Source organism: Protomyctophum parallelum (genome assembly GCF_964188405.1).
Source record: "Protomyctophum parallelum genome assembly, chromosome: 22".
Taxonomy (NCBI): Eukaryota; Metazoa; Chordata; class Actinopteri; order Myctophiformes; family Myctophidae; genus Protomyctophum; species Protomyctophum parallelum.
The window spans coordinates 27,178,007-27,322,185 of NC_139714.1; the positions used below are offsets into that span (position 1 = coordinate 27,178,007).

Below are 144,179 nucleotides of genomic sequence, written 5' to 3' on the forward strand. Positions count from 1 at the left end.
GGCCGAGACCTCGCTGGTTCCCCATTCAACTTTTTCACTGCATTTGAAGACATTTTTGGGGGGAAAAGAATAGCCCATTTTCCATGGAGGTGGAGTCTGGAGAATTGAGACCTCAATGCTTTTCTGGGTTTTACCGTCTAAGCAGACCTTGTATTGAACTGTGCTGAGTTGAACTTGTTTTTTGTTTTTTTTGTGATTTGTTCATTTGTTTTTGTTGTTTCTGGGGGTTTTTTTTCGTGTTTTGTTTCGTCTGTCTGTCCGTTTGTTTTGTGTTTTGTTGTATATTTCTTACCTTCGATAGATTTAAATATTAACAATATTAACATCATAAGCTGTAAGGCTTCAGACTAAAAGAAAAGGCAACTAAAAAGCGTGGAACAAACTCCCACTGTACCTTCAACAGGCAGCCTCTGTATATTTTAAAGCACAGCTAAAGACCCACTACTGTTGCTTTTGATTTATCTTTTAAATGTTTTGTTATTCATGTCCTCACTGTATTGCATTACTGCTATTATTTGAGGTTTTATGACATTCATTTTCATTTATTTTTCTTTTTTCTTTTAGGTTTTATGACCTCAATTACACCCAAAATACCTGAACTTTGAACATTCAGTGGATTTTCTGTGGTCTGAAGTTTTCTTTGGGGTTTGGAAGCCTCTACAATGAAAACAGGCAAAACAGTGAAAACAGTGACATCTGCTGGCAAATCCCATTGACATATATCAGATTTGCAGGATCTTACATCACAAACAGCAGGAAAATCAGAGCACCTGTTTGAGCCAGAAAACCCCAGATCACAGAAAATCTACTGAATGTTAAAAGTTCATGTTTTTTGGGTGCAATTGAGATTAGAAAACCTAAAAAAAATAAGAACAATTCCAAAACCTTTTTTTTAATGTCACAATCCCTTTAATGTTTTATGCCTTGCTTTTGTTTTCTTTCTTTCTCCATTGCTCTGTAAAGCACTTTGAGCTGCATTTCATGTCATGAAAGGCGCTATACAAATTCAGTTTTATTATTATTATTTTTACTCCTTTTTGGTAAAAAATATATTATGAAGGAAAAAAAACACAAAAACATGTAGGCTATAAATGTGTATTTTTTTTATCTCCTTTGAAATAACCAAATAAACTTGAAAAACTGTGCTCCATTCTACAGACATGTTAATACAATCAATCAATCAATCAATCAATCAATCATTCAAGCAGGTGCCCATTCTTCCTGGCTGTTAGAAGTCAGCGATTAATGGGTGATGATGGTCCCCCAACACTTTATTAATAATATCTTTATTACTACTATTACTAGTGGTTCCCAAACTTTTTCATGTCAGTGACCCCCAAATTTAACCTAATTACCCCCACGGACCCCCATTTGAAAAGATATGCCAGATATGCCCCCATAAGAGAATATTTGTACGGCTCTATAGCAGAGATTCTCAACCCGTTTAATATCAAGGACCACCAGTTTGACATGCATTGATTAGTCTACGGACCCCCATTTAATGGCATTTCTATCTCTGGGACCCCCAATTTATATTGTAAAATAAATGCTGGTCCATTTGTACGTCAGTTACAGACCCTATAAGGGTCCATTTGGTTCCTAACTATCATTCAGCTGTGGACCCCCTGGAACTTCCTCAAGGACCCCTAGTAGGCAGCAGGCTACAGTATAAATTCCCATATTACAAATCCATCCGTCCACCAAAATAAAGCAAATAACCAAATAAATCAATGTCGGGGGTCATTTTGACAACTAGGAAAACATTTAAGAATAACTAATAATATTTGTTTAAGAACTGCTAATATTTTCAGTGAAAATATGCCTTGTTTTGACACACACACACACACACACACACACACACACACACACACACACACACACACACACACACACACACACACACACACACACACACACAGCGCTGCCTGCTAGCCGTTAGCATTAGCATCGAGCAGCATAAAATGATACAACAAGTGCAGGAAAAAGGCTGCCCGGCGCCATGTTTTAGCAATAGAGACCCAGTGTTGTTGTTGTTGTGTATGTGCGTGAGAGAGTATCAGTGCGTGTGTGTGTTGTGTGTGTTGTGTTGCGTCATCGTGCGGTGCGGCGGTGTGTGTGAGGAGCATCGTCTCTCCTCCAGAACCAACCGAACCCCAAAGTGGAGGCATTTGTTTTTAGTTTCTACTTACTTCCTCACTGAAGGTCCGGGCATTCACAGGGACCAGGATGGAGGCTGGGGGTTGCCATGTTGGTGGAGAATAAGCATTCACAGGGACCAGGATGGAGGCTGGGGGTTGCCATGTTGGTGGAGAATAAGCATTCACAGGGACCAGGATGGAGGCTGGGGGTTGCCATGTTGGTGGAGAATAAGCATTCACAGGGACCAGGATGGAGGCTGGGGGTTGCCATGTTGGTGGAGAATAAGCATTCACAGTTTGACCAGGATGGAGGCAGGGGGTTGCCATGTTGGTGGAGAATAAGCATTCACAGTTTGACCAGGATGGAGGCTGGGGGTTGCCATGTTGGTGGAGAATAAGCATTCACAGGGAGCAGCCACTGCTCTGTGGAATGCACTCCCTCCAGCCCTGAAATGTCTTAAATTATCATGCAAGATTTAGGAAAGACCTTAAAATCATGGCTCCATCTGCACACTAAATGGTCATAGTTAGCTTCTGATCTCTTCTCTTCTCTTAGCCCTCTAGCTCCCAGCCTTATATATATAAGGATAAAACATTTTATTCGTTTCATGGTTGTTTTGTTTGTACAGTATGTTTGTGTATAGTTTCATGTTACAAGGTGGACCACAATGGAAACAAGCGAAGGCTTTTTTGTGTCCAAGTCCATTTGGCGTTTTTTTTTAAATGTCACTTTCTGTCATTTTCTCAAACTGCCAATAAAGTATTCTATCTGTCTATCTATCTATCAATCTATCAATCTATCAATCTATCTAACTAGCATCTTTTGATGAATTGAACATGGTGGACCCTGTTGTAAACAAGTGTAATGCTTAATTGGGTCGTCCACTCACAGTTAACAGTCTTTGTATTGAGTTTGTGCTTGAAATGTACTGTAATTCTGCAAACTGTTAATACATATTTCAATCAATCAATCAATCATTGTAACATGAGTTCCATAACATTACCTAACCACCTAACTAACTAGCATTGTAAATTAACATATTGCATCATTTAAAATGGAGTGAAAACTGGTTATGGACGTTGGACAAAAACGACTGCAAGTGGTTTCTCAGTTGGTCCACATGAGGGCGACAAAGACTGTTGAATTTAAAAACGAGTGAGTCAGATTTAAACATGAATAGTTCATACATGGAGATGCAGATATAATCGGTATCTCAAAATAATCCAGATTATTTTCACAGATTTTGATGACAATGTGACTTTGTACAGGGTCTGTCTGTGGGAGCTATTCAGTGATCTATTTATTTAATGCATTTATTTATTGTTTTGTTTTGCATAAACAGTTCGTTTACAGCCATATAGTAGTTCAGATAATTTGTGTTGCAGCTTGTATGCCTTTATGATCAGGGCACAAATGTACCACTTAACTCAATTTAAATACAATTTAATTAATACATGTATTAAAATCCCGTCCAAGTAATAGTTTTTGTATTGACTTGTGCTTTTGTTTGAAATGTACCCGTTCTTACATACTGTGAAATAAACACCTCAATCAATCGATTAATTGAATACACATGACAGGACCTTAACGGAAACAAGCCGTGGCCGGGCTCATCTGGGTTATGTTTTTAACATTTTTGTATAAATCTGGGCCTCCGTGCCTTTATTTAGCAAAGTATTCAATCAATCCAAGACTATCATTCTATATAGTCCAAAGTTCCAAAGTCATACAAATGTCTTTGAACAATAGATGCATAATGAACCAAATATTAATAATGATTAAACCATGGAATCATACTAGGCATGAATAATTAAAAACAAACAGATTCGGTTTTTCACTTTTTTTCTTATTTTTTTACTTTGCAGTACAGAAACCATTTGAGCCCAACATTTTCTTTTTATATATATATTGGGTTTTAATATATTTTATTAAACAGACATTACGGGGCCCTTAAACCATTTTGGGCTGGAACCCCTTTGTGTTTTAAACACGTTATAATTTAGCTATTGAAAAATAGCAGATCTACAAGCCAACTGAGTGGCACGCTACGAGCTTGTAGGTCTGCTTTTTTTATTTATCGTGAAAATATTTATATTTATTTCCTTCACAACCACACTACTTCCCTCAGCCTTCCTTCACAACCACACTGTTGGGAACCACCCAATGTTTGGAACTATAGCCCATAGCCACCCGCTTTGTCTCAATGGGATAGTTCCTAATGTTTGGAACTATAGCCCATAGGCACTCCGCTTTGTCTCAATGGGATAGTTCCTAATGTGTGGAACTATAGCCCATAGGCACCCGCTTTGTCTCAATGGGATAGTTCCTAATGTTTGGAACTATAGCCCATAGGCACCCCGCTTTGTCTCAATGGGATAGTTCCTAATGTTTGGAACTATAGCCCATAGCACCCCGCTTTGCGGCGAGATCAAAGCGTGCCGCCACTCTCTTACTATTCCACTCAGGGTTTAATTAACACAGTGTAGTTTGCATGGCGACCAGGGCTGACCCCATGGCTGGAGATGCTCAGACCCATGGCTGGAGATGATCAGACACCATAAGTGGTAAAAACATGGAGAAAAATAAAATCAACGAACCCCCTCCAATCATGAACCACTCAACCTTACAAATCACTATGGATCTACGCTGGTTAATAATTTAAAAGGTACCTAGTCTAGACACCTCGCCCTGGTCCTTTCAAACGTGAAGCGATATATATATTTTTACGCTTTCGTTGTCGCGCCACTCTGCAGCAGACCTGGAGGTCTGTGCCTCAGACTGGAGGGAGGTCTCTGACACAACAGTAGACCTGTCGTTGATCCAGGCAACAATTAACGCCTGTGTTCCTCACTTCTCGTTTACAAGGCCCTTTAGACTAGTTCTGTCCAACGCCCCAGCCAGTCGCTCTTCTGCTGAGAATATCTTCTCTCATGGGGGTCCTCATTGGCATACATTGTCAAATGGGGATCCACGCTGTAAATTAAAAAATCACACCCATGTGAACTGAGTGGTGCAACTCCTCTCTTTCTCCCCCCCTCCTCCTCCTCCTACTCTCTCTCTCTCATTAGCAGGCAACAGTACAGCACTATATCTCTCTCTGTTTCTGGCACAACAGCGCCCCTACTGGTACTAATAGTCATACTAGTGCTCATTAACACGGACATTGCTGTTCCTTGGAGTGGTTGTACCACTCAAAATATATGTCTGGTGGACATAATTCCATTTTCTACAACCAAACCAAAACATATATATAATAATACAGAAACGCTTCCCAGCCTGGAGAATATACACTTAAACCCATTTTGGGCCGGAACCCCTTTTGGTGTTTTAAGCATTAAGTTATACTTTAGCTGTTGAAAAATAGCAGATCTACAAGCTCATGGCACGGCAGCTACGCTACGAGCTTGTAGGTCTGCTATTCTTGAAAAATCGTGAAAATGTGGTGCAAATCTTTGAATATATATATTCTTTCAGAGCGAACGTTTTTAACTCAAATCTTTGCATCTGGGAGGGGTCCTTGGAACAACATTTTCAGACGCGGGTCGGCGGCCAATTCCATATAATTCTGGGGCTCCTTGACATGGAATATTGAGAACCACTGATATAGAAACAAATACATTTTAAAAATACATTTTTAAACCCTAAATGGGTTAAAACAACACAAAACAGCCGTGGTTCAGGTGAGTAGCGAAGTGGTTTAGTTTATTCATTTTTTTAATTTTTTTACTAAAGTCAGAGCCCTCGCGCACAGCAGTTGGAATGTTCCGTCCCGTGTGCCGCCAGGAGGGGGCGCTAGAGAGACGTCCTGGACCAGGGCTACCACTAGACAACCTCTTTAAGAAAAAGGCTTCTCTAGAAGCCGAAGCCCCGTTAAGGAAACACACCTCTGCTAATAACCGCACACACAACATTAATTAACGTAACGATACAAATGGGGAAAAGATTAAGCCAAAGCCAACGTTCTCCCTCTCACAAGAACAATACCTGTAGAAGAGACAAAAAATATATAGAACTCCATATCGCATCCCAAACACTTAGGTTGATTCTTTTTTCTTTTCATTTCATACATACATTTTTAATAAGTTTTGAACAAAAATTGTATTCACCGTCCAACCCCCCGTCCCCCCCCCCCACCCCAGCGCCCCCTCCCTCCCCCCACACTGAAAAGATCTGAGCGACTGGTTTTTGATTGATCTTTTCTTTTGTTTGTTTTTTAGATTTGGCATCTTTGGACTACGCCACCCTGCCAAAACAAGGTCCGTCGGATACAGAGAGAATGTAGAGGATTATTAGATCTTAACCATAATTCAGTGCAACACCTGTCTGACTGTTATGACTGAATGTGATTATATATTAATACCCCCCCCCCCCCCCCCCCGTTTGCTATCGAGCAACACTATCATTCTATATCATGTACTTTCCTGAAATGGGCAGAAAACGTATACTCGGATCCGCCCGGCCCATTGCCGTCGATTTTTTTTTTGTGTGTATTTTTTTTTCTATCTTGTTTTTTGTTTTTTTTGTTGGAACATTTCCGCGGCAGCGATACATCGGATCGGACATTCAGGAGTGCTGTGGACGCGCCGTGCGTCACGTCACGTCGCGTCAAAGACAACAACGACTCTCATATCGTCTTTAATCCGTGTCGCCGAAGATGTCGTTCTTCTTGCGCTCCATCTCGGCAAAGTCAAATTCGGAGCCGGTCATCCGTTTGTAGATGTCCTTGATGTCGTCGCAGGTGGTCTCGAAGTGAGTGGTGGCGTCGTACGTACGAGAGATGAAGATCTAGAGAGAGAGAGAGAGAGAGAGAGAGAGAGAGAGAACACGTTAAGACCCATTTGGACCTGACGTCGAAAAAAAATAAAAATCAATTTGTTTCTGTAAAACCTAATGTTTCTATATCAGTGGTTCTCAATATTTCATGTCAAGGTCCCCAAAAAATTATATGTAATATGCCGCCGACCCCCATCTGAAAATACGTTGTTCCAGGGGACCCCCCATAAGCAAAGATTTGAGTTAAAAACTGAAACTCTGAAAGAATATATATTCAAAGATTTGAGGCACATTTTCATGATTTTTCAAAAATAGCAGACCTACAAGCTCGTAGCGCAGCACTCGGTGCCGCGCTATAAACTTGTAGATCTGCTATTTTTCAAAAGATAAAGTATAACATAATGCTAGAAACACCAACAGGGGAGAACATGTGAGGGTACCTACCCTAGGGGACACGGGGAGAACATGTGAGGGTACCTACCCTAGGGGACACGGGGAGAACATGCGAGGGCACCTACCCTAGGGGACACGGGGAGAACATGCGAGGGTACCTACCCTAGGGGACACGGGGAGAACATGTGAGGGCACCTACCCTAGGGGACACGGGGAGAACATGTGAGGGTACCTACCCTAGGGGACACAGGGAGAACATACCCGCCTCGGGTATGGGCACTTTGCGCCACTAGGGCCATACCTGGCTGTCTGCGCCTGGGTCCGTGGGGGCGTACTGGTCGCTGATGCTGACGAACTTCTGCTCGACGGGCTCCAGCAGGTCGAGGGCCGGCTGGATCTCCGTCTCGGGGTCGTTGGTCTCCACCGTGGTCGAGATGATGGCGATGTACTTCCCCTGAGCCGCCACGTTGTGGGCGAACGAGATCATGCACACGTAGATGTCTGTAAGGACACACACACACACACATGACTACAATGCACCACTCAGTTCACACGGGTGTGATTTCTTTCTCACCGCGTTGCAAACTGCGCCGCAGACGCGCCCGTCTCTGCAGAGCCGTTTGCAAGACGTTGAGAGCTTGTAGATCTGTCTGTTTTTGCAGCACTGGTTTCAGGGTTCGTTCACGTTGTCAATAACAAAATAACCTAGATTACAGGCGGAGATGAAGTGAAGTTCAATTAGTGCATTGAATCAGCAGCAACAAGCTAACACCACCACCGCCGTTAGCTTAGCTTGTTGTTGTTGCTAACGATTTGTCACTCCCGTCTTTTTCCTTTTCTCTCTTTTTTGATTGTTCACCCCCGACTTCACGGGTCACGCATTGGGTTGTGACGAGACACGAGACAGCAGTGTGCATTCTGGTGTGACTGTATATTATTAAACTGCATGGGTCCGGACTCCGGAGCGCAAACAACACAGTACAGTAGGCAGTACAGTAGCCTCCCTGCTAGAGAGAGAGTGAGCGGACTAACTCCATATGAACATCTCACGTTTTAATGATCGCCGTGATAAATCGCCTAATAAAAAGAATAATCTGCGATTGGACTCGTAAAAACACGATTGACGATAGATTCGTATCGTCACCCGACCCTAGCTTGCGGTGGACCTGGTTCTGTTCTGGTTCTGGGGGACTCACCGTGCTTGCGGTGGACCTGGTTCTGTTCTGGTTCTGGGGGACTCACCGTGCTTGCGGTGTACCTGGTTCTGTTCTGGGGGACTCACCGTGCTTGCGGTGGACCTGGTTCTGTTCTGGGGGACTCACCGTGCTTGCGGTGGACCTGGTTCTGTTCTGGGGGACTCACCGTGCTTGCGGTGGACCTGGTTCTGTTCTGGTTCTGGGGGACTCACCATGCTTGCAGTGGACCTGGTTCTGGTTCTGGGGGACTCACCGTGCTTGCGGTTGACCTGGTTCTGGGGGATGATGATCTGACAGGAGTTGATGTCTTTGGTGTTCTTGATGGGGTGACTCATGACGCAGATTACCCGGATCACCTGCCCCACCTTGGTGGCGCACTCCATCATGTAGCTGGGGTCACAGATCAGCTGTTTACAGCGGGCGATCTGAGGAGGAGGAGGGGGAGGACGGGGCGAAGGTGTTAAAACACATTTAGACCTGAGGACGATTCTACAAATGGCTTCTAAATCCTGACAGTTTTCTAGAAAACCCCATGTCAGTGGTTCTCAAACTATTTCATGTCAAGGACTCCCAGAATTATTTGTATTTGGCCGCCGACCCCCATCTGAAAATATGTTGTTCCAGGGACCCCCCCCCCTCCAGAAGCAAAGATATGAGTTAAAAACGTTCACGTTCTGAAATAATATATATTCCAAGATTTGTGCCACACATTTTTCAAAAATAGCAGATCTACAAGATCGAGCTTGTAGATCTGCTATAGAGTAAAGTCTCATGTCCTCACCTCTCCCTCTGACTTGACTCCCACCACCTTGCCATCCTCGATGACGATCTCTTCGATAGGTTTGTTCAGCATGTAGGTTCCTCCGTAGATGGCACTTAATCTGAAACGATATAAAACAATAAGATGTAGGATCCTCCGTAGATGGCACTTAATCTGAAACGATATAAAACAATAAGATGTAGGATCCTCCGTAGATGGCACTTAATCTGAAACAATATAAAACAATAACATGTAGGATCCTCCGTAGATGACACTTAATTAAGCAATATTACACGAGAGGGTGTGGTTTAATGTGATTATTGCCACGACAGTGATGCGGTCAGGAACGAGACGAAGTCGAGTTCCCCAAGCATCACTGATTTTTTGTAATGACAGATGTAGTCACTACGACCACAAATGTCCCAAGAAACTAGCTAGCCTAGCCACCGAGTTTACTGCGCTCTGGGAGAACAGAGCAGCTGAATTCTTTGTTTTGATTAGGTGTGGAGTGGTGCTCGTTTTGAAACAATATAGAACAGGTTCCTCCGTAGAATTAATATGAAAGAACAATATGTAACTCTCTCTTGTAGCAAAAACATGAGCAACTAAAATGAACTGGACAGCCAACTCTAGTGCTGCAACCATTCTGGCTCAAATATAGAAGTGAGATCACACAGGTGTCTGAATCTAGAACTATACTCAAGAGTTTGGGTATTCCCTTTTTGTTAGTGTGTAGTAAGGCTGTCCCCAAACATTCAAGGTTCGAATGTTCGCTCGTTAGGGTTGGCACTCGAATCTTAATTAATGGGCTTGAACCATTCATTTTTTAAATATAATTTTTATTTTAAAAAAAAATATTTATTATTATTATATATATTTTTTTTTTATTAACTTGAGAATATATCTCAGCGAGAATGCGATATGAACATGTAAAAAAAAGTAAGTTTCTAGTGCATTCCTGTCAGAAGTTATGATTTTTTAAAGAATCTCCCCTTATTGTTCTGCTGTGCACATTCATTTGGTGATTGGAGACTGACCTCTCTCTCTCTCTCTCTCTCTCTCTACACACACACACGCCAGCATGATCGCTTTTCTTACTAGCAGCCATAATATATTAGCATATGCTCTCTAGCATGATAGCAAAAAGGAGTGAACTCTGATCATTGTTAAGCAAAACGGTCACGGAAGATCTGCTTTTTCCCTGTGCCCACTTCTTGTGAGTGTGGAAGAACACACTTTTGTTGCATTAGAGCAGGGTAAATATGAAGTTTTGCGCCACGGTCTTTATATACGGTCTTTATATTCCTCTTACATACCGGTAGGCTGTATGTTATTGTCGCAACAACACACGTTGTGTGTCTGAGTGAGGGGGCCTTCCAGAGCAAGGGGGCTTCTGACGGCGTCTCTTACTCGCTTCCCCTCTGTCAGAGGAGGAAGCGACGCGCAGCCGTCGGGAACCCCCCCCAAACCGACTGCTCCCCCGCCCTTCCGAAAACTGCTACTCAGACGCTCTGATCGAGACGGTTATTTTTTTAATTAATTAGAAACAAATGGTCCGAATGTTCACTCGAAAATTCCTGCCGAAGTTCGAGTCCTAAAATAAGGGCTAGGGTACAGCCTTAGTGTGTAGTGTGTGGTCTCCAGCGCTCCCTACCTGGCAAAGCCCTGAGGCAGCTCCCCCAGGCCGTACAGCGGGTACAGGTATGGACTCTTGCCGTATCTGGCCAGAGACTCGCTGTAAAGCTTTATCCTGTTCAACGCATCCAGGCAGGGAAGGTCCAGGTATCTGAACAACACAACGAGACCTGGTTAATGCATCCAGACAACAACAACCATCTTGCAACGGTCAACTTCTCTGCTACAGCTCCGTGGTAGCTGGTGATCTGCTCAAACACAAATATATAAACTTTATTACAGGCTCGTGGCCCACAAGGTAAGACAGTACATCACATATGTGCAACTGACTGCAACTGAGGTCCAAATTGTTCAGATTGGTGCAGACTGCAGGGAAGATCATAGGGGTAAGACAACTCCCCTCTCTGCAGTCTATTTATGAGCAAGCTACATTAAAACAGGCTCAAAACATTGTCAGTGATGTTACCCATGTTTTAAATGGCGAGTTTGTACGCCTGCCCTCTGGGAGAAGATACAAAGAACCAAAGTGGAAGTACATTAGATTAAAAAAATCGTTTGCATCAGCATCAACTAAGATGCTGAACGAGGCTCTGAAACAGCGGTAACTACGTGAGGCCAGATTATCCACATCATGTGTGCAATTGTGTAATATTGTGTCTTCCTCTGTAATGTATTTTTGTTGTCATTGATGTTTTATGTGTGGCTGTAGCTGGGGTGAAAGCCCAAGACAAATTTCCCTTGTGGACAATAAAGTTTACCTTGACCTTGATATAAATGAAAAAATACATAAAAATAATACAGTGCATTTACCCAGCCCCACAGGTTACTACTCTAGGCGAGGCACTCATGCCAATACTCTTAACTCGCTTGGTTAACAACTGTCCATCATGTTGGCTGGGGACCACCTGTGAGGGAGTGTCCCTATCCCCAGGTCAAACCAACGTACTCGTCTGTGCGGTACAGAGCCAGGGAGTGTCCCGTGAAGTCGATGACGTCCTGTCCCAGGTCAAACTTCTTGTAGACGTCCCTCATGGTGGTCTTGTGGGGGTCGACGCCCTCCAGGGTCTTGGGGTCATTCTCGTCGAAGTTGGTGGTGAACACCAGGAACTTCTTGAAGCGCCGCTTCTCGAACATGCCCATCAGACCTTCGAGGAGGAGACACAGGTGGTGGTCGTTAAGGAGACAGGTGGTGGTCGTTAAGGTATGCGTCGCGGCCGGTCGCGCATCATCGTACCAAAACACGGAAGACAGATGACCTTGGCCTCGAGTAGCCTAACACGCTGCTATATTAATATATCACATCATAACGTTATACAGTATCATTGTCAATGACCACGATGTCAATGTGAATTGTACTTCGAGCTAGCTATCAAAAGTATTAGACATGCCATGATGTTTTGCGCTGTATTGTATTGTATTGTCTTGTATGACTGGTGTATGTGATGACATGAAATACTTGTTTTTGATGATGTTTTTGAGACCCCAGGAGGAGTAGCTGCTGTCAGGTACAGTAAGCTAATGGGGCTCTAATAAATAAATCAAACCAAAACACATCATTGATCCGGGTGACGCACGGTTATAGATTCACTGTCGGGAAAACTTGGGGATTCCCTTCTCGCGCATACCAGTGGGACATGTCCCACGCAGCAGTGGTTGGGAACCTCTGGTCCTTGTAGGTGTGTGTATAAGACCTACCAGACCTTGTAGGTGTGTGTATAAGACCTACCGGTCCTTGTAGGTGTGTGTATAAGACCTACCGGTCCTTGTAGGTGTGTGTATAAGACCTAAAAGACCTTGTAGGTGTGTGTATAAGATCTACCAGACCTTGTAGGTGTGTGTATAAGACCTACCGGTCCTTGTAGGTGTGTGTATAAGACCTACCGGTCCTTGTAGGTGTGTGTATAAGACCTACCGGTTCTTGTAGGTGTGTGTATAAGATCTACCGGTCCTTGTAGGTGTGTGTATAAGACCTACCGGTCCTTGTAGGTGTGTATAAGATCTACCGGTCCTTACCGGTCCTTGTAGGTGTGTGTATAAGATCTACCAGACCTTGTAGATGTGTATAAGACCTACCAGACCTTGTAGGTGTGTGTATAACACCTACCGGTCCTTGTAGGTGTGTGTATAAGATCTACCGGTCCTTACCGGTCCTTGTAGGTGTGTGTATAAGATCTACCGGTCCTTACCGGTCCTTGTAGGTGTGTATATAAGACTTACCGGTCCTTGTAGGTGTGTGTATAAGACTTACCGGTCCTTGTAGGTGTGTGTATAAGACTTACCGGTCCTTGTAGGCGTGTGTATAAGATCTACCAGACCTTGTAGATGTGTATAAGACCTACCAGACCTTGTAGGTGTGTGTATAACACCTACCGGTCCTTGTAGGTGTGTGTATAAGATCTACCGGTCCTTACCGGTCCTTGTAGGTGTGTGTATAAGATCTACCGGTCCTTACCGGTCCTTGTAGGTGTGTATATAAGACTTACCGGTCCTTGTAGGTGTGTGTATAAGACTTACCGGTCCTTGTAGGTGTGTGTATAAGACTTACCGGTCCTTGTAGGTGTGTGTATAAGACTTACCGGTCCTTGTAGGTGTGTGTATAAGACTTACCGGTCCTTGTAGATGTGTGTATAAGACCTACCGGTCCTTGTAGATGTGTGTATAAGACCTACCGGTCCTTGTAGATGTGTGTATAAGACCTACCGGTCCTTGTAGGTGTGTGTATAAGACCTACCGGTCCTTGTAGGTGTGTGTATAAGACCTACCGGTCCTTGTAGATGTGTGTATAAGACCTACCGGTCCTTGTAGAGGTGTGTATAAGATCTACCGGTCCTTGTAGATGTGTGTATAAGACCTACCGGTCCTTGTAGAGGTGTGTATAAGATCTACCAGACCTTGTAGGTGTGTGTATAAGACCTACCGGACTGCAGGGCCTCTCCCTCGGTCGACGGGACCTTGTAGATGGCTCCCTTCTTGTAGACGTAGCTTCCCTCGATCACTTTGAAGTCCAGGTAGCGAGTCACCTGCGTGATGAGCAGCATGCGGACCAGCTGGCCTGAGGTGAGCAGGACCACAACACAAACCAGGTGAGCAGGACCACAACACAGACCAGGTGAGCAGGAACACAACACGGAACAGGTGAGCAGGACCACCACACATGGAGGTTCTATTAGTGTACTATGTGGTACCGTTGGCCATAAGAACTACAGTCATGGAGGTTCTGTGGTGATAAGAACTATAGTCATGGAGGTTCTGTGGTGATTAGTGTGTATGTGGTACCGTTGGCTATAAGAACTACAGTCATGGAGGTTCTATTAGTGTGTATGTGGTACCGTTGGCTATAAGAACTACAGTCATGGAGGTTCTATTAGTGTGTATGTGGTACCGTTGGCTATAAGAACTACAGTCATGGAGGTTCTATTAGTGTGTATGTGGTACCGTTGGCTATAAGAACTACAGTCATGGAGGTGCTATTGGTTTGTATGTGGTACCGTTGGCTATAAGAACTACAGTCATGTTGGTGCTATTGGTGTGTATGTGGTACCGTTGGCCATAAGAACTACAGTCATGGAGGTGCTATTGGTGTGTATGTGGTACCGTTGGCCATGAGAACTACAGCCATGGAGGTGCTATTGGTGTGTATGTGGTACCTTTGGCTATAAGAACTACAGTCATGGAGGTGCTATTAGTGTGTATGTGCCTATGTGGTACCGTTGGCTATAAGAACTACAGTCATTGAGGTTCTATTAGTGTGTATGTGATGCCGTTGGCTATAAGGACTACAGTCATGGAGGTGCTATTGGTGTGTATGTGGTACCGTTGGCTATAAGAACTACAGTCATGGAGGTGCCATTAGTGTGTATGTGGTACCGTTGGCTATAAGAACTACAGTCATGGAGGTGCTATTGGTGTGTATGTGGTACCGTTGGCCATAAGAACTACAGTCATGGAGGTGCTATTGGTGTGTATGTGGTACCGTTGGCTATAAGAACTACAGTCATGGAGGTGCTATTGGTGTGTATGTGGTACCGTTGGCCATCAGGAACTTGGGGATGAGGTCCACATTCCAGTCGCGGCCCTTCCCCATGGACTCAGGAGGACTGCCGGGGAGGTTGAAGCGCTTGAAGAGCTGGCGGGAGAGAGACGGGATGGTTGAGGAGAAAGACCATGTAGAGAGACGGGATGGTTGAGGAGAAAGACCATGTAGAGAGACGGGATGGTTGAGGAGAAAAGACCATGTAGAGAGACGGGATGGTTGAGGAGAAAGACCATGTAGAGAGACGGGATGGTTGAGGAGAAAGACCATGTAGAGAGACGGGATTGTTGAGGAGAAAGACCAGAGACGGGATGGTTGAGGAGAAAGACCAGAGACGGGATGGTTGAGGAGAAAGACCATGTAGAGAGACGGGATGGTTGAGGAGAAAGACCATGTAGAGAGACGGGATGGTTGAGGAGAAAAGACCATGTATTGTAGAGTATCACTTATCACTCGAATGCATTCGAAAAGGCAGGCTCGCCTGGAGCCTACGTGGCTGGTTAAGACTGATATGAGGTTATAGGGGACTTACGTGGCCGGTTAAGACTGATATGAGGTTAGGGGACTTACGTGGCCGGTTAAGAATGACGTTAGGGTAGGTACCCTCACAAAAAACATGCAGTAATCCTGGGCTCTAAACTGCCTCCCCCTGGCCAGCCGGGGAGCCTGATGGAGGGGAAAGGAACTGGTTGGAATAACGTGTTCCTTCCACGCGCTACGTCCAACCAGGGAAACTCCCCCCCCTATCAGGTGTAAAGGAGCATCTTGGACACTCAGGCATGAAGCAAGCATGCGTTCAAGTCCGTTGCTCTCCCCATGTCCCCCATATATGGGGACTAGGTTGGCGGAGGGTGTGTAGAGCCCAGGATCACATTAGATAATTGACACAGGGGTGAAAAATGGGTTGCAAAATCGTGGGATAAAAAAAAAAGAGTGTGTTTGAGACCCTGACACTGAGTCATTCTTTAAGCCTTTGTCAGGGCCTGTCTCAGAACGCATGCAGATGGCTCTCTGATAACAACACACATGCACAGTGTGCGCACACACAAAAAAAAAAAAAGAATGAGGTTAGGGTCAGATTTACTTCTCTGCGTTTCCCATGGCGAGCCTGCTGGCTCCGTTGCATTTGAGGGATAAGTGACCTACTGGCGATTATCGGTAGACTTTACTTACATCTTCCAGGGGTGTGATGGAGGCACTCTCAGCTCCGTAGTAGGAGTTCCGGTCCATGTGCAGAACCTTCTTCCCTCGGACAGACATGATCCCTGACAGAATGCATTCCTGTTGGGAGGAGAAAACACAACGGTCCTTAAGGTCCCTTCCACACCAAACAAGTCTTGTTCAGACTCGTCAAATAGCAGAAACTACTCAAATAGCAGATCTACAAGCTCGTATCGCTGCACCGAATGCTAGAGGTTCTTGACATGAAATAGTTTGAGCACCACCGATACGGAAACGTAGTTAGAAGACATTTTGCAGAATCTGGTCTCAGTCCTAAATGGGTTTAAACAGTCAGATTGCAACAGACTAGCATTTTGTAATCGGCACAAACCAGTTGGCAGACATTATTTTTGCCCATGCAAAGTAACCCTGGTTTGCAGTTTTGCCAGTTCTGCTTATTATAGACTTTAGGCTTTTTCTGTTTTCTCAATATTTCATGTCAACGACCCCAAAAATGATATGTACAGTAATTGGCCACCGACCCCACATCTGAAAATATGTTGTTCCAGGAACCCCTCAGAAGCAAAGATTTGAGTTAAAAACGTTCGCTGTGAAAGAATATATATATTCAAAGATTTGGGCGACATTTTCAGGATTTTTTCAAAAATAGCAGACCTACAAGCTCATAGCGCGGCACTCGGTGCCGCGCTATGAGCTTGTAGATCTGCTATTTTTCAATAGCTGAAGTATAACATAATGCTAACACCAAAAAGGGTTCCCGCCCCAGAATGAGCTAGACTGGACTGGGAGGAGTAGAGCTGTGGTCACCCTCTAAGAGAGAGAGAGAGAGAGTCACAGAGTTCATGTAGTCACAGAGTTCCACTCTGGCTCACATTTCTTCTTCCCGCTAGGGGAAGAATTCCAGGGAACAGGAACACACAAGGCCTCTTTATTTAACAACATTCTCTTCTAAAAAAGAGAATGTAGCTGCTACTGTGAACAGTGGCATGAATTAAAAAGCAGTCACATGACCACCGCTGAATCCTCTAAGGATGGGGCTGTGATGAGAGATGCGATGAGGACATGGAAAGAGTCTCCGACTAGGCTCTGGCTGTCACGTTTACACACATAAAAAGAAAAAGAGGAGAATTCCATGCTAGAAGGCTTTCTTACCTTTATTTGTAGTCGTTACGTCCCCGCCAAAGAGGTCCGGGTGTTATTTTGTGCAAAAGTGCATTGTTATTGGCCATTTCCACTAATACAAGCCCTCAATGGGGGTTGGGTTTTTGTGCTAATTCACTTATTTCCATCGAAATAAGTAGTAAAGTGTGCTGCTTGATTTTTGAGTGATGGGAAAAAAGCGAGTAGGGGAAATAGCCAATAATGCGCTTTTGCACAAGTAACACCTGGACCTCTTTGGTGGGGACGTAACAACTACAAATAACACCTGGACCTCTTTGGTGGGGACGTAACAACTACAAATAACACCTGGACCTCTTTGCTGGGGACGTAACAACTACAAATAACACCTGGACCTCTTTGGTGGGGACGTAACAACTACAAATAACACCTGGACCTCTTTGGTGGGGACGTAACAACTACAAATAAAAGGTAAGAAAGCCTTCTAGTATGGAATTCTCCTTTAAGATGACAATCTGTTTGACATTGTCAAACAAATAATCTCCATTAAGGATTTCATTGTGTTTCTTTGGCATTGTAAATTGGAGCATTATGAATGGAACTTACATTTCGGTTTGCCTTTCAGGCTTCGTGATAAGAAAGTGCACAGGGCACAAAATAACTGAAATATTAATATACCAAGAAATTTATGACATTTCTTTTAATTTCAACCTATAAAAAAAAAGAGGAAAGAAAGTGGAAAAGGCGGATCTACAAGCTTAGTTACAACGCGTCATGTAGATCAGCTATTTATGCTTTTTTTTAATGTATGGACAACTTTCCTCATGGAAACGAGTATGACAAATTAACTGCTGATTATGTAATGATTGACAGGCCCACTGTACCCCATTTCTCATAGAGATTAAAACACTTTATAGTTATATAATAATAAAACAACGGCCTCTGCATCCACGTGATGCACTACTGTACTACTGTACTGTACTAGTTATATAATAATAATTTCTTCTTCCGTTTTCTACATAACCACATTATAACCATATGAATTAAATGGGAGTTAAATGCTGCAATTTGTAAAAATGGAAATGGCATGGTTGAAGTGGGACTCATAAAATGTCCCTGGGACTCATTTCTAAAAGACCATCCCTGCATCCTGGGACTCATTTCTAAAAGAAATGCATCCCCACATTATTTTACAAAAATAAAAAAATGGCTGCAACTGAATGGTTGGAAAGTGGAAATGAAGAGTTTACATATAGTACACAGAGTACATGCATACATAAATATGTAAATCCCGCAAATCGTTACACAGTATCTCTATAGTCATGTGTTCAAGAGGGATCGGTCCGATATTTCATATTTCATCCTAATTGGCTAACATTGGCTTTCAAAGTTTGCAGGACTGGCCCATTTTGAACAAAAATGAGACCTGTGCCCCAACGTTATAGCGCCACCAGGAGGCCACAACCTGACCTGCCCTGGTGGAGACCTGTGCCCCGACATTATAGCGCCACCAGGAGGCCACAACCTGACCTGCCCTGGTGGAGACCTGTGCCCTGACGTTATAGCGCCACCAGGAGGCCACAACCTGACCTGCCCTGGTGGAGACCTGTGCCCTGACGTTATAGCGCCACCAGGAGGCCACAACCTGACCTGCCCTGGTGGAGACCTGTGCTCCGACATTATAGCGCCACCAGGAGGCCACAACCTGACCTGCCCTGGTGGAGACCTGTGCCCCGACGTTATAGCGCCACCAGGAGGCCACAACCTGACCTGCCCTGGTGGAGACCTGTGCCCCGACGTTATAGCGCCACCAGGAGGCCACAACCTGACCTGCCCTGGTGGAGACCTGTGCCCTGACGTTATAGCGCCACCAGGAGGCCACAACCTGACCTGCCCTGGTGGAGACCTGTGCCCCGACTTTATAGCGCCACCAGGAGGCCACAACCTGACCTGCCCTGGTGGAGACCTGTGCCCAGAGGGACAATTTTTTCTAGTTACAGCACTGTGGACGGACGGGGGAAACAGCCAAATGCACACAGACTGTGTGTGTGTGTGTGTGTGTGTGTGTGTGTGTGTGTGTGTGTGTGTGTGTGTGTGTGTGTGTGTGTGTGTGTGTGTGTGTGTGTGTGTGCGTGTGTGTCATGTGACCTGGTGGACTTTATTCAGGCGACGGACTCACTTCTTAACAAGGACTCTTACTCAGTCAGTCAGTCAGCCAGCCAGCCAGTCAGTCAGTCAGTCAGTCAGTCAGCCAGCCAGTCAGTCAGTCAGCCAGCCAGCTTTCTCAGCCAAAGGGTCTGTTTCATCCCCATCTCTCTCGCTCTCTTGAGATGAGAAGTTAGTCAATTGTGCAAAGCAAGCAAAATAATAAATAAATACCTGATTCCACTCCACTAACTAACTAATATAACTCACTCTAGGATACTTTGTGTGGTGCATTTTCATATCAAGGGCCCCAGAGCCCTGTCCTCCCCAGAGCCATAGCGTAACTCTGTCTATACTCTATTCAGTATTTTAGCCGTGACGTGAGCGCCCCCTCCAGAGATACTTCCAGGTCCTACTTTTGTGTCGCTTTTGTGTCCCCATAGAGTTATACTGACGCTCCGTCGGACTAAATCAACCACAAAAGTCTCATTTTACCGATTTACTGGCAAACAACAAAGCTGCTGCTCTCCCAAATCTTCCCCTTTCTCTCAGATCTGTGACCTCTCCCGGACGCTTCAGGACTTCCCTGTATTCACACCTCAAAACAACCTGTTCAACCTGTTCATGCTACTAACACTAGTGCCCGTACTGCGGTTTACTTCTGACCCCTGTTTCAAGTCACTGTACTGTACTGTACTCAATATGCTTGTCCAGAAAGAGTTGGGGGGAGTGGGTGGGAGAGGATGAGCAAGCTAACTGTACATGTCTGTATTGTCTATTGTGCACTGTCTATTTGTGTAACTGCACTGTACTGTATGTAATGTTTTTCCCTGTGTACGGGACCCCCTCTAAAATGAGATGGTGCATCTCAAGGGGCTATCCTTTCAATAAAAGTCTGACCAAATTCTGGCATTAGTCGGGTCGCAACAGCTCCACCAGAGTGCTCCAGACTTCCCTCTCCATACAGAACATTAATAATTCTACTCGAGTTGGAAGCATCAAGACCCATTTTAACCCTCAATGGCTTCCTTTCTGTCATTGTAAAAAGATTCACGCGTTTGGATATTCTATTTACAATGAGATGCGGACGGGAGCTGGTGCCACACTGCCACTTGGACCCGGACGTAACGTAGCACTACAAAATGATGTCGGACTTAAATACTGAATAGCTCTGGTCCGACTCCTCACCAACTAATCATTCATGACAACAAGACAATCTTGTGTAAAGTCTAGAATACAATGGAAAAAAATCCAGAACAAGCACAAAAACATAAATCTTCACAAAAATTTAAATGGAACCACACTTTGCACACTTAGTTACAGACCCATAAGGGTCCTAACTATCATTTAGCTGGGGACCCCTGGAACTCCCTCAAGGACCCCTAGGGGTCCCCGGACCCCACTTTGGGAACCACTGCTATATATATATATATATATATATATATATATATACATATACAAGATAGCGTTGCAGTCCCGCCCCCTTTCATGACAATAAACACAATGTTTTGGGCCGATCAACTAATTAGAAAGATTTGGCTTTGTCCGAGGCTTAATCCCTAACCACACCAAAGGTCAAAGGTCACAGTGCAAAGCCCTAACCACACCAAAGGTCACAGTGCAAAGCCCTAACCTCACCAAAGGTCAAAGGTCACAGTGTAAAGCCATAACCACAAGGGTCGAGACGGTTTCAGCGTCAACTCCTTGCAACCGTTTGGACCCAAGGAGTTGGACAGTTACCCTTTAGTGTGGTTATAGGGCATGCTGTAAATGATGTACTCTGTAAACGCAGTGCTCTCTGTAAAATGCTGTACAAATAAAATGTGGCGAGTCACCATGAGCCCCTCTTGAGTGACAGGCGTCACTCAGGTGTCAGGCTACCCTCCTGTCTATATAAATAAATAAATATAGGCTCTGCCAATCCAGGCCTCGTCATCACAACCTCAGCCCTATAGTCGCTGACATGGAGGGAGGGAGAGACAGAGATACAGTCTCTCCCTTTGAATATTCTTTCAGAGCCAAAGTTTTTAACTCAAATCTTTGCTTCTCGGGGGGGTCCCTGGAACAAGATATTTGTAGATGGGGGTCGGCGGCCAATTACATACTGTATAATCTTGGGGGTCCTGGACATGAACATGTTTGAGAACCACTGACATAGAAACATGAGGTTTTTTCAGAAAACTGTCTGCATTTAGAAGGCATTTGTAGAATCGTCCTCAGGTCTAAATGGGTTATAAGTTCAAAATGAAAGGGTAAGTTGGGTATCATGCTGGCTTAGAGGCTGTCATTATATGACCCTCACTGACATTTTACACAACCAACGTTTTGAACAGCTCTCTGAACAGCTCTCTGCTGGTAGCAACTCACAACCAACGGTTTGAACAGCTCTCTGCTAGAACAACTAACGGTTTGAACAGCTCTCTGCTAGAACAACCAACGGTTTGAACAGCTCTCTGCTAGTAGCAACTCACAACTAACGGTTTGAACAGCTCTCTGCTAGTAGCAACTCACAACTAACGGTTTGAACAGCTCTCTGCTGGTAGCAACTCACAACCAACGGTTTGAACAGCTCTCTGCTGGTAGCAACTCACAACCAACGGTTTGAACAGCTCTCAGCTGGTAGCAACTCACAACCAACGGTTTGAACAGCTCTCTGCTGGTAGCAACTCACAACCAACGGTTTGAACAGCTCTCTGCTGGTAGCAACTCACAACCAACGTTTTGAACAGCTCTCTGAACAGCTCTCTGCTGGTAGCAACTCACAACCAACGGTTTGAACAGCTCTCTGCTGGTAGCAACTCACAACCAACGGTTTGAACAGCTCTCTGCTAGCAGCCACTCACAACCAACGGTTTGAACAGCTCTCTGCTAGTAGCAACTCACAACCAACGGTTTGAACAGCTCTCTGAACAGCTCTCTGCTGGTAGCAACTCACAACCAACGGTTTGAACAGCTCTCTGCTGGAACAACCAACGGTTTGAACAGCTCTCTGAACAGCTCTCTGCTGGTAGCAACTCACAACCAACAGTTTGAACAGCTCTCTGCTGGTAGCAACTCACAACCAACGGTTTGAACAGCTCTCTGCTAGCAGCCACTCACAACCAACGGTTTGAACAGCTCTCTGCTAGTAGCAACTCACAACCAACGGTTTGAACAGCTCTCTGAACAGCTCTCTGCTGGTAGCAACTCACAACCAACGGTTTGAACAGCTCTCTGCTGGAACAACCAACGGTTTGAACAGCTCTCTGAACAGCTTTCTGCTAGTAGCAACTCACAACCAACGGTTTGAACAGCTCTCTGCTGGTAGCAACTCACAACCAACGGTTTGAACAGCTCTCTGAACAGCTCTCTGCTGGTAGCAACTCACAACCAACGGTTTGAATAGCTCTCTGCTGGAACAACCAACGGTTTGAACAGCTCTCTGCTAGTAGCAACTCACAACCAACGGTTTGAACAGCTCTCTGCTGGTAGCAACTCACAACCAACGGTTTGAACAGCTCTCTGCTGGTAGCAACTCACAACCAACGGTTTGAACAGCTCTCTGCTAGTAGCAACTCACAACCAACGGTTTGAACAGCTCTCTGCTGGTAGCAACTCACAACCAACGGTTTGAACAGCTCTCTGCTAGCAGCAACTCTCAACCAACGGTTTGAACAGCTCTCTGCTAGCAGCAACTCGTTCGTCTGAACGCTCGCTTCCTTCCCAGACACCCGAATAAACTTTTTCCCCAACTTTGACACCTGTGTCCCTGAGTCTGTCCCTGTGTCCCTGGGTCTGTCCCTAACACACACACACAGACAGACACACACAGGCCAGGGAGGAGGGATGGTACAGTACAGCACAGCACAGCACAGCACAGCACAAAGTCAATGTCGCCATACATTTTTCGATGCAGTTACTATGTCGTTACACCCCTGGTTGGCAGCGTTCAACATCAAAAAGAGAAGTTCTGCTTGAATGACGGGTCTCCCTTCATGGATTTATTACAGGGAACCATGAATTCTATCTCACAACCACCATCATCATATTGTGGCAGATTTATTACATTCATATTTATTGGCAGAACCGTGCAACATTTAAATGGGCAGTGTCGTCCTTAATCCATTCTGGGCAGGAACCCCTTTTGGTTTTATGTTATACTTTAGCTATTGAAAAATAGCAGATCTGCAAGCTCGTACGAGCTTGCAGATCTGCTATTCTTGAAAAATCAGACCCGCCTGAAGTGAGTGGTGGTGCAACAGTAACACTTGGTGGTGATAATATGCTATTTCCATGCTCAGACAGAGACAGACACACACACACAGGTGTCTATAGGAGTGGTTGCACCCCTCAAAAATAGTGAAAATGTGTTGCAAATCTTTGAAAATATGTCACAGCAAACGTTTTTTAATCTCAAATCTTTGCTTGGGGGGAGGGGTCCCTGGAACAACATATTGACATATAACCACTGACACATAACCACTGAGATATAAACATGGGGTTTGCCGTTTTTCAGAAAACTGTCATGATTTAGAAGACATTTGTAGAATCTGGTTTCAGGTCTATAAGTAGACTTAAGTAGAGTTTGTTTGGTGAGAGTTGCGGTGTGACGCACGCCGTTACTCATGATGTGTGAGATTAGCTTTACACTTTCACAGCACAGTAACAGTCAACGTTTTGTGTTTTACAATACTATTAATGTTTTGTGGTTTTTTCACTTCCTCAATGTGTCATGAATGGATCTGTGTCGCGACTACACCCACCATTGAGCCAACGAGAAAAAAAAACATGTTTCTATGTCAGTCGTTCTCAAACATATTCATGTCAAGGACCCCAAATATATCTATGACATTGGCCACCGAAAATATCTGAAAATATGTTATTCCAGGGACCCTTCCAGTAGCAAAGATTTTAGTTAAAAACTCGCTCTGAAAGAATATATATATATATATATATATTCAATGAGTTCAGGCACATTTTCACGATTTTTCAAAAATAGCAGACCTACAAGCTTGTAGATCTGCTATTTGTCAATAGCTAAAGTATAACGTAATGCTTAAAACACTAAAGGAGTTTCCGCCTACAATGGTTTAATCCAGAGCCACTTACACTACAGTAAGCAACAACACCAAATGCATAGAAAGTAATCTAGGATCATAAAGAAAGAACCAAACCAAAACAATGTTATTGAACAACACTTCATGTCTGTGTGTTGGTACCAACAAACCTCTTAACACCATTGGACCTTCAAACTGTCTGCTAAAGCAGTTAACTCCACCACCTCTCCCCCTCTCAAACTGTCTGCTATAAAGCAGCTAACTCCACCACCTCTCCCCCTCTCAAACTATCTGCTATAAAGCAGCTTTTCTGAAAAGGTTTTCCTGAAAATAATTAATTTCCTGAACAAATTGGGTGGTATGATGAAAATGTAAAAAAAGACTAAGAACTAAGAACCAAATCAAAATGTGCTGTCTACATCAACAGTGCTGTAAATCTGCATCTGAGACCAAAACAGCCTCATTCTGAACATGACCACAACTAACAGCATCTTTCTGAACATGACTACAACTAACAGCATCCTTCTGAACATGACTACAACAGCATCATTCTGAACATGACTACAACTAACAGCATCCTTCTGAACATGACTACAACTAACAGCATCCTTCTGAACATGACTACAACTAACAGCATCCTTCTGAACATGACTACAAGTAACAGCATCCTTCTGAACATGACTTCAACTAACAGCGTCATTCTGAACATGACTACAACTAACAGCGTCATTCTGAACATGACTACAACTAACAGCATCCTTCTGAACATGACTACAACTAACAGCATCCTTCTGCACAGGACTACAACTAACAGCATCCTTCTGAACATGACTACAAGTAACAGCATCCTTCTGAACAGGACTACAACTAACAGCGTCATTCTGAACATGACTACAACGGACAGTGCTGTAAAGCTCAGCATCCTGGCGTCTTGCTGACGAGACACGAGTGATCCTGACCGTCACATCCTGATAGGATGACCCCAACAGGACCAAACAACACCCTGTGGACCAGCAGTAGGCAACAGGCGGCCCAAAACCGGCCAAAACCAGCCCCCAGAAATAATATCTGGACTCTGAGATAATTTAGAGAATAATGATTCAGGTTTTTTTTTTAATATATACACAATATCAGAGCGACAGTCTGGCCTATATGTCAGGATAGAGAAACTATCCACACCTAAAGAATGTTTATTATATTTATCGACATCAACTGATACTCCATGTTGAGAATGACAGAGCAGGGAGAGCATGATGGGGGTGAAAAAGAACCGTCTGAATGTTATTTAAACTGACATATTATTCCTCTAATTTGGTCTTTTAAACGTCCCCGCTCCCCCAATATAAAGTCATGGGGAGGTATTGGGCCGGGGACAAACTCGGTGGACTACTCCTGCTATAGATATAGAAGACAGAGACACTGGCGAAGACAAATGACCAAAATACTGTCTGGCGCAGGTGTTGTTTTTGGCAGCAATTTTTTATTTTAGTTTTAACTTTAGTCAGTCTTTTGAATAGTTTTCCTTTGGTTTTAGTCACCTGGAATGTCTTAGTATTAGTCTAGTTTTAGTCGACTAAATATCATAAGATTTTAGTCTTTTAGTCTGTTTTTACACTTGCTGAAATTAGCCAATCTACAAGCTCACAACGCGTCACAGCATGCAAAGTGTAAAATGACTTATACTGGATCTCTTGTCCACTAGTCCCTTCCTAACATGTTAGTCTAGTTTTTATTTGTTGACGAAATTGTCAGTATATTTAGTCATCATAGCTTAGTTTCCATTTAGTTTTCGTCAGTGAAAAAAAGTAGTCGATGAACATTTTTCCTCTTACGTTTTAGTCGACTGAACTCATAAAACGTAGATATTCAGGAAATCCTCCTAATGGAACATTATCAGTCATGCCATTGATTGAAAGGCTGAAATAACACTGATCATCATAAACAATCTCTACATGCAAACGCAATTAGTGCTGCACAATGAATTAAAAAATAAGATTGCTATATAGATTCACAACTCATTTTGTGAAGAATCGTGAAGAACGTTGCCGCACTAGTTGGCTGTCCAGTTCATTTTAGTTACTCTTACGTTTTTGCTACAACAGAGAGATTTTAAACCCATTTTGGGCGGGAACCCCTTTTGGTGTTTTAAGCATTCTCTTTTACTTTAGCTATTGAAAAATAACAGATCTACAAGCTGATAACGCGGTACCGAGTGCCGCGCTACGAGCTTGTAGGTCTGCCATTTTTGAAAAATCATGAAAATGTGGTCGCAAATCTTTGAATATATATTCTTTCAGAGTGAACATTTTAACTCAAATCTTTGCTTCTCGGGAGGTCTCTGGAAAAACATATTTTCAGATGTAATGTTCAGCAACTACACTAAAGACAATATATATTTTCATGGAAAGGAACGCAAATTAGAACCCAGATTCACATTTTGAGCGCTACACATGCAATGGATTGAAGGCTTTGACAAGCACTAACTGTACAGTACAACATGGGAGGGGTGGAGGGGGGGGTTGTCCATGGGTTTTACAGGCATTGATCACGAGTTTCCCCCATGTCAGCCTTCAACAGGAACCCTGGAAGAGACTCGACTCCAGGGGTCAAGAGGCTGATCATGAATTCATGCTGGATTGCTAACAAAGTCATTTACGGCCGGCCGGGCGGGCATTTGGTGGAAAATAAAAGTATGTGCAGGTGCCAATGCATGGGGGGCCAGTTATTGAACCAGCTCACACAAGTTCAAAGCCTAGTTATTATCTCTCAAATGGCTCGACTTGTGACATTTAACCCAATAACTAGGATCACTTGTAAGTTACACATGATATAACAAGTTTACCCCCCACCCACCCCTCACTGTATATGTTTCTTTTCCCTTTTTACCTGTATGATGAGTTCCTGTTTTGACTATAGGCTAGTTGTGTATATTCGTACGTCTCTAATTGTTTTGATGAATTGAAAATGGTGTGCCCTATTGTGAACAAGTGTAATGCTTTATGGTGTAGTCCACTCACAGTTAACAGTTTGAGTATTGAGTTGTACTTGAAATGTGATGTGTTCCATGGAGGCATGCACAAAGTCCACCCACCCATCATGGTCGTCTATAAGTTCAGTCACTTCATATAAAAATCTGTTTCACTTCATCTATTCTCAGTCATTGTATGACGGGGTGACGGCGGTGCTTAATAATGTCACAATGTTTTGATGAATTGAACAAGGTGGACCCTCTTGTAAACAAGTGTAATGCTTTATTGGGTCGTCCACTCACAGTTAACAGTCTTTGTATTGAGTTGTGCTTGAAATGTACTGTAATTCTGCAAACTGTTAATACATATTTCAATCAATCAAACCAATACAAAGAAAAGGGGGTAAAAAGGCCTAAAAAGGCCGATCTACAAGCTCAACAGCACGGTGCGGTGCGGCTCGTCGCCGGCTTGCAGATCGGCTTTTTCTGTTTTGACAGCTCTACAGAGCCGACACCCTCACATTATAAACCACTAGCATAGCAGAGCCTCTTCTTCCTTATTCAGCCGACACTTAGCTTCGATGCTATACTGCTGTTAGCATGCTAACTGCAGGAAGGAAGCAGCCTGTTGAATCAACACTATAGGGTTAGCAGCCATGCCAATTATTATAATGGGCGCATTATCATCAACAAAACAAACAAACATTCCCCTGACAGACACAGTTCACAAACTAAACCTCAACATGACAGTGTCGACATACATGTTGACACTTTAGCTTAGCATTTAGCATCGTAAGACTTGTTGAAACGGTGACACGTCTTCTTTAGCAGCACTAGGGCTCATTAGCTGTAAGTAGGCTAATCATTAGCTCCTTATATTAGCAGTATAGTGACGCCCAACAGCGTGTAATTAACTATTATACTTATAAAACTCCTTCTATGGAGACCAAAACAAAACACACAAAACCAAACGGTTGTTGTTTTGCGGCCAAAAACGTGAAGATTTTTCCCCCCAGTGGGAGGAGAGGCTGTTTCTATTAGCTCCCTTTAGCCCTGCTGTCTGTCTGGCGCCGCCATGACAGTCACGGAGCCACCTCGCCCCGTTTCAACGCGCCTCGACACATTCACACCGATAACGTCCACATAAACCCGTCATGTGTCGAATATAAACGTCTCCCCTCCACAGCCACGGATGTTAGGATCCTCTACGGGTGGGTTGTAGAACGCGGGCATTCCGCGGTGTTTAACAAAAAAGCGTTTTTATCGGATCGGTGGCCATTTCCCCTCAGCGTGATGCCGTGATCCACCTACGCGACCCTATCGGCCGGGAGGTGTATTGCACTCCGATTACATTATAACTCTGGAGGGAAAATGTCCACCGATGTGATAAAAATCCATTTTTAATCAAACAACACAGAACGCTTGGGTTCTAATACCCACCCGGGGAGGACCCCAACATCCGTTGCATTAGAAAGATGAACCTTTATTGTGGAAGCAAACGTGCCCCAAAGCGGGTGAAGTCGCGCCATGACCAGCGTTCATGCAGTGAACCTGTGCACCATAAGCTCCCCTGCCTGACTGAAGTTAGCTAAGATGTGGCGCTGATCAATAGGCCCAGTTTTTTAGACCCAAACCGCTTTTCTTATAATTTAAATTAAATTAAAAAGCCTCCATCCTGTCCTCACCGTCAGCCCGGTGCCCAGCACGATCACGTCGTATTCTTCATTCATTTTATTTCCCCCTCCGGAACGGCTGTCGGCTCTTCTTTAACGTGAATGTCCGGCCGGTGCTGTCTGTCTGTGGTGAGTGTGTGTGTGAGTGGTCCTCTGGAGAAAATGGAGATCTTCTGACTGAGTCTGACTGACTGGAGAGAGAGAGAGAGAGAGAGAGAGAGACAGACAGACAGACAGAGAGACAGAGAGAGAGAGGCTGTGGTTCAATGTCAAGCTGCCTCTCTCTCTCATAATGGGAGGAGCTGTATTATATTAACACACACAGTGCCTGGCGAAACAGAGCTCAAGTTCACGATTTTAAAGCAATTAGAAATACGATATTGAAGGGTAACTGCGTTTTATTCAACCACATAGCTCAAGTTCATGATTTTAATTAGAAATACTAAATATTAACTGCATTTTATTCAACCACATAGCTCAAGTTCACGATTTTAAGACATTAGAAAATACAATTACCCCTTTTTCATTTAACTGTGTAATATTAACTGCATTTCATGATTCAAGCACAGAGCTCAAGGTTCATATTAAGAAATAAGAAATCCAATTACATTTTATATATAGGCCTATATATATATATATATATATATATATATATATATATATATATATATATATATATATATAGGCACTAAACAATTCCCTTTAAAAGCAATTTGCAACACTATTTTATTTTTAAATATGAATCTAGAGTTGCAATACACTCCATTGACTCCCCACTCATCCATCCACTAATCTTCAACCGCTTATCCGTAGTCGAGTTGCGGGGGCAACAGCTCCACCAGAGAGCTCCAGACTTCCCTCTCCAGAGCATCATTAGTGACTTCCTCCTGGGGGGATCCCGAGACGTTCCAAGGCCAGTGAGTCGATGTAATCCCTCCATCTGCGCCTTGGTCTGCCCCGGGTCTCCTCCCAGTGGGACATGCGTCAAGCTCATACAGTAACATGTCTACGGTGGATTTTTATGAAACAAACACTTTGCAGTTTGAAAGAGGATAATTCAAGCTTTCCCTACAGCTGCAATGTTGGTGAGTTTAACGGTGTTTAATATAAGCAGATCGGAAATGCAATTTGGATCAATGGGCAGTCACTGGAGGGTATTGCAACTCTAGTCTAGATTCATCCCATTATAAAAATAAGTTTTATTCTATTCAACCAAACATTTAAATTAAAATAAATCGAGTAGCTGGTTTATCTGGAAGAGAATAACTATTTATTCATTTATGTACTCCAGTCCATCAAACAAACATTCACAACATGTTTTGGGGAGATTCCATAGACAACATGATATAAACTGCTATATCCTATTATATATATAATAGCTGTTGGTGTCAACAAGGCCCCCCTCACCCCATATTCCCTCAACACTTCCCACAGAACCACATGAGCTATGGTCATGAAGTGTGGGTCATCTCACCATGACCCAAAGAATAAGGCTGCAAATAAAAGCGGCCAAAATGAGTTTTCTCCGACGAGTGGCTGGCATCTCCCTTAGAGATGGGGTGAGAAGTTTATCTCCCTTAGAGATAGGGTGAGAAGTTCAGTCACACGAGAGAGACTCGGAGTAGAGTTGCTGCTTCTTTGCCTGGAAAGGAGCCAGCTTAGGTGGTTCGGGGCATCTGGTTAGGATGAACCCCTAATTGCTCCCGATGTGCAGGCCTTGGTTGCCTTGCATGGTTTCCTCCGCCATTGGTGTGTGTGTGTGTGTGTGTGTGTGTGTGTGTGTGTGTGTGTGTGTGTGTGTGTGTGCGTGCTATAATTGGCAGCCGTCATATATGGCGGAGACGCTGTTACTTAGACCCATAGAGTACTGAGTGACATGCCTGTTGTACCTTGAAAACACATGCCATGATGTTGCAGATGTAACACTAATGACTAATGCACCTATAATTATCTGTGTCCTTGTATACATATCCTTTGTGTGGACATAAATAAATGGTTAAAATGTGTGTAATACACAATCTATGTAAAGCGCCTTGGATATTGAAACAGTCTCACTAGCTGTGGTTTCTCCAGTTCATCTCAAACAGTCTCACTAGCTGTGGTTTCTCCAGTTCAGCTCGCTTTGCCTAAAAAATGGCAACAAAAAAATACGGGGAAGCAGCTTTTTGCTTCTACGGGCCGACGGCATGGAACAAGCTCCCACTGTACCTTCGTCAGGCAGCCTCTGTAGACATTTTTAAAGCACAGCTCAAGACCCACTTCTACAACATTGCTTTTAATTGATCTTTTATTTTTTGTTATTCATGTCCTCACTGTATTGCATTACTGCCTGTTTTTTAATGTTGTTGCCTTGCTTTTCTTTTTTTCTCCATTGCTCTGTAAAGCACTTTGAGCTGCATTTCATGTCATGAAAGGTGCTATACAAATAAAGTTTTATTATTATTATTATCTCAAACAGTCTCTCTAGCTGTGGTTTCTCCAGTTCATCTCAAACAGTCTCTCTAGCTGTGGTTTCTCCAGTTCATCTCAAACAGTCTCTCTAGCTGTGGTTTCTCCAGTTCATCTCAAACAGTCTCTCTAGCTGTGGTTTCTCCAGTTCATCTCAAACAGTCTCTCTAGCTGTGGTTTCTCCAGTTCATCTCAAACAGTCTCTCTATAGCTGTGGTTCCTCCAGTTCATCTCAAACAGTCTCTCTAGCTGTGGTTTCTCCAGTTCATCTCAAACAGTCTCTCTAGCTGTGGTTTCTCCAGTTCATCTCAAACAGTCTCTCTAGCTGTGGTTTCCGGGCGTACTGCCGTGCTGTGGAGCCAGATGAGTCCTCTGTGTCTTCCAGGCCAGATTTCAACAACAGCTCTGCCGTTTCCGCGTGCTGCCCGATGCAGGCCATGTGCAGCGCTGGGCGGGTGGAGGAGAAGACAACAATAAGAGCAAGTAAAACAACAGATAATACAATTTACTATGTGGTCATTGTATCAGACGCTCTTTTTTTTTTTTTAAGATATTTTTTTTGCGGCTTACGCCTTTTATTGATTTTTGAAGGGACAGACAGTAGGCTGACAGGAAACGGGAGAGAGATGGGGGGATGACATGCAGTAAAGGCCGTGTCGGGTCCGGGAGTCGAACCCGCGGCACACTGCGACTGGATTACCAGTCCGGTGCCCCCGCGCACGCACACACACACACACACACACACACACACACACACACACACACACACACACACACACACACACACACATAGGTTTAAAAGGTTGAGCACCACTAGCACCACCTAGAGAGAGAGACCACTGATATAGAAACATGAGGTTTTTCACAAAACTTACCAGTTCTTCCCTTCACGTCCCGAGCAGACAGATCTGCTCCCAATGTCAGTAGCGTTTCTATCATGGCTGTGTGGCCCTCCTGGGGATGGGAACATGAACAACACACAGGGTTTCTATCATGGCTGTGTGGCCCTCCTGGGGGGATGGGAACATGACAACACACAGCAGTAGAATCTAAACTATTCATCAATTTAGACAGGCAGGCAGACAGACAGACCTTGGCAGCATAGTGCAGAGCAGTCAGTTCCATGCTGGTTGCCTTCTGGTTCACATCTGCACCCAGGCCTCTCACCAGGAACAACAGTGCCTCCTGGTGGCCAGTGACCGCTACTTGATGCACAGGCTGACAGCCCAGTCTGTCAGCAAGTGTTGGAGAGGCCTGGAAGTAATAACACGCACACACGCACGCACGCACACACGCACACACACACACGCAATTTTATTCTGAAGACTATGACTAAAACTAAATGTCGCTGTCAGAATTGCCACCACTGCTCCAGGCCATTATCAGATGAATGCCTACCTTGTGTGTGGACAAGAGCAGTTCGGCCACGGCGATGTGTCCGTTCCGAACAGCGTCCATGAAGGGCGTCACCCCACAGCTGTCTGGGCTGTCCGGAGCGAAGCCACATCTGGAGTGGACGAGAGCAGAGAGGTTAGATTAGAGTCTACTATATAAGTGTACACTCTCAGAGTTACAGAACCCATAAGGGTCCAGATGGTTCCAAACTATCATTTAGCTGGGGACCCCCTGGAACTCCCTTAAGGACCCCACTTTGGGAACCACTGGATTACATATCACTGGCAGAGTAATTCCTTCATTAATTACCGTTGTAAAATAGGCTACTTCCACATAATATAATAATGAGCCTTGTTAAAAAAGAAAAAAGTGCAATTATAGATCAAAACGGCACGCTTACCTTTGTAACAAGATTCCAACGACCTCTATGCAACCATGCATCGCTGAGTCACAAAGACATGACAAACATTATGGTTAATGTTTTATAGACATTAAACTGCAACAGAAATCATCTTTTATTTTGTCACTGCTGTCACCGCTTGTTACTGTACCTGTGGCTGTGTGCCGTTACAGTAGTGCTATCGTCTTTATAGTCTGTAGTTGGCTAGTTGCTGAACAATACTACATTAATTATATATAAATATGTATTGTCTTTAGTCTGTAGTTGCTGAACATTACTACATTAATTATATATAAACATGTATTGTCTTTAGTTTGTAGTTGCTGAACAATACTACATTAATTATATATAAACATGTATTGTCTTTAGTCTATAGTTGCTGAACATTGCAATGTTCAAAATGTGTCTTTAAACAGACATCTTTTTTTTCCTTTTTTTTTAACCTTTTAAAACTTTTAAATAGTTTTCTAATAAAATATGCCTGTACTTCTTTCTGTAAAGCGACTTTGGGTACCCAGAAAAGTGCTATATAAATCGTATATATTATTATTATTAGGAACCAAATGGACCCTTATGGGTCTGTAACTCTGAGAGTGTACACACTCAAGAGTTGAATTAACATTGATTTACATTTTACAATATAAATTCCCAGGGTCCCAGAGATAGAAATGCCATTAAATGGGGGTCCTTGAAATTAAACTGGTTGATAATCACTGCTAGAGTCGTAAAACTCTTCTCTTATGGGGGGTCTTTGGCATATCTTTTCAAATGGGGGGTCCGCGGGATAATAGATGTCAATTTGGGCGTGCTTGACAAGAAAAGGTTTGGGAACCCCTGCCCTGAAAAATGTTCGTCGACTACCTTTTTTTCACTGACGAAAACTAAATGGAAACTAACTGAAAACTAAGCTATGATGACTAAAACTAAGAATAAATATATCGACAATTTCGTCAAGAAATAAAAACTAGGCTGAAATGTTAGGAAGGGACTAGTGGACAAGAGATCCAGTATAAGTCATGTTACACTTTGTTGCATACTGAAAATAGCAGGTCTACAACCTCACAACGCATCGCAGCGCGACGCGTTGTGAGCTTGTAGATCGGCTATTTTCAGGAAGTGTAAAATCAACCATCATGACGGCATCAAGGCCCACCAAAATACAAATTTGTCGACTAAATCAACCGTAGATTTAGTCGACTAAATTCGCATGACATTTAGTCGACTAAAACTAGACTAACACTAAAACATTCCGGGTGACTAAAAATGTGACGAAAACTAAATGAAAACTTAAATAGAAATTTGCTGCCAAAAACAACAACTGTATACAAGGGTTCTTTCTTTGTACCGGCGGTGTGAAGGGGCGTCCGCAGCACCTTGCTCTCCGTTCTCCACACGTCGGGGGAAACGGCGAGCAGATGCTTCACGATGGCGGCGTCGCCCTCCCTGCAGGCGATGTGGAACGCGTTCCAGCCGTCCTTGTTGGTCAGCGTGGGGTCAGCGCCGTGGGATAGGAGCTCCTCCACCACGCCCAGGTGTCTCCGCGTGCACGCCATCATCAGAGGAGTCCTGACCGCAGGGAGACATGAGAAGTACACGCTAGGGCTTTAAGCAACTAGTCCACTATTCAACTAAGTAAGTAAGTAGCCTTGCCGAGCCATGAGGCCCATAGGGCAGGAGCCTATCTCCTGTTTCTGTAGCGTGAGGCAGCTTGATGTACAAGTACACCCCCTGGACATGACGCTAGTATGTCGCAGAGACTTACCCCCAATCCAACCCTTGATGCTGAGGGCTGTATTCTGCGTGTCTTAAGTACCAGGTCTTATTCCCTAACTTGAGTAAACTAAAGACCTGGAGGCGTGATCAATGCTCTTTGGCCACTCAGAATAGCCAAATGGCATTGATCACGCCTCCAGGTCTTTAGTTTACTCAAGTTAGGGAATAAGACCTGGTACTTAAGACACGCAAAATACAGCCCTGAGGGTGCCATTTAGGACTTCTATTTTACTTACTTCTATATTACTAATCATATTACAGTTTTTAGAGCTGGGGGCGTGTGGAAAGTCATATAGCAATTTTAAGCATGTTAAGAAGCGCTTTCGACACCCCGTGGAGTGCACAAAACGGCCTTGAATTAGTCATGGGTGTGTTTAAGGCGTGTTTGAGACGTACCCAATCAACATGTCCGTACTATTCTCTTTACCAGTCAGCTGATGTCACATACGGAATGCGCACTTTGGGGATCGTGGTATTACATTTCTTCAGGCTGGCACCATAGAAGACATGACATGCCTTTGTCACATTTGGGTTAATTATTCCTATTGCACTGCATGCTGTCACCTTTATGCCTCAAAAGAACAGACCCACCTATACCTTTCAGATCGGAATGGAACTGCGAGTAGATAGCAGCATATTGGCAAATTGGCAATCCATGCGTAATGTTCCCAGAATCGTCTAACCCCCGAACATGCAAGTTCGTTTGATATTGTTTAATTCGATAGCGATAGAACCATGTACCATACAGCGAATGAAAGCAAGATTCCTAAGGAATATGGAGATTATTACATTTAATAAAACGGTTGAGAAATGAGAGAACCATGAGTGTTTATAGGCTAATATCAACGTTTTTTATGAAAGACAAACGGGCTGTGAACTTGAAGAGCTCAATCACCATCCCGACACGGAAGAAATATAGCCTAGTGCATGCATGTATATGCACTGTTGCACTTGCACACAGTAGCCTACACATGCTCTTTATTTGTTTCTATTGAAAAAAAAACAGTAAAATAACGTTTATTATATTTTATTTCATTCAAATCACGAGGAAGGAATGAGTTGAATGCGTGCTGCGTAATGCTGTGGCCCCGATGGTATGGTCTTCGCTGAGTTTGCTCGTAGCATTTTATTTAAGAAGACTTGAATCGGGTGTGATACAGCGTATGAAAGCAAAGTTCCCAAGGATTATGGAGATGTTTTTTTTTTTTTTAAAGGTTGAGAAATGTAAGAATTATGGCCGTTTCTAATCTCAACATTTTTACCAAAGAAAGCCTCTCTCTTTGCAGCAGCAGAGAGCAGCTGTTGCCATGTCCCATAGAAACAACTAAATAGGTCTATAAAAATAATCCCAAAAGAAGCGCATATAACAGGGGTCTGTAACCTATTTTAAATGAAGTGCCATGTTTTTATTTTCTAAATAGTGAGTCTGCCATATCCAGATTAATTTGAATGACACCACATTAAAATAAAAAAACATATTTTGATTGTCCACAAATATAAGGTTCTTCCTTCTTTTTAAATATGTTCTTGCACATTGTTATAATGATCATTATATATCCCCCTGCAGTCAGAGTTCATAGTTTTAATGAATGAATGTGATGCATTGTGAGCTGGTATAGATCTGCTATTTTCAAAAGTAATCTTTTTATTTAATTTTTGGATTAGCCGTCCTTAGTTGGGCAAATGTATTCATCTGGGGATCCTTGACATGGGAATGTGCTGTGTGAGGATCACTGGTTTAAACAACATTAGGAGAAAAGCCCAAATAACCACTTTAGAAACAAGAAAAGCAACCACACAGAAAGCAACTTTACAGAAAAATAAGCCGCTTATAATAAACAGACATGGCAACACTCTAGCAGCCTCCCAGAGCCGCTCAAGTGTCAAATCAAACAGTGCTTTTTGCGTTTATGAGGTGGTCAGACCCACGTCTAATCGTTATGCGCTGAGTGACTTTAGGTCAAGGGGCTTAATAGCAAATTGCGCAAAGCGAAAATAATTAACATATGGACACTCCCACAATGCTAAAATATTCAGGAACGTAAGCCATAATGTGTGTGCGTTCAACACGGGCCGAGTGCGTTCAACACGGGCCGATATGCCTTTCATAATACGAATGTGCGCAGAGCACCTTCAAAATCTAGGCCTGAGTGTCAAGCAGGGAGGCACTGGGTCCCATTTTTAGAGTCTTTGGTATGACCCGGCCAGGGATTCAACCCCAACCTCCCAGTCTCAGGGCGGACACTCTAACCACAAGGCCACTGAGCTGGTGACTATATTCAACTAGTCGACTAGTAACTAGTAACTCCACTAGTCGACCTTGTTGGTTACTAGTTGACTAGTTTTTTTTGTTAGGCCTCAAGATCAGGTACATTATAGTTATAGTCACCAATGTACATAGTTTTTAAATGTACAAATATTTATTTCCAAAAAAGATTAAAAGAAAAAGAAAAAAGGGGGGCGTTTACATAATAGGTAATTTGTAGAATGGAACTCAGGTCTAAATGGGTTCTGGCTGTTGCATTTGTAATGAGACAGAAATCCTGAAATCCTGTTCTGTTCTTTGACTACATAGAAGTGTCTATTTGTACGTCTCTAAATGTTTTGATGAATTGAACATGGTGGACCCTCTTGTAAACAAGTGTAATGCTTAATTAGGTCGTCCACTCACAGTTTTTGTATTGAGTTTGTGCTTGAAATGTACTGTAATTCTGCAAACTGTTAATAAATATTTCAATCAATCAATCAAAAACAGACAGGTAGTTCCTGAAGCCATGACAGGAGTCCTGAAAGACAGGAAATGTTGGCTCTGTGCATTCAGGACCGGTTCTAGCTCGCCTCACGAGGTTTGGGCACATGCAGCAGTGTTGTTTTTGGCAGCACATTTTTATTTTAGTTTTAGTCAGTCTTTTGAATAGTTTACATTTCGTTTTTAGTCACATTTTAGTCACCTGGAATGTTTTTTGTGTTAGTTTAGATTTTAGTCGACTAAATCTACAGTTGACTGTTTTTACCCATGCTGACAATAGCAGATCTACAAGCTCACAACGCGTGTGAGCTTGTAGATCTGCTATTTTCACGTGTAAAATGAATGTACTGGATCTCTTGTCCACTAGTCCCTTCCTAACATTTTAGTCTAGTTTTTATTTGTTGACGAAATTGTCAGTATATTTAGTCATCATAGCTTAGTTTTCAATTAGTTTCCAGTTAGTTTTCGACAGTGAAAAAAAGGTAGTCGACGAACATATTTCGTCTTAGTTTTAGTTACCAATATGTAGGACAGGGGTTCTCAACGTTTTAGCCTGGGGACCCCCGGAAATGCTTTGGCCGTGTCTCGGGGACCCCCCCCACCACCCCCAATACAAATGGACCGCTACAATAACCTTAATAATAGAGAAAATACATCATAAATATAAATACTGAAACCAGATATAATCATTAAGGAACGTTTATGCATGCACTATGTGTACTACGGAAACTCTAAATTTCCATTTTCCAGCCATTCAGTTGAGGGGGAAAAAAATAATAATTTTGTCCCGAGGGGAATCAGATGCAACTAATCATGTTTATTTGAGAACGCCGACGTGTTTCGAAGCAAGCAAGTGTGGTTTTGATTGATTGATTGATTGATTGAATACTTTATTAACAGTTTGCAGAAAAAAGCACAGGAAGAAAAAAGTACAGTTCAATACAATAAGAGGATTCCAAAGTAAAACCCAAGAATCTATTCCATTGTGGTCCTTCATGTTCAATTCATTTGGAATGGTTGCTACAGTAAGTACAGTACGCTGATGGTCCTTTTGAAGGAATCTTCAATAAATTGATTGACTTTTCAATCAATCATTAATCAATCAAACTTCACAGCACTGCTTTTTGATGTAAGAAGCGGACACGGCCTCTAGGGGGCGCTATCGGCCCGAGTGAAAGGTCTTGGTCTTGAACAATATTCTCCTCATGAAAGAGCTTAGATCCATACCATAATATACACGCACGCACACGCACGCACGCACAGTTAACATTGAACTCCCTGTTTCCAAAAAAAAAAAGAAAAAAAAAAAGTAACTCCCTCGAGCCGGATTTGAACCAGCGACCTAAGGATCTCCGCTGCGCTGAGCCACTACAGTCCTCCGCTCTACCAACTGAGCTATCGAGGGGAGCTGACCAGATCACAGATATGTCATCATACATACAGTACATTATGTATGTATGATGTAATCTCGCGTCACTCACCACCACCAGGCAGTTTACAGTACAACGTCATTCATTCATTCGTTCGTTTCCTAAATTAAATAAGTCCTCACCAGTCGGCCTTCTTCAGGCAGTCCACCGTCGCCCCCTGGCGGATGAGGTAGGTGACGCAGCCGTGCTGCCCCCTGGAGGCCGCCTCGTGCATCGCCCTCTTGTAGTCCCGGTTGACCGTCTCCAGGTCCATCCGCAGCGTCTCCACCAGGAACCGGACTATGTCCACGTGTCCGTGGCGCGCCGCCACGTGCAGCAGGCTGTCCCCGGACCCCCCGGACCCCTTGCCGGACCCCCCGCCGCCCCCCCCGGACCCCCCGCTGCCCCCATCGGACCCCACGAGAAGCACGTGCCGCTTGTTTTCGTCGTTGACCGTTAGGTGTTGTCGGAGACAGGCTAGCTGTCCCTCCTGGGTCATTTTGAGGAGCCGCCTCGCCGTGTCTTCGTCCATCATGTTGTCTGACCGTTAATAAAACACACACATAAACAACTGTAGCGCCACCTATAGCCTCAACAACCACCTGTAGTTCTGATAAAAGGACAGAAGATAATATATTTCACTGCACGCAGTTTAAATCCCCAAGTATGTCTGTGTAGTTTGATCAGTTCCACGGTGTCTTCGTCCATAACAGACTGTCTGTATTTAACAAACCAAACCAACCACTAGTTTAGTTATAATTATTAAAAAAGACCCAGAATATAGTTTACTGTCTGCACGGTTTCAAAGCGGTGTGACTGACACTGACTGCTTCTAAAATTGTACAACCACAACAAGTGAACTGTCTTTGGTTCACGTTACCAAAATATCTGATGGCCAATCATAACCATAGCCTACACATACACGGTTTCATAAGATCTTAAATCAAATTGTCTTTTATTAATTTATGTTCTGTTTTTTATAAGAACTATAACAGAAGAAACATCTGTTTTTGTTTAGTAATAATAATAATAATAACAACAATAATAATAATAATAATCATAGTTATTGTTAGTTGTTATTAATATTGTGTGTGCTATTTGTTGGAGCATCAGGGATTTATTATGATGTCACGATTGATGATGTCATGATGTCATGATTCTGTGAAACATTACAAACCTCTGTGTTAAACTGTGGTCGTCCTCTAGTTCTACGGAGCCACACAGCTGGGGACTCTGGGAAATGGAGTTTCAAATGATGCGCAGCAGCGCAGTCTAAAACTCTCCACTATTAGTAGTGAATTCTCCAAAGAAGACACATTTAAAAACCAAAGAAAAGTCAGTCAGTCAGCCAGTCAGTCAGTCAGTCAGCCAGCCAGCCAGCCAGCCAGCCAGCCAGCCAGTCAGTCAGTCAGTCAGTCAGTCAGTCAGTCAGTCAGTCAGTCAGTCAGTCAGTCAGCCAGCCAGCCAGTCAGTCAGCCAGCCAGCCAGCCAGCCAGCCAGCCAGCCAGCCAGTCAGTCAGTCAGCCAGCCAGCCAGCCAGCCAGTCAGTCAGTCAGCCAGCCAGCCAGCCAGCCAGCCAGCCAGCCAGTCAGTCAGTCAGTCAGCCAGCCAGCCAGCCAGCCAGCCAGCTAGTCAGTCAGTCAGCCAGCCAGCCAGTCAGTCAGTCAGTCAGCCAGCCAGCCAGCCAGCCAGCCAGCCAGCCAGTCAGTCAGTCAGCCAGTCAGTCAGCCAGCCAGTCAGCCAGCTGTCAGTCAGTCAGTCAGTCAGTCAGTCAGTGCACATGTAAATATGGCTAATGATCTGTAGGCTATAGTCTGTTAAAAACATTGATTGTAATTCACATTATAGTATAGTATCATATTATAGTATAGTATCATATTATAGTTTACGCCTAAATAAACCAAAAGGTTGTTTTAGCACAATGCCATTTTCACAGTTTGGACTCTTAATTGGAGCCTTTAACTCTGACTCCCCAACGAAACTATAGATTGGACACAATTAGCACTTATAGTTGGTATTGTATTTTATTTAAAGCATATTATATAATCCATTCCTTTCCATCCTGTCTTGAGCAATAATATAAACAAACTGCCAGGCCGTCCAGTACAGTCCAGTCGTACAAGATGAGTCACATCTGGAGAGTGTGTGGGAGATAGGGAGAGAGAGAGCTAGAGAGAGAGAGAGAGAGAGAGAGAGAGTTTGCGGTTGGGGGATGCCTCATTCACTCTGAAAGGGTTGGGATGAAACTGTTAACTTCAAACTGAGTGAGAATCATCACCCAGTTACTCTCGTGTGGTAAGTGGATTAATTTTGGAACTTTTATTATGTGTAGAGAGAGAATAGGCTACTATATATTATGGAGAATGCATATGGATGATATGCATCGATACAATCTATAGGAGACACACCTCCCCCTAATCTGCGTTGTACAAATGATGCATGATGTGCGACGGACGGTTTAAACGAGGATAGACAGACAGTGCATGATGAACACAAGAGTTGTGAACATATTCCTCCAACATCGTTAACGGGTCATCGGTGTGAGATAACGGCGATAGTACTTCATGTTCTGCAGCTGTAGCCTGTAGCCTAGAAACACTACTATTCACTGTTCATTCGTTCATTGGCAGTGCTTATTGACAATTTTCACTTACATGATGCTGGTCATGAAGAAGCTATTAAACAGAAGTAAAAAAACAAACAGTAAACGTTTATAATACTTTTTTTTTGGTGAATGATAATATGGGCATTGGGTAAACTTTATAATGTTGATGATTATAATTGATGATGTTTTAGTGTATAATAAGTAGCTACAAGTTATTGGACAAAATGTGTTACTACCAGACATCACAAGGAGGGAATACCTGCATTTCATTGATTGATTGAAAGTTGTATTAACAGTTTAGGGGGGGGGGGGGGGGGGGGGGGTCGGGGGTGAGCACAGTAAAGTACAGTTCCCTGGGTTATATAAATCCTCTTGGCAGACCTTGTATTGAACTGGACTTTACTGTGCTTTCCCCCCCTGCAAACTGTTAATAAAGGTTCAAGGTTGTTTAGTGTCCCCGCCCGAAGGGCAAAAGGTTTTACAGCAGGTCATAAGGCTTAATGAAACACATGTATACATCAATCAAACCAAACGTATTGCTGCTGGTCGCAAGCGTGTGCTGCACCCGGCATACTTTCATCTTCAGGAGGGGGCTCGATCAATCGATCAACTATTATGTCTTAAAGTAATAATTGAGTGAGATGCACATTTTGGACAGTGCTGCAGTGCTGCTGACACACAAGAGACTGACTTGAATGTAATATTTGGTAACATATAAAAAAAGTCTGCCCAGTCCATATGTTTGCTGTCAAAACAGGCCAAATATGATCAAATATATACGTATACGTATACAGTAGGTCGTAGCTAAGTATTTTCTAAACCCATTTAGACCTGAGGCCGATTCTAAAAACAAAACAAAAATAAATGTCTATTATGTCAGTGGTGCTCAAACTTCTTCATGTCAAGGACCCCCAGAATTATCTGTAAAGCAAAGATTTGAGTTCAAAACGTTCGCTCTGAAAGAATATATATTTGTCCCACATTTTCACGATTTTTCAAAATAGCAGATCTACAAGCTCGTAGTGTGGCACTCAAGCTTGTAGATCTGCTATTTTTCAACAGTTAAAGTATGACATGGCTAAGTGTCCTTGTGGTTAGAGTGTCCGCCCTGAGACTGGGAGGTCGGGGTTTGATCCCCGGCCGGGTCATACCAAAGACCCAGTGCCTCCCTGCTTGACACTCAGCATCAAGGGTTGGATTGGGGGTAAGTCCCTGCGACATACTAGCGTCATGTCCAGGGGGTGTACTTGTACATCAAGCTGCCTCACGCTACACAAACAGGAGATAGGCTCCTGCCCTATGGGCCTCATGGCTGCAGAAACAGGAGATAGGCTCCTGGCCTCATGGCTCTGCAAGGCTACTTACTTACTTAAAGTATAACGTAATGCTTAAATCACCAAAAGGGGTTCCTGTACTGAACCGGTTACACGGACCTATACATGTATTTAAGTTCACATTTCAACCAACTGTAATCAATAATAAAGGAGAATCATATTGAGAGAATGAATATGCATGCGGACAAAAACTTGAAACTATGAAAACAATAATAAATGCCCTCAGGACAGGAAGGAAGTGCGTCAAACGCTTTAGAAAACTACAAACACATGTGTACAGAACTACAAACACATGTTGTATGAACAACCCCCTGGCAGTTTCACATGATTAAGAACATATGGTTTCAACAGGGATGGGACCATGTTAACGATGTTAAAGATGGCCTCATTCACACGTACCAAACACCAATCAAGCAAATGTTTGGTTGAACCAATGGAAACGATTCGTTTTGTGTTTTCAAATGTTGAGCAATAAGCGCTGCCTAATGTCATGTGTCCTGTTTTGACATGGATATTCTTTGTGAATAACGTCATGTTTATGATCAGGTTTTGACCAGAATAAAAATGCCTCTTCGTCTAGTTTCTAACAGCTGTGCGAAGGATTGTTTCTCCCCAGATAAACATGAGCCATCACTGCCCATCAGTGCCAAATATTCATGCACGGTCCGTCATTCTGTTTATTTGTGTGACTAACTCTCTCTCTCTCTCTCTTTCTCTCTCTCTCTGTATGTGCGTGCGTGCGTGCGTGCATGCGTGCGTGCGTGCGTGCGTGCGACTCTCACAGATGTTGCTGGGAGAAGACATGAAACATGGCTCTTTTGAGAAAAAGTGAGTGAATGTCATAAAACACATATTTTCCTACAGTAACGGTAAGTGACATTATGATGACATGACGTTCTCTCTCTATTGCTCTATGCTCTTCAGCCTTCACCAATTTGCATATTTAAAATTTTAAGATTTGGAAAACAATAAATCATTGTCTTCGTGTAAGTAATCAACTGGTGATAACAATCTAATACAGGTACGGTTTTGCCCACTCGATTCATAATTAACGTTCCATTCTTGGAGCTCTGGCTCATGGACTAATTAAGAACCGATAAAGAACTGAACCGGTTCCCAAACGGTGGAAAAGTCGTAGTTCAAATGGAACATCATGTTGTACTTTAGGTATTGAAAAATAGCAGATCTACAAGCTTATATCTGCTATTTCTTTTTAATTGTGAAAATGTGGCGTAAATCTTTGAATATATATTCTTTCAGAGCGAATGTTTTTATTTTTTTAACTCAAATCTTTTCTTCTGGGGGGGTCCCTGAAACAACATATTCTCTGTCTCTGTCTCTCTCTCTCTCTCTCTCTCTCTCTCTCTCTCTCTCTCTCTGCCGAGTCAGCGTTAGCTTAATTCTTAACATGTTGCTGGGGGAGGGTTGGAATGTACCCAACGTTCAACGTATGTGCAACGTATGTGCGTGCGTGCGTGCGTGTGGGCTTGTGCGGGTGTCTGTGTGTGTGTATGTGTTAAGGGTGGAGTTAATGAGGTAACCAGGGGCCAGGGCGGAGGGCCAATAAAAGAGTCATATTTCAAGACAGTAAAATCAGGTTCTGGCACAAAAAATGTAATTTCTTACACTCTCATAGTTACAGGGTTCATACTGTACATACTGTACGTTGGTTAGACACACAAACAGCCCCACAGGCATTAGTCTGACAACACGGTCACCCCGACATGCGTGGCAGGTTAAAACTGACCTGTGGCAGGTTAAAACTAACCCGTGACTGGTTAACCCATTTCCTGAGGACGATTCTACAAATGTCTTCTAAATCCTGACAGTTTTCTGAAAAAACCTACAGTATGTTTCTATGTCAGTGGTTCTCAACCTTTTTCATGTCAAGGACCCCCAGAATTATCTGTAATAGGCCGCCGACCTCCATCTGAAAATATGTTGTTCCTGGGACCCCTCTCAGGAGCAAAGATTTTAGTTAAAAATGTTCGCTCTGAAATAATATATATTCAAAGATTTGCACCACATTTTCGTGATTAAAAAAAAAATAGCAGACTTACAAGCTCGTACAAGCTTGTAGATCTGCTATTTTTCAATAGCTAATGTATAACAAATTCAGTTAAATGGTAATAATCGTATATAGACCATTTCCAAGGTTGTTTCTCAGGCATGGCCAGCTAGCTAAAATGTGGAGACCGACCGATACGTATCTTAGTCACTTGGACGACTCGCAATAAAGGACGAGAGCTGGCTGTAATTGGTTGCAGATGACAAACATTTCTTTTTTTTCTTGAAAATACAAATAATCACCAGCCTCTGCACAATAAGTCTGTCAGCAGCATTAACAGGCTTTACGACGAGCTATGAACAGCTTATCGTTTCTTAATTTTTTAAAGTGGTGCAACCACTCCTACAGCCAGCGATGTCCGTGTGTACCCGTACCTACCTATGTGTATCTGAGCACGAGTATATGACTTATTAATATATATTTTTTATCCCACAATTTTGTAACCCATTTTTCACCCCTGTGTCAATCATCTAATGTGATCCTGGGCTCTACACACCCTCCACCAACCTGGGGAGAGCAACGGACTTAACTCATGCTTCCTTCATGCTTGAGTGTCCAAGTTGCTCCTTTACACCTGACAGGGGGGAGTTTCCCTGGTTGGACGTAGCGCATGGAAGGAACACGTTATTCCAACCAGTTCCTTTCCCCTCCATCAGGCGCCCCGGCTGGCCAGGGGGAGGCAGTTTAGAGACCAGGATTACTGCATGTTTTTGTGAGGGTATCTACCCTAGGGGACACGGGGAGAACATGCAAACTCCACACAGAAAGGCCCTTTCGCCAACCCCGCCTTCGGGTATGGGCACTGATGACGCGGAGGAGGAAACACGCCGCGTATATGACTTATTAGTACCAGTAGGGGGCGCCAGAAACATAGAGAGGGATAGTGCTGCTCTGCCTGCTAATGAGAGAGAGGGGGGGGGGGATTTATTTTTAATTTTTCGGGCTGACTGTTGGGGAACCAAAACACAATGTTGAATATTGATTTCATTAGTCTTAAACATTTGGTTACTGTTTCCACCGCTGTAAATTAGGGGATATCCGATCTGCGGGGTCATATATTCTGCCGATACCGATTCTGACCGATTCCGATATTATACAGAGGACCACAATGGAAACAAGCCTATAGGGCCCCTATAGGGACTTATTGGCCCTAAAGCCTGTTAATAAAGTATTCAATCAATCAATAAATAGACAATAGACAAATTTCAGTGTGAACTGACAATAAAGTACTATATCATATAATATAAATGGAAACAAGCCTATAGGCCCCATAGGCTTGTTTCCATTTATATGATATAGTATAGTATAGGGCCCTATAGGGGCTTATAGGCCCTAAAGCCTGTTAATAAAGTATTCAATCAAGAATGAGTACACAAATTAAATTTAGATGTTTTCATTTTTGTTGTTTGTGAAAACCTATTAAATAATCTGTATTATTTTGAGACCGTTCCGATGTGGCATTTGTATGGCCGATATGGCCCAATATGGCCCGATATGGCCGATATGGCCCGATATGGCCCGATATGGCCGATATGGCCCGATATGGCCGATTCCGATTATGCTACCGATCAATGGTGCATCACTATAGGGTTAATACTTTAATTAATGGTGCATCACTAAAGGGTTAATACTTTAATTAATGGTGCATCACTATAGGGTTAATACTTTAATTAATGGTGCATCACTATAGGGTTAATACTTTAATTAATGGTGCATCACTAAAGGGTTAATACTTTCCCAACCTTCTCCTGTTGCTTCAGTTAATCGTGTTCTGCTGCTGCTGCTGTTCCTGATGGCCTGCGTGTTGCTGCACAGTAAACTGATCAGGACTCCACCTCGACACAAACCCTCAGGTTTATATTATATGTTAGGTTTAGTCAGTGTGTCTTTTTGCTTCGAGACGCACGCACGCACACATGCAACGCACACACGCAACACACACACGCAACGCACGCACGCACGCACGCACGCACACAGTTTATATTTCCTCATATCACATTTGTTACATTGTCAGATGGTTTGGTGTATTTTAACCGTATATAGTGTTTTTAACTATAACTCTCTAAATGTTATGATGAATTGAACAAGGTGGACCCTCTTGTAAACAAGTCTATAGTGCTTTATTGGGTCGTCCACTCACAGTTAACAGTTTTTGTATTGAGTTGTGCTTGAAATGTAGGCTACTGTAATTCTGCAAACTTTTAATAAATATTTAAATCAATCAAAGTATAGGGACTATGAAAAGCTTTGTGCACTAGTTGAAACAAAAAGTATTTTGTTAAAAGTTTATAGCAATGATTACTGTCACAATATAGAGCTATTTAACACTGTTACTGAAATGATTACTGTCACAATATGGAGCTATTTAACACTGTTACTGAACACACACTCTATAGCAATGATTACTGTCACAATATAGAGCTATTTAACACTGCTACTGAACACACACTCTATAGCAATGATTACTGTCACAATATAGAGCTATTTAACACTGCTACTGAACACACACTCTATAGCAATGATTACTGTCACAATATAGAGCTATTTAACACTGTTACTGAACACACACTCTATAGCAATGATTACTGTCACAATAGAGAGCTATTTAACACTGTTACTGAACACACTCTATATCAATGATTACTGTCACAATATAGCTACTGAACACACTCTCTATAGCAATGATTACTGTCACAATATAGAGCTATTTAACACTGATACTGAACACACTCTATAGCAATGATTACTGTCACAATATAGAGCTATTTAACACTGTTACTGAACACACTCTATATTGATGAGTGCTACCAGATTTCAGAGCTATTGAACACATATTGTAATGAAAAATACCTGATTTAATTCTACTTCCTTCCTGTTAACCCCTCAGAGCACAGGAAGGAACGCAGCAGTGCTGTGGAGGCCGTGCCGGACCAAGGTTGTTATCGTTGTACATTTTACATTAAGGTTTTATCTTTATTCTGTTTCTTGACCTTTTTGTCTCGTTTTAAAGCTTGTTTGCTACTAGTGAAATTTGTATTTTGGTGCAAAGCGTCGGTCCGGAAGTGTAGTTTTTTATAAGTTTTAGTTTGTGAGGAGGGCTAGCCTTTAGTTTATATAAGTTTTAGTTTGTGAGGAGGGCTAGCCTTTAGTTCATATAAGTTTTAGTTTGTGAGGAGGGCTAGCCTTTAGTATATAATCGTTACACACTATCTCTATAGTCATGTGTTCAAGACGGATCTGTCCAATATTTCATATACCATCCTAATTGGCTAATATTGGCTTTCAAAGTTTGCAGGATTGGCCCGTTTTGAACAAAAAGCCTCTAATCATGAACGCAGCGTGCAATTTATGTGAAATCTTTCACAGACTTTCCTACTAGGCTGAGGAATATATACCATGCTTTTCACTTTATCTAGTTTAATCTGAGTTGACTAATAAAACAGTTAAATCTAATGAACCCTGTTGCAGACACAGGAAGTGACATCATCCCCGTGGTGATCTGCGCTGCAGAGGAGCGTATGGGCGGAGCCATGGCGACCATCAACAGCGTCCACAGCAACACCGCGGCCCAGGTGTTCTTCTACATCGTTACCCTGAGGGACGCCGTCAAGCAGACCAGGTGAGACCAGGTGTTCTTCCATCATACAGTCTGGAGCAACGGAAGCTCTGATCACGAGTAAAATATAAATGCTTCAGTCATACAGTCTGGAGCAACGGAAGCTCTGATCACGAGTAAAATATAAATGCTTCCGTCATACAGTCTGGAGCAACGGAAGCTCTGATCACGAGTAAAATATAAATGCTTCCGTCATACAGTCTGGAGCAACGGAAGCTCTGATCATGAGTAAAATATAAATGCTTCCGTCATACAGTCTGGAGCGATGGAAGCTCTGATCACGAGTAAAATATAAATGCTCCCGTCATACAGTCTGGAGCGACGGAAGCTCTGATCACGAGTAAAATATAAATGCTTCCGTCGTACAGTCTGGAGCAACGGAAGCTCTGATCACGAGTAAAATATAAATGCTTCCGTCATACAGTCTGGAGCGATGGAAGCTCTGATCACGAGTAAAATATAAATGCTTCCGTCATACAGTCTGGAGAGTGACTCAGATCATATTTTAACCCCATATCTCCCAGACAGTATATAGATCATATTTTAACCCCATGTGTTCCAGACAGTACATATATCATTAAAACCTTGTCTCCCAGACAGTACATATATCATTAACCCCTTGTCTCCCAGACAGTACATATATCATTAACCATATGTGTCCCAGACAGTACATAGATCATTAACCCCTTGTCTCCCAGACAGTACATATAGATCATTAACCCTATGTCTCCCAGACAGTACATAGAGAAGTCCCGGCTGAAAGGCATCCAGTATAAGATCATAGAGTTTAACCCTATGGTGCTCAAAGGGAAGGTGAAGCCAGACTCGTCGCGTCCAGACCTGCTGCATCCTGTGAGTTGACTTGTGTTCGTTCATGTGGAGGTACCACGCACGGACGGACGCACGCACGCACGATTTTCTTTGCATAAATCAGTGCTATTGAACACCCTTTACATGAATAAATGTGTTGTTTCGAAAATATTGAACCGATGGAAAGTAGTAAAAAAGCAAGTTGGGACAAAACCTCTTAACTCCATTGGACCCTCAAACTGTCTGTTAAAGCAGCTAACTCCGCCACCTCTCCCCCTCTCATGCAAGTCATTGACAATATATAAAGTTACAACACCAACTCTGATGAGGAAGTATTGTTTAGTTTTCAAAATATAAGGGTTTCTTAATTTCTTGAAAAATGGATATTTTTCATTTCCTGAAAAATGAACATTTTGGAGTTATGAGGTTTCTTCCCGACAGCAGAGATATGTAATATTATAAATAACTAATATTAATCTGAATGGAGGAGTCTTGGAGGACAGAGACAACCGACTATTTATTTCTTTTTTTTTCCAGCTCAACTTTGTGCGTTTCTACCTCCCCCTGCTGGACATCAGGCACAAGCGCGTGATCTACCTGGATGATGATGTCATCGTGCAAGGTGTGTGTTCTGGGGTCAGGCGTCATCAACGTGTCCGTACAGGGGTCAGGGGTCATCAACGTGTCCGTACAGGGGTCAGGGGTCATCAACGTGTCCGTACAGGGGTCAGGGGTCATCAACGTGGCAAATTTTAGATATGATTTCTTACACTTCATTATAATGTTCTTATTTATCATAATACTGAACGTCAAGTCTCCAGGTTCACTTCAGAATAGTAAATGGTAAATGGTGCATTCATATAGCGCCTTTATCCAAGGTGCTTTACAGAGATTGTGCATTACATTCACACACATTCATACACCGATGGCGGCGGAAACCATGCAAGGCACCAACCTGCACATCAGGAGCAATTAGGGGTTCAGAGTCTTGCTCAAGGACACTTCGACACTAACTCTGGGGGAGCCCACAGGGATCGAACCGGGAACCTTGCAGTTTCCATCCGGCCGCTCTACCGCTGAACCTCCGCCGTGCCGTGTCATAGTATGACACTTTGACACAATTGACAGTTTGTGGTCGCTATAAAAGGACGCCATCTTTGCTTATCATAACTATTGAACCCTGATGATGTTTAACAGCCAAAACGCGTTTTTCTTTATCCCATGATTTTGGATCTTCCCACGAAGACCCAATCACTGAATGTCAGTCTCCAAGTTGTCTTCACAATAATGTACGACACTGATTTATTACCACACTATGTATGTACAGTATATGACACATAGGAGTACACAGGCGCCCCTCACTTCACACAAGTGTGATTTATTTTTGTTGTCGTTTCCACCAGGTGACATCAGCGACCTGTTCAACATCAAACTGAAGCCGGGCCACGCCGCAGCCTTCGCCACCGACTGTGACCTTCCCTCCACGCACGAGATGGTGCGCAGTGTGGGCATGCAGGTGGGTACCATGTGATGACATCATCAGTGTGGGCATGCAGGTGGGTACCATGTGATGACATCATCAGGGTGGGCATGCAGGTGGGTACCATGTGATGACATCATCAGGGTGGGCATGCAGGTGGGTACAGACTGATGACATCATCACAGTGTGGGCATGCATGTGGGTACCGTCTGATGACATCACAGCGTGGGCATGCAGGTGGGTACAGGGCACCATGTGATGACATCACAGCGTGGGCATGCAGGTGGGTACAAACTGATGACATCACAGCGTGGGCATGCAGGTGGGTACAAACTGATGACATCACAGCGTGGGGTGGGTACAGGGCACCATGTGATGACATCACAGCGTGGGCATGCAGGTGGGTACCGTCTGATGACATCATCACAGCGTTGGCATGCAGGTGGGTACAGGGCACCGTCTGATGACATCACAGCGTGGGCATGCAGGTGGGTACCGTCTGATGACATCATCACAGCGTTGGCATGCAGGTGGGTACAGGGCACCGTCTGATGACATCACAGCGTGGGCATGCAGGTGGGTACCGTCTGATGACATCATCACAGCGTTGGCATGCAGGTGGGTAGCAGAAAGAAATAGGGGGGTGGCTCAGCCCCATTTCTGAAAGAGCAAAGATAGTTGATCCACAAGCGTGTCCTCAATTTGTCGCCAAACGATGCGTTGAGAGCTTGTAGATCTACTATTTTCACTATTTGTTTGGGGGGGGGGGGGGGAGAGAGCATGAGAGACTGAGGAGGATGAGAGGGACAGTGATACACCCCCCCCCCCCCCCCGTACTGACATTATTTTATATTACAATAATATACAGACATTATTACACTGAGCTTTTCAGTACCATTCTGGGCCCCTTTTGGCCCAGCTTGTAGGTCTGCTATTTTTGAAAAATCGTGAATAATGTGACGCAAATCTTTGCATATATATTCTTTCAGAGCGAACGTTTTTAACTCATATCTTTGCTTCCTGGAACAACATATTTTCAGATGGGGCTCCGCGACCAAATACAGATAATCTTTTGGGAAATATTGAGCACCACTGACATAGAAACATGAGGTATTGCAGGAAACTGTCAGGATTTAGAAGACATTTCTTTTTAGAATCGTCCTCAGGTCTAAAATGGGTTAAAATCATGAACTACCGTTTCCTTCTTCTATAGACGACATACATGGGCTTCCTGGACTACAGGAAGCAGGAAGTGCGGGACCTGGGCATCAACCCCAGAGACTGCACCTTCAACCCCGGAGTGTTCGTGGCCGACATGAACGAGTGGAGGAAACAGAAGATCACCAAACAGCTGGAGAGATGGATGGAGGAGAACTACAGGTTGGTACCAGAAGAACTACAGGTTGGTACCAGAACCAGACACCAAGCAGAGAGATGGTGTAGGTTAGTGACCTACGTGGCTGGTTAAGACTGAGGTTAGGGTTAGTGACCTACGTGGCCGGTTAAGACTGAGGTTAGGGTTAGTGACCTACGTGGCCGGTTAAGACTGAGGTTAGGGTTAGTGACCTACGTGGCCGGTTAAGACTGAGGTTAGGGTTAGCGACCTACGTGGCCGGTTAAGACTGAGGTTAGGGTTAGCGACCTACGTGGCCGGTTAAGACTGAGGTTAGGGTTAGCAACCTACGTGGCCGGTTAAGACTGAGGTTAGGGTTAGCGACCTACGTGGCCAGTAAAGACTGAGGTTAGGGTCAGTGACCTACGTGGCTGGTTAAGACTGAGGTTAGGGTCAGTGACCTATGTGGCCGGTTAAGACTGAGGCGTGGTCGGTTAAGACTGAGGTTAGGGTTCGGGATAGTGTTGGTAATGGGTGGGATAAACATGATGTCGGAACAAACACCTCACATACGTTACGTTCCCGTCCTGTCCTGTCCCGTCCCTCCAGGGAGAACATCTACAGCAGCTCATTGGCCGGAGGCGTGGCCACTCCGCCCATGCTGATCGTGTTCCACGACAAGTTCACCACCATAGACCCAGTGTGGCACGTCAGACATTTAGGTGAGTCCACCATAGACCCACTACACTGTGACAGTCAGACATTTAGGTGAGTCCTCCACCATAGACCCACTACACTGTGACAGTCAGACATTTAGGTGAGTCCACCATAGACCCACTACACTGTGACAGTCAGACATTTAGGTGAGTCCACCATAGACCCACTACACTGTGACAGTCAGACATTTAGGTGAGTCCACCACCATAGACCCACTACACTGTGACAGTCAGACATTTAGGTGAGTCCACCACCATAGACCCACTACACTGTGACAGTCAGACATTTAGGTGAGTCCACCACCATAGACCCACTACACTGTGACAGTCAGACATTTAGGTGAGTCCTCCACCATAGACCCACTACACTGTGACAGTCAGACATTTAGGTGAGTCCTCCACCATAGACCCACTACACTGTGACAGTCAGACATTTAGGTGAGTCCACCACCATAGACCCACTACACTGACAGTCAGACATTTAGGTGAGTCCACCACCATAGACCCACTACACTGACAGTCAGACATTTAGGTGAGTCCACCACCATAGACCCACTACACTGTGACAGTCAGACATTTAGGTGAGTCCACCACCATAGACCCACTACACTGACAGTCAGACATTTAGGTGAGTCCACCACCATAGACCCACTACACTGTGACAGTCAGACATTTAGGTGAGTCCACCACCATAGACCCACTACACTGTGACAGTCAGACATTTAGGTGAGTCCACCACCATAGACCCACTACACTGTGACAGTCAGACATTTAGGTGAGTCCATCACCATAGACCCACTACACTGTGACAGTCAGACATTTAGGTGAGTCCTCCACCATAGACCCACTACACTGTGACAGTCAGACATTTAGGTGAGTCCACCACCATAGACCCACTACATGTGAGTCAGACATTTAGGTGAGTCCACCACCATAGACCCACTACACTGTGACAGTCAGACATTTAGGTGAGTCCATCACCATAGACCCACTACACTGTGACAGTCAGACTTTTAGGTGAGTCCTCCACCATAGACCCACTACACTGTGACAGTCAGACATTTAGGTGAGTCCACCACCATAGACCCACTACACTGTGACAGTCAGACATTTAGGTGAGTCCACCACCATAGACCCACTACACTGACAGTCAGACATTTAGGTGAGTCCACCACCATAGACCCACTACACTGTGACAGTCAGACATTTAGGTGAGTCCATCACCATAGACCCACTACATGTGAGTCAGACATTTAGGTGAGTCCACCACCATAGACCCACTACACTGTGGCAGTCAGACATTTAGGTGAGTTTACCATAGATTATATATGGCCCGAGAACCCAAACTAGTGAAAATAGCAGATCTTAGATTTTTCTTTGATTTCTTCATGAAATTACTGCAATTAATTCATGAAAATCTTAATTTGGGGCAGCATAACACTGTGTCTATGGGGCATGTACTTTTTAAATAACCATAACTTACTCAATTTCCGTTTGTTATAAACGTCAGAGACGTCCGCATGCTTGCTTTTATATGACGTTGAAAAAATGAAAAAATAATATTACAATATTACAACCCTATTACAGCGTGACGTGTTGTGAGCTCGGCTATTTTCAGCAACGAATTGTAAAATTACTTATACTGGATCACTTGTCCACTAGTTTTAGTCTACTTCTTATTTGTTGACGAAATTGTCAGTATTTTTAGTCTTAGTTTTAGTCATAATAGCTTAGTTTCCATTTAGTTCATCAGTGAAAAAAGGTAGTCGACCAACATTTTTCGTCTTAGTTTCAGTCGATGAAATCAACACTGCCACTATGCAGACATTACTAACTAGCCGTCTGTGTCCACTCTCTCTCTCTCTGTCTCTCTGTCTCTCTCTCTCTCTCTCTCTCTCTCTCTCTCTCTCTCTCTCTCTCTCTCTCTCTCTCTCTCTCTCTCTCTCTCTCTCTCTCTCTCTCTCTCTCTCTCTCTCTCTCTCTCTCTCTCTCCAGGCTGGAGTCCTGACGCCCACTACGAAGACAGCTTCCTCCAGGAGGCGCGCCTCCTCCACTGGAACGGGCGCTTCAAGCCCTGGGACTACCCCGGGGTTCACCTCGACCTCTGGGAGAAGTGGTTCATCCCCGACCCCAACGGGAAGTTCTCCTTGACCCGACCCGACACCGAAGTCTAGACGACCCCAACGGGAAGTTCTCCTTGACCCGACCCGACACCGAAGTCTAGACGACCCCAAGGGGAAGTTCTCCTTGACCCGACCCGACACCGAAGTCTAGACGACCCCAACGGGAAGTTCTCCTTGACCCGACCCGACACCGAAGTCTAGACGACCCCAACGGGAAGTTCTCCTTGACCCGACACCGAAGTCTAGACGACCCCAACGGGAAGTTCTCCTTGACCCGACACCGAAGTCTAGACGACCCCAACGGGAAGTTCTCCTTGACGCGACCCGACACCGAAGTCTAGACGACCCCAAACGGGAAGTTCTCCTTGACGCGACCCGACACCGAAGTCTAGACGACCCCAACGGGAAGTTCTCCTTGACGCGACCCGACACCGAAGTCTAGACGACCCCAAACGGGAAGTTCTCCTTGACGCGACCCGACACCGAAGTCTAGACGACCCCAAACGGGAAGTTCTCCTTGACCCGACCCGACACCGAAGTCTAGATTCTTCTTCAGGAACAACAATTTAGTTTTTGTTTTGTAACCTTATTTTTTTTCTTATAGTCTAATAATGTAACACTGGGCGCTACACTCCCTCTGCCAACCTGGGGAGAGCAGCGGACTGACCTCATGCTTCCTTCGATGCATGAGGAGTCCAAGCTGCTTCTTTTCACCTGACGGGGGTGGGGGAGTTTCCCCGGTTGGACGTAGCGGTGTCTGTTACACCAACCAGTTCCTTACAGCGACGTGCTGTAAGCTTGTAGATCTGCTAATTTTCGGCGCACGGCACCGTCCTACATATTGGGCTGTAACGCGTGTCTCGTGCACGACACACGTTGTCGGGTTGACTGTCATCAAATTAACGCCCGGGTCCCGACTAGGTGAAATTAACTGATGACAAACGAAGTGAAAAACGAATCACTGCACAGTATATTCTGTTCAGGACTAAAACTAGATCACAAGCTACAGTTACAGTATATTAGGAGATGCATTGAAGTTGATGGATATATTCCTGCCGCAGTTTCAGTTTGAAACTTCCAAGTTTTTTAACGGTATGTCATTTGTATGGACAAAATAAAAGATAAGCAAACTCACATTTCAAATCGCATTGATTGACAAACAACTGACACAAGTTTTAGAATATCCAGACTTGAAATCAATCAGTTAATTTAGAATTAAGAGCGTCTGGGAACATCGTTATCCCACTACAGTCAATAAGACGTTTATGCAGGCCTTCTAAACTCAGTGTTCAATGTGCATAGGAGCCATCTGGTGGCGATAGACTGTAATAGCAGTCTCTGATTCTAACAGCTTCATTAACATGTATCCAGGGTTCCCACACATTTTTAACCAATGCATTTCCAAAACTTGAACCCGATTTCCAGATCTATAATAACAATCATTCAGATCAATAATGAGTCTCTTAATGTGTGAAACAACGTCTCAAAGACAGACAGTGTAGCAACAATAAAGCATAGAATATAGAACGATAGAATTATATCACAAATGTTGTGCCAAATGTTTTGCTAACACAATATATCCTAGGATAATGCTGCAGATCAAAACATGTATTTTTATTAAATACATCAATATCCAAAAATGATGCATATCCAAATATGTTTTCCATGAACTTTGTTAAATCTCAAACCTTTGCCAGGACTGGAAAAAGTTTTTTTTTTACAAGCTCGAGCTTGTATATCTGCTATTTTTTAAACGTCGTAAAAATGTGGCACAACTCTGAATATATATTCTTTCAGAGAAAACGTTTAACTCAAATCTTTGCTTCCGGTCCCTGGAACATATTTTCAGATGGGGGCCAATTATATATTTTTGGGGGTCCTTGACATGAAAATGTCGACTGACATAGAAACATGAGGTTTTTTAAGAAAACTGTCAGGATTTAGAAGACATTTGTAGAATCAGTTCTCGTCTAAATGGGATAATGTTCTCTCTCCTACAGCATGGAATTGTGGACAAAATCTTACCTAACGACAACAAAATATTCCTTGGTCTGAGGGGCTAAATAATGGACCTTGATATGTACAGGGTTGAAACCGCCTGCCATAGACATAATGGGTGCAGTAGCGTACTTAGTTTAGACAGTTTTTGGTTTACACTAGTCATTGGGTTAGACCAGTCATTAGTCCTACAACTACAACCTATCTAAAACCCTCACCCTAAACCTAACCTTCCACGGGGCAGCACACCTAAACCTAACCCATGTCTAACCAATGACTAGTCTAAACTAAGTATGCACCCCTACACAACGCCTTTGCAAACCCTGAAAAATGAACTACAGCGTAAACAGAACGAATGGACAATGTGAAGAGAATGCAAAGAGAACTCAGGGGCTTTTCTGCTTGTTCCGTTCCGTTTGTGAAAACAGCCATAAAACTCCAGCATTTCAGTAATATGTCTAAACATCCTCCTTTATGGTGAAATACATTTGTAGAATGTCTCGTTTCATTTTAAACTCCATTTCCAATAATAAAGAGATGAAGGATTTGTCACGCGTCATGACTGACTGAAATAATGTCTCTATGGAGAATAACATGGCCTCATCTTAAAATAGTTTCATATTATAAGCATTGTGGTCCACAAATAACCGTTATTGTCAGGGAGGTGTCTCTGTATCGTTATATTGTCAGGGAGGTGTCTATCGTTATATTGTCAGGGAGGTGTCTCTGTATCGTTTGACAGTCAGTCACTCATATTTGATAGTCTTTTTCTAGTGAAAATGTAACTAATTCAGTAGCAGTAACAATAGCGTTTTCTCTCAGTCAGTTGATTCTTCATATCCATATGAGTGAAACAGCCGGGATGACATGTTTACAGTTCTTATATGAGGCAATCTAAAATCGGTGTGCATACTAGTTTAGACTAGTCATAGGTTAGACATGGGTTAAGGTTAGGTGTGCTGCCCCGTGGGAGGTTAGGTTTAGGGTGAGGGTTTGAGATAGGTTGTAGTACTAATGACTGGTCTAACCAATGACTAGTCTAAACCAAAAACTGTCTAAACTAAGTAGTGCAACCGAAAAAAATCCCCCTATGGGGATTACAATGCAAATAAAAAGTACATGAATTTGCGCTCTCTACCGATATTGACGTCAGACTTCGGTGCTCTATTGACTGAACGAATGAACGAACAAACAAACGAATTAAAGTAATGAATAAATAACCCCAACAAGACAATGGGAGATTTCCCTTCCGAAAACTTTTTAATGGCTCTCGAGACAGGAAGTCAACAACAACACTCCATAACCGATTCAGTTAAATATTAACAAATTTACAGTCATGAGGAATGTAAAAAAAATAAACAGAATTAAACAAACATAAAGCAGTGCCATAGAAAACCCCAAACACTCCATCTCCTCTCCCCCCCCCCCCCCCCGCGACCTCTTCTTGACCCCCGACCCCTCACCCTGCCCCCCCCCCTCTCTCTCCTCCATGGGACTCACAGCTCGTCTTTTCCATCAACGCTCTAGAAAGAGAAGAAAATCATTATTAGTAATTAGTTATTAGTCTAGACATTTTGAAAATTGTCCTTTTCAAAATGTCTGCCAGCTCCTCACCGAATCATCTTCCTCCTCCTTCTCTGCATCCATTTCCTCTTCCTCCTCCGCCTCCTCTTCCTGTTCCTCTGGCTCCTCCTCCACCTCCTCTTCCACCTTGGGACAAATTAGATCATTAAATTAATTACTTCCAGCCGACACAAATTAAATACCAAGTCATTGTTTACATCCACTATAATGTGAAGAGTAAACCATTCCTGTTGTCTTGTCACAAACGCTGAGGAAGGCCAAACAGGCCGAAACTCGTACGTTTTTTTTTCAGTCTCAGAGGTAAATAAAATTATGTAAAAGGACATAATGAGTGCTCTCAACTGTTGTAAACCGTTACCTGTTCGTCGAGGTCGACGTTCATGCTGAGCCTCAGCATGCGTTCTATGCGTTCTCCGTAAGCCTTGGTGTCAGAGAGCTGGTATCCTGAGCGCAGCGTGGCCGTCTCGAACAGAACCACCGCCAGGTCGGCCGCGGTCTGGTCCTCTGGGTCCGTCTGGACTTTCTTCAGCATCTGTTTTATCAGAGGGTGTTTGGGGTTGATCTCCAAGGTTTTCTTCTGGCTTGCATAATAGCTGGAGGGAAAGGGAATAAAAGGACATAATCAATTGATTGATTGATTTATTAACACAACAGTTTGCAGAATTACAGTACATTTCAAGCACAACTCGATACAAAGACTGTCAACTGTGAGTGGACGACCCAATAAAGCACTACCCTTGTTTACAAGAGGGTCCACCTTGTTCAATTCATCAAAACATTTAGAGACGTACAAATAGACACTTCTATATAGCCAAAAAACGGAAAAGGAATTAATCATAAAGGAGGTAAAAAGGGAAAAGAAACATACAGCGAGGGGAAAAGGTGTGAGTGGGGGATTCAGATTTTACGGGGGCCAGTTTCGAATTGCAGCCGTCCGTAGGTGCCCTTTGAGAGCGGTTTTGAAGGAGTCAAGGGATTCGCATGTCCTAATGACTGTTGGTAGGGCTTTACACATTTTGGTGGCTTAGGACGTGATGGTGTTTAAATAAGTCGAGTGACATTTTTAACCCATTTTGGGCGGGAACCCCTTTTGGTGTTAGCATTATGTTATGCTTTAGATATTGAAAAATAGCAGATCTACAAGCTCATAGCGCGCCACTCGGTGGCGCGCTACGAGCTTGTAGGTCTGCTATTTTTGAAAAATCGATGTAGAAGACATTTTTAGAATCTGATCTCAGGTCAGAATGCAGATGAAATGAAACGAGGCTCACTTTGTGGAGATGTCTTTTCCAGTCTGGTAGGCCTGAGCCTTCATGATCCTCTCCATGTTTCCCGACCAGCCGTACTGGCTGGCTACCAGAGCACAGGGTGAGTTGGTCAGCCTCTGGGAGAGCACCGCCTTCTCCACCTGAAAACACACATTATAATAATATTAATTATTATTCTCTCCAATCAACACTGCCTTCTCCACCTAAAAACACATTATAATAATAATAATAATATTAATTATTATTCTCTCCAATCAACACTGCCTTCTCCACCTAAAACCACACTTTTATCTTGCTACTGAGGCTCTAGGACGGTGCTATCCCCATCCACCACACAACTCAGACTCAACAAAGTTCCACATGGAATGTTCAGGATTCGAGTGTCTTAAGTAAGTTCATCACAGCATGTGGATGGAGATGGGGAGGCAGGCAAAAGGAGATGGGGAGGCAGGCAAAAGGAGATGGGGAGGCAGGCAAACAGGATGGGGAGCATACCTGATGGAAGTCCAGCAGTGGTTGAATGGAAATGTGATTTCAAGGGGGAGTGGTTAACCAGGTTGGTTGAGTAGCGACTAGTACCCACTGTTAATTTGGAGCACGTAAATTGGGCAGAGTACGATTTTGTAATTGGTACATATGGAATTGTACACGTTACACCTTGGCACTCTCGAAACCAAAATGACAGTGAAACTACATAAAGACATGAAGGAAGAAGACATGAAGGAAGAAGCTGAGGACATTCAGCCATTAAATGCAACACATCTGTTGCATAACGGTCACCATTTTCCCTGAGCCTTGCCAATAAGGCAGTAGTGCAACACAGATTCTTCTTCTTCTCAACCTACAACCAGACAATGACCCATTTAGCACTTCTCTTAACCCATTCTGGCGGGAACCCCTTTTGGTGTTTTAAAGCATTATGTTATACTTTAGCTATTGAGAAATAGCAGATCTACAAGCTCATAGAGCGGCACCGAGTGCCGCGCTACGAGCTTGTAGGTCTGCCATTTTGTGAAAATGTGGCGCAAATCTTTGAATATATATATTCTTTCAGAGCGAACGTTTTTAACTCAAATCTTTGCTTCTGAGGGGTTCCTGGAACAACATATTTTCAGATGGGGGTCGGTGGCCAATTACATATAATTTCTGGGATCCTTGACATGAAATATTTAGCACCACTGATATAGAAACATGATGATTTTCAGAAAACTGTCAGGATTTAGAAGACTTTGTCAGGCCTAAATGGGAGGACTCCATCAGCAGCAGTACAAAAAAAAATACAGCAGCGTAGACCTGCCCTTTGTGTTCCATTCCTATAATAACCGATGGTAAAATATGGTCTAATCACTAATCAGCCCAACTGATATTTCATAATGTGATTAATCCGTTCTCAAATCCTCCACGGCTAGGTGTGACGTCGTGCTCATTTCAGCACTGCCTACCTGTAGTGATATAAACACCTGTATTTCATGTACTTTTATCTTTTTTTGTGAGACTCCTCTGAATACCACCAGAGGGGGCTCAAGTACCACCAGTGGTATCAGTACCAGTGGTCTAATCATGTGTCAGTGATTTCTTTGAATATTTAGGATACAGTATTCGTCATATCTGCTCTTTGAGAGTACAAAGCCTGAAAGGCAAACAGGAATACGAACGTTCCAATGTTCAAAATGCAGAAAACATGATTTAAAAATCGTTAATTACAATGATTTGTGTGACAATTGGCCAACAGCCCTACTCCTAGCCATCAGTGGTGGTGCTTAATCCATTTGTGTTTTAAGCATTATGTTATACTTTAGCTATTTTCTTTTTAAATCGTGAAAATGTGGCACAAATCTTTGAATATATAATTCAGCTTCTGGGGGGGTCCCTGGAACTACATATTTTGAGATGGGGGTCCGTGGCCCAATGGAGATAATTCTGGGGTCCTTGACATGAAAAAGGTTGAGCACCACTGACAGAAACATGGGTTTTTCTGAATTCTTTTAGGAATTAGAAGCCTTTTTTTAATCGACCTCAGTCCAAAATGTGTGACAGCCCTACTCCTAGCAATCAGTGGAGGTGGTGGTGCTTTGGCATCGGTGCTACAGTTCAAATACTTTAACAAAAAGGAGGCCGCCGCCTCCACTACAAGACGGGAAAGAAAAAGTCTTAACCAGTGTTGTTTTTGGCAAGCACATTTAGTTTAGTCTTAGGAATAAAAGATAATTTAGTTTTAGTCATAATAGTCACCTGGAATGTTTTAGTGTTAGTCTAGTTTTAGTCGACTAAATGTCATAAGATTTTAGTAGACTAAATCTACAGGTGATTTAGTCGGGACTTGATGCCGTCGTATTCAAGCGCGACGCGTTGTGAGCTTGTAGATCTGCTATTTTCAGCATGCAACCAAGTGTAAAATGACTTATACTGGATCTCTTGTCCACTAGTCCCTTCCTAACATTTTAGTCTAGTCATCCAGTAACATAAAGACTAACCATGTCTTTCAGGGCCTTCTCCTTCATCCAGGACGTGAGGGGCTCGAACTCCTTCTCCAGCGTCTCCCTGGTCTCCTTGGCCTTGTCGCTCTCGTCGAACTTCACGCCCTCCTTGGCCACGTTCTGGAAGCGCTTCCCGTCGTACTCGGGCAGCGCCTGGACGCAGTACTCGTCCACCGGCTCCGTCAGGTAGATCACCTCGTAGCCCTTCTTCAGGAGACGCTCCACGAAGGGGGACGACTCCGCCTGGGGAGAGAGAGAGACGGAAACAAATTTGGTATGTCTTTTTTTTATTGGCCTAAAATATTGTCTATATACATACATTCATGAATCCACTTGCTGACCGGCTGTCGGCTGGGATTCTTTTTATAGGGGTTTCTTGTGACCCTACCATTAACATCCTATGGCTGGCAAAAATGTCAAACTTCCCTTTTGCTTTAAGTAGTATGTGTCTGTGACATGTCAAACTAGGGGCTAAAATGTACTCTAGACCCTACATGCTTCATAGTAGATCTATAGACCCCTACCTCCTTGCGGCTGGTTCCAGACATGAAGTAGATCTTGTCCTGCTTCTCCTTCATGCGTTCCACGTACTGCTCCAGGCTGGTCAGCACTGTGTCGCTGTTGGAGGTCATGAAGCGGAGCAGCTTGGCCAGGCGGGTGCGGTTGGAGTGGTCCTCGATCACGCCCAGCTTGATGTTGGTGCCGAACTCCTTCCAGAACTTGTCGTTGTACTCGGCCTCTGCGATCTTCTTGATCATGTCCAGCGTCTTACGGACCAGCTTCTTACGGATCACCTGAACGGGACGGACGGGACAATGTAGGGCATTTATCAGACACTTAATCCATTTTGACCTGAGGCAGATTAAAAAAGGCTTCTAAATCTTAACCTATGTTTCCATGTCAGTGGTGCTCAACCTTTTTCATGTCAAGGACCCCCAGAATTATCTGTATTTGGCCACGGAATTTTAGAATCTGATCTCAGGTCAAAATGGGTTAAACCACTAACCATTATTTTATACTTTGGCTCAGAACTACAAGCTCACTATGAGCTTGTAGATCTGTTATTTTGAAAAATCGTGATGTGTGCAAATCTTTGAATATATTCTTTCACAGCGAACGCCAAATAAATGTAATTTTAGGAGGTTTCCTTGACATGAAAAAGTTTGAGCACCACAGAAACATAGTCTTCCAGAAAGAAAAAACCTTTTAGAAGATTGAATTTACCTTCAGCAGTTTGTGTTGCTGGAGCGTTTCTCTGGACACGTTGAGAGGAAGGTCGTCAGAGTCCACCTGAGAACGTTGGAGAGCAGAGCGGTTAGTCAGTCTTTAGAAGTACATTTTACTACATGGACGTTACTTCAAGACATATGTGACCAGATTTGACTGAGAGACTGCCTGCCATCACGCAAATTCCAACTGTTCAACAGAGAAAAACCTTTTTTCCCCAAAAATGAGTTAATAGCACAGGCAGACTCTTCACATACTAGAGCATGTTTGAAATCAGAGCTGAAATTGACATGTAAATATGAAATAAATGCTTAAACATGTAGCTAGGTGTCATGTTAGAGACCACAGAAGACATGTAAATATGAAATTAATGCTTAAACATGTAGCTAGGTGTAATGCTAGTCCACAGAAGACATGTAAATGTGAAATAAACGCTTAAACATGTAGCTAGGTGTAATGTTAGAGACCACAGAAGTGAACCTTTCAAGCCTGTTTTCTCAACTCGCTGTTTCTCTGCAAGACATTACTCACAATATCTCCAAAACTGGTGGGTCAAACTGAACAACCAATGTCAATTTGAAGCTATGATTGCCTGCTTTCTGTTTACATGACATGGAAAAAAACGAAAATTCCAAAGAATCCAATGGCAGTCCCTCAGTCAAATTTAGTCACATATTTATTATAGTTTATAAGGTTACTCACCACTCCCTTCACAAAGTTCAGGTACTTCGGCATCATGTCGTGGAAGTCATCGGTGATGAAAACTCTACGGACGAACAACTGGAAGATGAAACGGAAAGCGGTTAGTCTCCAAGAAATCCTGTCTCAGGCTGAATTCAAATTAAATCCTGTCTCAGGCTGAATTAAAATTAAATCCCTTCTCAGGCTGAATTAAAATTAAATCCCTTCTCAGGCTGAATTAAAATTAAATCCCGTCTCAGGCTGAATTAAAATTAAATCCCGTCTCAGGCTGAATTAAAATTAAATCCTGTCTCAGGCTGAATTAAAATTAAATCCTGTCTCAGGCTGAATTAAAATTAAATCCTGTCTCAGGCTGAATTAAAATTAAATCCTGTCTCAGGCTGAATTAAAATTAAATCCTGTCTCAGGCTGAATTAAAATTAAATCCTGTCTCAGGCTGAATTAAAATTAAATCCTGTCTCAGGCTGAATTAAAATGACTCAGCGCTGAATTAAACGTTCCACGCGGTACCGTGATGTAATCGTTCTAATTAAACGCTCCAACGCTCCACACGGTACCTTGATGTAATCGTTCTAATTAAACGCTCCACGGGTACCTTGATGTAATCGTTCTTCTTGGTCCCATACTCGTCGAACAGTCCTCGTGGGGCGGACGCCGGGACGAACAGGATGGACTTGAAGGTGACCTCGCCTTCCGCCGTGAAGTGGATGTGGCCCAGAGGGTCGTCCGTCTCCTGAAACAAAGATTCAACATGGATTTAGTGGATGTGGCCCAGAGGGTCGTCCGTCTCCTGAAACAAACATTCAACATGGATTTAGTGGATGTGGCCCATAGGGTCGTCCGTCTCCTGAAACAAAGATTCAACATGGATTTAGTGGATGTGGCCCAGAGGGTCGTCCGTCTCCTGAAACAAACATTCAACATGGATTTAGTGGATGTGGGACAGAGGGCTGTCTGTCTCCTGAAACTAAGATTCAACATGGATTTAGTGGATGTGGCCCAGAGGGTCGTCTGTCTCCTGAAACAAACATTCAACATGGATTTAGTGGATGTGGGACAGAGGGCTGTCTGTCTCCTGAAACTAAGATTCAACATGGATTTAGTGGATGTGGCCCAGAGGGTCGTCTGTCTCCTGAAACAAACATTCAACATGGATTTAGTGGATGTGGGACAGAGGGCTGTCTGTCTCCTGAAACAAAGATTCAACATGGATTTAGTGGATGTGAGACAGAGGGTCGTCTGTCTCCTGAAACTAAGATTCAACATGGATTTAGTGGATGTGGCCCAGAGGGTCGTCTGTCTCCTGAAACAAACATTCAACATGGATTTAGTGGATGTGGGACAGAGGGCTGTCTGTCTCCTGAAACAAAGATTCAACATGGATTTAGTGGATGTGGGACAGAGGGCTGTCTGTCTCCTGAAACAAAGATTCAACATGGATTTAGTGGATGTGGGACAGAGGGCTGTCTGTCCCCTGAAACAAAGATTCAACATGGATTTAGTGGATGTGGGACAGAGGGCTGTCTGTCTCCTGAAACAAAGATTCAACATGGATTTAGTGGATGTGAGACAGAGGGTCGTCTGTCTCCTGAAACAAAGATTCAACATGGATTTAGTGGATGTGGGACAGAGGGCTGTCTGTCTCCTGAAACAAAGATTCAACATGGGAAGCAGCCATGGGAAAAAAAAACCTAAAGGCATTAAGTTTCTCCTAGTTCAAATACAGCATAAATGCAAGAATAAAATGGGTAGTGCCGTTAGATTCAAGTTCCTTGGTAGAATAACACCGTCTCTAATTGTGACTCTTTTTGATACAGTGGCAGTCATGGCTGCAAGACTGGAGAGGAGAAAAACTGATTTTTACTTATCCAAAATGAGTTAATAGCACAGGCAGACTCTTCACATACTAGACCATGTCTGAAATAAGTGTCAGAGCTGTAAATTTATGCTTAAACATGTAGCTAGGTGTAATGTTAGAGTCCACAGAAGACATGTAAATATGAAATAAATGCTTAAACATGTAGCTAGGTGTAATGTTAGAGTCCACAGAAGACATGTAAATATGAAATAAAGGCTTAAACATGTAGCTAGGTGTAATGTTAGAGACCTTAAACATGTAGCTAGGTGTAATGTTAGAGACCACAGAGGACATGTAAATATGAAATAAAGGCTTAAACATGTAGCCAGGTGTAACGTTAGAGACCTTAAACGTGTAGCTAGGTGTAATGTTAGAGTCCACAGAAGTGAACCTTTCAAGCCCGTTTTCTCAACTCGCTGTTTCTCTGAAATTCATTACTCTATAAGCCATATCTCCAAAAATGGTGGGTCAAACTGAACAACCAATGTCAATTTGAAGCTATGATTCCCTGGTTTCACATTAAAAAAAAAAGAATATTGACTTGGCCTCGGTCAGAAACTCACCCTAGAGAAGGTCTTGTAAAAGGCCTTGTACTCGTCGTCCTCCACCTCCTTGGCCGGTCTCTGCCAGATGGGCTTGATGTCGTTCATGAGCTCCCAGTCCCAGACGGTCTTCTCCACCTGGGGAACATTAAAACGTCGTTAAAACACCGTTATCATCCTCATCCCAGTCCCACACGGTCTTCTCCACCTGACGCCTTGTGAGCTTGTAGATCAGTACAGTACAGTAGAGTACAGTACCTTCTTGGTCTTGGGCTTGTCCTTGTCCTCCTCCTCTTCCTCCACCTCTGCATCGTCCTCCACGGCGTCTTCCTCTTTCTTCTCCGCCTCGGCGTCCTCCTCCAGAGGCTCCTCCACCGTCTCCGTCTGAGAGACGGGAACACAGAACGCATTAGACCCATTCTGACCTGAGATCAGATTCATACGAGGTTTCCACTGGACACACTGGTCTGATTAACCCATTCTGACCTGAGATCAGATTCTAAAAATGTCCGTCGCTCTTCGATTTTTCAAAAATAGCAGACCAACAAGCTCGTAGCGCGCCACTCGGTGGCGCACTATGAGCTTGTAGATCTGCTATTTTTCAATAGCTAAAGCATAACATGATGCCAACACCACAATGGGTTCCCGTTCAGAATGGGTTAACCAGGTTGCATTCTGACACTTCCAACAGTCATTTTGGACCAATGCGGTCCATTACTAAAGGCGTCTCTCACCTTGCTGCTCCACACGTAGATTGGGAAGTTGATGAACTGGGAGTACTTCCTGACCAGGTTCTTGATGGTCTCCAGCTCCAAGTAATCCGACGCCTCCTCCTTCATGACCAGACTGGAGGGGGGGAGGGGGGAGGGGGGGTAGAAATAGACTCCTTAGACGTGATCAACCTGAGACAACTGGAGTGTTGACAAAGAACTGAAATATACCAAGAAATTACTGACATTTTTACACAATTTACAGGGTTTAAAACAGCGAAAATAGCTGATCTACAAGCTTGCAACGTGACGGTGGTCCCCCCGCCCAGTGTGTTAGCATGTTGTAGCTAAAGAAGCCCCCCAGACTCATGTGATGGTGGCTCCCTGCCCCAGTGTGTTAGCATGTTGTAGCTAAAGAAGCCCCCAGACTCACGTGATGGTGGTCCCCCTGCCCAGGGTGTTAGCATGTTGTTAGCATGTTGTAGCTAAAGAAGCCCCCCAGACTCACGTGATGGTGGTCCCCCTGCCCAGGGTGTTAGCATGTTGTTAGCATGTTGTAGCTAAAGAAGCCCCCCAGACTCACGTGATGTGGTCCCTCTGCCCAGGGTGTTAGCATGTTGTAGCTAAAGAAGCCCCCCAGACTCATGTGATGGTGGCTCCCTGCCCCAGCATGTTAGCATGTTGTAGCTAAAGAAGCCCCCTAGACTCACGTGATGGTGGTCCCCCTGCCCCAGTGTGTTAGCATGTTGTAGCTAAAGAAACCCCCTAGACTCACGTGATGGTGGCCCCCATGCCCAAGTGTGTTAGCATGTTGTAGCTAAAGAAGCCCCGGCCTAGACTCACGTGATGGTGGTCCCCCTGCCCAGGGTGTCTCCGCGGGGGTCCTCGATGACGGAGAAGGCGTTGGAGTCCGACTCCCAGATGTGCTGCGTGCCGTTGTTGTGCTTGGTGGTCACGATGACCTTGTCGGCCACCAGGAAGGCGGAGTAGAAGCCCACGCCGAACTGGCCGATGAGCTCCGAGGTGGAGTGGCCTTCGGTCTGCGAGTCTGTCAGCTTGCTCAGGAACTCGCTGGTGCCGGACTTGGCGATGGTGCCCAGGTTCTTGATCAGGTCGTCTTTGGTCATGCCGAGGCCCGTGTCCGTGATGTGCATCATGTTCCTCTCCTTGTCGGCCTGGGGAGGAGGGAGGGGAGGGAGGGAGAGGACAGGAGAACAGACGCTACGATGAAGCACATATCCCAAGATGCATCGCCTGCCCTCGTGGTTTGAAGTAGAGCACACTAGTGTCGAGTTCCGTTGGCTAAAACGATTACATTAAATGTTTTGTCTGGTTGTGCTCGGGGGCTGACAACAGCCGATCTACAAGCTCACAACGACTAAAACTGCCATTACGACAACATCAAGGCCCGCCAAAATACATTTTAGTTGACTAAATCAACTGTAGATGTGGTTGAACAACAATCTTTTGATATAGACTAAAATTAGACCAACACCAAAACATTTCCGAGGACTAAAATATGACTAATGAAGGAATCTGAATACATTTTCATTAAGTTTTAGCCATTGGCTAAACAAAGGAAATTGTTTCGGCATCATCGTGTGTGCATTCAACTCTTTAAAGACGACGCATTCTATTGCACCTGATTTATCTGCATTTGATTTCCTGCTCTGTGCTATTGCTATTGTTTTATATTTGATTGTCTTTTCATTGCTTTATATTGCTATGCTCTGATGTTTTTTTTACCCTGTTCAGCACTTTGGTCAGCCTTGGCTGTTGTAAATGTGCTATTCCAAATAAAGTTTGATTTGATAATATAAAGTGCAGAGTTATAGTTCATAGTGCATCATTTTGCCGGTGTCAAAGCACCGGTCTCACTGGGGGGGGGGGGGGGGGGGGGGGGGGCACAGTCATTGAGCAGACTGGCAGCTGAGGAAAAAACTAAAAACTGTTGGCTGTTTTAGTCAGTGTTATTTTTGGTAGCAATGTCTGATTTTAGTTTTAGTCAGTCTTTTGAATAGTTTTCCTTTAGTTTTAGTCGCATTTTAGTCACCAGGAATGTCTTCGTTTTAGTCAACTAAATATAAGAGTTGAGTCGACTAAAATGTGTTTTGGTGGGCCTTGATGCCGTCGTAATGACTGTTTTTATACTTGCTGAAAATAGCCGATCTACAAGCTCGTAGATCTGATATTTCCAGCATGCAACCAAGTGTAAAATGACTTATACTGGATATCTTGTCCACTAGTCCATTCCTAACATGTTAGTCTAGTTTTTATCTGTTGACGAAATTGTCAATATATTTAGTCTTAGTTTTAGTCATCATAGCTTAGATTTCATTTAGTTTTGTCAGTGAAAAAAAGTCGACGAACATTTTTTGTCTTAGTTGTAGTCGACAAAAACACTGGTTGTAGCCTTCAGCAGCCGTAAACCGTCAAAAGTCTATGACTGAAACTAAATCAAACTTTGCCGTCATAAACACTGGAGGACACCTTTTTTTCCATCAACCATAATAGGCAAAAAATAAACAGCATTATCTTGACATACATGCCGTGATGTAAGCCGAGGCTGCACTAGTATCTTCTACTATGCAAATACTGATGGAAATTTAGAGAAGCGAGCGTTCCTCAACCCTCCCCCATGTCCAGTTTCACTCCTCGGTTCCTCGTCGACCGCACTCCCGAGGCCGCGGCAGCTACATGTTCCTCGTCGACACTCCTAAACGGAAGCTCACAGTGCAGAGATCGTGTGACGTCACCCTCCTAAAGCAGCGACGGGCAACTTTGACCATGGTGAGGGCCAATATATTTCCACACTCACTGCAGAGGGCCACATTACTGTTGGGAGCAAGAATTTTGCTATATTTGAATTGGAGTCTGAAAAGTAATTTTATTTAATTTCAAATGAATTTATTATTATTGTCATGTCAAGTTTATGACCCAAATACAAATACATTGGATGTAAAACAGACAACATTTGAATACCAGTCATTCATAGAATGAGGTCATTAAAAGCGGGTCATGTTTGCACGTTTGGAAATCAATAATAAATCAATATTTGGATATTAACCCGAGGGCCACGCTATAAGTGATGGTGTCGGCCGCATGTGGCCCCCTGCATGTCCTAAAGGGAAGCTGGAGAGGACCGCTCGTATAGAAGCTCACCTTGATCTTGACCGTCAGCTCCTCGTTGCCGTTGAGAGCAGAGTCGTCGGTCAGGGACATCAGACGGACCTTGTCCAGAGCGTCGGAGGCGTTGGAGATCAGTTCTCTCAGGAAGATCTGTGAGGAGGAGGAGGAAGAGGAGGAAGAGGAAGAGGAAGAGGAAGAGGGGGGAGGAGGAGGAGGAGGAACTATTAAGCAATAATTACACAATGTTGTGCTTTGCTGTTTGAAGGAGACGATAGGACAGTTCCGCAGGCAGAGCAGAGGTAATACTGCGATTATACAACAGTTACACTTTCTGGGTCAGTTTTTTCTGTATAAAAGGCGTATCGGTGTTTTGCGAGGATGAGGAGGGCCCTCCAAGGGGAACCTGGGCCTAAATAAAAGTTTGAGAACCCCTGATTTAGGTGGTTCGGGGCATCTGGTTAGGATGCCTCTCGAGCGTCTCCCTAGGGAAGGTCCTCGAGGAACGTCCCACTGGGAGGAGAACCCCGGGGCAGACCAAGGATCACGTCCCACTGGGAGGAGACGCCCGGGGCGGACCAAGGATCACGTCCCACTGGGAGGAGACCCCGGGGCAGACCAAGGACCACGTCCCACTGGGAGGAGACCCCGGGGCAGACCAAGGACCACGTCCCACTGGGAGGAGACCCCGGGGCAGACCAAGGATCACGTCCCACTGGGAGGAGACGCTCGGGGCGGACCAAGGATCACGTCCCACTGGGAGGAGACGCCCGGGGCGGACCAAGGATCACGTCCCACTGGGAGGAGACGCCCGGGGCGGACCAAGGATCACGTCCCACTGGGAGGAGACGCCCGGGGCGGACCAAGGATCACGTCCCACTGGGAGGAGACGCCCGGGGCGGACCAAGGATCACGTCCCACTGGGAGGAGACGCCCGGGGCGGACCAAGGATCACGTCCCACTGGGAGGAGACGCCCGGGGCGGACCAAGGATCACGTCCCACTGGGAGGAGACGCCCGGGGCGGACCAAGGATCACGTCCCACTGGGAGGAGACCCCGGGGCAGACCATGGATCACGTCCCACTGGGAGGAGACGCCCGGGGCGGACCAAGGATCACATCCCACTGGGAGGAGACGCCGGGGGCGGACCAAGGATCACGTCCCACTGGGAGGAGACCCCGGGGCGGACCAAGGATCACGTCCCACTGGGAGGAGACCCCGGGGCGGACCAAGGATCACGTCCCACTGGGAGTTCTTTCCTACCTCTTTGTTCTTGTACAGCGAGTTGATGATCAGTTTCATCATCCTGTTGACCTCCGCCTGGAACACGTGTTTCTCTGACTTCTCTCTGATCTCCTTGATCTGCGCCGCGTTCAGCCCGTCCAGCTGGATGGCCTCCTCTTCCCTGGAGAGAATAAATATTAATAATAATTAAAGAGCACCGAAGTCCTGACGTCACTCGCTCATCCCCTGGTTCTGCCTGGTTCACGGAAGTAATTTCTCTACGGAGAACAACATGGGGTGATCTTAATATCGTCTCATATAAGCGTTGTGGTCCAAAAATAAACAAGCCGTCTCTGCGTTATTGTCAGGGAGGTGTCTCTGTATCGTTATATTGTCAGGGAGGTGTCTCTGAATCGTTATATTGTCGGGGAGGTGTCTCTGTATCGTTATATTGTCAGGGAGGTGTCTCTGTATCGTTATATTGTCAGGGAGGTGTCTCTATCGTTATATTGTCAGGGAGGTGTCTCTGTATCGTTATATTGTCAGGGAGGTGTCTCTGTATCGTTATATTGTCAGGGAGGTGTCTCTATCGTTATATTGTCAGGGAGGTGGACCCTTATAGATCTTTGACTCTCGTGTAAAATGAAACCAAATGGACCTGTAGAGTTACATTATTGTTAAACATCTGCATTCATTTGCAAGAAGTCTACACAATTAGAGAATGTAGAAGAATTGTATATTTTGATCAACGTTTGCCTGTTATCTCTCCTAATGGTACCAACATCATGTTATCTCTCCTAATGGTACCAACATCAACACTGCATGGAACTGTTGGACAAAATCTGATCCAACGACAACAAACGTCTATTTAGTTTGGGGTTTTTGAGAGACTTAAATGTCCTCAAATGGTCTGTGGCTCGAAAGCTGAATAAATAATGGACCTTGATATGAAAAGGGTGAATTCAGTCCCAAGGAAGCCAAGCGCTCGATCAACACGACTACTATAGTATTTTCAATCAGAGGTCACCTGTGGGCTTTACACAAGATCAGAGCAGAGATTAAGGGACTTTTCTGAGGTTAGCTCACACATTTAAAAACAAAGATTAAAGGGAGTTTTCTAAAGGTTTAGCTCGAACATTCGAAAAGACGCTGACCTCTGAACTGTTTCGTCATCCGTCCGGGAAGCGTCCCTGCTCTTGCCCAAGTCCTCTTCCACCACTCCGTCAATGTCCACCTCATCATCCTCGGCGCTGACCGCAGCTGTGGACGAGGCACAGGTCAGCAGGGTTACGATCACAGACAGTCTGTCCAATTCAACCACATTTTATCATGTTCTTAACCCATTCTGACCCGAGATCAGATTCTAAAAATGTCAGTCGTTCTTCGATTTTTTTTAAATGGCAGACCTCCCGCTATGAGCTTGTAGATCTATTTTTCAATAGCTAAAGCATAACGTAATGCTAACACCTAAACGTGTTCCCGATCAAAATGGGTTAAACAACAACCACAGTATTTAATGTCCATGGTCTTTTAGGTAAAGCCAGGTCAATGTAATGGATGATAAGCTGTAGGCTATAGCCTATGCCAGGCCATGCCTGGAAGCACGTTGCCAGTACATATACAATACAAAAACTGTTAACAGTTGAGTGGACGACACCATAAAGCATTACACTTCTTTACAATAGGGCCCACCATTTTCAATTCATCAAAACATTTAGAGACATACGAAGAGGCCATGCCTGGAAGCATGTTAGCATGTACAAACAATATATATATCCCCAGGCCAAGGTAATTAGAATGCTCATAATATCATGTACTTCCAATGCGCTTAAATAAAGGCAGTGCTGTTTGCATGATGTGTAGAGAATACAAACAGAACATTAATGTACCATTAAAGGCTAAACAGCCATGTGTTTTTCCAGCATCATCATCAGATCGTATTAATAGAACAAAATGCTCATTTTGGGCCTGTGAACTTGACCATGGATGGATGGATGGATCGATCAATGCATTACTGTTGCAAAGGTGTGGTAGGTAGGTAGGTAGGTAGGTACCATATTGACTGATTCATTCACATAAATAATGCATCTTGCATAAAGGACACTAGAGGATTATCATATCATTGGTCATAATATGGATTATTATTGTTCGATTTGATTGAAAATTGTATTAAACAGTTTGTAGATTCGGTATGTCAGTTCAACGGAAGTACAGATCAATACATAAAGCTGCTAAACGGACAAAAGCACAAAAGGTACCAGACTTTGGCCATAATATCTTTGATCAGAACGGATTAGCATATAGTCAAACTACATTGAAATCAGATATCATATGGATTATGATAGGCGAAGCCATCTGCGACCACTCCACCAGGCAGGCCTTTGTTACACACTCTACCTAGTCGGACTAACTCACACACAGATATTATAATAATATTAACCATAATGTTGTACTTACTAAAGGCCAGCAGCGCACAGAGCAGGCCCACTATCCACATCCTCTTCATGGTGTGAACAATGACGGTTACTTGGTGTATTTAACGGGGCTTATAAAGGTTTTCTCCTCAAACTGAACTCGAACCTGAACCAGCCTCTCTACGGACGGACTCGACGGAGCTGCAGCAAGCCTGGCTGACAGTGACACGATTCTTTATCACATCCCGGTACCGGGCGGGGCGGGGACCTAGGCGCCCCTTCCTGGCCAATCGCCGCTCCCCACGCACAACGGCCGACCAATGGCGCCGCGTTTCGTCGCGGCCGTCCAATCGGCGGCTTACATGTCCAGTTACACGGGGTCAGTTCGTGGCTGCGCCCCATTGGCTGAGCAAGCCCGTAGGAGAGACATACGTATATATGACTTAAGAGTAGGTGTGTGTGTGTGTGTGTGTGTGTGTGTGTGTGTGTGTGTGTGTGTGTGTGTGTGTGTGTGTGTGTGTGTGTGTGTGTGTGTGTGTGTGTGTGTGTGTGTGTGTGTGTGTGTGTGTGTGTGTGTGTGTGTGTGTGTGTGTGTCAAGTTCACAGTCACGCTGAAGGAGAGAGAGATACTATACTTGAGATTGGTGTGATTGTGTAAACAATAAACATTGGCAATCAGTCGACCTACTGTAGCATACTGTACAACACACACACACAATGAATGCATGAATGAATGAATGGATGAATGAATGGGCGGCAGTGGTTCAGGGGTAGAGTGGCTGGATGGTAACCGCAAGGTTCCCGGTTCGATCCCTGTGGGCTCCCCCAGAGTTAGTGTCGAAGTGTCCTTGAGCAAGACACCGAACCCCTAATTGCTCCTGATGTGCTGGTTGGTGCCTTGCATGGTTCCCTCCGCCATGTGTGTGAATGGGTGAATGTAATGCACCATCTATGTAAAGGTGTGTGAATGGGCCGTAATGCACCATCTATGTAAAGGTGTGTGTGAATGGGTGAACGTAATGCACAATCTATGTAAAGGTGTGTGAATGGGTGAATGTAATGCACAATCTATGTAAAGGTGTGTGAATGGGTGAATGTAATGCACAATCTATGTAAAGATGGGTGAATGGGTGAATGTATTGCACAATCTATGTAAAGATGGGTGAATGGGTGAATGTATTGCACAATCTATGTAAAGCGCCTTGGATAAAGGCACTATATAAATGCACCAATTAGCCAGTGGGGCCGTGGCCCAGGGGGCCCTTGGCTCTCAGGGGGCCCTTGTCTCCCAGGGGGCCCTTGGCTCTCAGGGGGCCCTTGTCTCCCAGGGGGCCCTTGGCTCTCAGGGGGCCCCCCAACTAGAAAAAGTGCCCCTCGGGGCACAGGTCTACACCGGGGCAAAAATGTGTTTCGCAAAAATCCACCTGTTGGTGGCACTATAACAGGCCAATGTGAAAAGGGTGGGATATATTCCTCAGCCTAGTAGGAAAGTCTGTGAAGATTTCACGTAAATTGCATGCTGCAATCTGGAGGAGTAATATAAAAAAAGTGTTTTAAAAACACGAAAGAACAGGAACATTTTGCACGCTATGGATGCCCCCAAAAAGATTACTGGCCCTTGAGGAGGTTAATCTGTCCCTTGTTGCCATGGGGACAACCCCCCCCCCCCCTCCCGACCCCACTTTGAGAACCAGTCCAGGAGTAGCCTCGGAAACCCAGACGTTTTTAGTCCAGGAGAGAAACTGTCCCTATTAAAGCAAAGAGACAATCAAATAGATCCCAATGTGGTTTAATTATGTTCCATATTGAACTGATGTGATCGTCCAAAGTGAATGAATAAGATCATTATGTCATGGAGTGTGATAAAGACCCCTTCACCAAGTGAGGAGAGAGATGTGGGTCAGACTGAGGCCTGAGGACAGCTACATCTGTCACTAAACTAAACCACACCTACTGTATATGTGTGTAAATATGGATGTGTTGTGTATCTATCTACACACTGTAGGGCAGGGATGGGCAACTTTGACGATGGCAATATATTTCCACTAGGGATGCACCGAAATTGAAATTCTTGGCCGAAACCGAATACCGAATATAGGAAACAGTTGGCCGAAAACCGAATACCGAATATCCGAATATGATTAATATTATACATCTTTTTTCCTACCATTGCTGTCATGGCCGTACCTTAAAGCTACCTGATTTATTTAAAATAAATGATTATGGCAAAACTTAACTTAAATAATAATCACTATTATGGGTCCATAAAACATTTATTCAGCCCTTTTGAATGCATTAATTGCATACACTATTCGGTGATATATTTTCTGCCTATTCGGGCCGAAACCGAACATTTTCTGCGGCTGAATATTCGGGGCATCACTAGTTAAAATAGTATGTTTATACAGAGTAAGTACAGAATAAATAATCTCTCAATCACCGGAGACTGTGACACAGTCCTGTATCTGAAAGGTCAGAAATGCAGTCCTTGCAACCACAATGTTTCCAGCCAGACAGGTCTAGTCCAGAATGCCACTTAAGCACTATAAATACTTTGTTGTACAACAAATAGCAAAGATTGTTGACCTACAAGCTTGTAGATGTTTGGAAAATTTGAAAGATTTAGAAAGCTTTTGCCTATAATGCCATGTTGAAAGTGGTTATCACTTAACATACCTACACCCGCACAGTATCATTGGTATGAAGTGTAACTGAATATCGCTGTTTTAGTATCCTCACTTAACCCATTAACCTGAGTTTGATTCTACAAATGTTATATTATGGTTATGGCAAAACTTAACTTAAATAATAATCACTTATGGATCCATAAAACATTTATTCAGCTCTTTGAATGCATTAATTGCATACACTATTCGGTGATATATTTTCTGCCTATTTGGGCCGAAACCGAATAGGCCGAAAATGCATATTTAGCCATTTTCTGCCGAATATTTTCTGCGGCCGAATATTCGGTGCATCACTAATTTCCACACATTCTCTCCAGAGGGCCACATTTCATAGTACTGTCGTATAGCAAAAATGCACACACACACACACACACACACACACACACACACACACACACACACACACACACACACACACACACACACACACACTGTGCATAAGTGAAGGGCTAGTTTCCATCAGCAGCGGGGGGGGGGGGGGGGGGGGGGGGGGGGGGGGGCGTGCACACATAGACATCAAAGGGGGCTTCAGCCTCTGCCCCTTTTACCCGTCTGTAAAACAACTGCCCTCTCCAGACCACGAATGAATGCAGCGTTTACTACATGGTGAAAGAAATGCACATGCCCTCCTCACCTCTCCTCTTCTTTCCATGCCATGCTGGAAGGAAGGCAGCATTCAGGAGAATGGCTTTTTGTGTTGAACTAATGTTGTTTATAAATCCATGACATTACACACCTGCATCTCCACTAGCTAAAGAGTGCTGGCCTGGGTTGCGGCCAGTCCAAAAGTGCCCTCTTACAGGATTTCAGCCCCTGCCTCTAGACTCTAACACTCTCTGCACGTCCCTGGTGGGGCAAATAAAGCATATAAATCAAATAAATCAAATAAAACTAGCAGACAGAAATCCGAGCATCCAGTTGCAGATATAGGCCTATATATGAATACAGTGTTAACATGACATTAACATTTTTTTGGTTCTCAATGAAGGCATTTCGTAACGTTGCATTTGAATTTTTGACATGACAACAATAGTTATACCTGCAGAAACGATGGTTTCTGTACTCGTCCTATAATATAACTAAATGCACTAGTGTCGAGATGCGCCTTGCACACAGGTAGGCCGGGGACTGACCATGAAGTCCGAAATACCATTTGTCCGACCTCCCATTTGTCCGACCCGGAGGCCATGTATGGCCTATACTTGTGCCTGCTATTATCCTTTAGACCCGTTATCGTCTCCACCAGGCCGAAGGCATGGGGAGAGAGTATGTTTAGTTGTCTCCACCAGGCCGAAGGCATGGGGAGAGAGTATGTTTAGTTGTCTCCACCAGGCCGAAGGCATGGGGAGAGAGTATGTTTAGTTGTCTCCACCAGGCCGAAGGCATGGGGAGAGAGTATGTTTAGTTGTCTCCACCAGGCCGAAGGCATGGGGAGAGAGTATGTTTAGTTGTCTCCACCAGGCCGAAGGCATGGGGAGAGAGTATGTTTAGTTGTCTCCACCAGGCCGAAGGCATGGGGAGAGAGTATGTTTAGTTGTCTCCACCAGGCCGAAGGCATGGGGAGAGAGTATGTTTAGTTGTCTCCACCAGGCCGAAGGCATGGGGAGAGAGTATGTTTAGTTGTCTCCACCAGGCCGAAGGCATGGGGAGGCATACTATGATCCGACGGAGCATTGATCCGACGGAGCAATAGTCCGAGGTGCGCTGGGGGTCGCGAGAGGGTTGGGGTTAGGTTTAGGTGTCTGCCCCGGGGGAGGTTAGGGTTAGGGTGAGGGTTTGAGGTAGGTTGTCGATCGGACCAATGCTCTGTCGGATTAGGGGAGAGAGTATGTTTAGTTGTCTCCACCAGGCCGAAGGCATGGGGAGAGATTATGTTTAGTTGTCTCCAACAGGCCGAAGGCATGGGGAGAGATTATGTTTAGTTGTCTCCACCAGGCCGAAGGCATGGGGAGAGAGTATGTTTAGTTGTCTCCACCAGGCCGAAGACATGGGGAGAGAGTATATGTTTAGTTGTCTCCACCAGGCCGAAGGCATGGGGAGAGAGTATGGCTAACATTGGCTTTACATTACTCATGTATTATGCCAGCGGGCATCAATCCCTACTATATGTTTAATGAGAGCAAACAGAGCTAACGTTAGTTTGAATATTCATTAAAGCAACAAGGCTCTGGAACAACAGGTTTCACCGGCCTTAATTTGAGCTTCTACATGATGAGACAGTCACCCGTGGGCCCAGTCCCAATGTTTGTAAACAAATAATTGGTCTATATAGCTTCGCGACGCTTTAGTTTGTACCCTTAGTTTGTTTTATTACAAAATATATATTAAACCGCTTCAGCCCAATAAAAACAGGACTATACAAACAAACAACACATGTCTATGTCTAAAGGAGACTGCAACAGGTTAGAAGCCAAGGGTTGGCCAAACAAACCTTTTAATGTACGGCCTTTAAACATTTTAACCTTTTTATTTTATTTTATTTTATCATCATATTTAACCAAGCTATAATACATTGTGTGTTTGTTATATTTATTACAGCACCTGGGCTGCGCGTCGCTGCACTGAGAGAATCAGGAGTTGGTTTGGCGGAGCGGCGCCATCTACTGGCGAACATGGAGAAGCTCATCTGGTGCTGGTAGGAAATCAGACATCAGTAAAAATATCAATACTGCAGCCTAAAATAAATAAAAATCACACCCGTGTGAAGTGAGGGGCGCTAATATAATAAAAGTCTAACTCATGTTGATTAGGTGATGTAAAACAAACGGTGTCAAAACAAACATTACATTCTCTTTATTGTTAAATGGCATTTAATGTTTGTGCTAGGGACATTAAATAAAATAAAATGTTCCCTTCATTGTCAATGGCATTTTTAAAACAAACATTGAACTAAAAACAAACATTAAACCTGTCTATAGGAGGGGCTATATAAAAATATAATTTAAAAAATGTAGGCCTATACAGCGGTCCAGAGGAAACTGTCCTATCATGTACATAAAGACTGACCAATGACTGAGCCACTGCCCGACCAAAGGTCTGTCACCTTGCCTAACCTTGGTTACATAAACAAAGACAGCTCTGGTGTGTGTGTGTGTGTGTGTGTGTGTGTGTGTGTGTGTGTGTGTGTGTGTGTGTGTGTGTGTGTGTGTGCGTGCGTGCGTGCGTGTGTGTGTGTGTGTGTGTGTGTGTGTGTGTGTGTGTGTGTGTGTGCGTGTACTTGTCAAATGATCCATTTCCATTGTGTTGCTAAAAACATCCAGGTCAAGCAAAATGATAAGGCTGGCGATTACCTCAACTCAACTGTGTGTGTGTGTGTGTGTGGCTCCAATCCTCCTCAATGTTTTTCCACTCAGTCTAGAAGAGGGGGGGGGGGGGGGGGGGGGAGTCAGGGGAAAAGTGATGCAATTGGCATGAGAAAACATACGTTTACATATAGCAATAGTAAGGGCATTTTATCAGGTATATGAATATGACCAAACTAAATCGTTACCAAGAAATGTCTTCACCAATGTGTTTCATGTGTCTAATAACATGTAGCCTACTAAAAGATTGAAATTCAACTCCTGTGGGAAATTTGAGTTATTAGCATAATATGTGACCATACCATTAACATCCTATAGGCCTATAAGCCTAAGGCAAAACGTCCAAATTCCCAATTCTTTAAGTAACATGTGACATATGAAACTAGGGGGTATGTAGAACATTTCATTGTATTTCACAGTATGTAGAATGGGTACATTTCATTGTATTGCACAGTATATAGAATGGGTACATTTCATTGTATTTCACAGTATGTAGAATGGGTACATTTCATTATATTTCACAGTATGTAGAATGGGTACATTTAATTATATTTCACAGTATGTAGAATGGGTACATTTCATTATATTTCACAGTATGTAGAATGGGTACATTTCATTATATTTCACAGTATGTAGAATGGGTACATTTCATTATATTTCACAGTATATAGAATGGGTACATTTAATTATATTTCACAGTATGCAGAATGGGTACATTTAATTATATTTCTATACTGTAGGCTATGTAGAATGGGTACATTTCATTATATTTCACAGTATGTAGAATGGGTACATTTCATTATATTTCACAGTATGTAGAATGGGTACATTTCATTATATTTCACAGTATGTAGAATGGGTACATTTCATTATATTTCACAGTATGTAGAATGGGTACATTTCATTATATTTCACAGTATGTAGAATGGGTACATTTAATTATATTTCACAGTATGTAGAATGGGTACATTTCATTATATTTCACAGTATATAGAATGGGTAAATTTAATTATATTTCACAGTATGCAGAATGGGTACATTTAATTATATTTCTATACTGTAGGCTATGTAGAATGGGTACATTTCATTATATTTCACAGTATATAGAATGGGTACATTTCATATTATTTCACAGTATGTAGAATGGGTACATTTCATTGTATTGCACAGTATGTAGAATGGGTACATTTCATTATATTTCACAGTATGTAGAATGGGTACATTTCATTATTTCACAGTATGTAGAATGGGTACATTTCATATTTCACAATAATGTAGAATGGGTACATTTCAAACGAAAGCATGAGTCGATACAAAAACTGCTATACTTTGAGGACTAAAAACCACATTTCGGTGGCATAGGAGCGAAATTAATTGAATCCCCTGTTTGAGCCGAATCTGGGTTGCACATGGTTTGTTGTACAACCAACTCTGACTGAAATCTAACAGATTGAAACGATCAAATGTGCTTTGCTAAAAGAATGAATGCTGAGGAAATGCCAGCGGTGATTTGAAGTGGTGAAGTCAGTTCACATTATAGTTTATGTACAGTTGGTTTGGACTGTGAACTTACAAACCTGGCTGTTTATTGCATATATATTGTTTTAGTGCCGCCATGTAAAACCTGTTAATGCTGTTAAATTAGGTCTGTGACCTACTGTATATTGTATATAAATTAGGACTGTGGCCTACTGTATATTGTATATAAATTATGACTGTGATCTACTGTATATTGGCTTGCATGGCAAAAAACAACGATCACTCCAACATTGATGGACTGTTAAAGTTCTATTAAAATCCAACCACAGAACTCAGTAGTCACTAGTCTATAGGCCTATATAGTCTAGGTCTAGGGCTCTAGGCCATGGTTTTCAAAGTGGGTGAGCCTCAGAATACTGTGATAATATTATAATAAAAACTTTTTATATTTTTTATATTTTATGCTCACGCTCAACGTTGTGAGCTTGTAGATCAGCTATTTTTGGTCTAACTGTCAACTGTCCATATGTTTTTGATTGATTGATTGAAGTATTTATTAGCAGTTTGTAGAATTACAGTACATTTCAAGCACAACTCAATACATAAACTGTTAACTGTGAGTGGACGACACCATAAAGCATTACACTTGTTTACAAGAGGGTCCACCTTGTTCAATTCATCAAAACATTTAGAGACGTACAAATATAGCCTACACTCCTAGCAGGCCCTCAACTATACACACTCGACTAGAAATTGGCAGATGGGGCGGAGTTAGAGGAAAATCCACCAGTCGCCAACAATCTGAATTTGCACATTCTCATAATGATGTCAATGATCAACTTTGTGAGATAAACTATCCTGTGAGAAAGAAAACAAGTTCACATTTTGTCCAGAAGGTGGCAACAGATGACAGGCCATGGGCTCGCTCAAATGGTTTCATTGCGAACGCAGTGAGCCACTTACTATGAGACCCTGCTGCTCATGTCTGTCTGTGTGTCTGTGCTGCTCATGTCTGTCTGTGTGTCTGTGTGTGTGTCTGTCTGTCCCGCTGTGACACCACCCGCCCGCCACCAGAGGGCGCAGCTGTAGCACACACACACACACACACACACACACACACACACACACACACACACACACACACACACACACACACACACACACACACACACACACACACACACACACACACACACACACACACACACACACAGGGCGCAGCTGTAGCACACACACACACACACACACACACACACACACACACACACACACACACACACACACACACACAACCACACACACACGAGCTGCGTTCGCTTCCCGCGTTTGCGCGTCTTACTTGTGGGTAATCTTCCAGGGAGCATGAACAGAATGTGACCAGCGATTCATTCACTGTTTTATTTTGAAACATTTTGAGATATATTTGTAGAGGAATTGGAAATTGGTGGAAGTTGAGGAAAGTGTCACTGAAATCAGTATTGAAGGACTCTTGAAGGTCCACAGATGCATGCATTGTGAGCTTGTAGATCCACAGCTTTCAAATAATTGTAGTGGAGTAAAAGTGCCAACATTTGCCTCCGAAATGTATGGAGTAAAAATAGGTCTAATGAAAGGAAATATAGCCTACTATAAATTGGAAAGCACTTCAAAATTGTACTTCAGGCCTACAGCAGTGTTGATTTCGTCGACTAAAACGAAGACGAAAAATGTTCGCAGAGTACCTTTTTTCACAAAAGGAAAACTAAGCTATGATGACTAAAACTAAGACTAAATATATTAACAATTTCGTCAACAAATAAAAACTATAGACTACAATTTTAGGAAGGCACTATAGTGGACAAGAGATCCAGTTATAAGTCATTTTACATGCCGTCGTAATGACTGATTTTACACATGCTGAAAATAGCCGATCTTGTGAGTTTGTAGATCGGCTATTTTCAGAATTTTCAGAACGGCATCAAGGCCCGCCAAAACACATTTTAGTCGACTAAATCAACTACTATAGATTTAGTCAACTAAAATCTTATGATATTTAGTCGACTAAAACTAGACTAACACCAAAACATTCCAGGCGACTAAAATGTGACTAAAACTAATGGAAAACTATTCAAGAGACTACGACTAAAACTAAAATAAAAATGTACCTACAGTACTTGAGTAAATGTACTTATAGTTTCCACCACTGGAACTGAATGACCAATCATCATAGAGCTAATTCATAATGTCCAGTTGTCCAAATATATTACTATTAAGTCTATTATTATATAAATATATACTTTTTTGAGCTTTGGTTTGTGTGTATGCAGTGTATGAGGTAGCCTGGAAACTCTTCAGGAAAATAAATAAATAAATACCTATAGGACATTGGTCTGGCACTCTCCGCTCACCCCAGAGTTGCGGGTGACCAATCTTTGTCCACTATTCAAAGTGAGCCTTTTATTTATTTTTTCTCTTTTTCTTTCTTTTTGCTGTCACGGTATCTGTTCGTAAGTCGTAACCACGGCTTGGAAATAAACTTATGTCTGTCCTGCTAGACTACATGAGGCTCCAGAACCTCATGCACCATCGCTCTTACACCATTGGGCGGCGCTAGAGATGTCTTGGAGACATCATTGAGTTGTGAAGTCACCAACATTTTAATTTATATAAAGAGGGAAATTAAGTTACATAATATCAGTCTTAATTTCAGATAAAAATACAGGGTACAAATAATATTACAGTACTATAAAATGAAATGGCATATAAAACCTGTGGTTTTCAACCTTTTTCATATCAAGCTCCATTTATTTATTCTCCATCTGAGCCACGGACCACCATTTGATGACATTTGGCCTCTCAGACCCATTTGAGTCACGGACCACCATTTGATGACATTTAGCCTCTCAGACCCATCTGAGCCACGGAACACCATTTGATGACATTTAGCCTCTCAGACCCATCTGAGCCACGGACCACCATTTGATGACATTTAGCCTCTCAGACCCATCTGAGCCACGGACCACCATTTGATGACATTTAGCCTCTCGGACCCATCTGAGCCACGGACCACCATTTGATGACATTTAGCCTCTCAGACCCATCTGAGCCACGGACTTGAAGTTTCCCACCCCAGTCCTATACGTCATTCGTACATGCATACATACAGAAATACATGTTTTGTTATTGTATTTCTTTTTTAAGATTGTGTCAAAGCTATTTTATTATTTTCAAACACACACATATCTCTCTGTCTACTCTACCGTGTGTTGGCTAATTTTAGCAGATCTAATCGTATTACGTCCACAGGTCACGTTGCATTGATGTAATCAAGCTTTTGGCCACCAGCTTTCTGTACCAATTTATTCTACAAACATTTGGTGAGCAATTCCATTATGTTTGTCCTCGGCTTTGGGGTCACAACCTCAGGGTCCCTTTTCCCCCTCACCCTATGGGCTCCACCCCTTACCCCTTATCCCTAAACTTATTTGCATTTTTTACTATTTAAATCCATTTTGGGCGTGTGTCATAGCGTGCCAGTGGCGAGTGGCGTGCTACGAGCTTGTAGGTGTGCTATTTTTGAAAAGTCGTGAAAATGTGGCGCAAATCTTTGAATATATATTTTCAGAGCGAACATTTTTAACTAAAATATTAGCTTCTGGGGGGTCCCTGGAACTACATAATTATGTTGAGATGGGGGTCTGTGGCCCAATAGAGATAATTCTGGGGGTCCTTGACATGAAAAAGGTTGAGCACCACTGACATAGAAACATGGGTTTTTCAGATTTTTTTTAGGATTTAGAAGCCTTTTATTTAATCGACCTCAGTCCAAAATGGGTTAAAACATTTTTAAAATAGTTCAACTAGCCAATGTACATCGACACGTTGTTAGCTTGTAGATCGGCTATTTGTACTATTTTAAAATGTTTTAAAATAGTTAAAAATGGCAATTAAGTTTAGGGATAAGGGGTAAGGGCTCCTGTCTTTGGCTTTAAAGAAGAAATATCTTTTTGGTGTGTCACCCAGTTCCTCTGAGGCAGCATTTAGATAATCCAGGGTTGTACTTTTTTCTGTCATTTCCAACAACGAGGGAAAAGTTTGCTCAGTCAGAGAGTGTGTGTGCTGAGAGTCAGCACTGTGTGTGTGTGTGTGTGTGTGTGTGTGTGCTCTCAGTCAGAGAGTGTGTGTGAGAGTCAGCACGTACAAACAGTATGTGTGTGTGTGCGCGTGCTCTCAGTCAGAGAGTGTGTGTGAGAGTCAGCACGTACAAACAGTATGTGCACAGCACATGAAAGTGAAAGGACTGTGTGTGTGTGTGTGTGTGTGTGTGTGTGTGTGTTCTACCTGAGGTATGTATTGACATTATTAGGGATGTGGATGAAACATCACTCATGCAAGTCATCTGCAGGAAACAGCTGACTGACCCAATACCTCTCCAAGTAGGCATTAAAACAGGCTGTCCATGGAGACCCAATACCTCTCCAAGTAGGCATTAAAACAGGCTGCCCATGGACTGACCCAATACCTCTCCAAGTAGGCCTTAAAACAGGCTGCCCATGGACTGACCCAATACCTCTCCAAGTAGGCCTTAAAACAGGCTGCCCATGGACTGACCCAATACCTTTCCAAGGAGGCATTAAAACAGGCTGCCTATGGACTGACCCAATACCTCTCCAAGTAGGCATTAAAACAGGCTGCCCATGGACTGACCCAATACCTCTCCAAGGAGGCATTAAAACAGGCTGCCCATGGACTGACCCAATAACTTTCCAAGGAGGCATTAAAACAGGCTGCCCATGGACTGACCCAATATCTCTCCAAGGAGGCATTAAAACAGGCTGCCCATGGACTGACCCAATACCTCTCCAAGGAGGCATTAAAACAGGCTGCCCATGGACTGACCCAATACCTCTCCAAGGAGGCCTTAAAACAGGCTGCCCATGGAGACCCAATACCTCTCCAAGTAGGCATTAAAACAGGCTGCCCATGGACTGACCCAATACCTCTCCAAGGAGGCCTTAAAACAGGCTGCCCATGGAGCGACAGTTGATGAGGATATAGTCACCTACAGTCAAAGCCAGATTACAGGTCCTTCCAACCAGACTCAATCTCTCTCTGTGGTACCCTAACACGTTTCCTCCTCATTGTCTGCACCATCACCACACTCCACTTACAGAAACACTCACATATTCTGAATGTATATATGGGAATGTACATTGCTAGGCACGACAGAATTGTTGACCTATTAGCTAAGGACATATGTTCATATGTTTCATCATCTGCCAAAATGTATAAGCACTCACATGTTTCAACTGCCATGTTCATGCACAATAATTGAAATGATGCCTTCTCAGATGTCACAGCTAATACACCATGCAGATATTGTTGTTGTTGATGAGGACAGTAGAGAAGTGGCATGTACATTTGACCACAGTCTGGAAGAGGCATTCCTTACCAAGGTGCTTAAGTACCAGCGTCTTTAGGATGCTATACAGCTTGGCTACAGATGTAAACTACTTGTGTTCATATTTGGAAGCCTCTGTAATGTGTCCATAAATCAGTCGTGAGGGGCCTGCAGATTGCAGGCATGCCCAAGCCGAGAGCTATAAGGCATCGGCAAAATTCTGTTAAGTGTGTGTGTGTGTGTGTGTGTGTGTGTGTGTGTGTGTGTGTGTGTGTATGTGTGTGTGTATGTTTCAGTTTAAATTAACTCCTCCTCTCCTCACTTTTACATACTTTACATAAATGTCTAAAATGAATGACACTGTCGTGGAATGTAAATGTTATCACTGCGTGTGTGTGTGTGTGTGTGTGTGTGTGTGTGTGTGTGTGTGTGTGTGTGTGTGTGGAGGAGGGGGGCCATTGTGTGTGTGTGTGTGTGTGTGTGTGTGTGTGTGTGTGTGTGTGTGTGTGTGTGTGTGTGTGTGTGTGTGTGTGTGTGTGTGTGTGTGTGTGTGTGTGTGTGTGTGTGTGTGTGTGTGTGTGTGTGTGGAGGAGGGGGGCCATTGTAGACAGAATCCTCGACAACAGGTGCCTGAGGTCAGTGAGGTCAGTGAGAAAACACATTTCGGCCGCGTGTATTCGCCATATATAGAGCAGGCACACTGCATGACCATATAGGTGAGAGTAGGAACGAAGATTGCTTGGTACAGAGAGAGAGAGAGAGAGCTTTGCCTTCTGGCTCAGCTCTCTTTTGTCACAACAGTGCGGTATCTCTAAGTGAGTCTGTCTAATATAATGCGTTACACAACTTTATTGCACACACGCATGGATGCCTTTATCTCCCCTCGGCCTCTCCTCTCATCTCCACTGTTATGCTGAAGGTAACCCTCTTATAACCGCTCCTATCCAGCAGAATAACAAACGCTCCAACTGCTTATCACGAGGTTGTTTATTTCCCCAAGTCAACGTGAAAAACTGCAACACAAAACATAACAATATCCTTATAAACACAAACAATTAAACGATCGACAGAATTACAACACTGTTTACAAACAAAGAAAACAACAACATGTAACATTAACATACCGTGTGCGCCTTCTGCAGATTATTTTAGGAGAGCTACTTTATCTTCTCTTATATTCTTTATTTAAGGACACTCTTTTTAGAGAGCTCCTTGCACCACTGAAACTCAGCTTGTTCTGCCTGAGCCAGCTCACACAGGTGCAATCAATGCTGCCTCACTCTAATCACAGGGCTCTGCTCCTGCATGCCCTTCTAGGTCATAATGAACAGCAATAAAGGACCATGCAGGCACCACACACAGCATACAAATACAATATGTACCCAAATAAACATACATATAATGTTCACATATTATACATTTTCAGAAAGGTGAGCAATAAAATAGAATATTACAAAATAAAATACCCATTGCTGGGACAGCTACACCTCTCATCTCCACTGTTATGCTGAAGGTAACCCTCTCATCTCCACTGTTATGCTGAAGGTAACCCTCTCATCTCCACTGTTATCCTGAAGGTAACCCTCTCATCTCCACTGTTATCCTGAAGGTAACCCTCTCATCTCCACTGTTATCCTGAAGGTAACCCTCTCATCTCCACTGTTATCCTGAAGGTAACCCTCTCATCTCCACTGTTATCCTGAAGGTAACCCTCTCATCTCCACTGTTATCCTGAAGGTAACCCTCTCATCTCCACTGTTATGCTGAAGGTAACCCTCTCATCTCCACTGTTATGCTGAAGGTAACCCTCTCATCTCCACTGTTATCCTGAAGGTAACCCTCTCATCTCCACTGTTATCCTGAAGGTAACCCTCTCATCTCCACTGTTATCCTGAAGGTAACCCTCTCATCTCCACTGTTATCCTGAAGGTAACCCTCTCATCTCCACTGTTATCCTGAAGGTAACCCTCTCATCTCCACTGTTATCCTGAAGGTAACCCTCTCATCTCCACTGTTATGCTGAAGGTAACCCTCTCATCTCCACTGTTATGCTGAAGGTAACCCTCTCATCTCCACTGTTATCCTGAAGGTAACCCTCTCATCTCCACTGTTATCCTGAAGGTAACCCTCTCATCTCCACTGTTATGCTGAAGGTAACCCTCTCATCTCCACTGTTATCCTGAAGGTAACCCTCTCATCTCCACTGTTATCCTGAAGGTAACCCTCTCATCTCCACTGTTATCCTGAAGGTAACCCTCTCATCTCCACTGTTATCCTGAAGGTAACCCCAGAATGCTCATCTTAGAACACGCTCGCCCTCATTTCTTTATTGTACATCTATCTCCCTGCTCTTAATGGTTTAGTGAATAGTGATGGTTGTATAATTGTGCCGAGCATGGGAAGAAAAATGTAGCAGAGAGCCGAACGCCAAGATAAAATGTTATATGCAGCGTTCAGGTATTCCAATACTGTAAATAAACTCAAGGTTTGACCAAACATTGCCGTCGCGTCTCAGATGTCACAGAGTCGACACACAGAACAGTGACGGAGGTATAATGTAAGCTGTAACTCAACAAACAAATATTTGTATTTTTCTGGTCCACTGAGGAAAGGCTCAATCAATGTTCAATATGATGACACACACGATGCTTATATAAACCGTGAACATGGACTCATTGTTGATGACATGTCTTAATGACTGTTGGAACGCCCTACCAACAGTCATTAAGACATGTGAATCCCTTGACTCCTTCAAAACCGCTCTCAAAGGGCACCTACGGATGGCTGCAATTCGAAACTGGCCTCTGTAAAATCTGAATCCCCCCCCACCCCCCCACCCCATTTTCCCTCACTGTATATTGTATCTTTTCCCTTTTTTGCTTCCCATTATGATGAATTACTGTTCTGTTCTTTAGCTACATAGAAATGTCTATTTGTATGACTCTAAATGTTTGTATGTCTTTAAATGTTTTGATGAATTGAACAATGTGGACCCTGTTGTAAACAAGTGTAATGCTTAATTGGGTCGTCCACTCACAGTTGACAGTCTTTGTATTGAGTTTGTGCTTAAAATGTACTGTAAATTCTACAAACTGTTAATAAATATTTCAATCAATCAATCAATGTCAGAAGTTGGTTTTTCATTTATTGTCGCCATCCAATGTTGATTTCGTCTAAAACTAGACTAAAATGTTCGTTGACTACCTTTTTTCACTGACAAAAACCACATAAAAACTAAATAAAAACTATAAGCCATGGTGACTAAAACAATGACTAAATATACTGTCGATTTTGTCAACAAAAACTAGACTCAAATGTTAGGAAGGGACTAGTGGACAAGTCATTTTACACTTGGTTGCATGCTGAGAATAGCAGCGCGACGTGTTGTGTGAGCTTGTAGATCGGCTATTTTCAGCAAGTGTAAAATCAGCCATTACGACGTACGGCATCAAGGCCCGCCAAAATACATTTTATAGACATTTGTAGAATCACTTGTAAATGTACAGTCTTAGTGACTTCCCACCACTGAGAAATTAATTAGTATGTGTGTCTGGAAAATATCTAAATTTTTCCATGTCCCCCTCCCTCCCCCCTCCTCCTCCTCCCCCCCACTAACGGGCTGACTGTACCGTTTAAGCACCGACCTATATCCCTGTCTGTCAATCATTAACTCGCCCCGGTCATACGATACGACCCTCTCTCTCTCTCCTCAAACCTCTGGTAAACGCACACACGCATGCACGCACACACACACATGCACACATGCACACACGCACGCACACACACACACACACACACACACACACACACACACACACACACACACACACACACACACACACACACACACACACACACACACACACACACACACACACACACACACACATATATTGTGCATTACATTCACCCATTCACACACCTTTACATAGATTGTGCATTACATTCACCCATTCACACACATTCATACACCTTTACATAGATTGTGCATTACATTCACCCATTCACACACATTCATACACCTTTACATAGATTGTGCATTACATTCACCCATTCACACACCGATGGTGGAGGAAACCATGCAACGCACCAACCTGCACATCAGGAGCAATTAGGGGTTCAGAGTCTTGCTCAAGGACACTTCGACACTAACTCTGGGGGAGCCCACAGGGATCGAACTACCACTTTCTTCCTTGTGTGTCATAATGGTTGACTGTGACGCGTCAGTGTGTCATAATGTCATTCTCCTCTCTCTGCCCTAGCCTTAATTCCTTCCTGTGTTTCTGTTCCTGTCATTCCAGGACATGTAATGATTGACTCGGCCGTTTGAAGACGGTACGGGTCAGTGCAGCCCACGGTCAAGGATATATAAGGCCCATTCTACGAATGTCTTCTAAATCCTAATATCAGTTTTATGGAAAAAACCTTATTATTAATACCTTTTATTGAAAGGATAAACCCCCTGAGATGCATCTTCTCATTTTAAATATCTTATCTTATATCTCCTCCAGTCCTCAAATATCTTATGTTTCTATATCAGTGGGTTCTCAAACCTTTTCATGTCAAGGACCCCCAGAAACTGCATGTAATTGGCCGCTGACACCCATCTAAAAGTATGTTGTTCCAGAGTGAAAGAGTGAAGGACATTTACAAACCATAACGTTCAACTACAGTCAGGATTTATTATACAACAACAACAACAAAGTAAAGTTTCTGAGGAGCATTGAAAAAAAAAAACAACAAAACATAAATATTCTTTGGTGACATAATATAAGTCAGATACCATAACACACATTTATAGATATAACTTAAATACATTTACTTCCTTAAATAGGTCGACTGAAACAAAGATATTCACAAAGTGGACATTAGACTATATTCACAAATCATCCTGAGCCCCCAAGGAGGAGCAAAGGCAACACATCTTCATACAATCATTCGTTCACTTCAGGGGATCTTATGAAGTTAAAGTGTTAAAGTTAAAGGACCACTTCACCACTTTTCAACCTAACTTCACACTAATAATCATGATAAAATGGCACTCAGTCTGTGTCTCATAGGAGGGCTGTGGGCAGTTTAGAAACCGTCCTCCAGTGACATCATCATTAGGCAGATTTCTTTCCATTTTCGCATTGCAACTTTTCAGGACTAGAAAGCCTGCTGTTTCTATTAGCTTGTATTCCCCATCGATGATGTCACTGGAGGACGGTTTCTGTACTGCCAACAGCCCTCCTATGAGACACAGGGAGTAGAAAAACATTGCGCCATTTTTTTCATGATTATTAGTGAGGACCTATTATATGAAGATAGGTTGAAAAGTGGTGAAGTGGTCCTTTGCGACTTCAGGGGATCTTATGAAGTTAAAGTGCTTTCCTGCAAATCCAAAAAGAAAAGAAAGTTTCAGACTCTACAAAATGTAAAGTCAGTGTCGAGGACAGGACTTCACACACCGTGTTGAACACCTTCCTGGTCCCCGTTTCCAATAAGGGCCTTTCTTTGGCTCCGCCCCCTCTCCCATTGTTTATATTGTGTTTTAGTTTCCAAGATGGCCGCAGCACCAGTAGGGGGTGGAGCGGAGGTCAGAAACCTGACTTGTGTCTGAACAAAGCTTTGATGTATGTGTTCTGACCCCCCCCCCCCCCTCCTTCCCCCCATCAAACAAAATGTTTGGTCAAACCATATGGGCTTCCATTTTAAATGCATTGGAGAGGCCATTAAACGCAGACACAAGACAAGTGTCTTGAATGTGTGAATGCAGTAAGGGCATAGGGTCGACCCCACCCGCTCACCTCCGCCCCACCCCCTCCTGGTGCTGCGGCCATCTTGGAAACTAAAACACAATATAAACAGTGGGAGAGGGGGTGGGGCCGAGAAAGGCCCTTATTGGCCAGTAAAGTAAAGACAGTATTACAGTGCGTTTTAACAGGCGAGCGACACTTGAATTTCATTGGCTATCGCCCAATCGCCTAGGACGATGTCACCCCAAAAGATGAATTATTTTCATCATTTCGGGGCGACGTTCCTCCGCCCACTTTTCAACCATCGCCCACTCGCCTGCTATCGCCGCCGATCGCCGGTAGTCGCCAGGAGGGTCCCATCGACAAATAAATAATGCACTTCCGGAACATTCGTCTGGCTGTCGCCCGCTGTTAAAATGCACTGTTACATGTGTTTGTAAAGTAAAGTAAAGTAAAAAATAAATAAAAGTATTCCATGTGTTTTTTTGAGAAGGACTGTAACATGTTTCCTCTTGATAAATACTGGGAGATATTTTATAGTAGTGGTCAGAACTTAAAAGGCACATTTTACTCAAACAACTCTCGGAGAAAACAGCCCTCCAATGACATCACAAAGACACACCCCTTAAAGGAGAAAACAGCCCTCCAATGACATCACAAAGACACACCCCTTAACAGAGATAATATGAGCAACATGAATTAAAAGAGAGAGAGAGATTCAACACAAAATATGTTTCCTGATTAAGCTGTGCATGGCAAGTAAAACATACATTACACGTAGACACACACACTATAATACACATTCTGTGGTGTGTGTGCGCGTGAGTGCCTGACTTGTGCATGGCAAGTCAAACATGTACACACACACACATACACACACCATACACATTCTGTGGCGTGCGTGGCGTGCGTGTGTACGTGCGTGTGCGCGTGCGGTTGGACCGTGGTAGTGGTACATTTTTAGAGTTTTAATCGTCCGTCACAAGACTGCATGGTGATTATATCTTGTTACTCCAGCCTGGGAGAGAAAGGCCTGGCTGAGGTTCAGAAAGCCTTTGAACAGATTAGAATCCATCACGGATTAAAGTTCTCAGTCGCCACGAACGGTTTCAGTCATTTTGGATTCCATATAAGTCATCAATGTCTTCTATGGAAGTGTCACCTACACCAAAAATAGGCTCCATCTACAAGCTTAGATGGAATCTATCTACAAGCCTATAGCTATAAAAAGCTTACAACATGGCGCGACGTGTTGTAAACTTGTAGATAGAGCCTATTTTTGGTTATTAGTTAGTTATTAGTTAAAGGCAGGAATAGTAATCCCACTTTTGATAAAGAATATTGAGGCACAAGAAGAAAGCACATTATGGTTGTTATGGCGCGTCGATCACGCTACGCTGTCATGTAAATCTGTCAAGTATTCTCAGGTATTTTTTTGGTGAATTTAAACCACTGCTCTTTGAGCAATTATACCATACTTGGATGTCTGTAAAAAATATATATATTTGCAAAACAAAAGGAGAAACAAAACTTGTGATTGTGGAAAACAAGCCTAAATTAATGTGACCTTAAGAGGGAGTGCCACAATCTTTGTATTTTTCCAGTTTTTCATGTGTCTATGAGGTGACAGTACTTCATTAGACACCCTGGAGTCGTTGTTATGTGCAATGGTGTATTAACTTTGTATTTAGGGTTTTTTCCTGGAGGCTGAACCCTTGACAGTCAAACGGGCCAATGAAATAAACAGTAATATAGTGACATCACACTATCAGCCCCTCCCCTAACCCCTCCCCCTTTATCATACAACTACAGCTGTGGGTGTGGCTTCAGTTCAGGTGCCCACTATAGGCAAACCAGGCATACTTAATGAACTGGTGGGGCATGTCCACATAAAACATGATTTTAACAAATACTGCCTCCTTATATAACAATAAGACCTGATGATCATGTTTTAGGGTGAGAAAGAAAATCACGGCACTCCATCTTTAAATGTGACTTCATTTCAAGTTGCCCTACGGGGTAAGGCCTCGGTTTTAGAGTGCTTGTTTGTCATTATTGTTCTGTGAGTCTTCCGCCCACCATCTCAGAGAGGTTGGACAGAAATAGGCGAGCCAGCCTCGGGGCGGCCTGTCTTATTTGTGTTGGCGTTCTTTTAGCATTTGGCTGACCGGTCTCTAAAAGCTGGAACCCTCTTTCCTCTGGACGTTCTCTGGTCACTCTCATTATAAAAGCCACCATGTAAGAGTAGAGGTTTTTCTCCATGGTCTCGGGACTCGTTTAAATTTGTGTAACACGCTACACTGTCGTATACAAGCTGTTGTTATGTTCCTGGAGGAATGTCCGAGACAGCCGCACGGTAACATTCTCACAGTTATCATTTTACCGTGCGGTTGCTGTTCTGTTTGGCTGCAGTGTTCATGTATTTTTGTGTACTTTTTGAGTGGTGCTCTTTACGGAGCTATGTGTTTGGCTGGCTGGGTGGGTATGAGCATGAAAACAGCATGGTTGTTTTTCACCACCTGTGCGCAACCTAACACACACAAACACGTATTAACTGTATATATGATGATTTTGGGTGTGCCAGTACAGTACAGTGACAGTACAGTAGAGGGACCCCCACACGGTAACTCTCATTTCTCTACCGTTTCGGACGTGGGGCGGGCTCACCGGAACCGGGCCCCCGCACGGAGTTGCACCACTCACTTCACACGGGTGTGATTTTTTTATACTTTTCAAATGTCTAATTAGGCCCCCCCCCCCCCCCCCCCCCAAAAGAAAAGTTATGCAACACGATGCTCGAAATTCGACGTGACACGTGAGTCTTTGTTTGGCTTAGTCACCCCACAGAGAGGCAAGTGCATATCATTATTAGAGGATTATTGGGTTTGCCAACTTATGTCTGGGTAAAGCGAGGATATGATGGCCTTTTTGTGTGTTTTTATAAATCCCAGTGAGTGGATGTTGTGCCCTGGAGCCTAGCAGACGTTGCACAGACATTTGCAAAGTTCCGGATTAACCCATTTTGGGCGGGAACCTCTGGGTGTCTTAAGCATTGTGTTGTACTTTAGCTATTGAAAAATAGCAGATCTACAAGCTCATAGTGCTGCGAGCTTGCTATTTTTGAAATATCGTGAATATGTGGCGCAAATCTTTGAAAATATATTCTTTCAGAGCGAACGTTTTTAACTCAAATCTTTGCTTCATGGGGGGGGGGGGGGTGGGGGAGGGGGTCCCTGGAACAACATATTTTCAGATGGGGGTCGGCGGCCAATTACATCTTGGGGGTCCTTGACATGAAAATGTTTGAGAACGACATGAGGGTTTTTCAGAAAACTGTCAGGATTTAGAAGTCATTCATAGAATCCTTCCCAGGTCAAAATGGATTAAAATGTCTCCCGTTGATGATATGATCAATACGAAAACAGGGTTAGACGACTGAAATGACGTTAGCATGGTGCTAATGGTTAGCATGGTGCTTTTAAATGACGTTAGCGAGCGTGGTGCTTTCAAGCAATCTGTGTTCCAATCTGCATACCGCATCCTGTCAGCTTTTAATCTGAGTGTCTTTGTCTCAAGACTAACTATTAGCTCTGGATCAGGTGATGTCTGCAATAGGCTTTAGGTCTCCAAACGCCTGTGTGTGTGTGTGTGTGTGTGTGTGTGTGTGTGTGTGTGTGTGTGTGTGTGTGTGTGTGTGTGCGTGCATGCGCGCGTGCATGCATGTGTGCGTGGTGCGTGCGTGCGCATGCAAGCAAGCACAGGTATGCGTTGTGTACATGTGTGTGTGTACATTATGCACACACACACACACACACAGGACATTGTGTTTTGTGGGTGAAAGTGACCGTGGGCTTAACGCCCCCCCCCCCCCCACCCCCCCACAGCGCTACAACATGAATGCTGAAGTGATTAGGATCAGGTTCATTAAATTGCCATCAAGCTAAAAGTCGTGCCTCACAGCAGCGACAGCGAGAACTTAAGGAATCACGTGAAGGAGCTCATACTGTTTCCTGGCTCGGACTCCCTCCGGCCACAACATGAAGCTCAACAGTGTCACAGTTTATATACGGCCAGCCGCGTTGGAGCTGCTGCCCTGATCCAGCATCCGTTCCGTGGTTTTGCTGATGCCGCCGGTCGGTGTTGGGGCCGACCTCGGCTTCAGATCCTCCCGCAGCTCCTTTCCCAGAGTTCCGATTGGCTCGGAGACAGACAGAGTTCTGATTGGCTCGGAGACAGACAGAGTTCTGATTGGCTTGGGAGACATGCAGACAAGACAAGACAGCCGGTGCTCTAAAAGTCCAGTCCAGTCCAGAACAGTCCAGTCACACTGTTAACAGGACTGAGATTTTGAACTGGAGTCTGCAGTGGTTCTGGTTCTTGGAGGGAGAAAAAGGAAAAGAGTTTGACGAGACCCGAAAGTCTCTTTGGAGATGTTGCGTTCTCCAGGCGAACAAGAGGAAATTAATGAACTTATTGTGGTGTGTGTTTTTCAGGTTTGGGGAGTCTTGGGGGGGGGGGGGGGGGGGGGGGTTGGGAGGGGCTTTCAGAAGAGTGTCTGAGTCCGAATCCTTTTTTATAACTTCCTCACGAACAGCAAAGAGAGGCACAGCAGGTCATCCAAGAAGAATATAAATATAAATATTTCAACAAACATAATGGAATAAGATCAGACACTTATAAGGCAGCCACACTCAGTAATACATTAAAATACATAAATATAGGCAGAGCTGAATACGCTTTGGGGGGGGGGGGGGGGTTTCCGATGATGAGGGAGCCAATCGGAGCGGCTCAACCGTAGCTATGGGGGCTCCGGGGGTTGATGGGGGAGTGGTCTTCTCGCCCGCTCTGGCCAATCAGCTGGTAGAGCCTGTGGCTGAGGTTCTGCACCTGACAGGTGCCCAGGACGCACCCCACCCTCATCAGCTGGGGGGGGTGGTGGTGGTGGTGGAACCCCCCGCCCGCGCCCCGCGACCCCCCCGCGCCCCGCGGCGGGACGTGGCGGCGAATTCTCCGTGGCCTCCGAAGGGGGGCGGCGCCATTGGCTGGCCGCGCCCACGCCAGGCTAGGAGGGGAGGAGTCTGTAGGAGTCTTGTGTCCCGGGGAACCAGCCTTGTGTCCGAGGGAACCAGGCCTATTGGAGGAGTCTTTAGTAGTCTTGTGTCCGGGGGAACCAGCCTTGTGTCCGAGGGAACCAGCCTTGTGTCCGAGGGAACCAGCCTTGTGTCCGAGGGAACCAGCCTTGTGTCCGAGGGAACCAGCCTTGTGTCTGAGGGAACCAGTCTTGTGTCCGGGGGAACCAGCCTTGTGTCCGAGGGAACCAGCCTTGTGTCCGAGGGAACCAGCCTTGTGTCCGAGGGAACCAGCCTTGTGTCCGGGGGAACCAGCTTTGTGTCCGGGGGAACCAGCCTTGTGTCCGGGGGAACCAGCCTTGTGTCCGGGGGAACCAGCCTTGTGTCCGAGGGAACCAGCCTTGTGTCCGGGGGAACCAGCCTTGTGTCCGAGGGAACCAGCCTTGTGTCCGAGGGAACCAGCCTTGTGTCCGGGGGAACCAGCCTTGTGTCTGAGGGAACCAGTCTTGTGTCCGGGGGAACCAGCCTTGTGTCCGGGGGAACCAGCCTTGTGTCCGGGGGAACCAGCCTTGTGTCCGGGGGAACCAGCCTTGTGTCCGGGGGAACCAGGAAGCGGCCTGTGAGTGCCGAGGAGGACATCAGGGGAGGAGGAGGCAGGGGGCGTCTTTGGAGCCAGAAGGGGGTCCCTGTGTCTGTGGTCTGGAGCCAGGAGGGGGTCCCTGTGGTCTGGAGCCAGGGGGTCCCTGTGTCTGTGGTCTGGAGCCAGGAGAGGGTCCCTGTGGTCTGGAGCCAGGGGGTCCCTGTGTCTGTGGTCTGGAGCCAGGGGGTCTCTGTGTCTGTGGTCTACAGCGAGGAGGGGGTCCCTGTGCCTCTGTCCGCTGCTCTTGTGGACCAGGACATCCCAGGACCTGATGATGAGAACATGGACAGAAGAGGTGCATCAAAGCCTTGTTCGTTCATTCATTCATTCATTCATTCATTCATTCATTTCATTCATGGTCATGCACCGGCGTAGGGTCCATTGGGCCATGCCCATGCGGGCCGTGGCCCAGTCAGTTTATAGCTGGCCCAGAGGGGGCGAAAAAAACAACAAATGTGGTCATCGATATTATTATATAAGACATGATATTAGGACATGTCCACGTGGACACTGCATGCGTTGCCCTCTTAATGTCTCTTCTGTGTTATCTATCTGTGTTATCTTCTATCTGTGTTAATGGACTTCCACATGTTCATAACAGCACCTATTATTACACCCCCGTCACCATCTTGTGTAACCCTGCTTGGGGAGGCCTCTCTCTAAACAGAGACTATAAGACCATGTCTTGTCCGGCGCTGTGACGTTTTCGGTGGAACAAGATGTTCAGCAAACACAGGCCAGGTGTGACTCTGAGAGCAGCGAGGCTGCCAGGCCATCTGTCGTGTTCTCTGTTTGTAAAACACACTGCCTCAACCTGAGGGCTCGCGTCTACAAAACACACTGCCTCAACCTGAGGGCTCTCGTCTACAAAACACACTGCCTCAACCTGAGGGCTCTCGTCTACAAAACACACTGCCTCAACCTGAGGGCTCTCGTCTACAAAACACACTGCCTCAACCTGAGGGCTCTCGTCTACAAAACACACTGCCTCAACCTGAGGGCTCTCGTCTACAAAACACACTGCCTCAACCTGAGGGCTCTCGTCTACAAAACACACTGCCTCAACCTGAGGGCTCTCGTCTACAAAACACACTGCCTCAACCTGAGGGCTCTCGTCTACAAAACACACTGCCTCAACCTGAGGGCTCTCGTCTCTAAAACACACTGCCTGCCCTCAACCTGAGGGCTCGTCTACAAAACACACTGCCTCAACCTGAGGGCTCGTCTCTAAGTCTCCAAGCTGTTCCTGGTGTGTGTTTGTACTAATAGGGATGTTATATAGTTCATCGATTAATCGATTGTTAATTCTTCAATGTTTGCGGTTCTATCATTGGGTGGTTTTCTGTGTGGGCCGGTTAAAAAAATGTCCCCCACCCCCACCTTGGTAGCCACAGAAACGTCTCGATGTGACAGACAAGACAGTGCACTTTACATTTAATTGTATATTCCTCGTACAAAGATGCCATTGCCTGGCCCTGTATGTCGAATAGTACAAATGGCAAATCTTGTAATGATGTTTAAATATACACGGCACGGCAGAAAGACGCTGTCAGCGGCTTCGGGTTCCGCTCGGGTTCCAGCTGCTCTCTCTCGGCGAGGCAGTAAACGATGGTTGGTGTAATTATACAACAAGACTGTTCCGTTTGTGAAACGCTGACTCGTGTTGCAGTCTTCACGGAGAGACTGCATGGAATGTGAGAAATCACAGGGTGTCTGTGGAGGGATTCGGGGGAGGGATGCTGCTTTGGGGAGCCAAACATATTCCCTATATTCCCTATACTTCCCTATACAGCGCTTTTTCATCCCACTTCACTTCAAGGTCAATTATTTATTCAGCATTTGAGCCACAGAACCACCATTTGATGACATTTAGCCTCTCAGACCCATTTGAGCCACGGAACCACCATTTGATGACATTTAGCCTTTCAGACCCATTTGAGCCACGGACCACCGTTTGATGACATTTAGCCTCTCAGACCCATTTGAGCCACGGAACCACCATTTGATGACATTTAGCCTCTATAGTTCGTTATAGATCTTTAAGTCTCACAGGGACATGCACACATAGACATCAACGGGGGCTTCAGCCCCTGCCCCTTTTACCCGTCTGTAAAACAACTGCCCTTTTACCCGTCTGTAAAACAACTGCCCTCTCCAGACCACGAATGCAGCATTTACTACATGGTGAAAGAAATGCAAATGCCCTCCTCTCCTTTCTATGACATGCCGGAAGGCAGCATTCAGGAGAATTGCGTTTTTTTCCCGAAGTCTCCTGAACTTGGAACACAGTATTTTGCGTTGAACAAATTTGTTTATAAATCCATCTCGTTACACACCGTACATCTCCACTAGCTAAAGAGTGCTGGGTTGTGCCCAGAAAATATCTGATCTACAAGCTCACAACGCGCCGCAGCGTGACGTGGTGTGAGCTTGTAGATCTGCTATTTTCGCTATTTTCCCTGCCCCTCTAACACTCTCTGCACGTCTCTGAACTCTCAACAGTTAAAGACCTATAAGGGTCCATTTGTTTTTCTGTCTATCTTACAAAGCCAGGTCTACAAGCTCATAGGAGCGCGCCACCGAGTGGCGCGCTACGAGCTTGTAGGTCTGCTATTTTTGAAAAATCGAAGAACAACTGACATAGAAACATAGCTTTTTCAGAAAACTGTCAGGATGTAGAAGACATTTTCAGAATCTGATCTCAGGTCTTAAATGTTTTCAGTGCTATGGGCAGAGGGAAGCTCTGTTAACACCCCGGGCGGCGTGAACGGAGTTCTCCGTCCTATCAAATAGTAACGCCCTGCATCGCTTGCAGGACGGAGATTAATAAAAGGATGGAGATTTATTGATATGAAAACCGATCGCATCGCTCCAGTCTGAGAGCGTCTGTTGGGCAACATTCAATGTCATTTCTGTGGTCATCGAAAATGACCCCTCCCCATTTTAGCCGATGAGACACGTGAATACGTGAAAAACGTGAATAACTCTTGATCTAAATTCATTCCGTCCAATTCTAAGCAAAGATTATGTGTTAGACGGCCCACCGCGGTCCCGTCGCTAGTCGCGTTAGAATTAATCATATACCTCCCGCCTCTGAGGTGTTTTGGCTACATTTAGCTACTTCGGCCATATCCGGGATAGAGGGCTGTTGCGTCGCTAAATGTGCTCCGCTGCTATAAATCGCTGGGCGCTCTGATTTGACGGATTAAATAACCGCTTGAATAAATAAGCGTTTGGTGTGTCAAATGTCTGCAGTTACGGGGCAGAGGGCAGCTCCGTATAATAGCCTTTCATTTCAAAACAATCGGCTTCAGTGTAATGTAATCTAGGGAGCCTAGGTGTTTTGTTATTTGAAATCCCCCGATTAAAAGAGAAAAAAAAGAAAGAACCGTTAACGCTCGGGGGCAGACTGTCTAACGAAGGCTTTACTAGTATACTATGTAAACACAAAGCACAATTTTACCACGTAGACACAAGGAATAAACAATGATAAAACTTTGTGTGAGCGAGGCTCAGGATTAGGACATCTCTGTCCGTGTGTATCCTTTGACTCCATGGCTGCGGCGTGGGAGCGTTTACATTCACATTCCAGGCTTTATATCTCTCTTTACCCACAGAGCGACGCACGGGAGCAAGAGGCTAGCCTCTGGCAAAGTGTTGCTCAATCAGACACAATGGCTGTCGGTGCATCGGTGGTGGGCACACACACACACACACACACACACACACACACACACACACACACACACACACACAGGCGCACGCACGCACGCGTTGGCCATTTGGACCTGTGGCTCGACCAGTGGAAAGCTTGCCTCTCTCTCTCTCTACGGTAGCTCAGTTGTTTAGTGTTTAGTGTGAACCTGTTGCCCCGAGCAGACTTTGTATCTCTGTCTGTGTTACGTCTACGGTTTCCTGGATGTACACACGGACGGACGGACGGACGGACGGACGGTTGCCGTCCTATCTCTGACATACATCAGATCAGTGTCCACTCTGACAGGGAGGGAGGTTGTCTGGAATGGTCAGAATACGTAACCTGGTGAATTAGTTACATATATATATATATATATATATATGCGGGGAAAAGGAGTCAAAGGACAAATAATAAGAAGGTCTCTTTAAAGTAGGTCAAAGGTTAAAGATTAAAGTAGGTCAAATCGTGTTTGTTTTTTATCAAGCGCTTGGCCTTTCAAGAGCAGTGGTTCCCAAAGTCTGGGGACCCCCCAGGGCTCCTTGAGGGAGTTCCAGGCGGTCCGGGGACCCCCCAGGGCTCCTTGAGAGAGTTCCAGGGGGTCCGGGGACCCCCCAGGGCTCCTTGAGAGAGTTCCAGTGGGTCTGGGGACCCCCGGGGGTCCTTGAGGGAGTTCCAGGGGGTCCCCAGCTAAACGATAATTAGGAACCAAATGAACACTTATTGGTCTGTAACTCTGAGAGTGTACAAATGGAACCAAATGGACCCTAGCAGGTTCCATTTTGTACACTCTCAGAGTTAAATTAACATTGATTTTTTCAATATAAATTGTTGGTCCCAGGGATAGAAATTGCCATTAAATCGGGGTCCGTAGACTAATGCATGTCAAACTGGGGAGTCCTTGAAATTTAACGGGTTGAGAATCACTGCTAGAGCCGTAGAAATCTTGGGGGGGGGTGTCCCTGGCATATCTTTAAACATTAAAATTAACTCATAGCTCAGGCAAAAAAAAACAATTCTTGACTGATATAGTAGGCTATAAATTATAGGCTACTGGATACATCCTTTGACCAAAGTTATACATGTGAGAATTATTCTGTCCCGAACGGTAAGCCCTTTAGCTGCCGCACTAAACTACCACACTTGCCTATTAATCCACACACTAATCCTGCAATTGACAGTAATCAAGATCTCTGTTATTGGCAGAGGATCAAAGATATCAGATATGTGTTATTGGCAGAAGGATCAAAGATATCAGATCTTATGTTAATTGGCGGACGATCAAAGTTATCAGAGCGCGCTCTTTTCCAAAACATTTCAACTCCAGCTCCTGGTGTTTCAACGACTCGCCTGATCTTTAGCTTTAAAGGTTATGAGGGGTGAGGGGTTATTTTTAGATGAACGCCACGTGAGACTCTGGGCGGCGGCGCTAATTGTTAAAGTTCCGGTAATCAAAGCTTTTGTAAAAACCAAACCAGACGCTTCCTGATGCCAAGCTCTCATAGTCTCAGCCGATCAGCCAATCATATCATATGCTCCCAGCGAACAGAACGGAACAGAACAGTACCAGGGCCTTTGATTGGCTGCGTGATCGTGCCCAGCTGGCTTATCGTATAATCACCAGTAAACGTTGGTACATTCCATTGCGAAAACACTGGGGAAATTGTTGTCGACGTGGGAAAAGGAAAAGGCGATTATTTGTTTCCAAAAAGAGACCTCGTTTCAACCTGTGCTCTGTTTGATGGGCAGAACACAGCCGTCAGACAGCAGCCTTTGGTCAAACCATGTGACTCCCATTGGAAATGCATTGTGGCGGCCATTAAACACAGACAAGACACAGAACATGTGCTCTGCATGTGTGTATGGGGCCTACAGGTTATTGATGTTTTCAAACACACACACACACACACGAACAAGAACAGGTGTGAGGGTTTTTACTACATATCATAATTTTGGAAATATTACATTTTTTGACGCGCTTAATCCTTCCTCCCTGCCAGGCTCTACTGATTTACAGTAGCAGCTATACTGTAGCAAAATGTTTGTAATTACAGCGTCAATATAAGTGCCAATACTTATACTGAAGTACATTTTGAATTCCGGAATATTTGTACATTGCATTGACATTACATTGTACTGATGCGTTTTACTTAAAGGAGAATTCCATGCTAGAAGGCTTTCTTACCTTTATTTGTAGTTGTTACGTCCCCACCAAAGAGGTTAGGGTTATTAGGTCCAGGTGTTATTTTGTGCAAAAGCGCATTATTGGCTATTTCCCCTATAAGCCCTCAATTAATTGCATTGAATTGAATGGGGCTATGGGCTGTGCTAATTCTCTTTTTTCCATTGCTCAAAAATCAATGTTTTTTGTATACATCCTCTCATCATAATGTAAATAGTATCCCAAGCAGCACACTTTACTAGTTTTTTCGATGGAAATAAGCGAATTAGCACAAAATCCCAACCCCCATTGAGGGCTTATTATTAGGGGAAATGGCCAATAATAATGCACTTTTGCACAAAATAACACCTGGGCCTCTTTGTTGGGGACGTAAAAACTACACATAAAGGTAAGAAAGCCTTCTAGCATGGAATTCTCCTTTAAGTAAAGATTGTGAGTACTTTCCCACCACTGCAATGGCTGCATGTCTCCTGCATGACTCCCCACGGTTGGGGTTTCTTCACAGAAGAACAGAAACCTGTTCTCCGTGGAGGTGGAGGCTGGAATTTAGGTCTTAAGTAACCCACTAATCCACAGTGGAATTCTGTGTGTTGTTTTCTGTCCCGTCTGCGTGCTATAGAGCTGGTCACTGGGACCCCAATCCAACCCTTGATGCTGAGTGCCAAGCAGGGACTGACCCCCCAATCCAACCCTTGATGCTGAGTGCCAAGCAGGGACTGACCCCCCCAATCCAACCCTTGATGCTGAGTGCCAAGCAGGGACTGATCCCCCAATCCAACCCTTGATGCTGAGTGCCAAGCAGAGACTGACCCCCCCAATCCAACCCTTGATGCTGAGTGCCAAGCAGAGACTGACCCCCCCAATCCAACCCTTGATGCTGAGTGCCAACTGCCAAGCAGGGACTGACCCCCCAATCCAACCCTTGATGCTGAGTGCCAAGCAGGGACTGATCCCCCAATCCAACCCTTGATGCAGAGTGCCAAGTAGGGACTGACCCCCCAATCCAACCCTTGATGCTGAGTGCCAAGCAGGGACTGATCCCCCAATCCAACCCTTGATGCTGAGTGCCAAGCAGGGACTGATCCCCCAATCCAACCCAGGAAGGCATTGGGTCCCATTTTTTACAGTCTTTGGTATGACCCGGCCGGGGATCGAACCCCCGACCTCCCCGTTCCAGGGCGGACACTCTAACCACAAGGCCACTGTCTGAAGTGGCCTCACTTAAACCGCCAAACCTAAAACATATGGTAGGTAGAAGCTAATTTAAATATACAGGGGTGGAGGACTGGAACAAAATCCCAAGGGAAATTAAATTTGCCCAGTCTTTGACCATTTTTTATTTTTTGTTGAAAAAGTGGCTGATGGGCAAGTTAGCATAGTGTTGTATTTATCTATTTATATCTATTTATTGTCTTTTGTTTACTGTTGTAAATGTCATTATTATTGTGATGTTAGCACACACATGTGTGTTATGTGTGTGCTGTAACTTATGCTGTAACTATTTATTTATTTGGATCACAATGGAAACAGTCCTCTGACTTTTTGTGTAATCCTGATAATTCTGTACTGCTCTTTTATGAATTGTATCGTGAATATAATATAATATAAAAAAAAAAAAATCTAATCATATCAAATAAAAAATCACTTCACTGGTGTCAGTGCACCCACACACTGCGAGGATAAAAATGCCTTCTGGGAAAGGCCAACGTCATGTTGTTGTTATTGTTTGACGTGGTACAACCATGTTGTTATTGTTTGACGTGGTAACATGTCAGAATCTAGGGAGTATACATTGACGTTTATACTGTTGTGTATAACATGCTGCCTCAGTGTCAACAAACATCCTCTGTGAAAATGCAGGGAGCCCTGCATGGTTTTATGAGATAAATATTATGTTAAAGTCTCTCTTGGAGCAAAAATATAAGAGTGACTATAAAATGAACTGGACAGACAACTAGAGCTGCACGACTCAATCCACACACACACACACACACACACACACACACACACACACACACACACACACACACACACACACACACACTCTGCAAGTGACGGTTCAGACAGAAGGGCAGCGTTTTACAGCATACCGAACAAACCCTGAGCCGTCTCTCCATTATTAAACACTCTTCAGGTGTTTAAATCACGCCTCAAGACATATTTTTATTCTTTGGCTTTTCCTAGCATAGTATGAGCTTTTTGATGTTGAAAGTGACACTGTGTACCGTATGTTGTTTGTTTTGTATTATTTTATTGTAAAGCACTTTGGTACAACTTGTTGTTATTTAAATGTGCTATAGAAATAAAGATGGTATGGTATGGTATAGACAACTTAATGATTGTCCAATAAGTGCCTTTCAGTTACTGCATAATTCACTGATCACATCCAAGTCCCATCTTGACCACAAACACCAGCAGCTACTGTACGTCTGGGTTGTTCTTGTGCCTCAGAGGCTGTAAAAAATGAAAAAACACACCCTGCAAAAACCAGGCTGTTATAAACGGACCTCTGAGGGTGTGAAAAGGACCCGTATCGGTCCATTCTAAAACCAGGCTGTTATAATAGACCTCTGAGGGTGTGGAAAGGACCCGTATCGGTCCATTCTAACTCTGTGTTTCGGAGTGTTTTTAGGTCTAATGGATGAGAGGAGAGGAAACCAGAGCTCTGCCCGGACGCTGTTTTCATTAGGTTTCGGCAGCAGGTGTTTTCCAGGTGAACGCACACACGCGCACACATGCACGCACGCATGCACGCACGCACGCACGCACGCACGCACGCACGCACGCACGCACGCACGCACGCACGCACGCACGCACACACACACACACACACACACACACAATAGTTTCACTATTTTATTTATTTATTTTACTTATTTAACTGTGCTAAGTAAGTGTTCTGAATCACAACACCTGGAGAACAATGGAGGTGAATGTTAGTGGTCTGTCTGTCTGTCTGTCTCTCTGTCTGTTTCTGTCGCTCCATGGAGGTGTTGTGATTAAAAAAAACGTATCTGGGCAGGTGTTGTTCTGCTGTCCACCAAAAGGGGGCGCAATAATGACACCGAATCTATTTAACGCTTTCCTTTTTTTGCTGTAACTCCTGCCAGCTATTGCATCTTTGTGTGCGTGCATGCATGAGTGCATGCATGCGTGAGATGAAAAATCCAGGCAGGGTGGAAAATTCCAGGTTTGGCCATCCATCCATCCATCCATCCTCCTCCTCAGTGGTGAAAAAGATACATTCATTATTGTTGCCGCCATAATCATCTCTGGGTAGAGTTACTGTAGTTACTGTAGTCCTGCCAGAGAAAACTGGTTTCCCCACTATTTACAAATATGGGCTAAAGAGAGACAATAAGGTTATTATGTATTATGTGTGGGTATTATGTTTGACGGTGTGCTGTTGTGAGTCACAGTCAGGTTAGATTAAACTAACGACTGTACAACAATAACTGTAATTACTGTAAATATCAACGCCAGTGGGCGGGGTCGGACGGAAAGAAAGAAAGAAAGACAGAAAGACAGAAAGAAAGAAAGAAAGAAAGAAAAAGTTTATACTGTACACTGTATATGCATAGTGTGTCACGTGTTTGGACTGAGTAAATATTAACGTTGCAGGTTGTGGAAAAATACTGCTTCAATTTAATGATCACTAACTAGCAGTGGAAAGATTGAATACTGCCATAACAGGCATAAGTAATCATTACCACACTTCAAAATACAAAAAGCAAGGTACGTAGCAAATAGCTAAACCTAATAATTCAATATTGCAAACGTTCTTTCACAGAGAGGCTGAGATTTGAAGGTTTGTAGCGGTCTACAGTACTTGCAAGTTGCACGCTCTGCTTGCGCACTAGTAGGCCATTTATGGCCTACTTGTGTGCAACAAGTAGGCCAAGTAGGTGATAAAGTCAGGGACCAACAGATTCAGTAACAGCTTATATCCCTCAGCACTTTGCACTCAATGCTGCTAAGAAATGATCTGTTGCTGCGACACATGTTTTGTTTTTCTGGTTTGTTGTGCGATAACAGCTAAAATGACATGTTTGTGCATTAGTGCTACAGGGGTTGTGCAATAACAGGAAGTCATGTGTGTTTTGTTTTAGCTTGTATGTTGTTTTGTGATATGATGCACTGATTGGTTGGCAATTTTAATTTCGTTGTACATGTTGCAATGACAAATAAAGATCTATCTAACAAGCAAGTAGGCGCTAGAGTGCAGTTTTAGTTTATATAAAGTATCAAATGTGTTTCAATGTGCATATCAAGTTGAAGGGGGGGGGGAGCTGAAATCCAGTAAGAGGGCACTTTTGGACAAAAATAGCGGACATATCTGATCTACAAGCTTGTAGATCAGATATTTTCGGGGCACAACCTGCAGCACTAGCTAGTGGAGATGCAGGTGTGTAACGACATGGATTTATAAACAAATTAGTTCAACGCAAAAAGCCATTCTCCTGAATGCTGCCTTCCTTCCAGCATGGCATGGAAAGGAGAGCAGAGGAGGGCATGCATGTGCATTTCTTTCACCATGTAGTAAATGCTGCATTCGTTTGTGGTCTGGAGAGGGCAGTTGTTTTACAGACGGGGTAAAAGGGGCAGGGGCTGAAGCCCCCTTTGATGTCTATGTGTACACGTCCCTGCCAATATCCATTAGACATAGTGTAATTAAAACAGCTACAGTGTAGCGGTTTGTTCGTTATATTATACTGTCCCCATCCAACAATGAACTGAATCATTCTCCACATACTGTACATTAGAGCAGTGGTTCCCAAACCTTTTCATGTCAAGGACCCCCAAATTGACACTAATGAGCCCGCGGACCCCCATTTGAAAATATATGCCAGGGACCCCCCATAAGAGAAATGTTATAGCCCAGTGGTGGTCCGGGGACCACCACTGGTCCTTGAAGGAAGGGGTTCCACATGATCCATTTGGTTTCATCAATGGTTAAATTATTATTTTAGAAAATTCGAGAATGTAAAAGAATTGTTATTTTGATCAACGTTTGCCTGTTATCTCTCCTATTATGGTACCAACATCAATACAGCATGGAACTGTGGACAAAATCACGGCAACAAAACAATCCTTAGTTTTGGGTCAGAAAGGCTAAATGTCATCAAACGTCCGTCCGTGGCTCAAAATGATCAGTAGGCCTACAATATTAAACATTTGGACCTCATGTGAAAAGGGTTGAAAAGCCACTGCTCACTAGATCAGATTCTGAACAGATCTCTGTGTGTAAAGTTTACATTCAGCATGTTGCGGTAAATTGATCATCAGGACAGCTAAATCCACATCAAGTTTCACAAAGACAAAGTTATAACCAAGGAAACAATTGGAGCGCAAAGCTCAAAGCAGGGGGTTTCCATGTAAAATGTAAACGGTGTTTTAGTTTAATTTTAAATCATAACATGATGAATTAATTATAATAAATATCCTACCTTGTTTCGAGGCGCTGCAGATGGTCTCCCTGCAGCGGCCGCGCTGAGAGCACCGACAGCAGGCAGAGGCTGATGCAACACACCGCTGTCCGGAGGAACACACACTGCATCTCAGAACCGGTGCCGAACCGACCCGATCCAACCCGAACCGAACTGAACCAAAACCCAACCGGGCCAGGTGGTGTCAGTGTCACCCTGTTGGGGGTGCGGGGGGAGGGGAGGGGGCTTCAATCCACCTGGATGATAATGTTAAAACTGCCCCCCAAAAACAAGACCTTTCCAACTTCCAACCGTTTTCTGTTGGCCGCTGAGGTGAAGATAAATAGATCCAGCAGGGAATGATAAAGAGATGATTCCTGTAAAGTGCACAGAAAGAAGGAAAATAAATACATTATTTATTAGCATATTAAAAAAAAATATATATATATATATATATATATAGTAGAACAGTTTAAATGCACGTCCCGCGTACGGCGCACTGGATTTGATTGAGATCTATTGTCCCGATCGTTAATTGAATTAATTTGTTTATCCTATAGGCTATACTTTTATAAAACACCAGAAACGAGTTTAATTTCATGATCATATATTATTAGACCATTTTAAAAATGGTCTAATGTAGCTTATATATATATATATATATATATATATATATATATATATATATATATATATATATATAAAACGAGACATTTCTTAATGAAGCGATTCTTATATCCATCTGGACATTGTCTTCTTGGTCCATTCGATTCAAGGACAGTTTATTTTAGCCTATATACCATTAAATATATTATATATAGCCTACCATTATATATATTATATATAGCCTACATATCTATATTGTAAGAAAGAAGAAGAAAAACAGAAAAGGCTCCCAGCTTCTTTCTTTCAGTGAAATAAAATGTCAAATAAAAACCCTTACCCGTTAGAGAGTGTTTTAAAGGTGTGTAATCAAACCATCAGAGAAAACGTGGATCTGTCTTTCTTTGCGGTTTATTTCCCAACGTCACGTCACTTCACGTCACGTATATACGGCCGGTCAAGTTCAACTGCAGTGATTGCAAGAGTTCAACTCGTTGTGAATGTGTGTACAGCCTGCCTACAATATGTCTAGTTCTCTCGTCTGCTCTGCTGTCCTGACGTGTCGTTGGTAGCCTATAAGTTTGTCTTCTGAGTGAAAGTGAGCCGTGTGGTTAAGTACCGAGGGGGAGGAGTTAAGCACCGAGGGGGAGGAGTTAAGCACTGAGGGGGAGGAGTCCAGTCCAGGGCTGTTGTAAAGGTGCTGCAGCCTCACTGGATGCTTTTAAAAAAAAGGTCCAATTGTGGGGGCACGGTGGCACAGTTGGTAGTGCTGTCGCCTCACAGCTAGAAGGTCCTGGGTTCGATTCCCGCTGGGGACGCTGTGGGCACTGGCGGCGTGTTCCCTCCTCCGCGTCATCAGTGCCCATACCCGAGGCGTGGTTTGGCGATAGGGCCTTTCTGTGTGGAGTTTGCATGTTCTCCCCGTGTCCCCTAGGGTAGGTACCCTCACAAAAACATGCCGTAATCCTGGTCTCTAAAACTACCTCCCCCTGGCCAGCCGGGGCGCCTGATGGAGGGGAAAGGAACTGGTCGCAATAATGTGTCCCTTCCACGCGCTACGTCCGGCCGGGGAAATTCCCCTCTGTCAGGTGAAAAGAAGCAGCTTGGACTCCTCATGCATAGAAGGAGGCATGAGGTCAGTCCGCTGCCCCCCCAGGTTGGCAGAGGAAGTGTAGCGCCCAGGATTACATTAGATCAGGGGTTTTCAACTGAGTATGAACCAGGACCACCACCCTGACTGAGAATCAACGTGGGGACCACCACCCTGACTGAGAATCAACCTGGGGACCACCACCCTGACTGAGAATCAACCTGGGGACCATTGTTGTGTTGGGAGGGGGGATATGGTCGTGGTGTGGGGGAAATAAATGAACCTTCCATATTAAACTCATGTTGCTGTTCATTGTAACTTATTCTATGAGTAAGCAGACACATTTCCTTATAATGGTGACTCAACCAGGCAATCCGGTATGGTTTCCCTTGAGATTCTAACTCACTTTTCTGTGGAAGTTCTTGACATCCGTCTTCCCAGTAACTGACAACATCGACGTGTCATCATTTGTCACCAGATTATTTACTGCATTGTTTCTCAACTTTCTCAACTCAATATAATAAATTCAAATACGAATCTTCACTTTCCTACATTACTAAATGCATGGTCAGGGACCACATGCAACACCTTCACGGACCACCAGTGGTCCACGGACCACCTGTTGAAAACCCATGCATTAGATAATTGGCACTGGGTTAAAAGTAAACTGGGTTACAAAATCGTGGGATAAAATAAAAAAAAGTCCAATTGTTTCCTAACTATAATTTAGCTTGGTACCCTGGAACTCCCTCAAGGACCCCTGGGGGTCCCCGGACCCCACTTTGGGAACCGCTAGACTAAATCTACAGTTGATTCAGTCAACTAAAATTTATTTTGGCGGGCCTTGATGCCGTCGTAATGGCAGATTTTACACATGCTGAAAATTGCAGATCTACAAGATCACAGCTTGTAGATCTGCTATTTTCAGCACGCAACCAAGTGTAAAATGACTTATACTGGATCTCTTGTCCACTAGTCCCTTCCTGACATTTTAGTCTAGTTGTTAATTTGTTGACGAAATCGTCAGTATATTTAGTCTTAGTTTTAGTCACCATAGCTTAGTTTGCATTTAGTTTCCATTTAGTTTTCGTCAGTGAAAAAAGGTAGTCGACGAACATTTTTCGCCTTAGTCTTAGTCGACAAAAACAACACCGATAACAACAACAAACAACAACAAAAAACATGTCAGCTGTTTTTGCTCCAGAAACCTTTTATGTAACAGTCGGTCGGTGGACATGTCTTTTGTCATGTGACACACACGGTATACAGTAGCCTATACCCACAATGCACTGCAGTGTTCCCAGTTGAGTTCCAGCGCTATTGGTTTGATCTCTCAGTCGTGTCGCGCCGCATGTTGTGCTTTATTTGGGTGGCAATTAGTGGAGATGAGTAGAGCCGGCGCACGCACGCGCGCACACACACACACACACACACACACACACACACACACACACACACACACACACACACACACACACACACACACACACACACACACACACACAGAGCCCCCCCACTCCTCTCCTCTCCTCCTGGCCTTTGAACCGCTCCGACAACTTGTGGTTTTGTGACAAGTGGTCAAAGAGCGGACCGCTCCTGTCCTGGTTTTTGATCATGAGGTTTTAAAGTTGGGGGTTTCATCAAAGAGTCGACCGTCCGTCCTGTTTGATCATGAGATTTTATAACCCATCCTGGACGGGAACCCCTTTTTGGTGTTTATAGAGCGTTATGTTATGCTTTAGCTTTTGAAAAATAGCAGATCTACAAGCTCGTAGCTCGAGCTGCGAGCTTGTAGATCTGCTATTTTATTTATTTATTATTGTGACAATGTGGCGCAAATCTTTGAATGTATATTCTTTCAGAGCGACGTTTTTAACTCAAAGCTTTGCTTCTGGAGGGGACAGCATATTTTCAGATGGGGGTCGGCGGCCAATTACATATAATATTTGGGGGTCCTTGACATGGAAATGTTTGAGAACCACTGACATTTTGTAGAATCAGGTCTAAAGGAGTTAAAGTTGGGGTTTGATCAAAGAGTCGACCGTCGTCTGTTTGATCATGAGTTCTTCACTCCCTGATCTTTTGATTGATGCAGATTTTAGGTCACAGACTGTCGGACGCCTTCTGTAAACACAGGCAGATACAGTAGCTATAGAATATGACAATATGCTGCCGGCTAGCTATTGATTTAGACAGAAAATTCAGATTTTGTTTTAAGCCCAAACCACTTAGACTTCGGTCGACTTGGGTGGATGTGGCGGGTGGACTTGGGTGGACGACTTGGGGCGACTTGTGTCGACTACTTGGGTTGACTTGGGTCAACGTGGGTCGACTTGGGGCGACGTGGGTCGACGTGGGTCGACGTGGGTCGACTTGGGGCGACGTGGGTCGACTTGGGGCGACGTGGGTCGACTTGGGGCGACGTGGGGCGACTTGGGTCGACTTGGGGCGACGTGGGTCGACTTGGGGCGACGTGGGGCGACGTGGGGCGACTTGGGTCGACTTGGGGCGACTTGGGGCGACTTGGGTCGACTTGGGTCGACTTGGGTCGACGTGGGTCGACTTGGGGCGACGTGGGGCGACTTGGGGCGACGTGGGGCGACGTGGGTCGACTTGGGGCGACGTGGGGCGACTTGGGTCGACGTGGGGCGACGTGGGGCGACTTGGGGCGACTTGGGGCGACTTGGGTCGACTTGGGGCGACTTGGGTCGACGTAGGTCGTCGTGGGTCGTCGTGGGTCGTCTTGGGTAATCGCCGTGCAACAGGACATCATACTAAACGCTGCAGGACAACCGCTGAAAGTGTCTCATCTCTCATCCCGTCTCCACTCTTTGGTCGTTTGAACAATGTTTTCAATGTTTTGAACAATGTTTTCAATGTTTTCCTATAGCGGTTTTATTGTCTGACTTCTGTCTATATTGTGCTTTTTTCTTGTTATACAGTATATTTTCATTTTTTTTCCTCTCACTGTCCCTGTATTTGATCTGTATTCTAATGTTCAATATGATGAAGTTTTTTCTTTAAACAAAAAAAACGAGGCTAGGCTTTTTAGGAAATTGTGTATCATTTCCTAAATATTTTTGTATGTGAAATAAATAAAAAGCAAGGCAATACAGGCGACAGGTGCGTAGGAGAGGGTACGGTGCCCCAAAAATGAAAAAGGAACAAACACCTGCACAATGTCTTCAAATGCAGTGACCAACTTTTATTTAGGGAAACAGCAACGTTTCGGCCTACGCAGCCTTCAGGCTATCTTTATGATAGAAAGATAGCCTGATGAAGGCCGCATAGGCATTTGAACACAGTGTGCAGGTGTTTTTTTTTCCTTTTTCATTGTATTTGAAATAAACAAACAATAACATTTCATTTAGTTTGTGTCATACTTTGGTCACCTGAAATGTTTCAGTGTTAGTCGACGATAGCTCGGCAGGAAGCGTCACGTAAACATGGCCGCTGGTGTTTAAGTGCCCTAAATGAAGTGTTTCCCCTCAAAGAGGTGACAGTTTGTTGCAAAACAAATTAATCATTTCAGCAACTGTTGACCTGAAGAGTGTCCAAGCGGAATGTTCAAATACAAACACACGACACCTGGGGTTTATTCATTTAATATACAACAAGATTAGTGAACGAACCTGTGGTTCTGTGAAGCATTAATTAAATAACATTGGAATGAGTTTGGACACGCACAGCCCGTGACAAATGCTGTTTTGCAAATTGCTGCATCTCCTCCTCCGCTCCTGTTCTGTCTGTCTCTGTCACTGTCGTGACCTGCATGCACGTTTATGACATTATTAGACTGCCTCCCTGTGCAGCCTAAACCTTATGTGGTACCTGTGGTAGGCTATAGTGGTGGAGGTCCAAAGTTGGCACCCCGTGATTTTCCATATGACGAAAAAAAAAGAAAAAAGATGTGGTCCCCACTTGTGCTGCCTCGGCACTGTCGGCATGTCACATTTATTGGCATTCGAGCGTGTTGGGTTTATCCTTAATTAAAAGGACGAAACGTAACGCGAGAAAGACATATCTGTAGATTGCAGTTGCCGTTGGTTGGTAGACTTGACTATAGCTGCATAGCCTCGGTCCCAGGCGAAAAGAAAAGCTATAGCTGCAGCTATGCAAATCCAGCCTCTAGATCCATGTCATGGAAGTTAACTATTCCAGGAGGGGAGGGGGGGGGGGGGGGGGGGGGGGTCAGGGGGGGCTACCGGTATGCGCTCAACCGCTCATGCAAAACACTGTTTAAAAACTTTAAATGGCTTAAGCATGACTTGCAACATTGTTTTTAATTGCGCGATTTGAATTGCTTGCACACTTGGAAATATTCTACCAATTTCATATGACATGCCTTCAGCCTTTACAAATATATATTTTTCACATGTATTATTAGTTTTATACATTTTAGGAGTGAAAACATATGTTTAGATGCATGTGACAGCCTCTCAGCTGGTTAAACAATGCTGCTCCACTGTTCTACGACAGAAAAACAGGTGAGGACAAAGCATATATACGACAGCTCCCGACCAGACGTGATTTTTCTCCTGTCACACGTTCAATTTCAAGCTTTGGCGGAAATGGTAAATGCAGACAATTGCGGTAATTTTGGCGCACGGTTGATAAATGAGGGCCTCAGTGTGTGGCTGGCTGGCTGGCTGGGTCTGAGCACGAAAACAGCATGGTTGTTTTTCACCACCTGTGCGCAACCTAACACACACGCACATATTAACTGTATGTATATATGATGATTTCGGGTGTGCCAGTACAGTACAGTGACAGTACAGCACAGTACAGTAGAGGGTACAGTAGAGATCCAGTGTTGTTTTGTGTTGTTCGCGACTAATACTATGATTGATTGTCCGTCGACTACCTTTTTTCACTGACAAAAACTATATAAGAACTAAATAAAAACTAAGCCATGAGTACTAAAAATGACTAAATAACAACAAATAAACAAATAAAACTAGACTAAAATGTTAGGAAGAGATCCTAAAAGACACAAGTCATTTTACGCTTGGTTGCATGCTGAAAATAGCCGGCACAACGCGTTGTGAGCTTGTAGATCGTCTTGGGTCGACCCAAGTCTAGGTGACTAAAATGTGACTAAAACTAAATTAAAACTATATTCAAGAGACTATGAGTAAAACTAAAATAGAAATTTGCTGCCAAAAACAACGTACTGTCTCTATCCAAACAAGACGTTAGGTTGTTCCAGAGCCATCTAATAGAAGAGTTGTGATATTGATGGGGCAGAAACCGAGCGATCGAGCACTGTTCATGCAGCCTAACACCCTCATCACTGACAAACTCGATGTAGCCAACCACTTGAACATCTTCTTTACAAACATTGCAACAAAGCTGGTTAGCAAACTGCCCTCCCACTCTGGGCGTTTTGGTGTAGAGCACATCAAAGCCTTCTACAAAAACCTTGGTGTTTGTAAAGATGATTTTAAAATGGCAATGGTAACAACCGAGGAGGTACTTAAAAAACTGAGTGCCCTCCAACCCCACAAGGCCACTGGCCATGACAATATTCCCTCCAAATTTCTCAGAGACTCAGCCTTTTCCATAGCTCCAGTCATCACCCACATAGTTAACCTCTCCATCAAACAGGGACAGGTCCCCCAAGATTTTAAACTGGCCAAAGTAACCCCCTTGTACAAAAAATATACCTTCAAAAGGCTTTTGACACTGTGAACCACTCCATACTGGTTAACAAGCTTAAAGCTATTGGTTTTGATAGCACATCAGTGAGCTGGATGCAATCCTACCTGGAGGGGAGAGAACAGATGGTGGAGGTGAACGGAACACTGTCCCCTCCCCTCCCAGTGAGCTGTGGCGTCCCACAAGGAAGCATACTAGGGCCTTTACTGTTCCTAATTTATGTTAACGACATGACTTCAGCTTGTGACTGCAACTTGTTCCTGTTCGCAGATGACTCAGCACTGCTGGTCTCGGACAGGAACAAACTGCAGGTTGAAAAGACCCTCAGCTCTGAACTCGGTAGAATCTGCACCTGGCTCGCTAATAACAAACTATCCTTACACCTGGGAAAAACTGAATCCATCCTCTTCGGATCAAATAGTAAACTCAGCAAGGCAGATGGCTTCTTGGTTAGAGTGTGTGACAATATTATCACACGAAAAGATCAAATTACCTACCTAGGTTCCATCCTGGAGGCCAATCTTTCCGGTGATAAAATGGCCACCAACGTAATCAAAAAAGTCAATCAAAGAACAAGATTCCTTTACAGGATCTCCTCACTGGTCAGCAAAAACACCTTGAAGACCTTAACAGGAGCCCTTGTACAAGGTTTCTTTGACTATGCATCCACCTCTTGGTACCACAGCACCTCAAAGGCCCTTAAAACAAGGCTCCAGACCTCCCAAAACAAACTGGTCAGGCTCCTACTTGGCCTCACCCCCCGAACCCACCTCACCCCTGCCCACTTTGACAGGCTGGGATGGCTTAGGGTCGACGACAGAGTACAGCATCTTGCAATGGGTCTGGTCCACAAGATTCGATACACCACCAAGATACCCATGTACCTGTCTAAATACTTCCTTAATGTAAACGAAGTCCACACCCACAACACCAGAGGGAGTGCAACAAACCATGTACAACCCAGATTCGGCACAAACAAGGGACTAAATTATTTTCGCTCCTATGCCACCAAAATGTGGAACGCCCTACCAACAGTCATTAAGACATGTGAATCCCTTGACTCCTTCAAAACCGCTCTCAAAGGGCACCTACGGATGGCTGCAATTCGAAACTGGCCTCTGTAAAATCTGAATCCCCCCCACCCCCCCCCCCCCCCCCCATTTTCCCTCACTGTATATTGTATCTTTTCCCTTTTTTGCTTCCTATATGATGAATTCCTGTTCTGTTCTTTAGCTACATAGAAATGTCTATTTGTATGTCTCTAAATGTTTGTATGTCTTTAAATGTTTTGATGAATTGAACAATGTGGACCCTGTTGTAAACAAGTGTAATGCTTAATTGGGTCGTCCACTCACAGTTGACAGTCTTTGTATTGAGTTTGTGCTTAAAATGTACTGTAAATTCTACAAACTGTTAATAAATATTTCAATCAATCAAAAAGCCTGAACTGAGAAAAGCTGGAGTTGGAAATATATTGTTTTCAACGAGGGCAGCGCAAATAAGAACAATTTTAGTTTTAACTGTTATAAAGTATTGTACAGTGACAAGTCTCTGTAATGTTTATGTTGTACGATTACTACAAAACAATCTAAAATAAATGGATTTAAGATCATTAAAGCTGGGCTGTTGCCGCCTGGGTCCAATGCATTTATGCCTACTTCTGGTCCAGGACTTGTCCCAGTTGATTGTCCCCATTCTCAATAGAAGTCTATGTAGGAGAGCCGCCATTGGACTGAAGCCCCATGAAGTGACCAATAGAAGTCTATGTAGGAGAGCCGCCATTGGACTGAAGCCCCATGAAGTGACCAATAGAAGTCTATGTAGGAGAGCCTCCGTTGGACTGAAGCCCCATGAAGTGAACAGTTTGCGTAACTCTGTCTATGGCTCTGGGTTGTCCCATGTGTTTCCTCTCCTCAAAGCTACTATAGGTATCGGCTAGCTAATTGTGATTTAATTTGAATCGTATGGTCTTTTGTGTAAAATGCAGCGACGTGGACACATAGACATCAAAGGGGGCTTCAGCCCCTGCCCTTTTACCCGTCTGTAAAACAACTGCCCTTTCCAGACCACGAATGAATGCAGCATTTACTACATGGTGAAAGAAATGCAAATGCCCTCCTCCCCTTTCCATGCCAGCATTCAGGAGAATTTGAACACTGATTCCTGCCAGTCACAATGTGGGACAGGGTCTCAATTTGAACACTGATGCCTGCCAGTCACAATGTGGGACAGACAGGGTCTCAATGTGAACACTGATGCCTGTCAGTCACAATGTGGGACAGGGTCTCAATTTGAACACTGATGCCTGCCAGTCACAATGTGGGACAGACAGGGTCTCAATTTGAACACTGATTCCTGCCAGTCACAATGTGGGACAGGGTCTCAGTTTGGACACTGATGCCTGCCTGCCAGTCACAATGTGGGACAGACAGGGTCTCAATTTGAACAATGAAGCCTGCCAGTCACAATGTGGGACAGACAGGGTCTCAATTTGAACAATGAAGCCTGCCAGTCACAATGTGGGACAGACAGGGTCTCAATGTGAACACTGATGCCTGCAGTCACAATGTGGGACAGACAGGGTCTCAATTTGAACACTGATGCCTGCCAGTCACAATGTGGGACAGGGTCTCAATTTGAACACTGATGCCTGTCAGTCACAATGTGGGATAGGGTCTCAATTTGAACACTGATGCCTGCAGTCACAATGTGGGACAGACAGGGTCTCAATTTGAACACTGATGCCTGCAGTCACAATGTGGGACAGACAGGGTCTCAATTTGAACACTGATGCCTGCCAGTCAGTCACAATGTGGGACAGGGTCTCAATTTGTGGGACGCCTGAAAAGTCTTGGGAATGAGGGACTGTTCCTGAATGCGAAGGGGGACTTCTGGTCACCCTAACACTATAGGTATGCGTCTTGAAATCTGAAATGTTTTCCCAAAACACTTGAGCTCCTAGTTCATTTCTCACTGAGTGTCTCACACACACACACACACACACACACACACACACACACACACACACACACACACACACACACACACACACACACACACACACACACACACACACACACACACACACACACACACACACACACACACACACACACACACACACACACACACACACACACACACACACACACACACACACACACACACACACACACACACACACAGCTACTGTCTGTGGGATCACAGCATTGCAGTTTTCTAAGTCTTGCTGCCCCCTAGTGGATCTGATAGGAACATCAACCTTTAGTGGCACAATGTTTGATTGATTGATTGATTGAAATATTTATTAACAGTTTGTAGAATTACAGTACATTTCAAGCACAAACTCAATACAAAGACTGTTAACTGTGAGTGGACAACCCAATTAAGCATTACACTTGTTTACAACAGGGTCCACATTGTTCAATTCATCAAAACATTTAGAGACATACTTACTGTTACGATTAATCAAACTAATCGATGTAAACAATTATACACATTATTGACAAATGGTATTCAATAAAGTAACCGGTTAATAATCAATCTGTATTCTGGTAACTATAGTGAACACGACGTGACTATATAGTTACTACTTACTAGTTGTGTATTATTCGTACGTCTCTATTGTAAACAAGTGTAATGCTTTATGGTGTCGTCCACTCACTGTTAACAGTTGTTGTATTGAGTTGTACTTGAAATGTACTGTAATTCTGTTAAAAAACTGTTAATAAATCAATCAATCAATCAATCAATCAATTGACTCATTGTGAGCTGGTTATGTTTATTTCCACATTAACAAAACAGATTGCACACATTTTTATTTCAAGGACCTAGAGTGGACAAAATTATATTTTTTGTGCCACTGTTTTGTTTTTAAACCCTGCATGGGATTCGAAGAAGTTTTCAAGTGTTTAATATACTTGAAAACAAATTATAGCAGACAGATTTGGAAAACTGTACAATTAAAATAAAACAACAATGTCTTTCCTAACAGGATGAAAGTGGAGACCCAAAGTGGAGACCCCTAACCCAGACAGAAGTCCGAGAAGGGAGACACGTATACGGCAATGACTACTACGGAATAAATACCTTTTTAAACACATTTTAACAAAACATCTTCTTTGTTTTAACCAAAACATGTCACTTATACAGCCTCAGGGGACGACAGTGTGTGCTGCCAGGGTGTGGTTTCACGGTGGGAAAGATGATATAGTTGCCAGGAGGGAAGAACACACAGGTATAGATAATAATATTATCCTATTGTTCAGGTTGGCACCATTATATTATAATGGTGCCAACCTGACACACCTGAACAATTAACTCCTCATTATGAAAAGGACTGCATGTAGCTGACTGACACACCTGAACAACTAAATCTCGTTATATAAAAGTCTCAAGAGACTTATGAGGAATATTGAATGTGCTGATTTAACCCATTTTGACCTGAGATCAGATTCTAAAAATGCCTGACAGTTTTCTGAAAAAGCTATGTTTCTATGTCAGTCGTTCTTCGATTTTTCAAAAATAGCAGACCTACAATTTACAATTTATAATTTAGGCATTTAGCAGACGCTCTTAATCCAGAGCGACTTACATTTAAGCAAGAACAAAAGCATGGGAATACATCACATAAAAGTATTTATCATGAAACATGCGTAAGCTAAGAAAGTAACAGTGGAATATCTATATAATGAAACTATACATACACTATACATATAAACTATACATATTTACTACTATGCTATACATATGTACTATGGCGTGCTATGACTAAATACAATACAATTATAGTGCTGTCTACATAACATGCTATAAGTCTGTATAAAATGCTATCTAAGCCAACATAAATGCTATCTAAGGGGTTAGGGTAAGTGCTATGGGCCATGATGGAGTCTGAAAAGGTGGGTTTTCAGGCTACGGCGGAAGATTGGGAGTGATGCTGCAGTTCTGACTGCAATGGGAAGTGCATTCCACAGTTTTGGAGCCAGAAGGGAGAAGAGTTTGGGACGTGTGGAGCGTTGTCCCGGCGTTTTTAGTGAGGGTACTTCCAGCTTCCCTGCGTTGGCTGATCTGAGTGCGCGGGAGGGTTTACAAGCTCGTAGCGTTATGAGCTTGTAGATCTGCTATTTTTCAATAGCTAAAGTATAACATAATAATGCTAACACCAAAAGGGGTTCCCGCCCAGAATGGGTAAGCTCACAATGCATGAGAGCTTTCAAACTTTCAAAACATGTTTGGGGTTTGTGAACATCACTTTTTCTTAGTGACTGTGCCACCGTGCCCCCTGCCCTAGTCATGGTTTTAGTTGAAGAAATCAACAGTGCTTTAAAATCACATATTATTGTGTTTTTTTAAGTAATTGAAGGAGCATTCAGTGATTTGGGTGATTTGGAAAAAAAACCCGGTCCGCCCCGGTAACTAGATGTGCACATGCACGCTCTACAGTGGGGGGGCACACGCGACAGGCCAACAGCACACACACCAAGGCCCGCCCCTGCTCGATCATGATTGGCGGAAGGCCCCTCTCTATCCTGATTGGATGAAGGCTGGGCCACCTAGCCAAAAACGAAACCTACGTTTTTTTTACCACAGGCACAGGAAGACAGACAGCTAGGGAGGAACTCCTTATATGGTCAGCACACAGTAGGGAGTATTATCACAACAAAACAAAAAAAGTGATATTTGAATTAAGTGAAATCACTGAAAGGTGCAGTATCCAGATAGATAGAGTGAGACAGTGAGTGATAGTTGAGGTCAGAGCGAATGCTGCATAATCACTAAACACAGATATAACATTCTGTCCATTCAGGCACATACATGGTGTTATGGGTAAAACACGCACATTGACACAAAGCAGGAAGATAACAGTTTACTGTACACAAAATAAATGTGTTACATTTGCTTTGCCCTTTAATACTAAGCATAGCTCAAAGGCTTTCACATAATGGTGTCTGAGTGTCTCGACCTGTTCTTGTGTGCAAAATGTTAAAACGCGCGTTAAACGTTTTGGGTGTTGTTGCCAACATTTAGCCTTACTACTACTAATACCTCTACACTTTATAGTACAAGCACTACAAAGTAGCTGTTTTACTACTACTAATACCTCTACACTTTAAAGTACAAGCAATGCATTACAAAGTAGCTGTTTTACTGCTACTAATACCTCTACACTTTTTAGTACAAGCACTACAATACAAAGTATAGCTGTTTTACTACAGAATTTAATAAAATGAGACAACAATGTAAAATAATGGAGTAGTTTATTAGTGGTTTTCATTCAACTCTTTTCACATTTGAGCCACGGACCACCATAGTTAGCCTCTCAAGATCAAAAACTAAAGACTATTGTTGTTGTCGTTGGATAAGATGTTGTCCACAATTCCATGCTGTACTGATGTTGGTACCATTAGGAGAGATAACAGGCCAAACGATTAAAATATAAATGATTACCAGTCCATTTGGTTTCATTTTACCGCTTAAATCAGTCTTAAATTGCTTCAGCCTGTGTCCAGTCAACCTCTCGTCCACACACGCAGTACTGCTTCCGTAAAGTTGCATTGGGAAAACAAGCGGTTGTTTCACCACTATATCTAAAAATGTTACTTCCCCACTCCTATACGTTTATCATCTGTAGCTCTGCAGAAATACCTTTACCTTTTGGATACTTACACTGTGAAAAGGGTTTCCTTTTCTCCACTGCTCTTGGATAGCTGACTGACTGACTGACTGGCTGACTGACTGACTGACTGACTGACTGACTGACTGACTGGCTGACTGACTGACTGACTGACTGACTGACTGACTGACTGACTGACTGACTGGCTGACTGACTGACTGACTGACTGACTGACTGACTGACTGACTGAGGTGACTGACTGACTGACTGACTGACTGACTGACTGACTGACTGACTGACTGACTGACTGGCTGACTGACTGACTGACTGACAGGCTGACTGGCTGGCTGGCTGACTGACTGACTGACTGGCTGGCTGGCTGGCTGGCTGACTGACTGGCTGGCTGACTGACTGACTGACTGACTGACTGACTGACTGACTGACTGGCTGGCTGACTGACTGACTGACTGACTGACTGACTGACACACACCTGGCTGTGATGCTGTGCAACATGTTCAAACCACTTCCTGCCTCCAGTATACTGGTTAGTCGACTCAGGAAGCAACGTGATGATCACACTCTCTGTGATCACACAGTCTGACGTGTTACATATAGAACCAGCTGGTCTGCTTATATATATGGTATACTTATACTGTATACATACTGTATACAGTATACTTATCCCATTCTGACCTGAGATCAGATTCTAAAAATGTCTTCTATATCCTCACAGTTTTCTGAAAAAGCTGTGTTTCTATGTCAGTCGTTTCATCGTTTTCAATAGCAGATCTACAAGCTCATAGCGCGCCACCGAGTGGCGCGCTACGAGCTTGTAGGTCTGCTATTTTTCAATAGCTAAAGCATGACATAATGCTAACACCAAAATGGGTTCCCTTCCCGCCCAAAACGGGTTATTATATACAGTATATAGAACCAGGTCTCTGTTATTCTTACCTGAGTCTATATAAACTGAAGCTATAGACAGATACATTTGGGAGGGCTGAACAAAGGTTTAGGCTATACGAATGGCTCAGGATCACTTATTTTATTAGCATGCCAGATGCAGGAATTTCTACATTAAAGTAGGTCAGCCTAACAGTGATTGACACCTGCTGTATATATTATGCAGAAAGAGCATTTCATTGTTTAGTGTTGGATATTGCATATAGCCCTTCAGTCAGGACAACTCATGAACGGATGGAATATATATTTATTGAATATAAAATGACCATGAATATATTTATCATGGTTTGGCGATGAATTCTACTATACTACTGACATTATTGGCCTGTATTCCTTAGTGTTTTATCAACAGTGTTATGACAACTCCTCTCCGACGTTTAAGTCAGATAACAGCTGTGTGAGAAGTTGGGAAGAGGTATAGTTTCTGGTGCGCTGCCTCCCTCCCTCCCTGCTCGAGGCCTCTTCAGGAAACAGCATGAAATAAATACCATGCCTAGGATTGTTTTCAACCCTGGATAAGATAAGTGTAAGTATACTTTAGGCCAAAGGCTGCGGTCAGGAGGAAGTGGAGGACCTCTTCCCAGAGCTGTGATAGCGTTGGCAGCCAAGGACAGGTCAGGGAGGTCAGCACGGGACCGAGCGACGTGCAGAGAGCGTTAGAGGGGCAGGGGCTGAAATCCTGTTGAAATAGCAAAAAATAGCAGATCTACAAGCTCACAACGCGACGCGCTGAGAGCTTGTAGATCAGCTATTTTCGGGGCACAACCCAGCACTTCAGGAGACATTGGAAAAAAGCAATTCTCCTGAATGCTGGCATTTGCATTTCTTTCACCATGTAGTAAATGTTCTTTTTCTTTTCATGGAGCCCGAGGCCCGGCCATACTGATTAGCATACCTTTTAGGCCCTGCATCCCGGCAGGTCGGGTTCTGCGGGGTCTGCGTCAATCAATCAATCAATCAAGGTGCAAGGTTCAAGGTTCAACTTTATTGTCAACAATACCAGTTACAGGGTAAAAGGCACGTGCAATTTATTGTGCCTTAAAAGACCATACAACAGCTACAGTCTAGTGTCAAATAATCTGTATAAAAGAACTAAGTGCAAAACTAACAACTAATCAATCAATCAATCAATCAATCAATCAATCAATCAATCAATCAATCAATCAGTGTAGTGCAGCAGCACCGTGCTGAGGGTTTCACTGGCCTGCTCCACATGAATTCAGCACACTGGTCATGGCGACCCAAGCAGCTTATTGATTCCCATGCCAAATTTCAGTTAGCCTACATACTTCTCATTCCAACAGCACCTTTTAAAAACGTTATTATTGTGTGTGTGTTTGTGTGTGTGTGTGTGTGTGTGTGTGTGCGTGCATGCGTGCATGCGTGCATGCGTGCATGCGTGCGTGCGTGCGTGCGTGCGTGCGTGTGTGTTCTGATGTGCGAGTGTGTCCAATACACTAATGTGTCAGGTACACCAATACAGATTTAATATAACTATGGTTATAATGGTCCAATAAAATGTATAATTTACAATTTAGGCATTTATCAAACGCTCTTAATCCAGAGCGATAAGCAAGAACAAGCAAGAACAAAAAGCATGGAATACATCACATACATAAAAAGTAGTTTATGTTCATGAAACATGCGTAAGCTAAGAAATGTATCAGTGGAATATCTATATAATGATTATAAACTATACATACTATCCTATAGGCCTACTATTCATAGTATACTATAAAGTGCTATGACTACATAAAATGCAACCCATGTTGAGTGTTCGTTTTAACAAACAATGGAAGGAATGTGAATATGAATGTTAATAAAATTGCTTTATTGGGTTTTGATTGATTGATTGAAATATTTATTAACAGTTTGTAGAATTTACAGTACATTTTAAGCACAAACTCAATACAAAGACTGTCAACTGTGAGTGGACGACCCAATTAAGCATTACACTTGTTTACAACAGGGTCCACATTGTTCAATTCATCAAAACATTTAAAGACATACAACCATTTAGAGACATACAAATAGACATTTCTATGTAGCTAAAGAACAGAACAGGAATTCATCATATAATCATCATATAATCGTCCACTCACAGTTAAGTGTTTGTAAAAAAACGTAACATACATATCAGAATACAGATCTAATGGTTAACATATAATGGACCCGTTATAACCACTAGATCGGGTCCAATAGTAACTCTGCTTATAACGGGTCAGGTCCAATAGAAGTAACGGTCCCGTCTGGACGTGGTGGGACATTCCTGCCCATGCGCCCCTCCCTCCCTCCACTCGCAGTGCGCAGCCGCAGAGAGACGTCCCGTCAGTGTGTATGTGACAGACAGACAGTATGGCGGCGGGTGGAGGCTCCCTCCAGCTGGAGGAGTGATGATGATGATGCTACCCGGCCGTCACGGTTCCCTGGCCGCCTGCAGCCGCAGCTGGATGGACTAACGCATAGCGAGGACCCGGTAGCGACATAAGGGACCCGTCCGAGGCCCGGACCGTGGGGATAAGAAACATGGCCAGGCTCGCAGACTACTTCCTGGTGGTCGGCTACGATCTGGACCAGAGAGGTGAGCAGACTGACTGACTGGCTGGCTGGGTAGTGGGTACCACACACTGCTAACGGGCTAACATGCTAACAGGCTAACACCATAGAGTTGCACCCAGAGAGGTTAGCCTCCCAGGCTAACAAGCTAACGGGCTAACACCATAGTTACACCCAGAGAGGTTAGCCTCCCAGGCTAACGGGCTGCTAACAGGCTAACACCATAGAGTTGCACCCAGAGAGGTTAGCCTCCCAGGCTAACACCATAGAGTTGCACCGAGAGAGGTTAGCCTCCCAGGCTAACACCATAGAGTTACACCCAGAGAGGTTAGCCTCCCAGGCTAACAGCTAACAGGCTAACACCCAGAGACTCTTATACACCCACCCACCTCCACTGAACTATACACCACACAGTTACCCTCCCAGGCTAACATGCTACGCTACCCAGTGGGTAGCTCTGGGTGTTAGCCGGTTAGCTGTTTGGTTAGCCACGGCTTGCTCCAGAGGAGAGGAGAGGGCTGGGCTGCTCCCTCCCTCCCTCCCGGGTCCCCCCGCTCCGCCCCGGGACACCACGGTCCCCCACAGCCCGGAGAGGTGCTGTCAGAGCCGGGCGAGCCTTCCCACTGTGGGCCGGGGATGGATGTTGTGTTGTTGTTTAGGGCAGGCCTCACGTCACGTCACGGAGGATTAGTATAGTGTACTTAGTTAGCTATAGCTTGTCAACTGGTGTGTGTGAATGTGTGTCAGTGTGTGTGTGTGTGTGTGACACGCACACACATCCCTGTGAATGAGCGCTGCATGCATAATGTTCAGCTAGTTTACAGACAGCCTGACTGTTAACGGTCAGTCGTGTGTGTGTGCTGATGTGTTACTGACACATTGTGAGGCTTAATAGAGACTGATATATTTACCCCCCCCCCCCTCTTGTTGTGGAGTTGATTTCTGACCCTCTGGGTCCTTTGGGGACCCACGGTTACCTTTTCTGTACCGTCGTCCCAAACACAAAAGGTTAAAGCAATGGTCCCAAAAGGAGGGTCTAGCCATCAGTGGTGGTGCAAGAACAAGTGTCTCACTTATCTCTCTCTGTGTGTGTGTGTGTGTGTGTGTGTGTGTGTGCACGCATGCACACGTGGGGGTGTGTGTACTGTGACTGTCTTGGTGAAGTAGATCAGAAGTGAAGCTTGGAGCAAAGCAAAGCAAACTGTCTGTCTGTCATCACTAGTGTTGCTTAGCAGCGTAGTTGGTTGGTTAGTTAGTTAGTTAGTTAGTTGGTTAATGGTTAGTTAGTTAGCAGAATTGGGTACATTTCCAACGAACGTACAGGTCAAATACAAAAACTGTTACTTACTACTGCTACTAAGACTTGTTTTCCATTTTCAACTCATCAGAAAGTATACCATGGTGGCCTATCTAGTTGAACGTGGAACAGCACCACAACTATATCACCATGATTGAGATGAACCTTTTTGGTTCTTCTGGTGTGTTTTGAACGAGAATATATCTTCTCAGGGGAACAAGATGTGTGTGTGTGTGTGTGTGTTCTTTGTCTTTGTGTTCTGTTCTTAGTGTGTATGTTTGTGTGTCTGTGTGGATTAACCTACATGGCTTCTGTTTTGCCCCCGCCCAGATCCCCCTGACTTGTCCCCCCCGTCTAGAGAGCCCTGGTGTTGTTGAGTTGGAGAGGGTGTGTGTGTGTGTGTGTGTGTTTGTGTGTTGGGGAGGGTGTGTGTGTGACTGTGTATATGTGTGTGTGTTGGACCGTGTGTGTGTTGGACCGTTATCTGCCTCCCTCGGCCTAGATCTGAGCCGTATATAATGGTCCTTTTAATCATGAAATATTCACGGCAGGCCTTCTCCTTTATCCAGAGGAACGACGGCGTGTGTAGCTAAAGCTTGTAAACGTCGCACGGCCTCAAGTTTTTATTAATTTATTTATAGATTTTTTTTTCCTGAATGAATTATTTATTCAACGAGAGAGGGGAATTGTTGTTGCATGACAGGAAGATCTGTGCGAGTAAAAAAAGCTTTTAGTCGTGTTATCCAACGAAGTGGCAGCGAACATGACTTCTGGTGGTTGTCGTGTTGCTTTGGGAAGGTCTATATGAGGGTTCTGCTGTAGGGTGGGATGGGCAGGATGTTGGAACGTGGAGCGAACCATACGAACGCTGGGCCTGCAGACGCTGCACAATCTCTCCTTCCTGTGTTCTCTCTACCCCCCCCCCCCCATCCCCCTCTCCCCCCCCCCCCCCCCGCTGCTCTCTGCTGGAAGGAGGCCTAGCAGACTTTTGGACCGGGCCCGTTAAAAAACTTGAGCCGTTTAGGACTGAGGTCAGATTCTACAAAAAATTTCTTCTGAAAATCAAGACAGTTTTCTGGAAAAAATGTTTCTATGTGTCAGGGATTCTCAAACTATTTCATGTGAAGGATTCCCCCAAAAAATATATTTGACCCTCATCTCAGAATATTTGGTTCCAGAGAAAGAGAAACCCCCCCCAGAAGCAAAGTTCACCCTGAAAGAATATATATTCAAAGATTCGCGACACATTTTCACCATTTTCACCAAAAACAGCAGATCTACAAGCTCGTAGCGCGGCACTCGGTGCCGTGCTATACGAGCTTGTAGATCTGCTGTCGATAGCTAAACTAACAACGTAATGCTTTAAAACACCAAAAAGGGGTTCCCGTCCTGAGTGGGATAAAAAGTAAAAACGTGTTAAGACATCTGGGAAGCAGACATGCATGCATGGCATGCATGCATGCATGGCAGGCAGCATCACAGTGACTATATAGCTGTGGTGATCGAGGCTACTGTTTGCAGCCTCACAGTGACTCTCTAGCTGTCAAGGCTTCTGTTTTTGCCTTGTTAAAAAAGCAGGCAGTTAAACAGCTGTGTGACTGTGTGTGTGTGTGTGTGTGTGACGTGACGTGACGAGCCGATCATGACTGGCATTTCCTCACCGTTGCTTTACTTTACAAAACGTTGCTTCATGTGTGAAAAGTGTCACAACGAACAACTGAACTAACCGGTGCCTGTCTGTCGTGGTGGGTGTTTGACGGCTGTGGTCGCTGCCGGTGGCATGAGATGAATGGACATGACTTACTTTCTTACTTCCTTACTCTCCCACCTGACGCTCGTCTTTAGACTGCTCGCTACGAGTCGATGACTAATCTCCTAAACTATAGATCCTCCACAATCGACATCAATTTGTTGATGCTTCTTGCTCCAGTAGGTCTGTTTGCTTAGTTGGTGCTTTCCTATCCTGAACTCTTAACTTTTGTTGTTCCCTGACGTCATCATTAAGACTGAGAAGAGAGCACTTGTGTGTGAGTGTGTGCGCTCACTCGTGTGTGTGTGTGTGTGTGTGTGTGTGCGCGCGCACATGTGGAGGCGTTGCCACTTGCCAACACTTGCTCCACATCCTACTGTCTGCTGTTGAGACAGTCGTGGAATGTTTTTCTTTTGCCAGTATCGTCTGTCTGTCTGTCTGTCTGTCTGTCTGTCTGTCTGTCTGTCTGTCTGTCTGTCTGTCTGTCTGTCTGTCTGTCTGTCTGTCTGTGTGAAACCTGTCTGTCTGTCTGTCTGTCTGTGTGAAACCTGTCTGTCTGTGTGAAACCTGTCTGTCTGTCTGTCTGTGTGAAACCTGTCTGTCTGTCTGTCTGTCTGTCTGTGTGAAACCTGTCTGTCTGCTTGGTGACATCATCATGCGTTTCTGAGGGATGACATCATCATCGCTGCTTGTTGCATTGTTGTTGTTGGCAACATTAACCCATTAAGACCTGAGGACTTGATTCTACATAATGTCTTCTAAATCGTATCACTTCTGAGAAACCTCGTGTTTCTATAGCAGTGGTGCTCAAACCATTTCATATCATTTCATGTAATTGGCCGCCGGACCCCCCCCATCTGAAAATATGTTGTTCCATGGGATTTTAGATGGACCCAGGGGTGGTCTTTTAGATGGACCCAGGGGTGGTCTTTTAGATGGACCCAGGGGTGGTCTTTTAGATGGATGGACCCATGGGTGGTCTTTTAGATGGATGGACCCATGGGTGGTCTTTTAGATTGGCGTTGTGAGCTTGTAAATCTGCTATTTTCAGCATGCAACACCACGTCACACAGCGAAGAATATACCAGGTTTCACGTGGGAGATATTTGTTGTTGTCCGAAGCCCAACACACACCGGCTCCGTCCGACGCGTTGCTGCGCCGCGCCGCCTGGAAAATAGAACTGGTTCTATTGGCGCGACGCGGCGGACGGAGCCGGTGTGTGATAGGTTAATTGAAAATAATGGAGGCGGCTGTTTTGACGCGCGGCGGTCGCAGACGGTGTGTGATGGGCTCGAGTCGATCATGTATGTAGCCTGGCCTTGCTTGAACACAGCCTGCACACACACAGCCTGCACACAGCCTGCACACAGCCTGCACACACACAGCCTGCACACAGCCTGCACACACACAGCCTGCACACAGCCTGCACACACACAGCCTGCACACAGCCTGCACACAGCCTGCACACAGCCTGCACACAGCCTGCACACACAGCCTGCACACACACAGCCTGCACACAGCCTGCACACACACAGCCTGCACACAGCCTGCACACAGCCTGCACACAGCCTGCACACAGCCTGCACACACACAGCCTGCACACACACAGCCTGCACACAGCCTGCACACACACAGCCTGCACACAGCCTGCACACAGCCTGCACACAGCCTGCACACAGCCTGCACACACAGCCTGCACACAGCCTGCACACGGCCTGCACACAGCCTGCTCACAGCCTGCACACAGCCTGCACACAGCCTGCACACAGCCTGCACACAGCCTGCTCACAGCCTGCTCACAGCCTGCACACAGCCTGCACACAGCCTGCACACAGCCTGCACACAGCCTGCACACACAGCCTGCACACAGCCTGCTCACAGCCTGCACACAGCCTGCACACAGTCTGCACACACACAGCCTGCACACAGCCTGCACACAGCCTGCACACAGCCTGCACACAGCCTGCACACACAGCCTGCACACAGCCTGCACACGGCCTGCACACGGCCTGCTCACAGCCTGCACACAGCCTGCACACAGCCTGCACACAGCCTGCACACAGCCTGCTCACAGCCTGCTCACAGCCTGCACACAGCCTGCACACAGCCTGCACACAGCCTGCACACAGCCTGCACACACAGCCTGCACACAGCCTGCTCACAGCCTGCACACAGCCTGCACACAGCCTGCACACAGCCTGCACACAGCCTGCACACACAGCCTGCACACAGCCTGCACACACAGCCTGCACACAGCCTGCACACACAGCCTGCACACAGCCTGCACACACAGCCTGCACACAGCCTGCACACGGCCTGCACACAGCCTGCTCACAGCCTGCACACAGCCTGCACACACACAGCCTGCACACAGCCTGCACACAGCCTGCACACAGCCTGCACACACACAGCCTGCACACAGCCTGCACACACACAGCCTGCACACAGCCTGAACACAGCCTGCACACACACAGCCTGCACACAGCCTGCACACACACAGCCTGCACACAGCCTGCACACAGCCTGCACACACACAGCCTGAACACAGCCTGCACACAGCCTGCACACACACAGCCTGCACACAGCCTGCACACAGCCTGCACACACACAGCCTGAACACAGCCTGCACACACACAGCCTGCACACGGCCTGCACACAGCCTGCACACAGCCTGCACACGGCCTGCACACAGCCTGCACACAGCCTGCACACAGCCTGCACACACACAGCCTGAACACAGCCTGCACACAGCCTGCACACAGCCTGCACACACACAGCCTGCACACAGCCTGCACACACACACAGCCTGCACACAGCCTGCACACAGCCTGCTCACAGCCTGCACACGGCCTGTGCACTGCCTGCACACGGCCTGTGCACTGCCTGCACACAGCCTGCACACAGCCTGCACACAGCCTGCTCACAGCCTGCTCACAGCCTGCACACAGCCTGCACACAGCCTGCACACAGCCTGCACACACACAGCCTGCACACACACAGCCTGCACACAGCCTGCACACACACAGCCTGCACACAGCCTGCACACACACAGCCTGCACACAGCCTGCACACACACAGCCTGCACACAGCCTGCACACGGCCTGCACAGTGCACACACACAGCCTGCACACAGCCTGCACACAGCCTGCTCACAGCCTGCACACACACAGCCTGCACACAGCCTGCACACACACAGCCTGCACACACACAGCCTGCACACAGCCTGCACACAGCCTGCTCACAGCCTGCACACACACAGCCTGCACACAGCCTGCACACACACAGCCTGCACACACACAGCCTGCACACAGCCTGCTCACAGCCTGCACACACACAGCCTGCACACAGCCTGCACACACACAGCCTGCACATAAATTGCAGCAACAATCTATTGGAACTTCCAATAGCTTCCAATTTGGAAAGTATTTTTCGCTGCCACTTCATGTTGAATCAAGTGTACCGTGTTTGGGGACGAGGCGGTCCCCCATATGTGCTGCGTCTGTCTGCTGTCTCTGTGGATTCAGCGACTGCATCATCGTCCCAGTTGTGAGATGCGTGCTGAGTGCACAGCGCGCTCCAGGGAAACTTAAGTGCACAGCTGATTGTTGCTGAGATATTAGTTTTTAGTTTTTTTCGGGGTTAATCAGTGAGCGCGCCGCCACTGTTGGACTCACGTGTGCAGACAGACAGGCAGACAGACAGGCAGACTGTCAGACAGGCAGACAGACATACACTCAGAGGGAGAGAGAGAGAGAGAGGAGGCGAGAGGAGGCGGAATGAGCGAGAATAAAGTAATATTTTATTATCTTCATGGTTGAGGCGGGGAGTGAAAGCAATAAGTAGCACCGGTGTGACCTCGTTCAAATTTAACTCCCACCTTAAGAAATTAAGTAGGATATGCGACTTAATAGGTTGCACGCTGGAGCCCTGAATGGGTCCCATAGGTCTCTATGGGGTTCCGTAGATCCCTATGGGTTCCCATAGATCCCTATGGGGTCGGGCCGTGTTGGGCCTGTGTCTCTGTCTCTGCAGCCTGCAGTGGGCCTGTGTCTCTGCGGTGGGCCTGTGTCTCTGCGTTGGGCCTGTGTCTCTGCGGTGGGCCTGTGTCTCTGCGGTGGGCCTGTGTCTCTGCAGTGAGCCTGTGTCTCTGCGTTGGGCCAGTGTCTCTGCAGTGGGCCTGTGTCTCTGCGTTGGGCCTGTGTCTCTGCAGTGGGCCTGTGTCTCTGCGTTGGGCCTGTGTCTCTGCAGTGGGCCTGTGTCTCCGCGTTGAGCCTGTGTCTCTGCGGTGGGCCTGTGTCTCTGCGGTGGGCCTGTGTCTCTGCAGTGGGCCTGTGTCTCTGCGTTGGGCCTGTGTCTCTGCAGTGGGCCTGTGTCTCCGCGGTGGGCCTGTGTCTCTGCGGTGGGCCTGTGTCTCTGCAGTGGGCCTGTGTCTCTGCAGTGAGCCTGTGTCTCTGCGTTGGGCCTGTGTCTCTGCAGTGGGCCTGTGTCTCTGCAGTGGGCCTGTGTCTCTGCGTTGGGCCTGTGTCTCTGCAGTGGGCCTGTGTCTCCGCGGTGGGCCTGTGTCTCCGCGTTGGGCCTGTGTCTCCGCGTTGAGCCTGTGTCTCTGCGGTGGGCCTGTGTCTCTGCGGTGGGCCTGTGTCTCTGCGGTGGGCCTGTGTCTCTGCGGTGGGCCTGTGTCTCTGCAGTGGGCCTGTGTCTCCGCGTTGAGCCTGTGTCTCTGCGGTGGGCCTGTGTCTCTGCAGTGGGCCTGTGTCTCTGCAGTGGGCCTGTGTCTCTGCGGTGGGCCTGTGTCTCCGTCTCTGCAGTGACAGTTTAAAAGCACGCTGAACACGCCTTCTGTCTTTAATAGTTCAGTGTTCCATTCATCCACGCCTGTGTCTTATGTCACAGCGAGCGGTGTCGGGTTGCTCTCATTGTGCTGCTTATCACTGGCTCTCTCTCTCTCTCTCTGTCAGAGGAGCCAAGATGGCCGCCGGGCAGGGGGGGACGGGACGGGACGGCGTCCAAAGTTGTGCAGGGGTGCGGTCACGCCTGCCTAGGAACTAGGAAGGACCCTCCCTGCCTAGGAAGGAAGGAAGGAACTATAGGAAGGGTCTCTGTCTCTCTACTCTTCTTGTGAAAGCGTTGCTGTATTTGTGACAGCACCCCCCCCCCCCCCCACCCACCCCCCCCTCCTCCTCCTCCACGACGCTGAGGATACGGCTAGCCAATCAGATACTCCTGTCCACACAGCCCCCCAAACAGGAAATAGGGGAGTGGGCCCGAGGGAGAGATGTGTGTTAGGAGTGAGAATCCAGATTGTCCTCTCGCTGCGTTTGTGTGTGTGTGTGTGTGTGTGAGAGACTGTGTGTGTGTGTGTGTGTGTGTGTGAGACTGTGTGTGTGAGACTGTGTGTGTGTGCTCTGAAAACCAGGAAAGGGGTGTGAACTGCTGTGCAAGGGCCTCATTCAAGAGGAGACTAAAGACACACACACACACACACACACACACACACACACACACACACACACACACACACACACACACACACACACACACACACACACACACACACACACACACACACACACACACGCACAGTTCCATTCTTCAGCACAGTGACAGCCCTGGCACAGAGAGGCTAGTTTACTGTTTACTCTCGCCTGTACCTCCAACAGCAGCCTTTACTGACTGTACAGCACGCACGCACGCAGGCACGCATGCACGCACACACGTGCATTGCTGGCCAACACTAGTGCTGCTGCACGATAAATCGAGAAGAGATCTCGATCTAAATGTGATCTCATGTCTAAATGTGATCTCATGTCTAAATGTGATCTCATGTCTAAATGTGATCTCATGTCTAAATGTGATCCAGAACGTTGCAGCAACTAGTTGTCTGTCCAGTTCTTTTTAGTCACTCTGTTTTTTTTTCTTCTGTTTTTGCTACAAGAGAGACTTTAAGAGGTTTAAGTCTTTAAGCACTTTGATGTCGTCTGTTTAAACTTTAAACAGACACAGTAGTTATGGCTCCAGGTGACACTTTTTTAATGTAGTTAATGTTCAGAAACTACCGACTAAAGACAATACATATTTATGTAGTAATGTTCAGCAACTACAGACTATAACTAGAACTGCACTCTGTCGAGTGCATACTTGCTTGTTGCACACTAGTAGGCCATAAATGGCCAACTAGTGCGCAAGCAGAGCGCGCATGTAATGTTTTCGCCCGCTGTAAACTGTCAAATCTCAGTATCTATGTGAACGAACGTTTGAAATGATTAATGTTTAGATGTAATTATTTGCTACCTACTATACATGTAAACATTTAGTATTAAGTATGATTCTAGTTTCTATCTATATAAGAAATACTGTTTTATTGTTGTAGATATATTCTGGATCCCTTTTTTGTTTTTCAGAGACAAATAAATCATTTATATGTGTTGAAAAAAAAGGTATATAAACTGAATTAAAATATGTTATACAGTATACTTTTTCTGTAAACGGTGGAATCTCAATATCTCTGTGAAGGAACATTTGAAATGTGTAATTATTAGGTGTAACTATTTACTACCTATCTACTTTATGCATGTAAACACCTATAAAAAAAAGTATATAAACTGAATTAAAAAAAATATTTTAATTTTAAATCTATTTCATGTTGGACTATAGTGATATTAATACTAAATCATGATCAGAGTAATATGTGTCTCTAACTTCAATTTCTATACTAATACTTTCACATTTGTTAAAATATACATGATCTAAAATATTTCCGTAATCTGTAGTTGGATTTGTATTTAATTGTTTAAAGCCTAATTTTGTAGGTCTTTATACTTCTTTCTATCTCAGTATTATGGTCTTCATTGAAATCTCCTATTATCAAAATTGCAGAAGTCGGAGATGATATATACTTTACCATGTTTTCGAGAAATGTGTTTAATTTTGAAAGGTCTGTTTTAGGTGATCTGTACATAAGTAAAGTACATAAAGTAGAACATATATATGTATGACAGAGCTAGTCATACACATACACACCACGTACTCTGGTCCCAGCAGATCAGGCACAATTTGGTATTTTATTTTTTATTGATTATGTATATAGTATACGTATGACTAGCTCTAAATGATGATGTAAGAAATATATATAGTATATATATATATAGTATATAGGCATATACTATATATGTATACATATATACTCTATACTCTATACTGTATAAAGTGTGTAGTTGTAAGTTGATTAGCGGTATTCTGTGGTCACTTTGGTCCAAAAACCGTGACAGCTGTTCCGCCATTTGAGGCTTACGCAGAAAAACATCAAATCTGTGCCCGTATTGCTGGACCAATGATGACGAAATGACCATATTTCTTACGTCATCATTTAGAGCTAGTCATACACGTATTTCTTACGTCATCATTTAGAGCTAGTCATACATCAAATCTGTGCCCGTATTGCTGGACCAATGATGACGAAATGACCATATTATATATATATATACTCTATACTGTATAAAGTGTGTAGTTGTAAGTTGATTAGCGGTATTCTGTGGTCACTTTGGTCCAAAAACCGTGACAGCTGTTCCGCCATTTGAGGCTTACGCAGAAAAACATCAAATCTGTGCCCGTATTGCTGGACCAATGATGACGAAATGACCATATTTCTTACGTCATCATTTAGAGCTAGTCATACACGTATGTGTATGACTAGCTCTAAATGATGACGTAAGAAATACGTGTATGACTAGCTCTAAATGATGACGTAAGAAATATGGTCATTTCGTCATCATTGGTCCAGCAATACGGGCACAGATTTGATGTTTTTCTGCGTAAGCCTCAAATGGCGGAACAGCTGTCACGACAAATGAGACAGGCCGACCACATTACTTGCGCGCTCTGCTTGCGCAAGTAAAGACTCCCGGTACATATTTTCATGGAAGAAATGAGAATAGTGTGAGAATCGTGATCTCAATTCTCGTGGAGGAAAATCGAGATTTGAGCGCGCACGCATGCACGCGTGCATGTGCATTGCAGGCCAACACCACCATACAAAGCGTGGAATTAATTACATTATTGCCTTTTTTCAGCACAACATTGTTGAGTTTGATTTTTAAAGTTATAAGGCTGTCGGTTGAGATCAAAACTAAGTTGATGCTCGGCTGCTGCTGTCGTCTGTTGTGATTTGAAACGCTGCCGGGGGAGAGAGATGTCTCTCTGAGGGAGAGGGGGAGGGGGAGATAGAGGGGGAGGCGAGATAGAGAGGGAGGGCGCTGAAGGACTTCAGTGCACTGTGCTTACACATGTTGTGACCAAAGGTCGCAACATGTGTATAAAGCACAATGCAAGGAATGAGTGCATTCGCCATGTATCTGAAGGAAGCCTGATCTAACCACTCTTAGATTTTCTCCAGTTTATTCCTGAGTTGAAAGATGTCTCTTTGAGGGAGAGAGGGGGGGGGGGGGGGGGGGGGGAGGGAGAGAGGGAGATGGGGGAAGGGGGAGAGAAAGATGTCTCTTTGAGGGAGAGAGAGAGGGGGGGGGGAGGGAGATGGGGGGAGGGGGAGAGAAAGATGTCTCTTTGAGGGAGAGAGACAGAGGGGGGGAGAGAAAGATGTCTCTTTGAGGGAGAGAGAGAGAGAGAGAGGGAGGGGGAGATAGAGAGGGAGAGGGGGAGGGATAGAGAGAGAGGGGGGAGAGAGAGGGGGAGGGGGAGATGAAGATGTCTCTCTGTCTTGACGAATGCAATTCTCAGAAATAGGAAACGCAACGTTACTTCCTACACGTTGCTTCCTACACGCAGAAGGCCAGAGAGGGGGAGAGAGAGAGAGGGAGAGAGAGAGGGAGGGAGAGAGAGAGAGCTGTAATCCTTCCAGTGAGGGAGTGATGCCCGTCTGGTCTGCGGGTTGCTGCCACTTCCTCCGTGCTTCCAGAGTCCCTCCAGAAATAGACCCACAATCTGCCTTTCATATGGCTGGACAGAGGGTGCTGGGTGGGGGGCTGTGTGCGCGACGTGTGTGTGAGCGCGCCTGTGTGTTTGTGTGTGTGTGAGCACGCCTGTGTGTGTGTGTGTGTGTGTGTGTGATGTGTCTGTGTGAGCGGCTGACCGCGCCTGTGTGTTTGTATGTGTGTGTGTGTGTGCATGCGCACTAGTCTCCGTTTTGTCATTCAGATGGTAGGGCTGTCACGATTACAAATTTAAGTTGACCATTAAAATATACAAAGAAATCACTGATGCATGAACATTTTTTATTTATACAGAATAGCGTACCAAGCTTGTAGATCTGCTATTTTGCTATATTATGTTATGAAAATGCATGGACATTTCTCAACATGGAAACCATTGACGATTGTGCAAAAAATATAATTGCGATTATCTTCAATATATTTGCGATCAGATGATGATGTAGTCATTGTGACAGGCCTCTAGAGCCTAATATGTGGGCCTTAGTTTCAACCCAGATCTGAGGGCTAATATGTGGGCCTCTCAACCCAGCCCTGAGGGCTAATATGTGGGCCTCCCAACCCAGCCCTGAGGGCTAATATGTGGGCCTCTCAACCCAGCCCTGAGGGCTAATATGTGGGCCTCTCAACCCAGCCCTGAGGGCTAATATGTGGGCCTTTCAGTCTCAACCCAGGCTCGTATGTGGGCTAATATTTAAAGAAATGTATAATGTTCGAGTTCATGCAACGTCTGGATGTGTGTGAAAACAGTACAACTGGGTGAGGTGTGTGTGAAAACATTACAACCGTGGCGCTCTGAGGCCCCACTGGGAGCTGTTTACCGTGTTTACGCTATACTGTACATCCAGACTATAGGATGCTCTGGTTAAAATGCCTGCATGTTCTGCCTGTGGGTGTCTATGACTGAATGAATGAATTGATGAATGAATGACATGTGGCTCGCTGCGTACTGGCTAGTCGAATAAATGAATGACTGAATGAATGGCTCGCTGCGCACTGAGTGTCTAAGTCTAGCCGAGGACTCCACTCCACTCGCGCTGCATTTTAATTCAACTTCTACAAATGCCTTTTTTTCTGACTCCTTGGACAACATGGCAACGCCCGACAAGGGCCATACAATGAACCCACAGACGGCCTGTGTGTGTGTGTGTATATTAATGAATGCTTGTTATTCATGAGGCAGACGATGACCCCCCCTCTGCCCCCCCCCTGCCCTCATTCCTACTGCACAGATACGGAGGACAGACCACACACACTCACACAGTCACACACAGTCACACGCGCGCGTGCGTTGTTGACGCTCGTTGTCGCACAGTAGTATAGTTCAGTGGCAGCGTTGCCATGTCTGCTTATTATAAGCGACTTTGGGCTTCTTATTCTGTGAAGTTCCTTGTAAATATTGGTGGTTGCGGGTTGTTGGGGGGTCTTGTTTCTAAAGTGTAGTTTTAGTTGCTTAAAGGCTTGTTTCCTAAATGTTGTTTAAAACGGTTATTTCGACTCAAACATTCTCATGTCAAGGACCCCCATGTATTTGTCCCATCCGTAATATGTTTTGTGCCAGGGACCCCCCCCCCCACACACACACACACACTATTTCATAGACCCCGGTCGCTTAGACCTGAGACCAGATTCTACAAATGTTTTCTAAATCATGACAGTTTTCTAAAAAATCCTAATGTTTCTATGTCAGTGGTTCTCACACTATTTCATGTCAAGGACTCCCAGAATTCTATGTAATTGGCCTCCGACCACCATCTGAAAATATGTTGTTCCATGTTTGATGTGGTCTTCCCTGGAATTTGGAGAATTCCCTGGACTCAGGGCTCTGGACTCAGGTCCAGGGCTCTGGACTCAGGGCCCTGGGCTCAGGGTGACCAGAATGACCTAACTCAGTTTTCCGACCCCTCAGTGACGCAACTCTGTCTTCCACTATGGCTCCGTTCTCCATGAAACAGACACCTCTGTCACCATGGTGATAAAACCCTGTGACCTTTTTGGAAGGTGATGAATGTACAGAGAATCAATCGGGTTAATTATTTGTAACTGGACGACACAGTGGGACTGGGATTAATGATGTGTACAGCAAACGTCCCATTTTAGACCCCCCTTGAGTTTATGTGAGTGTGTGCGCACTAGGGCGTTCACTTTTAGTCATTTTTACTAGTTGACTAGTTGCCTAGTTTACTAGTCGGCTGAAGTTTAACTACCTATGTAAAACAAAAATGGAAATAAATATTTGTACATTGGTGACTATAACTATAATCTACCTGATCTTGAGGCCTACAAAATAAAAAAAACAAACGTTTTTTTTTTTTCCTTATCAACTATAGTCAACTAGTACCAACTAGTGCTGCCGTAATTGTCCAAAAATTGGATTCGGATATTCGTTTAAAAAACCCACGTGGATTCGAGCAATTCGACCCATTCGGATTTCGGATTTCAATTCGAGCCATTCGGATTTATTAATAATTATATTTACACCAATACAACCTGAGACATAACATTTAAGATTGCATTGCTGGCGCAACTCTCTCTCCGCGCATTGGTGCTGCTGAAAAGCGAGTTGGAACACAACGCATGCATTCTCCCTTCTCCAGTAAAACATTTTTTTCCTTAAATGAGCAATCCTACCACACAGCCTTATCAAAACGAGGCACGGAGGCAGTATTAATTCACAGAACGGAACACTGCATTGCTGCTGCTGCCGGACCCGGCACTACATTTCATCCTTACGCATTTTATTTATCTTCTTATAATTTCCTGAAGGATAAAGTCGCTTCATGATTCTCCCGTCTGTCCGAAACAACACCGACCCAGTTTCTGATCACTAGATACGCTGTTGACGGAAGATTTCACCATTCTGAGCAGCGTATACTCACTGCGCAAAGAACGTAAAAGGCTCCCGCGGCCCCGCCCGCCCTGTGCTCACTACGCAGGCTGCGCTGCTAGGAAGAGTACGAGGCAGAGCTGATTTATTCTTTAATGTATGCCGGTGTCGGCATGTCGTGTGGCAAATATAACTAATCTACAAGCTCACAAGTCACAACGGCGTCGCTTACCCATGGCACCGTCTCGCGAAAACTAATAATAATAATAAATAAAAAATATTTATTATTATTATTTTTAATTCAAACCTTAATTTTATATATTCGGTTATTCATTATTTTTTTTGATTCGAAAATATATTCGGATATATAATATTCGTGGGCAGCTCTAGTACCAACAAGGTGGACTAGTTGCTTAATGCCCTGTGTGTGTATGCAGCAGTGTGATCCTGCGGACAGCCCCAAGCTTCTGCTCCGCCTTTCTGAAGACTAGTGCCAGGAGTTGCTTGTTGTCACAAGCAGTGCATCTTCTTCATGTCTGACGCTGTTGCTGCATTTTATATGCTATCATCGCTGGTACAGAAACATGGCAGCTGGCTCTGTGCCTTTATACCTCTATCTATGTGCAACAACGTCAGGCGCCATGATTCTCTGAGACAGAGCGCTGGTGCCATGACTCTCTGAGACAGAGCGCTGGTGCCATGACTCTCTGAGACAGAGCGCTGGCGCCATGAATCTCTGAGACAGAGCGCTGGTGCACCTCTGGCAACGTTTTACCAGGAGTCAGTCAGTCTGTCCGTCCTCTCGCCGATCCCCTCGTTGAGAGGGCTCCGTACGGCGGAGAGCGGGACATGGGAAAAGTTCCACAACAACCTCCCCAGAGCGGTCCGCTGGTAGAAATGTTTTTGTTTTGCGAGGAGTTGCATTGGTGTGACATGTCCTTAAAACTGTTGCATTGGTGTGACATGTCCTTAAAACTGTTGCATTGTTGTGACATGTCCTTAAAACTGTTGCATTGTTGTGACATGTCCTTGAAACTGTTGCATTGGTGTGATGTCCTCTTGCAACAAAACCGTTGTAAGGAAATGTCTGTCCTTAAAGCTGTTTTGTTGCAAATGTTCTTAAAACCGTTTTGTTGCGAGGAGTTGCATTGGTGTTGTCGACTAAATATCATAAGATTTTAGTCGACTAAATCTACAGTTGATTTTGTCGAACAAAATGTATTTTGGCGGACCTTGATGGCGTCGTAATGGCCGTTGCGAGGCGTTGTGAGCTTGTAGATCGTCTATTTTCAGCATGCAACTAATTGTAAAGTGACTTATGGTGGACTGGATTTCTCAAAAATTGCAGATCTAAAAGCTCGTAGTGCTTGTAGATCTGCTATTTTTCAATAGCTAAAGTATAACATAATGCTTAAAACGGCGGCTCAGTGACCTCATGTTGTAGTTTTAGTAAAAACAGAGATGTTTTTGGGTGAACGGTGAGTCTCTCACCACTGCGTCATGTTGTAGTTTTAGTAAACAAGAAGCGAGGACCTGACTGCTTCTGAGCGCTCTCTCTGTCTCTGTCTCTCTCTGTCTAATAATAATAATAAAAAAAATAAAAAAAATATTATTATTTTTAATTCAAACCTTCATTTTATATATTCGGTTATTCATTATTTTTTTTGATTCGAAAATATATTCGGATATAGAATATTCGTGGGCAGCTCTAGTACCAACAAGGTGGACTAGTTGCTTAATGCCCTGTGTGTGTATGCAGCAGTGTGATCCTGCGGACACTACAGCCCCAAGCTTCTCCTCCGCCTTTCTGAAGACTATAGTGCCAGGAGTTGCTTGTTGTC

At 44.5% G+C, this 144,179-nt stretch overlaps 6 protein-coding genes and 1 long non-coding RNA gene across 9 annotated transcripts in view; 2 read left to right on the forward strand and 5 right to left on the reverse strand.

Moving 5' to 3' along the window:
• Positions 1–6,505: 6,505 nt before the first annotated feature.
• On the reverse strand, positions 6,506–29,230 carry gdi2 (GDP dissociation inhibitor 2). Its single transcript, XM_083758128.1, has 10 exons — positions 29,065–29,230; positions 16,103–16,210; positions 14,923–15,022; positions 13,814–13,948; positions 11,843–12,041; positions 10,916–11,047; positions 9,283–9,382; positions 8,755–8,926; positions 7,607–7,806; positions 6,506–6,924 (listed from the first exon to the last, which is right to left on the reverse strand). Exons 1-10 carry the CDS (start codon positions 29,107–29,109, stop codon positions 6,775–6,777), a joined length of 1,341 nt encoding a protein of 446 aa, XP_083614254.1. The 5' UTR covers positions 29,110–29,230; the 3' UTR covers positions 6,506–6,774.
• Positions 29,231–31,485: 2,255 nt separating this feature from the next.
• ankrd16 (ankyrin repeat domain 16) lies at positions 31,486–39,761 on the reverse strand (the record flags this gene model as incomplete). The annotated part of the gene is made up of 7 exons (XM_083794610.1): positions 31,486–31,947; positions 32,376–32,454; positions 32,593–32,754; positions 32,899–33,007; positions 33,296–33,338; positions 34,641–34,861; positions 39,370–39,761. The coding sequence occupies 7 exons, from the start codon at positions 39,759–39,761 to the stop codon at positions 31,784–31,786; spliced, it is 1,170 nt and encodes a 389-aa protein (XP_083650736.1). The 3' UTR covers positions 31,486–31,783.
• Positions 39,762–41,423: 1,662 nt separating this feature from the next.
• Positions 41,424–55,748, forward strand: glt8d2 (glycosyltransferase 8 domain containing 2). The gene is made up of 11 exons (XM_083758129.1): positions 41,424–41,521; positions 43,950–43,993; positions 46,994–47,086; positions 48,121–48,168; positions 48,702–48,852; positions 49,584–49,701; positions 50,197–50,281; positions 51,063–51,175; positions 52,353–52,519; positions 53,082–53,194; positions 55,184–55,748. Exons 2-11 carry the CDS (start codon positions 43,975–43,977, stop codon positions 55,360–55,362), a joined length of 1,086 nt encoding a protein of 361 aa, XP_083614255.1. The 5' UTR covers positions 41,424–41,521; positions 43,950–43,974; the 3' UTR covers positions 55,363–55,748.
• Positions 55,749–56,058: 310 nt separating this feature from the next.
• On the reverse strand, positions 56,059–57,721 carry LOC310853720. The gene is made up of 2 exons (XR_014568826.1): positions 57,646–57,721; positions 56,059–57,010 (listed from the first exon to the last, which is right to left on the reverse strand). It is a non-coding gene; the product is annotated as an uncharacterized lncRNA (long non-coding RNA).
• A 1,034-nt stretch (positions 57,722–58,755) lies between these two features.
• On the reverse strand, positions 58,756–74,661 carry hsp90b1 (heat shock protein 90, beta (grp94), member 1). The gene is made up of 17 exons (XM_083757639.1): positions 74,485–74,661; positions 73,182–73,287; positions 72,067–72,208; positions 70,840–70,956; positions 68,521–68,852; positions 67,702–67,813; positions 67,226–67,351; positions 66,989–67,105; positions 65,163–65,300; positions 64,568–64,645; positions 63,863–63,928; positions 63,163–63,432; positions 62,636–62,881; positions 60,165–60,301; positions 59,252–59,486; positions 58,924–59,019; positions 58,756–58,832 (listed from the first exon to the last, which is right to left on the reverse strand). Exons 1-17 carry the CDS (start codon positions 74,531–74,533, stop codon positions 58,806–58,808), a joined length of 2,394 nt encoding a protein of 797 aa, XP_083613765.1. The 5' UTR covers positions 74,534–74,661; the 3' UTR covers positions 58,756–58,805.
• A 23,154-nt stretch (positions 74,662–97,815) lies between these two features.
• On the reverse strand, positions 97,816–98,735 carry adm2a (adrenomedullin 2a; the record flags this gene model as incomplete). Its single annotated transcript, XM_083794612.1, has 2 exons — positions 97,816–98,587; positions 98,623–98,735. The coding sequence occupies 2 exons, from the start codon at positions 98,733–98,735 to the stop codon at positions 97,816–97,818; spliced, it is 885 nt and encodes a 294-aa protein (XP_083650738.1).
• A 28,583-nt stretch (positions 98,736–127,318) lies between these two features.
• Positions 127,319–144,179, forward strand: part of sbf1 (SET binding factor 1) — an 88,067-nt gene continuing 71,206 nt past the window's right edge. For all 3 annotated transcript variants that reach the window (XM_083757546.1, XM_083757547.1, XM_083757548.1), the window contains exon 1: positions 127,319–127,549. In XM_083757546.1, coding sequence (XP_083613672.1) covers positions 127,495–127,549 — 55 coding nt within the window. In that variant the 5' untranslated portion in view covers positions 127,319–127,494. The remainder of the gene's footprint in view (positions 127,550–144,179) is intronic.

What these genes read in the sequence shown, in the direction of transcription:
- gdi2 (XM_083758128.1), bottom strand. Translation starts at nt 29,109, where the DNA reads ATGAATGAAGAATACGACGTGATCGTGCTGGGCACCGGGCTGACG. An exon ending in GCTCTGTACCGCACAGACGA is followed by an intron (nt 11,048 to 11,842) that starts GTACGTTGGTTT and finishes TGTGTTGTTCAG; the next exon opens with ATACCTGGACCTTCCCTGCC. An exon ending in CCAGGTCAACCGCAAGCACG is followed by an intron (nt 7,807 to 8,754) that starts GTGAGTCCCCCA and finishes GTGTCCTTACAG; the next exon opens with ACATCTACGTGTGCATGATC.
- glt8d2 (XM_083758129.1), top strand. An exon ending in TGCGCAGTGTGGGCATGCAG is followed by an intron (nt 51,176 to 52,352) that starts GTGGGTACCATG and finishes CTTCTTCTATAG; the next exon opens with ACGACATACATGGGCTTCCT. An exon ending in TGGATGGAGGAGAACTACAG is followed by an intron (nt 52,520 to 53,081) that starts GTTGGTACCAGA and finishes CCGTCCCTCCAG; the next exon opens with GGAGAACATCTACAGCAGCT.
- hsp90b1 (XM_083757639.1), bottom strand. Translation starts at nt 74,533, where the DNA reads ATGAAGAGGATGTGGATAGTGGGCCTGCTCTGTGCGCTGCTGGCCTTT. An exon ending in CTGTGCGCTGCTGGCCTTTA is followed by an intron (nt 73,288 to 74,484) that starts GTAAGTACAACA and finishes CCTCGTCCACAG; the next exon opens with CTGCGGTCAGCGCCGAGGAT. An exon ending in AGGAGGAGGAAGATGATTCG is followed by an intron (nt 58,833 to 58,923) that starts GTGAGGAGCTGG and finishes TTCTCTTTCTAG; the next exon opens with AGCGTTGATGGAAAAGACGA.